This window comes from Leptinotarsa decemlineata, unplaced genomic scaffold, assembly GCF_025532065.1.
Source record: "Leptinotarsa decemlineata unplaced genomic scaffold, Ldec_3_MD MMD2_P_RNA_scaffold_5, whole genome shotgun sequence".
NCBI lineage: Eukaryota > Metazoa > Arthropoda > Insecta > Coleoptera > Chrysomelidae > Leptinotarsa > Leptinotarsa decemlineata.
In genome coordinates, this window is record NW_027412532.1 from 10870550 (window position 1) to 10987856 (window position 117307).

At 35.7% G+C, this 117307-nt stretch overlaps 1 protein-coding gene and 1 non-coding gene across 2 annotated transcripts; one reads left to right on the plus strand and one right to left on the minus strand.

Moving 5' to 3' along the window:
- The first annotated feature begins 19100 nt into the window (after positions 1-19100).
- On the plus strand, positions 19101-109991 carry Wnt10 (Wnt oncogene analog 10). Its single transcript, XM_074169526.1, has 5 exons — positions 19101-19442; positions 38824-39098; positions 98143-98438; positions 104774-104961; positions 109107-109991. Exons 1-5 carry the CDS (start codon positions 19381-19383, stop codon positions 109444-109446), a joined length of 1161 nt encoding a protein of 386 aa, XP_074025627.1. The 5' UTR covers positions 19101-19380; the 3' UTR covers positions 109447-109991.
- Positions 36588-36699, minus strand: LOC111514169 (U6 spliceosomal RNA). Its single transcript, XR_002723324.2, has one exon. It is a non-coding gene; the product is annotated as a U6 spliceosomal RNA (small nuclear RNA).
- Positions 109992-117307: the final 7316 nt, after the last annotated feature.

Consider the following 117307-nt stretch of genomic DNA (forward strand, 5'->3'; position numbering starts at 1 on the left):
AGGGTGCGACAGCTGGTTAACGGAAAAAACATATTGCAAACATATATTCAAATAAACACCGTTCTATTTTCATTTGGTGGTGTTGCATAAATACAAAATTGGAATAAGTTATACTCAGATAGTTGTTGTTAGTCATGAATTGTTGAATACAAACATTTCAAATTGATTTATAACATTATGTTTTATGTTTCTACTACTAATTTTTTGAATTTCTGTTCGTTCGATCTAATGATGAGCTTCTTTGATTTGGCGTTCCATTGTAGTACTTTATTGGGGTACTCTAAAAGATTTTCATTTTGAATTTTTTATACTATTGAGGTTTCATCACCGTATGTTGACCAAATGAAAGGCTTTTTGTGGCAGTTTTTTTTCTACCTGGGAGCCGTTTGACAATTACTATCTTATCTTCGAAAAACACTGCTTTAAGAGCTTATTGTCGTCGCCAACAATTTCATTTTCATTAACTACTAGTACTATGTTGCTGTATCGCTGCTGTTCCAATGTTTTGACAGAATCAGAATCAACGAACTTAGGCGTGCGCAGCGTTATAGAACAGTGCTTTCAAAAAATTGTTCTACAGCGCCATCTATTGGCGAGTTACACAAAAATTGATAGCCTAAAAACCTTCTCTATGAAAAATCACTTATACATGTAAAGTTTCATCACGATCGGTTGTGCGATGTAGAATTTTATAACTTACCAACCAGCCAACCAACAAACATCCATTTTAATATAGTAGATTTTCTACAGTGATCACGATATGATTTTTGTCATATTTTTCTGGACATATTTCGGATTGTCCATGAATAGCTTGATTCCTGTGGTCTAGGGTCTCAAATCCGCCAAAAACATGACGAACTGTGTCGATACCTTCTTCATTTGGCGGGGTGGCTGTTCTTGTTCATCTTTCACTGCCTGAACCACTGTGCATGCTGTTTCTGGCGAGTACCTACATTGGTTTGGGATGTGGGGGTTGAACAAACCGGCCATCGGATGTCTGCTTCCCTGAATACGGGAATGACAGAATCACTTGTGGTTCTGTTATTCCCTAACTGAATGACATTTCAACAATGGCTCAATCCTAAGGTGTGTGTATCCGTGACGAGAGGATGAATGACACTGAGCCTATCAGCTGTCTCTACGGAACCTTCGAGATACCAGGCGCCCTCTTGTCGTATCATTGCCTTGTCACATTAATGCAGACCTCTGCCGTGATTGACCTTCTTTCCCTTGCTACTCGTGGGACTTTTATGGACAGAGAAAACTTGAAAAATCTTTCTGACGCTGAGTCTACAGAGGAGATGGATGTCGAGCTTACAACTCCAACTGATCTCCCTGTAAATTTGGATCAGGAGCGAGAGCTTCTCAACTCTCCAACTCCTGATCCAATAACTGAACCTTAAAAAAAAGTTTGGTGGTGCAGCCAGGAAACGACTGAGTCATCTCCTCAAGAGCAGGTTACCTTATGAAACCGTCTTGCACCAAATTATTGAGTTGCGTACGCAGAATCTGTTTGAGGTGGAGGAAAAAAACCCCCAAGAGCAGGTTAGCAAACGTTTGCGCTCAAATGATGATTCACCAAAACCAGAGGCGAAAAAGCCCTGTACGGTTGAATCTAAGGCATCGTCAGGTGTAGTTGACGTGCAAAAACCTTCATATGGGAAGGTTGTCGCGGGTATCAAGGTGAGAATCTTGCACCTTCACTATCCGACTACCTAACCTGATTGGGTCCCCGCTGGGGACCCAATCAGGTTTTTAGAGTTCAGCAGAGCCGTACTCTCACCATCTGACCGGAAAGACCACCCACTTTGCAAACTAATCGGCTTCGTTAAGAAGCTGGTTTCATTTGGTCGAGTGTGAATAGGTGTGAGCCACAATAAACCCTTACGGGTTGCGGTGGAGGGTCGAATAAACCCACTCACTTTGGACCTAACTAAGCTAACCTAATCTTCTTGATTCACTTGGGTTGAGATGTCCATTATTGTGTCTTCCAGATGGACAATGTCCAGTAAGTGGCCCTGAAGTACTTTTCAGCACATCCCTGCTATATTGAAGCAGGTTTTCAGTTGTTTTTTCAGCAGGTCTCTTCATAAAGATTTACTCGTGTGTATTTTCCAAGTAGTTTATGTTTATTGTCGACCCAGTTCCTGATCTGGCGTCATACCATAGATTTTGGGACCTCCACAGCTAGTTCGAAGCGAATATAGGAATATAGGATGATGGTAACCCATGTTCAGTAGATACGTGTGTGGGAGTATGATGGCATTATGTTTTTTGAGATTACACAACAACGAAATATTTTCAGTATCTCAGGTAGAGGTTACCTTCGACATTGAACATTACATTAAGGCTATGATTAAAAATGGCAACAGAAATCAGCGGATATTCTTCAAACCTATATAGTGTGATTCTTTACTATGGTATGGATCTTCAGAGGGTGATTTGTTTGGTCTTTTTGAGGAAACTTTGGAGACTAGCTGACAGTGATGCAACTATCACTATCTCCAAAGGAGGTATGTGGGTACTTGATAGGACTCCGCCCTAATTGGTTGTGAAAAGTAGATGGTTATTTGTATTTCAATTGTAAGCATATAGTCTAGTGAAAATCTCACAATAAAGTATTTTTTGAATACGATAGTTGTACCGTCATATTGGTGAAATTCAGAGTCAGTCATCAACTGCCAGTGATCTTATCATGGATAATTTTACTAACAGGACATATATCATTATAAGGTAATTACATGTGCTAGACCATCTAGAATGCTACATGAAAATTATGTGAAGCTGGAACGGATGCTGTAAAATTTCGTGTAGAACATTGGGGGAGGTAGCAAACTTTTTCGTCAAGTATTGACATTATGTATATCAGAACGAAATGTTATCTTATTGTACAAATCTTGTAATACAAATAGGAGGGGTTATTGGTATTTCAAAACTTTGTAGAAAAAACAGGCAGAATGAAGGAACCTTCGATCACTCATATCAAGCCATTTGCTTGTTTTCAATGTGAATGAAATCCTATCGTATTTTTTGATACCATGATACCATACGGTCAAGCAACTATTTTAGAGCTTTTGAATCAATTTGATATCAAAGTAGTTTATACAAGGAGCGTAAAGAACATGGCAGTAATTCAACCTGGATAACACTAAAGAGTCACATATTACACTTTTGATTTTTTTAACAAATATTAGTATGTTTTGATAGATCAGATAAAGATTTCAGTATGTTTCTTATAGACTTCGATTGAATTCTGCCAATTATGTACTTTGAAACTAATATCAACTTCATCAAGAATGAAACATGTTTCAGGTTGTAATCCTGATATTCAAAGGAATATATTTTTTTCTACTTCTCTCCCGAACTATTATAGTATTTGCTTGTAGGTATTAATTTAATCCAGGAGAAAATGCCGTTTTTTTGAATAATTTGCTAGTTTGATTTGTTTGTCTTCAAAACAATAAATCAATCTCACAGCAAGTTTTCTCGAACGATTTTGGGAAAACGATTCTGAACAAATGAGGCAAACAAATGATTAACGAGAACAACCGTCTTGTTAGTGATTTTTATGTTGTTCCCGTCATGCACAATAGAACAGTCAAGATGATGATTATACCAAAAGTTGAATGAGAATACCTCCATGTAAGTCCACAATAGTAACAAAAGGTGCTATAAAAAGGTAGGAGAAAGAGATTTTTAGGATATTTGTGAGTTATAAACCATGAATATTGGGTTTAATACGGTTGAATTAGATATGGTTGTGAAATATATTTGAATATTGTCAGGATCGGCTTCAGGAGAAATTAGACTCCAAATAAGTATTCAGTGGTTTTTTTTTCGTGACTCTCATTTGTTCATTATTATTTACTATGTTTTTCCTTTGGGTAGGCAAAATCAACAAACTCTCACATTGAACATACATTACAAAGTATGCAAATTAATGAACTCGGAATAAAGATATTCTGCTGTGACGCTTCGAAGTGACTTACTGATATTCAGTACCTCTTTTGCTATGTTAGATGCAGAATAATTCAGAAAACCCACAGTCACTACCCATCGTGTATGATTTGCAGTGAACATCAGGACAGGCATCAATTCAACTCATAGAGACACATTTGCATAGACCAGTTCCTTCAAATCATGAGTCAGAAAAAGAACTCTTGAAAATGAAAAGAACAATATGAACTTTTGGTGTACAATGAATTAAACAGAAGCCATCCACCATGCGCGTTTCAACAATGTAGGCGTCATCAGGACATAATCTCCTCCTGTAGTTATATATTCCTACCTTAGAATTATCTGTAATGTTTCTGTCCCTTTCTGTGTTAATTTAAAGAAAAATATAAATAAACATTTCGGAAACTCAAGCAACTAGGCAGTTATGTACATTTGTGTCATTATTCATCAATACCTTGAGTCCAATCAATTCGTAATGAAGAGGGAAAGATAAATTACTCAGAAACGATACGCTTCAAACTTCGAATTGATAACGTGAATTGGATTTCTGAAGCGTCAACAGTTGTCTCTTCAAAACCAGAAATAAAAAAACAAAATTTGAAAGTTCAAGCTCTTGAGAACATGTTCAATATAGGATTATTATCCTTGCTATTCGATTGACCATAATATTTTGAGAGGTATATTATTTATTGGGAAAGAAATGGCCTTCACCCGATTATTCTTGGTATGCTCTTAATAAAGGTGCGCTAAGGTGGTTTCCTAAGTCATTTTGGTTTTCCTTGGCAAGAGCATCTCCTAAAGTGTGAGAATTCTGAAAAAAGTATCTCGAAATCGAACACGCGGCTACAGTTCATTCCATAAATAACAGATTGAGTTCATATCGGAGCATTTGACAGATAACTCCTGATATTTATATTGATGTTAGTTCAAACCATAGTCTACAGGGTTTAACTGAATAAGTGTAAAACATTTAAGAAGGTGATTCCTCATCGAAAAAAAGATATAAAGAAACTTCATTGGAGCATCCCTTGTTAAGATACAGCCCCTTGAAGGGGGTACATAAAATTTGTATAACACTTTTTTTCACAAGCACTAAAAAAGTTACAATATTGAAATTAACCTGACGTTTTGTACTACCAAAAAGACACTTAGCTAGTCATTTATTTGGTTCACCCCATAGTTGTAAGGGGTGGAAAACGCAACCCCTAAAATTAATTTCCAATGTAACTTTCTGTCTTATTATTTGTTTATCATTTTAAAATTTATTTCCGATAGCCTGTTTCATTCTAAACAAAAAATGTCTCTAGGGTTTTTTTGCCCAAAATGAACCAGTTCGCAGCAAAAAATTATTTTACGAACAACTACAGAGATACATCGTCATAAATGGAAACTGGATTTATTGTTATTTTGTAGTTAGTACCTGCATTAAACGATTAAAGGGTAATGAACAAAACTAATTTATTAATAACAAAACACACAACATGTAGAAATCATAGTAAATGTTCAATATGTCTACCTTCATACATTACGCATGCGTCTAGAGGTCGACGTATCGAGCCACGTATTCGCTCACATATTCCTGGAGTCTCTGATTACCCTGCACGCATCGATGATGCGGTTCCTAAAGTCCTCTACATCGCGAACAGGAGTACGATAAACCAAATGCTGAGAATGGCCCCAAATAGAGAAATAGAGAGGATTGAGATCCGGGAATCGAGCGAGCCACCTCTGTGGGCGGGAGCCCCATCATGCATAAAAAACATATCCCTTCTGACGCCCGAAGGAACTTCCACCAGCAGTACTGGATGCACTTCTTTTGAAAATTGAACGTATGCCTCACCATTTAATCGAGGAGGTAGAAAATGAGGCCCAATTGAATCATCCAAAATAACTCCGAGCCACACGTTAAGAGAAAACTGTTCTTGATGATTAGTTTCGACAATAGCGTGAGGGTTTTCATCAGCCCATATGTGGTAATTATAAAATTAATAATCTTGTCCCGAGAAAAACTACATTCGTCTGTGAATTCTATCGTCTTCAGAAAGTCACAATTTCTTCTAATCATTTCCAGCATCCAATTGCAAAATTCACCACGGTTCGGAAAGTCTCGCGGTAACAGTGCCTGTACTCGTTGCAGATGGTAAGGGTATAAGAGTTGTTCCTTCAAAATTCGAAATACTTTCATATGATCAACATTTAGCTGGAAAGCAATCTTTCTAGTACTGGTAGTAGGTTGTTCTTCAATCAAATTAAGTACTGCTTCCTCAATCTGTGGTGTTCGTACTTCTCGATGGCGACCACAATCCTGCGTTCTTTTGTCGAATGAACCATATTCTCGTAATCGTTGATGAAGTCAAGCAAATAATCTATGTGAAGGATGCTGCCGTTGAGGATACATTTCAGCATATCTTCTAGAAGCTTCTAACCCATTCCCCTGCGACAGACCGTAAACGTAATGCATATCAGCCAACAAGTGAATTATTAAAGTAACAAATTAAGAACAGAACAACAATACACAATTAGTATTAATTCAATTTCTAATATTCACACACTGACAGCGTCATACCAATTCAATTGTCATAATCGCTATTAGTGTAATAAATTAAAATAGATCCTATTTGTATGTGTGTGCCACCATGAATATTCACATTGTACCTACCACTTTTTATATATATGTTTTTGATGAATGGTATGTTTACTTCCTCAAAATAAAGAGTGGTTAAAATGGAATCGTAGAATCATTACATGGCGCTGCGATCAGGATAAAAATTTTAATTAAGTAAGGGAAATGTAATAAATTAAAATAGATCCTATTTGTATGTGTGTGCAACCATGTATATTCCCATTGTACCTACCACTTTTTATATATATGTTTTTGATGAATGGTATGTTTACTTCCTCAAAATAAAGAGTGGTTAAAATGGAATCGTAGAATAATTACAATTAGCGACCTAGTAGATAGATTAGTTTCGTATTTTTGCATTTATGACGATGTATCTCTGTAGTTGTTCGTAAAATAATTTTTTGCTGCGAACTGGTTTATTTTGGGCAAAAAACTCTAGAGACATTTTTTGTTCAGAATGAAACAGGCTATGGGAAATAAATTTTCAAATGGTAAACAGGGGTTGTGTTTTCCACCCCTTACAACCATGGGGTAAACCAAAACGTCAGGTTAGGTTAGGTTAGGTTAATTTCAATATCGTAACTTTTTTAGTGGTTGTGAAAAAAATTGTTGTACAAATTTTATGTACTCCCTATAAGGGGCTGTATCTTAACAAGGAATGCTCCAATGAAATTTCTTTATATGAAAGATCCTATCTTTTTTTCGATGAGGTATCACCTCGTTAAATGCTTTACACTTATTCAGTTACACCCTGTATATTGAACTAACTTAGGTAACATTCCTTCCCGTTTGATGGTGAAATCACAAAATAATACTTATTATATATGAATTAAAAAACTATACCATTTTAGACACTTCGAATCATATGTCATATTGCCAACGAATCATTATATAAAATGAAAAAATCAAAGCAATCGAATTCCCGAGCTAAATGTTATTTAAAAATATCAGAGTTTTGATATCATTTTCAACCCTATATATTTATATATATTTGGATTTTACACCTTCATGAACACGTTTCTGTGAAGATATTCATCCGGAACAAAGAGGACGTCCCTGGGCATCTCCTTCACAGTAATTAGCCGAGTCTAGTAAATCTTAAAGACCTCACACAATACTTTTCATTAAGGTTATACTGTGAAATTTTGCAACGCTCCACCAAATCTAATGCCCATTCAGGTGTATACACGCTCTTCAACATAATTTCACTAATTCTTCTCCAGAGACGTCTTCATTTCTCTACCTGCTGACGACTTTCAATCCATTCATGCTTCGTACAATAGGATGATTCCTCATTGGAGGTCTGTAGCTGAGATGCATTTGTGAAAAATACACAAAAACATGTTATTTTATTCTTGTCTGGTTTTGATACCACAGAATTTCTCTTATATGGATATGAAAGTTTCAGCAGTGAAAATTGTGCATGAAAAATCACTTCGTTCATATTGCGAAAAGTAAATACACTGTCTCAAAATTCTGTTCGGTGAAAGTTTTCGTCAAATTTATTGGTATATGGCATTGTCATTCACTTAATTTGTAAGTTATTGGTAATGTATTGCTTAATTTTATGACGTATCCAAAATTGTCACAAAAGTTTTATTTGAAAGTAAAAAACCGGAGTACCAACCGATTGAGCTTGATTCCAGATCGCCCTGTGTGATATAATAATAATAATAATGAGTTTATTTACCATTATGATCACAACAAAAATTTTATAAAATAGCAGCGTAAACAAACAAAGGCATCACAAAAGAAACATTTTCGAAAAAATGTTTTTTGTGCGTGATATCGCCTAGTACAAAGTAATAACATGAATAAATACACAATACATAAATAAATCCACAATATATAGATAAATAAACGAATACATATACACATATATACACACACACATATGACAATGAACAATATAATATAATCTATAATTAACCGGGAGTTGATTATCATGATTTTGATACAAAAAGTAGGAGGAGATAAATGAATAATATTTTGAAAATCAATCAGCCTTATTGATAGCTTCATTTATCAGCAATACATTCTCGAAAACAGTGATACTCCAATAATATTTTTATTAAATAAAGAATATGCAGCGCAGACACAAAGTTATCGGGTATCTCTTCAATATTGCCCACAATTTGTTTTGATATTCCTTCAGTAGGATCATCAATTGTTTTCTGAATGAATATTTTTTATTTTTGTAATGTTTAACTCAATTAATATGGAAAATCTTACGACTGGTTCCATTCATAATTGGAAAACAGAAAACGAATAGTAAAACTCAATCAAAAAGAAGAAACGGTAAGATCGGATGCTTTGGATGTGTCTATGGGTGTCCCACAGGGTAGCATTCTCAGTCAAATATTATTTTTCATATTTATTAACGATATTGATGAGGTTATAGCAGACATAAACACTACTCTCATAATCAATTATGCTGATGTATCAACAGGCGCGAACTTACCTGAAATTATAAAAAAGGGTAGCAAAATAACAGAACAATTCAAAGATCATTTTTTAGAGAATAAATTAGTTCTGATCGATGGAAAAACAAATTGTATCATGTTCAAAATCAATAATAGTATAGAAACACTATAAAACACAATTATGTCGCTTCGACTTGGACTAGTCAGATAGACAACCTTTGTCAAAAACTAACCTCGGTAACATACGGCATGAGAGTTCTGAAAAAAATGTTGATCTTGAAGCGCTAGTTACAGTATATTATGCGAATTTTTACCCGCTATAAGACAAGGGATAATCATCTGGGGCTCATGTCATAGGTTTACTAGAGTTTTTCTATGTAAAAAAAGTTATCAGAATAATCTTCAATATGAATACAAGAGCTTCCTGCAGAGGAGCTTTTAGGATCAACAAACTACTTACTGTGTCAGCAAGCTATATCTATGAACAATAAAATTTGTCATCAATCATCCAGGCCATTTTGATATACATCGCAAAACGCATATTTATGAGACAAGACGAAAAAAAAACTTTCTTCTCATATCCCATCCATGCAAAATCCCTATATGATCGTAGCACTATCTATACTATGATGAAATTTTATAATAATCTTCCGAAAAACATAAAAGATATTGTCGTTGCTAACAGATTTCTGAAATCTATAAGAAAATTTTTATATAATCTAGAGCCCTACAATACTGATGAATATTTTCTGGCTTGTAGAAATTTAGGAACCAAATTTTATTCAAAATTGCGCTATGCATTTATAGAATTTTTCTGTACTTTCACATGCGCAATATGACGCGCATTTTAAAATGTTTGTCATCGTGTTTGAAACTTGAAGCTATTCATTTTGAATGTTTCATTTTTAAATTTATATGTACACATATTTGATATTTTCCTTCTAACGTATTTCTCAGACAAAAATATTTCTGCCAATCCTGCGAATTATTTTAAAATACTCTGTTGAAATGAATGTATCTATCTATCTATCCATCTATCTATCTTTTCTGCTGGAGAAATGCACACATACTCTCAGTCTTCGTGTATGTTCGATAAGAATGAAATCTGGACTCCTTTGTGGACAAATCGTTATCGATATTCTCACTTGTGTTAGTAAGAATGAGAATTATCATGTATGAGCATAAATTTCTCTTCTGTTGAAGACGTGGAAGAAATAATGGCCATCGGGGAAATGTCCCAGTTGCTTCTACTGATTCAATTTCTGTTTCCATGCTTGCTAGTTTCCTAATCATCACAAAACCCATCACTATAGCTCGGTCTTTCTGCAAAATTACCGCGATTGTAGCATCCACCTCTTGGGCTGCATCACCTGTAGAAAAAATACATCATCAACAACTGATTACTGAATTAGTTCCACCTAAGTATGTCTTCAGATGATCCTAATTTTCAGACTAGCAAAATTTGGTTCACTGTTGTGAATCATTATGATTCAACAATATCTAATTTTTCCAGGATTCAAATATACAGGGTAGTGGAACAAAAATAAACAGAGACTCCATCAGCACAAAATGCGTAACAATCCATAGTTTCAAGTGTACCTCCTGTAATCTGTGAGAATCACTCCACAATATTTGATGGCTTTTGACTTGCAATGCCTACAGAAATCCACCCGAAAGTTTGGTGGAAAATAAAATTGAATTTGAAAACCTAAATTCATAAATTCATACCACTACTTACTAATTTGATGTCTACTTAATCAAATGTACGAACCATTGATTGCCCTGGTCCATTATAACACAAGAAGTGATATGATCGTAATAGCCGTTAGATGATTCCTCTTCCTCCCACATCTATTATTCCAAAAATACAGTCCACTTTATCAATTCACGTTTCAGGTATGCACATTCAGATGCTCTTTTCAAGGATTACATGGTAGTATCTCTGAACTCAGCTAATGATTGGTGCGGAAGGACTATCAACGTAACCTGCATTTAATAGTGTAAACATATCGGAAAACTGAAAACCAGCACATTTTCAACCCTCTCATATGAAACAAGTTGTTCCCATGTATATACGTAGTTTAGTAAAGGTTCTAAGTATTTCATTACCAAAAATATAGGTCAGTTGAATATTCCTCAGCAGGGAAAAAAAAGCTAGTGTTGAAAAAGGAAAATGAAAGAGCTTTGTTTTACTTGAATTCAAGTAGGTAAGTAGGAAGTAAGTGAATTCAAGTAGGACAGCAAGGATTCTTGTGGCATCACAGAAGCTAAATAATCCTGAGAAAGGGAAAAAAAGGAAGGCAAATCCTGAAAAATGGAAAATAATCGTAGCCAAACGTTTAAGAAATTCGGAATAAGCCTATCATTATCAAAAAGTAAGAAACAATCTCTGAAAGAAAACTTCGGCCCCCTAGTGGAGAGAAATGTAGAGTAAGATGCAGTAAAAAGATAAGTGAACCTATGAGAATGAAAATTTCTGAAAAATACTGGCAATTGGGCAATATAGAAAAGCAACGAGAATTTATAATTGCGCACATCGAATATATCAAACCTAAATACCGCTATTCTTGTACGAATAATCATAGAAACATGAATACGGCTTTTTATTTTAGAGAAAACGATAATCGAATAAGAGTTTGCAAGGCGTTTTTGAAGTCAACCATCGATATAAATGGCAGGCCGATTAGGACAACTTTTTCAAAAAGAATGGATACTGGTTTCCGTATGGGAGATAACAGAGAGAAACATGGAAAGCAGCCAACTGTTCCACTAGAAATTAAAGAAAGTGTCAGAATATTTATTAATGGGATACCGCGAATAGAGTCATACTATTTGAGGGCGCAGACAAGTCGTGAGTATATCGATGAAAGTAAATGCTTGGCTGATTTACATCGCGACTATAAAGAAGAGCGTGAAAGACAAGAATTACCGTTTGCGCACTCAATAATGTTCAATAATATTCAATGAAGAATTTAATATTTCGTTTTTTTGCCAAAAAAAGATCTATGTGACCTTTGTGAGTCCTATAAAAATTCCAGTGCAGCTGAAAAACAGAAGATTGAAGATGAGTAGAAACGAAAAGGAAAAAGACAAAAAAGCTCACAATGAAAATGTTAACCTAAATATCGCTATATATGACCTACAGGCGATGTTACCCGTGCCAAAAGGACAGGCTTTCTCATTTTATTATAAGTCAAAACTCAACGGCTATAATTTTACCATAAGTGACTTACATGCGAAACACGTGGAATGTTATTTCTGGACTGAAATGGATGGAAACCGAGGAGCAAGTAAAAAAGGTAGTTGTGTGTTACATGGTCTCAGAGCCTCGGAGGAAAACAGAGACCAATAAGATATACATGCTGTGTTCCACTCGGACAATTGCTCTGGTCAACAAAAGAATAAGTATCTGCCTACATTATACTCGTATGCAGTGAATACACTAAAAATCAAAAGTATCACACATAAATTTATGATTCATGGACATACTCAAAACGAAAGTGATAATGCCCATAGCGTCATTGAAAAACAGATGAGAAGACATATGAAATTTGGTTCAATTTATGTTCCAAAGCAATACGTTCCTTAGAAACGATGTGCCAAATAAATGGTCCTCGTTATTCGGTTTATGAATTCACTCATGAAAACTTCTACGATCTGAAGTATCTTCAAGAGCAATGGGGAACTAACTGGAATGAAATTGAAATTCTAAAAGTTGATAAGGATTCTCCTCAGATATTTTTTTATAAAACATCTTTTGAAGATGATGAGTTTAAATCAGTGGTCATGGTCAATAGAAGGAAATCGAAAGGAATTAACTTTCAATCGATCAATTCAACACAAACTCATGCAAACAACTTGCCGTTGAGGGAAGAAAGATCTGCAAGAACTGATCGACAAAAATATCATACTTAAATATTATTACAACTCCTTTAATAAACATTCTTGGTTAATCTTAAAATCCTTCATTATCTTTACCTCTATTTGTCATTGAATTCATTTATTTAGTTTGTTTTTCCTGAACCAAAGTTTTGCAATATTGTTTCAATGATCTCAATATGTAGTAAGTAGAGACTTCTGAGAATACAAATACTACTATCGGTTTGATGTTCCTTATTTCTTATGAATAAATATTTTATAAAAAAGTATGTGGTGCATTTTTTGTAAAAAGTGTTATTCCAGCAGGTATTTGAATGGTGATGCAATTCTGTAGTTTGCAAATTCATTGGGAGAATGATTGTTCCAAAGTGACACTTTCAGATGAACTTCCTTGAAAAATTACATAACTCAAAATATTTCTATTCCAAATACACTTGTTAGACATAAAAAGTGACTCAACTCAAAAAATACGATTTTCAACTGATTTCACACCAACTTATTGAAACAGTAGCAATAATTCATTACTATATCAATTATTATCTTCGACTGCCGAAAAAATTGTTATGAATTTGTTTCAGTTAAGTCAATACAGGTTTTTCGTGTTTCCTGAAAAACTAATGATTTTGACATGTGACACTTTCGTTGCAAGGTGCACCCTTGTCTTTTCGAATCCGAATACAAAAATTTCCAGTCCTTCCTTATATTTCTTCAGTTGAGGTGGAGATTTTACAGCTTTTATAGAAAATCTAATCGGAAAAATTTTCTGTTCTGAATATTTTCATTTCTGTAACTATTATACATCAGTACATTCATTTTTTCTTCGTTTTCAACATCTGATCATTATTCAATCATTACTTTCTATAACATCGTTTTCTCTCCTTCTCGTATGATTTAGAATGAAAGCATCATTGGAAATCCTCCAATTTCTACTCACATTACCTATGCTGGAAAAAATTATAACAGAACAAATGAATCGTATTCATCATCACGTGTCGCGGTGCTCTCAGCAGAGGCGTGAAATGTTAGCTTCAAAGGCGAAATAGAGGAACTGCTCGATGAAGATGAGATAAGTAGCTCTGGTAGCATCAGATGATGACACTCGCTCTCTGACCGAGAGTGAATCCTGCAAAAGTTTTAATCAATGGAGTTGGAGTTGGCATTGAGACTATTTCCACTCGCTTTGTCGGTGTTTTGTTTTCCTTCCCTCGTTCAGTGAAGTTCTTATAGAGGAAACAGTGTCACCGACTGATTCAGACAAAGAGAAATGGGGCAGTATTCAAACCGTAGCTTCATTCATCGATTGAAAAAAATGAATTACAATGAGTTTGTGTTTGGTATATACAGGTTAACATGGTTAAAATGGTTAAAATAATATAATCTCCGAAAAAAAAAGATGTTATTCATTCATTGGGACTAACGTATTCTATAAACCTTTAATGTGTGATTTTCACTAGACAGTTTTACAAAAATGCAACACGTGTTTCACCATTCAATGGCTTCCTCTGACGTGTCTTAATAGCGTTATTAAGAAAATGCTTTGTCCTATAATGTTAGTTACTGATGACGTTATAAGACAGGTGTCTTATTCCAAAAATTTGATAACGCCATTGAGAAAGACAGTGTTCCATTCATATTAAAACTAATTCAGCTAATTCACTTCGTTGAGTGACGACTTGTTTATTTTGTGGAAATAAATTCATGTTCACCGAGGATACCCTACAAAAAGACACTTTTGTTTATTTTCCACGATATTTCTTTATTGTTGACTAGTTTCGGCTATTACACCATTTTCAAAACTAACCAATTACATTTGAATCTGAGTAATTTATACCTAAGTTGCCTATCCTAGCATAAATAATTTGGTACCTACATTTTGTATACTTGTAACATCCATGAACATAACAAAACAAAGCTTTTGATATGATGTAGGTTTTGGGAACTGGATTATAAGTTCAGGAGAGGACTATTATTTAGATCAAGTTGTTCGTTGGGGACAATATAATTGGGATTGTTTTTATTTCCATAGATTTCAACATATTCACCATTTTTCCTTTTTCGCATGTGTGAAGGATCTTCAAATTATCTTTATCTATTTTATGTTTCGAATTTTGAAGATGTTCGTACATTGATGATTTTTTATCCGAAATGACATGTTCGTGGTACCTTGTATCAACATTCCTACTAGTTTGGTCTGTATATATGGCAGGGCATTCACCACATTCTAGTCGATATATACCAGACCTCATCCCTTTGTCTAATATAGGTTTGGCATTAAATAATCTGAATATATTGTGTATTGATACGCAGCGCTTTCACAATACCCCTTTCTGATCAAAATTTCCGAAGTGAAATCGCAATCATCAAACAAATAGCAGTTAATAACAAAATATAATGAAATATCAACAAAAATCAATAATGAAAGAACTTCATTCAATTTCTATAAGACCAGAACATAAATAAGTTAGTATCAATTATGCAGGTAGAATCTCCGAGAATATTAAAAATTTTATCTCCCAAAATTCAATCTACAAACATCCTACACATCCAACGGAAATTTAGGAAACAGATTATTTAATGCCAAACCTAAATTATACAAAGGTAAGAGATCTGGTATATATCGACTAGAATGTCGTGAATGCCCCACCATATATACAGGCCAAACTGGTAGGAATTTTGATACAAGTACCATGAACATGTCATTTCGGATAAAAAATCATTAATGTACGAATATCTTCAAAATGCGAAACATAAAATAGATAAAGATAATTTAAAAATCCTTGACACATGCTAAAAATGGAAAATGATGAATCTGTTGGAATCTATGAAAAGAAACAGGTCAAAGAAAAATCCCAATTCTATTGTCTTCAACGAACAACTTGATCTAAATAATAGTCCTCTCCTGAACCCATAATCCAGTTCCCAAAACCTACATTATATCAAAAGCTTTGTTTTGTTATGTTCATGGATATTACAGGTATACAAAATATGGGTACCAAATTTTTTATGATAGGATAGGCAACTTAGGTATAAATTACTCAGATTTAAATGTAATCAGTTAGTTTTGAAAATGGTGTAATAGCCGAAATTGTACTGTATCCTCAGCTAATTCACTCCTGTCCACATACATTCTATGATTTTTTCAATTTCTCAATTCAGAAAATGTCATTTCTGGAATGTACACTTAGCCACTGACAAAGTTGAACTGAATTATAACCTATGAAAATGTTCGGGTAAAATTTTTCATTACACTCTAGCTCAATATCAAAACTGAGAACCCGTTCTTTTCATTGAAATAACGAAATATCCTTTGGTGTGATTCCACCACATATGGATATTCATTTTCAACTACAAGTTCTTTCGTATATTCCTATGAAAGCTTTTTGTTCAGAGAGATTTTGTAGAAATTTCCGATCCCAACCTTTTTTTATCCTTCACAACAAAAGTGGGTGGATATTCATCAAGTACACAATAAAATGCTTTTTTCTCTCATCTCTTTCTGTCGAATGAATCAATGCATTTCCAGACATCCATGTAGGGCTGTCTGTCTTCTGTCTTCTTCAAGTCTGACTGTCTTCTTCAAGTCATTTGCCCATAACAACCGTGTATTAATGATAACATTTTTATCGAGCAATATGAGGTCCTCCCACTTTTGATTTCCGTTGCAGATTCTAACATACACTTAATACAGTACTAACCAAGGGCTTAGTACAAACAATGAAATTTATTAAATTGCATTATATTCGTTTAAATTGTTTAAATTCTTATACGTCATTGGATTTTTGTAAATTCATTGATCACTCCATTCATTCAAGCACACCGACGATGTTGAATTTAGTATTAAAGATAACTCGAATCACGCATTCAAATAAAAAGTTGTCAAACCGGTTCCTTCGCCAATTATAAAACATATATTACACCAACTATTCTATGGGTTATATATTTTTTTCTTTCTCATTACTTAATTACAATATTTATATGAGCTGCAGCTACAGAGTGTTGACTATTACACTTCATACTATTATACTGTTCATACTAATATTACTTTCGTTTATTTGTTATTGAAACAATCAACGATTTTTGTTCATATTCGAAAAATATTTTATTAGGATACCAGTTAAACATGAAATAAATAATGTACTATTCCTTTCCACTAAAAACGAGGTTTAATTTTTTTTATGAAGATTCAAGATAAATATTGATTTAAAAATTAGAAGAACAAAATAATTTATTGATGTGTCGATGATTTTCAAATCCTTCAGAAGTATCATATCAAATGTATATTATCCAGATTTCCCGACACGATACTCAAGTCGGGTAGCATTACGTTTATTAGATACCATCACCTGTAATTGAAATATTTTCATAATTATGAGTGAGCGATCTTCTATAATTCTTCTAAATATTTCATACCGGTTTACAAATAAATTGAGGAAAAATAATATCCTTTGATTTAAGGCAAGAAATCAATAGAATCCATTGCATTTTCGAAGGGATGGAGATTAACATAATTCAGGTTCATATGCATTTGCAAAGAACATTTGATTATCCAAGTTTTTTGGAACCCCTCTGAATTTTTTTCTCATGGAGTGGAAAAGCTGTTACATTTGTCAACGTTATCACAATATATTGCATGATTCATGTTTCATTAGCAAAATAATTAGGGTGTTTTTCAATTTCTACCTGGTTTAGAATAGAAACTATTGCACAAATCCAGAATTTTTATTTGTAATTTTTTTGGAGTGGACGTGATAATCTCATTAACGTGTTATTTTCCACTAGATTTATCAATTGTACTCTCAAGTCCGTTCCAACAGATAAGCAATATCAAATCCTAGACATTTTCGAATGTTGTAACCATAACCTATAACGATATAAGTAGAAAAAAAAAATGTTTATCGGCGTTTCTTGACAAGAAAATAATGGACCAGATGAAACTTCACGCCTGATGAAGTAAATTCAAGGGAAGACATCGATAGCCTTAGATCGTCGTATTATTATTAATTCAAAAGAGAACCATTGGGACCCTCTCAGAATTGAATACAGAGAAAAAACGAATGATATATGTGAAGGTAATACGTTTTTGATGAGTTTTTTTTGAGAAATTATACCTTATGAATGCTGTTTTCACAACAAAATTATACTCTGTGAAATTTTGGTGATATAATTTATATATTTCAAAACGTTGACAGAAAATGTATAGTTTTTCTATTAAAAAATAAAATTTTACTACCAATCTTTCTATAAATATCCACATTGTCATGATTCGTAACCTCATAGAACCACTTAAGAAACCGTGTAAGGTAACCTGACCTAACCTAACCTAACCCAACCTAACTATAGTGCTTTGTTCGTTCAAAAAATGTATGAAACCATGGGAAACCGAAAAGACACTGTGAAGTTTTGAAATTGAATTAGAGGCATGAATGAAACTAACGAATTATTTGAGTAGCATTTCTTCGTATAAATTGTTCATTCATCAAAGACTTCGATCTAATAGAAGAAAAGTTTTAGCTTCTGCATTAATATGAATGATAGATATGTGGTATGCAGGCAAATGAAAACAAAACCGAACTGGGAAAAGTTTTTGAAACCTGGCCGAGTCACCTTTTCCGAATTCAGTTTTTCTTTCATACGTCTGCATAGAGCAAATGTAATCTTTCGTATTTGAACTAATCGGTTCACAGTAGAAAATGATTGAATCGAAAACATTTCAACGAGAAAGAGGAGTCAATGTATATTCTGAGAAAAATACTGGAATTGAAATCCAGTAACAAAAAGCCTATTTGGTTGGATGTAACAAAAATTATCAATAGTTCGAATACAGATATAATAGTTAGAATACAGATTCGATATGATTATGAACTTTATAAAAAATTGTGAAATGTTGTTGAATAATCAAAAAATTAATTATCTGAATTACTGATTTGAAAACCTAAAATTATTTTACTTCAGTTCAAATATTATTACTTCCTCCTCGACAATGTTATTCTTCATTACTTGTCTTTTTTGTTCAATACTAACACCTGGATTTCAAAGTCCTGCTAGTCATTGCGACATTTTGGTGATCTACCGGTCTGAGCTCAGCCTCTTCCCACGCCACTGGCAGGTACCACTGGCGTCCAACCCCTCTCTCCTTCTCTCTCGCTCTCTCCGCGACACCCCACGTTGTGCGCGCGACCGCCCCATCTAGTCATCTCTTCTGTATTCTGACACTACTGATTATTCTTCAAAGCTCTTTGCCGACTTACCGGTCTTGTTTGTTATGTTGATGTCGAGAGGACTCCGGCAACTTCCGGGTCTAGCCAATACTCCGGGCACGCGATTTTCTGTGTCGGTCTCCCGAGGAGAGCGCGCGAGCTGCGAATTCTTTTTGGGTTCCTTTTGTCGGGAATTTTTCTTGTCAGGACTTGTAGCTTTTGGGTCGTTCGAAATAGTTTGTTTTATCCTTGTGTGTTTTTTCTCTGGTGAAAAAATGTAACTGTCTGTGATGCTCGAAGGATGGTGGTTTATTTCTCACCACTAGTGCTGTTCGCCATCTCTCTCGTTATCCTTGAAACTTGGTGAGTTTTCCATTAAGTTTAGGTTTTGGTTCACAAGTGACTTTTTTCATTCAAATTATCAAAAAATTTTAAAAAAATATTTAAAAATTTGGAGCAATTTCGAAATGAAAAATTGTGACGTTCTCCCAGTGTTCGTATATGCTGGAGTAGTTGTTTCAGATGAGCTTTTTCATATTTGTGCGTGTCCAACAATTCATATGAAAACTTTTCGTTACTATTTTCAGGTTTTTCTTCTTTTCTTGACAATGTAAATTATTTAAAAATGCTTTCCACAATTCATATAATTGTATGTACTTGAAAACTTTTTCATCATTTCAAAAAATTATATAAAAAATCACTGATATTCTGCATGCTTGACATCTACTTACTCATTATTTTATAAACGTAATGGAATACAATTCCAATAGATTACAAAACATATCTTAAATCAATGAAATCGCCCTGTAGCGCGATTTTTATTTTGGAAGTGTTGTAGTCAGATATGTTTTGTAATCTATTGGAATTGTATTCAATTACGTTTATAAGATAATGAGTAAGTAGATGTCAGTCACGCAGAGTATCAGTGATTTTTTATATCTTTATTTGTATATATTTGAATGAATTTTATTCTGTAAATATCAGATTTCTTGTATCTTCATATGTTGTATTCTCATACAATTCGCTATCATCAAATATTGGAAAAATATACAAGAATTCAAGAAACACGGCATTTAAATTGTCCAAACAATTCTGAGTATTTTCGTCTGAAACCCTGAGATGCAGGTTGAAGTTGGAAAAGTTTCTATCAAATAAAATTTCATGTCAGTGCTCTTCTATTTGTTATGTTTTGTAGCATTTTTTCAAAACAGATATTTGATGTTTTGGGCTCAATCTAAGAACAAGAAACTGATTTACGTTTCACTCAAATTTTTAAGGGAAACTAGTTGTTCCAGAGTGACTTTTTTCCTGATTGGGAGAATAAACCTTCATCAAAATAAACTTTAATTCATTTCGAATTCTGATTTTTTTTTTCAATTTCAACAACCGAACAATTGATCGACTACAATATCTATTTATTCATTCATCTTCAAGTAAAGAAAAAAAAAGTCTTTTCACCATGGAGTTTTGTAACAGTTAATTAAATGTCACATAAGCGTAAACTTCATAAATCAGTAATGACGTAATGAAAAATTTTTTTTTAATGAAGTTAAAAATAAAATCAATGCGACCCTTATTGTGAAGATAAAATGATACTTAAAATATTAATTGTTTTGTATTGCATGAATCACCATAATATTTCCAAGATATCGTGATTTCAATTGATTTCTTAATTTGTTGTTGAAATGTATTCAGTGTTAGGTGTATTCAATTGAATATTTTTTCCAAATATAGTCAGAAGTATTCAGATACAGTTCCGATTTTGATGACTTTTTTCGAATTTTTGTTTTCTTATGTCATCAGAAACCTTTTAAAGAGGATAAAACATTAAGATTGAGACATTTGTTATTTGCTTAGCAAAATTTCGAACATTATGAATGTGGTCAAAATATTAAACTTGGTGCACTCGTAATATAATCTTCGATGATATTATTATCAATTTCCAGTATTTTCAGTTATTTACTATTACCTGTTTCTTTTCTTAAGTAATTCTACATTATGATAAAGAAATCTAGTGCAATCGATATTTATTGACTACACCACTCATCTAGTACTTACTTGTAACAGAAAAAAATCCACTAAAATATCCATATAATTGAATTCATATTAAATTGAAAGTAACATATAATACACATGTACATAGTGTCTGAATTGAAGAATGAATTAGAATGAATGAAATAACAATAAAAACTGATTGATAGTTATTGGCTGAATATATGAATAATTCATAATTATTAAAAATAAGTTTACAATATTTTTTTGATCGTAAGCAACGATGTATTGAAAATATTGATGTATTTTTATTATATCGTTACTTACGACCTAAAAAACTACTAACTCACCTAATTGTGTGCAAGATCCCTTTGTCAATAATTGAATAAATGTTGAGTGAATTTTTACGAAACTGATTTGAAATAAATTTATGAAAAACACCCAAGACTCTAAGTTTCTCTTCACCTTTTAGTAGGTATTATTTGAAATACTTTTTCACAATCAGATCGAAAATTGGAAACTATTGAAGAAAGGTGAAAAGGAAAATATCTTTCATAGTGTTTTTGGGGTATATAAGCTTTCACAGTCTGAAAAATGAAGAAAGCTAAATCAATAGAGAATCTGCAGAAGTGTTATAAAGGGCAAACTGAAAACTTCACCCCTATAAACCTTCGAAAACTCCAATTTTTTTTATATTCATTTTTTTTCCAAACAGTTCACATTAAAAAAATATAAAATATTGTCTTCTATTACTATAACACATATTAGAAAAAATAAGCAAGTTATGCATATTTAAAGGGAAAAAATTACAGAATATTGATTTTGAAAATACAATACAAGATATAATAATACAATAATTGTACTAGTTCACAAGTAAACAAATAATTGGAACGACAGAATGCATTTTAAGCATAAATATGAATATTTTATATGTAAAATTAGGTAAATTAAATGTTGAATGAAAGTGAATTAATTAAATAAATGAATAACTATAGGCTCTATAGGGAGGCGGGTGACCTAGGCCGGTGCCTATTTTGCCGACCATTTTCTTCTGATGAAGCCAAAAATGCTTTGATACGTAGAAAAATATATAAAAAAGAATAAAGGTGAAGTGAAGAAGATGAATTTAAATAATACTATAGCAATTTGAACAATTACAATGGTAAAAAAAGAGAGAAAAAATAAAAGAAGGTTAATACAGAAATAATAAAAAATAATAACAAAAAAAAATTATAATGATATCTATAATTAAAGTAATTTCTATCAATTGGATGTAAAGCCTTGAAGATTGAAAATTTTGTGAAGTTTTCTAGAACCATTTTTTTAATTTCTATATTGAATGTACAAGTTATTTTAATTTGTTTTATGTTTAATGGCAATATGTCATATAGTTGTGGCCCATAGTAGTAATTTTTTGCCTTCAAATTTTTGCCTATAAATTGGAAAAATTAATTGAAAAAAAGTAGATATTTGTACTTTGCTTTCTTCACTGGTTGACGTTCCAGAAAAGTTTTTTTTTGTTTTGAAAACCTGAAATTCACTTCCGCCTCAAGTTGTGAATGTCTGCAGTTCTTTTTATGTATGTAAAAAAATTGAAGCTATTCACAATTTGAGTCCAACGTTTCGAAGTGAATTTCAGGTTTTGAAACTGGACATGTCGACTATTAAAGAATGCTGAGTTTAAATATTCAATTTTTTCCAAATGGTTTTTTCAAGTTTTAGGCAAAATCAATAAATAGAGAAAGTTACTGACCGATTGGACCCTTTAGTGATTTATTTTACGCAGTAACTCCTTATTTCAATTCAGTAGATTCTCTATTGCTTTAGATTTGTTCATTTTTCAGATTGTGGAAGAAGTAATGAGTTGTCCACAGAAAAATGTCTTTCAATGAATATCGAAAATATCGTACATCCATATAGATTCTAGCTGAAACTAGGTACTGTATTGAGTTTTTCCTAAAAAAAAACAGCCAAGTCTTCACGTCGTGCTTGGAATCACTGATAATTATTTAATTAGTGGTCGTGATTTCGTTTCATAATCCATCCGTTTTGTTTGTATTTGTGATTTTCTAAAGGATACTAAAATTATTTACCGACTATATCATAGGAACAAACAGATATAAATATACAATTATAACAAACAAAAAACGAATTTTATCTACCTCAAAAAATGTCAGGTATTCTCATTTGTTTGCGCTTCCAATCATCTGGGTGGAGATGGTCTTGAAGGGGTCAATAAAAATTAGTGGAAGAGACGAATTCATGAAGAGTTACGTCACAAAGAATTTAAGCTTTTTGAGATAATAAATTGATGGATGTAGCCGTTACTACGTGGTAGAAAATCATAATGAAGAAAAGAGAATTGAAACTTTCTATGTTTTTACCACTAATTTGTAACTAACGTTACTGCAGTTTCGTCCTATAAGGACATTTTCAAACTTATACTTCAAACCATAAGTTTAAAATGATACAATAAACTGTATTGATTAGTTTTTTAGTTTATTTTTCGGCAGCGCACTAGTTTTCATAATGAGTCGCATACTTTTTTGACAAAAACAGTTGACGTACCAAAATATACTTCATAATACACAGGTGATAGATTTTTTCATCGTTGAGTTCAATAATAATTAATGATCTATAAAAATCCATGAAGTTGTTGAAACAGTTGAAACGTTTGAAAAATCATGATGTCCAGTTCGCAACTTATCAAGCATAAGCAACGATTGGCAACAAAAAAAATTCTCACGTGAAAATCAATCATCCATGGAAATTTATTCAAGAAAAATCATTCAACAATTCTGTTCATCATTAAAATAAATACTGATATCCCAATTAATATGACGTTCCAAATTTAACGCGAATATTAAATATTGTTTTCATTTATGACATTCATGAAGATTTGCGAAAAATGTCATGATCCAAAGTATTCAAGTAGCACTAGATTGTGAAATTTTCACAGCTCACAAAACCGCCATACATGTTTCGAAATTCAACCTGATTAATGCTTTATGTGAACCAACAATTTGAAATAAATGATTCTCTGCCTACTGAATAACTGATCATTTCACCCAAGTTAAGGTATTAACTGATTTGTAAAAGAAATTTCACAAACACATTTAAATGAACATGTGATAAAAGAAAAGTATCTGAGTTTACATATCAACCAATACCCAATTCCGACATCAGAAAACATATTCGATAGAGGGGAATCATACATTTCCATTTGGTCATGCACTGAATAATCCGAATTCTAGAATTTATTAATTTCCAAACTTTTCAAAAGATTGAATTTCAATTTTTCTTCTTTCAAATGTTACACGTCATAGTCATAATTGAAGTCTTGCTCCTCTACCAGAAGAGCGTTTGCAAGTGTTGAATTCACATTCATGAAACTACTCCTATTCTCTTTTACTCTTTAGGGAAATGAAAGAATGAATATTCTTTTATTTCTTTTCATATTCCTAAAAGCGATATTAATGGTGGGTTCAGCAGAGTAAGCATGTCAATGTCACATAATGCTTACAATCGTTTGTTGAAGTTGGATTGACCTTTTCCATGGCTTGTTTTCGCAGTTTTTTGGGAAGCAGAATTTCTCTCAGACCCTACCATAACCCTCGGATAGCAGGTTTTTTCACAACCCACAACAACTCAATTACCAATTCAATAAAAGAATACACAGCACCCAACTCCTACAAAACTACTCTGAGCCTCATTCAGAAGAGAAACTCCAAACAGATCGTAATAAAATACCCACAACGATACTTGAACAATATAAGAATCCAACAGAAACTACAAGTAAACACAGCTGAACAAGTGATCAGAGAATGAAAAAGAAAATGCCACTATTTTTCAAACATTTGAAGATTATGACATTACAAAAGTTTTACAAAACAAAATTCATTGTGTTGCTTATACAATATCCAATACGATCTGAGTGATTTACCGAAACATATTTGGAATCCTACTAAACTGAGTCGTAATTTTACAGTCATCAGTGAATACCCTAAACGTAATTAAACCAAATCAAAAAAAAAACAACAGTAATTTTCTAAAATAAAGTTGGATTGATTCGGGTAGTAAATTCACTATACAGCACCTCGAAATTGAGAATCATTTTCTACTAGATGAATGAAGAAATGGAAAAATCGACAAGTCTTCAAATAATAAATTCATCAAGAAAAATGTTAATTTCAATTTTGAAATATCTATCTGAAGACAACTCAAAACAGAAACGCAACCTCAACCTTCAAAATGGTGAACTACGTGAAACAAAGCCAACGCAATTGCAACATCTCTCCATCACTCATGTCCATCGATGTGTGAGGCCGGTCAGACTAATTTTGTCGCGTGATACTTTCAGCTTTGCATTAACTCGTGAGATAATAATTTGAATTGTATGTGCATAATTATTTGATGAGGATTGATACAAAATTGCATGTGAGCATCATTTTAAACACTGAAAAAAATATTTTCCTTTCATAACAACAAATTTCAAAATGAAGAGTATATTTTTCGTTTTATTTGATATACAGTGCATTTCTTCAATGTCCCCCCCCTTTTATTTTTTGAACGAGTGATAAACGAGTGATGAAATGTGGATAATGAAATTGATGCATGAATTATTCATTTTGAAGTAAAATTGACAGATGAAAAAAATTAAATAAAAAGGGGGGGTTTGTGATTTATTATTCTCTACCATATATCTAATATTGAAGCAGGTTCAGTTCCGTACATCTTTTGCTTCAAAAAGCTCCATAAAAAAGTCTAAAGGTGTCAAATCTGGAAAGCGGGCTGGCCATTCTGTAGGACCTCGACGGCCAATAGTTTCTTACTTGTTTAGAGTAATGTGGTGGTGCTCCATCTTGTTGGAATACAATATTCATATCGAATTCATTAGGATTCACTTCGACGATTTCAGTGTTGAGAGGGTCAACATTAGTTTGCAACATATTCAAATACAGTTCCCTTGTTGAATTTTGATCAATAAATAGAGTTCCTATAATATGGTTCCCCAATATTCCTGCCCAAACGTTAATTTTTTCTGGATATTGGATATGTGTTTCCAGGAAAAAGTGATGGTTGGTGTCATTCCAATAACGGACATTTTGTCTGTGAACATGACCGTTTAAAAAAATGTACATTCGTCACTAAAAAAAATATTGTGGAGATAGGTTGGATGCCTTGCAATGGTTTTCGACATGATTTCGCAGAATTCTGTTCTTTGATCAGGGTCATCTTCAGTTAATTGGTGTACCATGTACCACAGTAGAAGAAGATACCTCACAAACATTCGCGACGGAATAAGTAGAATGTTCAGGATTTTCTACCATCTCACCAATTATTTGCAGTTGCTTCTTTCGGAATGAACGGATGACCTGGGGCTTTTTGTAATGTACACTGACCATTTTAGAAATTGTTGACGTGGTACCTTTCTGCTAGTAAAACCGAAAACTGAATGAGAATAATCTAACTGAACAATGATGTTGATTGTCGTACTGACATTTTTTGTGGTTTTTATAAACAAAAAATAACTTATCAAACCTTATCGGGTTGTTGGAATTGCCATATGGTAGATAAAAAGGAATATTTCTGGAAATGTCGATATTAATGTGTTTGTCTTCAGGAAATTATTAAATATTCCTCCAGGTGAAGATATTGACTTCATATTTTAGGGTTGTGAAGTATTCGTCAGGAACTTCAAAATGATGTATCACAAGTCCCTCATCTCCATTTAATTTTTTTGCAAGATGGCGTCCAGTTGCCATCTTGAAATTTCGCTTCAAAACAAAGTATTTATGCATCAGTTTCATTATCATAAATTTCAATTTTTTGAGTTGACTCGTTCAAAAAATAACAGGAGGAGGACGTTAAATAAATGCACTGTATTTTTCAACAACGGAATGAGAATAGAACTGAATTCATTGGTGGTCAAACCATGCAAAAGTAACGTAATCAACATTTCATCAAAAAAATGTCTCTCATCATCATTCTCTCGTTGGAGAATGACTCTCGAATTTCAATCCTCAATCCATTACGACTCTATCCGAACCGAAGTTTGACAAGCGATCTAATACAAAATAAAACGGCACCGATGAAATTAATCCTGAGTCATCTCATATTTCAACTGTCTAATGAAGACCACAACATGGCTATCGACAGTCACTTACAACTTGTCAGAACCCACTTCAATTTTTCAACTGATTAGAATTCATCCGGGATTCAATTGCGTCAAGCGCAATCAATCCCACCGTCTCTTTATCTCGAATGCTGATCAATCTTTTGCGAGGCTGTCCAATAAAATTTAACCCTTTGGCTTTATTTAGTGACGGTCGAAGATCTATTGAGACAAAGTCACTTTCCATCTGGTGTTGAGTTTCTTCATGTTGAAGACGCGCGAATCATTAACAACGAACCATTGAATGAATTATGTTTTTTGAAAGATGACGCCGGTTTGAAACATTCACGAATGGAATTCAATCTGGGGTTATCAACTTTATGAAGGTTTTAGAAACGATACAATTTCCCATGGAAATTGGTGTGAAATTTCAATAACTGCTCAATTATTTTATTTTTGTCTCTTGCCAGTTAGTGAGTAATAAATGTATCAATAAATTAATGGATGCAGCCGAATACGTCGTAGAGAAGTTTGAATAAAAAAAAGTGATAAAAAAACATAGAAAGTTTCAATTGCCTTTTCTTCACATGATGTATCCTCAAATAATCGTATATACTCTCCCACAGCATTGAAAATATCCAGTATTCAACCATTCATTCATTCAATATATTTGAAACGGATATGACACGGAGATTTTGTAATACAGCAATTACTCATGACGTTATGTATTGGTGAAGGTATTTAAACAAAACTTTAATATGAAAATTTCACTGAACAGTGTACAAAATCGTAACAACTGTTCCACTATACATTAGCTTCTTCATACAGGGTTATTCAACTAATTTTATGTTGACTACAGTTATGTTGACTACATAGTCTTCGTTAATCTGGCAACATTGGATTTCTCCTATGTGATTATATTGTTGAAGCCTACTACTGTTGAAACACAACAAAAATTATCTTTTTTGATCGGATCACAACGTGTGATGGAAATTAGATCATCTACAACAACAGAAGACGTTCAGGACAGTGGTTGGACACTGATTATTAACCCAGGCACTTCTTAGAAGCGAAAACCCATAACGAAGACCATGGTTACTTTAATGGTAGTCAGCGGCTGCTGTGCTTCACTATAACTTTCTGCAATCAAGCCAAAACAGTGTTTGGACACTGATTAGTCACCCAGGCACTTCTCAGAAGCGAAAACCCATAACAAAGACCATTGTACTTCAATGGTGGAGAGCGGCTGGTGTGCTTCACTATAACTTCCTGCAATCGAGCCAAAACAGTGGTTGGACACTGATTAGTCACCCAGGCACTTCTCAGAAGTGAAAACCCATAACAAAAACCATGAAAACTTTAATGGTGGTCAGCGGCTGGTGTGCTCTATTACAACTTTCTGCAACCGAGCCAAACCATCACAGCTGTGCTATTGTGAAAAAATCGACGAAATGTACCGAAAATTGCATCAGCAGCGGGCATTGGTCAACAGATAAGGTCCTATCGTGCTCCACAACAATGCTCGTCCGGACGTTTCACAAATCACCGTCGAATTAAGCGTATAAGTTCTGCCTCACCCACCATACTTCCCAGACCTCTCGCCAACTGACTTTTCAAGCACTTTGATAACTTTCCAACCGGTAGAATCGTCTCCAGTCACGACTAGGCAAGATCGACCTGCGTCGAGTTCGTAGAATCGTGAGCACCCAATTTGTAAACTGACGTAATGAGTCGACTTGTGTCATATTGCACTGATCCAAATGACGCTTATTTCGATTGAATTGAACAAGTATTCAATGAGATATTGAAGTAGACTCATAAAAACGGACAAAAAATTTTCAAAACGACCTTATGTCTCGAATATTTTGAATATTTCAAAAATATGGATTGTAGTAAATTTCATTTATGACGTAATTCAAACAATTCCCAGAACGGACCCATTGAAAATGATGATGTGATCGTATTGATCGATATTAATCAAAATATTTCAAGTGATTCAAAAAATATTCAGATATAAAATAGATTGCAACAAAATAAACCCAGCATGAAATCAGTTAACTTTAAACTGAAAAATATAACTTTCAACTTCAGGAAAAGTTTGTAGTAATCCTACAGCACCATCGTAACTTGTAAGTATTTACTGTCCAAATTTTTCTGTATATCAAAGCTCTTTTCACCAAGGCATCAATCAGTCCGAACCAGTCAAAATAGTAAAGTTCAATAATGACAGAAGACAAGTTTGAGCTTGAACTATTGTAAAACATAAATCAATGTGATGAGAATTTGAGATAATAATTTGGTGAATGTCAAAACGAGAAAATAATACCGAAGGCAGAGAGGAGAGTTTCAACTTCAGAATAGAAATACCTATTTATTATCAAGACGAAACTTGGTTCAACGAAGTATACACTGGCAAAACAATACAAGTTCACATCAAGAATTTTCAGCTCAATATCAACAAGACGTCTGGCCCTAATGGAGTGCCTGTCATCGAACTTAAAAAGTGCGCAAATGAACTCGCATCAGTATTTTGCAGACTTTTCAACTTGTCTTACAAGAAAGGGTCTTTTCTTTCTTGTTGGAAGACTGCACGCGTTCAGCCTATTCCCATAAAGGGCAAGAAAACTCTTGCGAATAACTATAGACCAGTGGCTTTGCTATCAGTGATATCAAAAATCATGGAGAAAGTCGTAAACCACCATATCCTCAAATATTTGGAAGGTTTCAACATCTTTAGCGATGATCAATATGGCATTCGGAAACAAAGATCAACAGGCGACCTTCTATCGTACGTCACCCATATTTTGAATAACGCAATCGAGAAACATTGAGAATCAAGAGCTGTTGCGCTTGATATTTCTTAGGCTTTTAATCGTGTGTTGCATGAGAGTTTGCTGGCCAAATTTTTATGATATGGCTTGACGGATCATTTCTGTGTATGTCTCTTCAGCTTCCTGAAAAAACGTTCCCTGCAACTGGCTGTCGATGGATATCTCTCAAATACTTTCAACATCAACGGTGGTGTTCTCCAGGGATCCATATTGTCTCCAACCCTCTTTTTATTGTATATCAACGACTTATTGGAAAAAAACAAAATCTAATAAATTACTTTACTGACGACAACACACTTATCTCTTCATCACATATGGATTCCAGGATATCAGCTACGGAGGCACATCTTCACCGGCAACAGGAGGTTGCATATCTTAATGAGGATCTAGAAGTGATTTCGGATTGGGGTGAAAGTAACCATGTTCAATTCAATGCCACAAAAACCCAAGCATCGGTTTTCTACAAGAAGATAAATGTCTCCCAACCGGATATAATAATGACAGGCAAGACAATTCCGCTTTCTGCTTCGATATGTTTGTTGGAGGTTGAAATGAACACCAATATGTCTTGGCACAATCATGTCGCTGGAATTGCAAAGGCTGCTTCTCAAAAGCTTGGAACACTGTTCTGAACCAGCTCAGATCAGACCCTCTTTGGAGTATTGTTCTCATGTATGGAGGTCTACTCCCAAACATACCCTGAAGTTCCGTTTCCTGGATTCCGTCCAGAAAAGAGCCATCCGCCTGATTGAAAACGCGAACATCATGTGCAAACTTGATAGCCTGAAACATCGAAGAAAGGTTGGAGATTTCTCTCTCTACTATAGATACTTTCACGACTGCTGATGATTACCCGCATTAAAAGTGTTGATGTTTTGTTGTTAGTGGTTTGTTGATGTTCGATTCCAAGCATTCTGACGATTACGTAGACCTAAACAGCGATGTGTTTGAAGATTATTTTAAGGGAATGCCAGACTTTATTTAGCCTAACTCTGTGGTTATGGTGAAAAATAGAAGGTACCATTTCAGAAAAGTTGAAAAAAATTTGGGACTTCACTTGCGTTGTCACGGTCGCGGCTTCCCATCTAGCCGAAAGTTCCAAGTCTGCTGGAACTGCAGCATTGTCTGGCGAGAAATTGAAAAGAAAAAAATACCAAAATCTTGAAAACAACTATATGTTTCATCCAGTAGCGGTTGAAACTTTTGGTGTTTATGGCCCGGAGTCTCTGTTATTCGTTCATGAACTCGGAAGGAGAATAGGCCAAGCAACGAAAGATCACCGTTCTACCTCTTTTTTGATAGAAATAATTAGTATTGCTATTCAACGTGGCAATGCTGCTTCAGTACTTGGAACTATTCCTCCTTTACATAATTTTGATGAGATCTTGCATTGCCCTAATTTCAGTACGGAACTGAAACCCCTTCGAAACAAGCCAAGATATGTGGATATTCATCAGTCTCCTATCAAGGTTGATTCACAAGTGATTGATCCACCTTCTTCTTTTTCAGTGAGGTCAGTGGACTCAGGTCATTCTTGCCCCCAAAAAATGAGTTGCAGTTCTCGTAGAACTGGCTCCCTTTCAGTGGAAGAGCTTCATGAAGCAAGAGCCGAATCGACCCCTCTACGAAACCCTTCTTCACTTAGAAGGATCGATCGCAGCTTGAGAAATGGTTTTTATTGAGATTCTGTGAAACATGTTCTTCCTTACGAATCAGTAGATAGTTGTCCTGAAAATCTAGAGAAGAAAATTGGATTGGATGATTTAGAAAACACTTGCTACATGAATAGCATTTTACAAGTGTTGTTCATGACAAAGAATTTCAAGAACGAAGTTTTAATGATGAACGAGAACGGGAATGTTTCCTACTTATTCATCAAACTCAAACACCTCTTCATGCAGCTGCAGTTTCGTAAGAAGGTATCATCTTTCCCTCCAACCGATTTCCTGGAGTCTTTGAAGTCCACTAGATACTCGTTAGGACAACAAGGTTAGGTTAGGTTCCGAATACTTGGGGTTCTTGTTGAATACTCTTCGTGAGCAAAACAATAGCAAAATCAATACTCCTGACCGCTCTGGACTGAACGATTCCGTACAGCCCATCTCGTCTTGTGTTTGTAAATCTTTTGCTAAAAAAATCCTCACTCGTTTACTTTGTGGTAAATGTTCAAGAAGTACCGAAAACTTATGTGAATTTCTGGAACTTCATCTAGCTTTTCCTAATATGACTAATAACCAGTCCGTGCAAAGCTTATTGTTAAATCATCTGAAAATGGAATTTTTAACAGGTGATGATCGACTGTATTGTCAAACATGCGCCAAACTAACTGACTGTTATAAGGAAACAAGTATAGCTGAGGCACCAGTCAATCTAATAATAACACTGATGATTTTCAAACTCTTTGGAAGGTTCGAAATAGATGAACGTTTCAACCTAGCAGACCACTATTATAATATTCATGCAGTCATTGTTCACTGTGGTTCTGGCGTTAAATTTGGTCATTATTACGCCTTGGTCAAAGAAGAAACGGACTGGTTTAAGTTTGACGATAGTCGGGGCACGAAGTGTTCTGGCGATGCATTGAATTTATTGGAGCCTCTGGAGACACCCTACATTTTGTTTTATAAAAGAGAGGACATTGTTAGATCAAGATCTTCAGATGATGTTGTGCTGCAGGTTTTTCCGGGTTTTCCTGCAGCTGAAAAAGCAAATGCGCCACTGGAATCACTGAAGTCGCCCCGGAGCGCCAACTAATTTTCATTGTTGTTTTTATTTTATCAACTAATGCATGGAGAAAAGTGGATATCATTGAGTGATTTCAACGAAAAAACATACAATTTGACAAAAGTATGATTGAAAAAGAACTATTGTCCATAGTATGTTCAAATAAACCACTTTTCACAGAATTTCTAGTCGACAAGTTGGCACAGAAATGGAATTTTATTATTCCGGGTCTGCCACCTCATCATAACAAACTTATTTCCATTGAATTAATCTGGACTCAAGTAAATGGCTTCGTTGCGATAACCAATACACATCAAATGTGATAATTCTCTTCAAGTAGTCCTTACAAAATATCGATTTAAAAAAAATATAAAACATTAAAGAGGACAACATGTGGAAATTGGACGATATAGTCGGAAAGATTGTAGATTCATCGGATTTATCTGATAATAACACACCATAATTTTTGCTTGTAGCTAATATCTTCCCAAATGGAAATGCCTACTCAATATAATGTATATGTTTCAAATTGAAATTCAATAGCAATATCAACTGTAAAAAAAGAAAACATACTTATTAGTTTCACCAAGTGATTTTGGTTAAATACCCGACTCTGCCAGCACAAAACTACCCGAACGCTCATAAAATCTTTTGCTTGCGACGAGTTTGTCATGAAAAAAGCGGGAGGACCCGGTAAAGTATTCTGAACCCGCCTATCCAGTTGTGACAAATCATAAGAAAATCACAAAATTTCGTTAGGGCACTTTGTTAGCATTTTTTTTTTATTTATAAAGAGCATTTAATACTTTCTACTCTCAGGAAACAGAGTAAGAGCAATCACACGCTTTTCAAATGAACACAGACTCTTCTATAAGAAAGCCGACAGTAATTTTACCCCTCTCCTATACTCTTGTTTATGTCTTCGCTCTGAGAAATCAAAAAAATACATTTACAAAAGTAAGTCTCGGCTAACATTTTTCATAATACAATTATGAACATACTACATGAGCTGAAAACTCTAGGGCCCAACACCTAGATGGCGTTAGTCTTATTGCATTCACCACTTTTAACATTATTACAAACCTTCAAAAGAAAGCTGTTGAAATTTCATGATATTCTACTCACAAGTTTGTGAGTTATTGTTCTAAGTGTGACTCTATTTCCGTTATTTTCAAAACAAGGGATCAAAAACGAATTCTTGTTTTGATTTTACACTGCCGCTTGATGGAAAAAAATACCGTTCAAGCGAAGCAATGTCTTGAAAAAAAAGTGTTATAAGGACTCCGCTACATCAGAAACAACAATAAAACGTTGGTTTGCTGACTTCAAACATGGTCGAAGAGACACCGATAATGCAGAACACAGTTGACGTCCAAATGATGCAGTAACACCAGAAAACATTGAAAAATCCACAAAATCGTTTTGAATGATCGAAAAGAGAAGTTGCGTGAGATAGCTGACATTGTAAAGTTATCAAAAGAACGTATTGACTTTATATTGCATAAGCATTTGACTGGTGAACCTCGTCCGAAGCGTTCAAAAGCACCAAAGTTAGCTGGAAAAAATATGGCCTCGATATTTAGGATGTGTGTGTGATGTTTTATTTATCTGCTATCTTGTAAGAGAAATACCATCAACAGTGAAAATTGTATAGCGTTCCCAGAGCGTTTGAAGGCCGAAATTGCAAAGAAACGACCGCATATGGAAAAAAAAATTGTTTCATCAATCAAAACAATGTCAAAACTACATGAGTTGAACTTCGAATTGCTATCACATCCAGCGTATTCGCCAGATTTGGCTTCCAGCGAGAAAATGCTCACCGGTAAGAAATTTCGATCGAATGAGAAGTTATTGCTGAAATTGAGGCCTATTTTGAGGCAACAGATGAATTGTTCTACAAAAGTGGTACTGAAATGTTGCTGAAATAATTGTGTGGCTCTTGACGGAAATCACGTTGATATATAAAGCCAATTTTAAACGAAAAAACGTGTTTTTTCTTTTAGACCCGGGATTTTTCATCGCATGTGTTTATTGCAAGTGGAAAGAGAACCGTTTTTTTGTGTTTTTTGGGACCTTTTTCAACACATTTTTTGAATTATTCACTGAATTCCTCATTCTATCAAACTTCGTCGTCGAGCATTTGGAATTCCTGTTTCTTTCACAACTCCGCACCCCATCTCGAACTCCAAACTTCTCCCCAAAGCATTCCTTCACTCCAGCCTCATCCTTTCTGATTCCAATTAGTGAAACGATAAAACAAGATATTCAAATAAATCTCGAGCATGATATGAATTTCGTTCGGCTCGGGTATTTTCCCACGTGCGTCCGCACGGTTTACTTGCTGGCATTCTTCTGTCTGGAATGCCATCGAAGGTAGAGCTCTAGATAGCACTGATATGCCCGTTGCCCGCCAAGGATGTTGTTATTTGGTACCCTTCGAAAGAAGAAGACAGCACAATAAAACTGTTCTCGAACTGATTCGTGAGTTTCAACCAGGCTTGCTTTTTGATGGGAGTTTTCTTTTCAATTGATATACGGGGTGGTTCTTAATGATAGATGTGAGGAAGATAAACACAAAAGAAAAAATAATTTTTTTTGTATACATCATTGTTCACAGCACTGTGACACAGAGCTCAAAAACGAAGTATTAGTGACTAAACACTAGACAAAATTATTTCCTCCGGCCATCCATGAGAAATATGAATTGATGTCCGAATCTCGATATGTTTTCAGGGAGAAAATCTACACAAGATCCATTTAGGATTCTGACTCAAAACATGTACGAGTTCATGGATAAATCCAAACCATCAATTGAAATTTTCTTAGACCTCACGAAAGCATTCGACACACATATTGGTGAAATCATTTGATTTTTATTTGATTTGTACTTTTATATTTTATACTCATACGAGTATAAATTGTTCTTGAAACAAGTATTTTTGATTTTATATACGCTAATGCTCAAATTTTACTTTTATATTTTTCTATGATTCACTTATATTTTCATAGTCTTCTATGATTCACCTATTTTTTTTTCTTGTCTTTTTTTTCGCTAGGTTAAGTTAGGCTGATACTTCACCTTTTCATTGACCCTTAATTATTGTTCTAAATTTTTGTATTTCATTTTTTTTTATATTATGTCGATGAATAAAGACGATTATTATTATTATTATTATTAAGATATGTGAATGAGAAGCACATCACATGAGCTGTTGGGAAGTTATCTTTCTGAAAGAATACAACAAATGAAAATATCAAATGAAATAAGTGGCGAAAAACTGATAACTTGTAGTGTGACCCATGGAACAGTGTTGAGACGTACACTTTTTAATAATTATCTGAATAATCTCTTCTTGATGAGAACCCATTCAACAATTATCAGTTTGACATCTGATGACATCACTGTAATGTCCTATGGTGGCAATAACAGGTTTGATTTGAAAATGAAACTCGAACAAGCCCTCTACGAAATCGAAACATGGTCTAAGTATAGGCTTCTATCGATCAATTGTAAAACGGTTTCTACTCACCAGTCAGTATCTACGATGTATGCCTAGCAAAATTTGAACTTGCAGTTTTCAAGGAAGCTGTAAAAACCTGAAAAAAATAATGAAATATCTAAACCTAATAATTAACTCCAATCTCAAATTGAACCACCACACTGAGTACATAAAAGTACTGAGTACTTTGTTTGTTTTCTATATGAATTCAAAAAAGTTACCAACATTTTCAACACAAAGCAAAGAATAACAGTCTATAAGAGTTTGGTGGAATCCCATATGAATCATGAAATAATTGGTTGGGGTGGAGTTTCCAAAACTCACCTCAATGCTCCTGAAGTAATTCAGAAATGGATCTTTAGATCTGTCCTGACTACCCTAGTGATCCTTGCGCAGGGGCCATGCTAATCTTCTCTGTATCGTTCCAATTTTAGTATATGTACCGCTGAAGCAAGTACAATGTCAACCAACAGACTGTTGGTTGACATTGTACTTGTTGACAAGTACTATTCCCGAGTAGAGGGGACTGGATTCTCCAGGAGAAGAAAATTTTAAGAGCAGATAGTTGTTGGTTCGCAGATGGATCAAACCTTACGGTTCTAGTGCAGGTGTTTTTAGTTACAGACCCAACACAGAGTTATCTACTTGCCTAGGAACTCATGCGACTGTATTTCAAGCGGAAATTCACGCTGTTGAATTGTGTGCGGAGAGATTAAATAGATCCAACCTTACTCACAAGTCACGGACAGTCAAGCGGCAAAAACGACTCTCCTTGATAGGAAGACTTAACAGATTATCTCTGGTCTGAATTCCTGGCCATACTGGCCTAGAAGGCAATGAAGCTGCTAACTCTCTTGCAAAGGAGGGTGCTGCAAACGGTTTCATCGGACCAGAACCTGTCATTGGCATCGCTTTGGGCTTTGCCAAACAAACACTGAACACCTGGATGGCAAGAAGATTTATGGACTTCTGGCAGAATCTTCCAGGATTGGCTCACTCCAAGGCGTTCATTCACCCTTCGAAGCTTGTTACCAAACAGTTGTTGTACTACAGTAGGGATGAACTACGATATCTAACAGGCCTTCTTACAGGTCACTGTCATTTAAATCATCATATGCAGAGAATTGGACTGTCGAACGATAGTGTGTGTCGCCTCTATCTGGAAAATGATGAAACAGCAGAGCATATACTTTGTGCCTGCCCCGCTGGGGACCGAATCAGGTTCTCAGAGTTCGGCAGATCCGTACTCTCACCATCTGACCTGAAAGTCCACTCACCATACAAACTAATCGGCTTCGTTAAGAAGCTGGGTTTATTTGGCCGAGTGTGAATAGGTGTGAGCCACAATAAACCCTTGTGGGTTGTGGTGGAGGGGCGAATAGACCCACTCACTCCTGAATCCTGTCACATACGAAAGTTTCACACGAAACAAACAAGCAATCTTCTTACCTAGTGTGAAAAAGTCAATAGGACGGAGGTCTTGTTATTTACGGCCAAAATATCTGTCACAAGGCATGCAAAGTGGATCAAATTTTCATTATTTCAGAAGAACACTGAAAAAACCTCGTTGGAAAATACGCCTAAAAAAATTAGAAATATAATTGAAAACATCTAAGTCATAAATGCTCATAATCTTAATTTTCAACTGTTGAAACTTACAAATTTCTGGACCATTTTCTGTAATTTTTATAAATTATCTTAGCTATTTTATTCTATAATTTTATCCTATTATTGTATTTTTTGCTGCATATATGAGTGTGAAAAGTATGTTTACATATTCTGTTTGTCTGTTTTGACAGTTGTTCTACCGTCAACCAGCTGTCTATTCAATATATTCTTTTTATTACTTCATGTGTCATTTCTCATATTAACACACACTGTACACCTTATATTATTTATAGTTATACTATCCCATAGATATTTTATATCGTTAATATGTATACTTATATCTGTATTGTTAATTGTATTTTACTGTTATTTGTATTTTTGTATTATTTCTCTAACTCAAAAACAAGTGGAATCCTCCACTTCGTGGGTCTAACAGTTCATTAACTTCATTCGTGGCACACTAAGAGTATATAAATTTAAAATTCACCCGAAATTTTTCATATTGTCTACGTAATCAAACTTACTACAATACACCAAAGATGTGATCATCAACGAAAATTGTAGAAAACGGAGTTCCTAAATAAAACCCCCGAGGAACTCTAGACGAAGGAGCATAACACACACGTGTGGTGGTTTTGTGCACTGTTCAGTGAAATTCCTTCAATCGGACGTAACAATCGACAATCAAACAATAGGGAACTCAAACAACTAAATTTGACAAGTTCGACTCAATCCTTGGACTACCATGCTACATTCTAATACTCCATTGATCCACGTTGGCATATTGGAGATTAGATTTTTGATAACATATATTTTCTCATTCTACTATTACTGCATCCATCAGGAGTTCCATATAGCTTGAATGGAGTACCATTATTGTTTTTCATGTTCATTGCCCATTTATGCAACATCATTACATCCTATGAAATGGACTTCGAAAAATATACTCAAATTGTTAACGTTTTCATTTTCAGTAAATTAGAGGCCAAAACTTCCAAGTTCAATCGTCAACAACTGCATCCCTACTACACACCCTATATAGACACGACCGTTTGCAGAACCATGCCTGGCCTTACAAGAGCCCAAATAAACCTATGTTACCGCCAACCCAATGCCACTCTAGTCGCACTTCAAGGATTGAACGAAGCCGTCAATGAGTGCCAATATCAGTTTCAAGGACATCGCTGGAACTGTTCCTCCCTCAAAACGAGAGGACAGAATCCGTATATTAGCTCGATTTTACAAAGAGGTAAGTGTGTGTGCAATCTGATCAAAGGTAGAAGTTGAACTGTTCGTTAGTCATCAACGATATGTTGGAAAAGATTTTCAATGGATACAAAACATTACGGAAGATTTTTCGGAAAGTAGCAGTGATCTATTCAACACTCACTTGTATTTTATCCCAATTTGGTTTCTTGGCGAAATTGAGATCTTAAAACTGAGTTTTGAAGTGAGAATCCATTTCTGTCAAACGTATCCATATTTTTATTTCAAATAGTGATAGTCATATTATTTATTCAACTCTGAGACTATATTGAGCAGTGCCTTCTCAATTGTGTATATCTCAGTCGCATATGTTCTGGATTCCGTACATTGAAAGGATAATCTCTTAGGATCAGGAAAACTGACTTCACTATGTTACGTACAATTATGTAAATAACTGTGTATAAAGTCATTTTTGTAGGTAAGTTTAAGTAAATTTCTGATGAAAAACTTTTCATATATTGACAAAAAATCATTTCAGAAGACATTTATGCAATGTCAAAAAGTGTTGGAAATCGAGAATGTTTTCACTTGGACCAGTTCACTCCTATTTTTTGTATTCGTACAAAATTCAGACAGTTTTCTGAAAAGTACGACTGAGAATTCATGAAATAACTAATTGGAAAATGGTCTGTAGAGACAAATCGATGGAACAATCAAATGATAGTGCAAAAAGCCCAAAGCTTAGGCGGCCCAGCTTTGTTGCTCTCATAAACAGTATAGTAGCCAAATAAAATATGGAGTGTCCACAGATTAACAGTCCGGCAATCAAATAAACGAACTCAACATTATCTAATCCAGATAACAAATACGGATGATCTAACAGTGTAAACTAAAAAGCCAAAAAACACTGTGTCCCTTTTTCTTTCAGGTGGAATTGCTTCTATTTCTGAATTCCTATCGCCTCTCTATATAGTCCTGGAAAGTAAGTTGTATCTCGAAAACTTGGGTCAAGGCTGAAGGCCCTCTGGAGTCCTTAGTAGACCTTAGACTCAGTCTGATGGTTCTCGTTGGCAGTTTCTTGGCTTTCTCTTCTCTGGGTCTTATTACTCTCTCAAAATCGTCGATATATCCATTTCCATTTTTCAGATGATCATGTATCTTGGACAGGCTCTCAAGTTCACAAATGCGTCAGACCTATTTTGATCACCCACTTTTTTATCGTGAGTAGTAATTAGATTTTCTCAAATACCTCACTGAGTGAGTAGATTTTCTGTAAATCTCTCTCTTAAACTCCAGACTCTAAAATCCATGTCTCATCTTCATCTATAGTGTTCGGCCAGATCATAAGTTGGTGAACCTATCGTATTCACGATAGGTTTCAGTGGCAGCTAACGTCGTCCCTACGGCAGCCACTTACAAAAAATAAAGTTTAATTCATTGAAGACTCGAATCACCAACATGATTTAGGACAAGAGAAATGCAGTTAGGTTCAGTAGACTTTCTAGCGAGCTCCGACTTGGTTATCTTGTATACAATGGTGTCGGTCGAAAATAATAATCAGCGAAGTATTCTGTGTAGATATATTCGCTCTGTTTGCTCAGTGTTTATAATAGATGTATTTCCAGTGTGACAGTATTTTCTATGTACAAACGAAGGGCACCGCAATGATAGCATGTTGATTAGTGTGGTGGCAACCCTTTTTGATGAAGAAACTAGGATAAGGTGCCCAAGAGCGAGCTGCTGTGGAACCAATACCACGTTTATGTATGGCAGCAGAATAAAAAGTATTTCAAAGAATTTCTTCCTTGTCTCTCAACTCAAAACTCAAATTGACAATGAAAAAGAAAATCTGAGATGTACTAGTACATACGTACAACATATGTATGAATGGAACGTTGAGTCACAGGAAACTTATGCACGAAGACAGGTATCTAAATAACAACTCCAACCTCCAGCCAAGGCAAGAAAAGTGAGATAGGTTAGGTTAGGTCAAAAGTAGGTAAATGAACGCCATGAAGTGAGGTAATCCTGAAAGATTTCGTCAGAAGTATTCGAATCTTCTTGCCCTCGGGGTGTTCAGTGTTTGTTTGGCAAAACGTACAGTGATGCCAATGATAAGTTCTGATCCGATGAAGCCGCTTGCAGCTTCCCTCATTTGCAAGGGAGTCAGCACCCTTATTGCTTTCCAGGTCAGTATCACCAGGAATCCAGACCAGAGACAATTTAATGAGTGTTCCTATTGAGTTTTTGCCAATTTGCTACCAATTTAGGCGTTGCTCAGTAGGAGCCAAAAGCTTTCATCGCCGTTTGATCGAGAATATGTTCATTGACTTGTGTATGATGTTGGATTCTACCAATCTTCCCGCACACAATTCATTCGCATAGATTTCCATTTGAAATGCAACTGAAAACACCTGCACTAGAGCCTGAAGGTATTTCTGATCCATCCGTGAACCAACACCTATCTACTCTTAATATTTCATTCTCCCGGAGAATCCGGTACTGTCTACTCGAGAAAAGTACTGTATAAGGCAGTTCGTAGTTGACAGTTGGAGGAATAATGTCAGAGTATAAGGCTATTATTATTGCCTTAAGGGTTTCGTGGGTAAAACAGTAGGTAACCGAAAATACACAATTTATTGAATCAAAGTTAGTATATAACAAGACTCGCTATCCTCTACACTAGTTATGGGGTTACTGTCTACTAATAAGGGCGGCACTCGCCAGAACAGAGACAGCAATCATACTCGCTGTCAAAAATACTTGTTCCAAGCTTCCTGTTGGCAACCAGGGAGAGTCATAGGCGTCTCGTAGAATAGGGCAAACGGTGTCATGCTACAAGAGGTCATTTCCAGAATGCTGTGACTTCCAGTGTTAACCAGCAGTCTATTGTACTCTGCATCAGATTGTTTTGTGCAATTGGCAATGTACACAAGTCTATATTCAGTGCATCTAGCTGTTATTTTTCTATTCTACCTATGTTTAGATTGACCAATTTGAACGAACAGGGTGTACTTTATGATATTTTTCAGTTTATGGGAACAAATATTCATGAAAAGGTCGAAGTTGAATTAGAAATCCATCATCAATTGTTAGGAATCACAAGTTAAAAGATAAGACCTCGTTAATCCTTACCTCGCACAAGTTTCGACTTCTGAGGGTTGTCGTTCGTAGGGGTGTGACAGCTGGTTAACGAAAAAATAGATTTTTAAAGAGATATATGGTTCCCAGAAAAACTATTGAAAATTAATATTTGCAAAATAGCAGATATTTTTTATTATGTAACATATATTTCAGCAATCAAAATTGAAAATAATGCTGACTCTCACTTTAATTTTCTTTATATACCTGCAGTAGACGATTTTCGTTTAAGGTAATTCCATCATATCTGAACGGTTCTATAAATGTAATATTCTATATAAAAAATAGTGACATTTTAGAAACCCTATGAACTGGATACATTTTTCCAACCTGCAACAATTCAAAATATCCAGAAAAAACAATAAATTGATATTGAACTCATTCGATTTCAGCTAAAAGCGAATTCATGCGTTACTTCAAGGGCCGTACTGCAAATTAAATACAAAGCAATAATTTTTCACTTGAGATTATATTATTGTCTCACCATTTCTCGATATGAAAAATCTTACATGCACTTATGAGGTGCAAGCAAGTCGAATAATATGTATGAGATGCTTTTAACACTGAATAATTTCACATCTTTGACGCTTCCGTTGCAGAGAAATCTTTATAGCTTTCAAGCAATTACACCTCGAAAAAATTAGTGAGTCCATTCACTATGAGGCTAATACTCGAAGATTGTTCACCTATGAAACTATCCTTCAATTAGTTACGTCGTAATAAAACTAATCAAATAATGCCATTTTCTCTGGATTAAATTTTTATGTAATAGCTTTCATTTTCTTTAATATATAAGATTAGTCTATAATAGTGGACCACACAAAATATCAATCAAATTTTACTACCTATGGTCACACCTGCTTATAAAAGGTTTCATTTCAATGGAAGTAGGTATTCATTTGAAAACTGAATAGTTGAAGTCTCATCTTCGTCATATTTCAATTCTTTAAATAGTGAAAAAGTTTTCGCAGTTGAGAAACAGGTCTTTTGTAAAAATTTGCTACGGAACCCTTTTTTCGTTCGTAGAAAACTGATCATCACCTTCTTATTGAAGTGGTCACGAGGCATCGTTAGCCAGTACATGATATTAGAAAATAGATATTTCGAAATTTTCATCTATCCCATCTACCTACACCGTAGGTGTCAGATCTAGCTAGGCTAGATGGACTGCATATAGACTTATGCACATTGCTAATTGCACAAATCAATTTATTGCAGAGTGCAACAGAAATGACCTCTGACTTTATGCCTCCAACTGTCAACTACAAACTGCCTTATAAAGTACTGTTCCCGAGTAGAGCGGACTGGATTCTCCGGGATAGAAAAATATTAAGAGCAGATGGTAGTTGGTTCACAGATGGATCAAAAACACCTTCCGGTTCTGTTGCAGATGTTTTTAGTCGCAGACCCAGGACAGAGGTATCTACCTGCCTAGGAACCTATGCGACTGCATTTCAAGCGAAAATTCACGTTATTGAATTGTGTGCAGAGAGATTGGAAGAATCCAACCTCATACACAAGTCAATAAAAATATTATCAAACAGTCAAGCGGCGTTGGAAGCTTTTGGTTCCTACCGAGCGAAGTTTAAATAAGTAGCAAATTGCCAAAAACGACTCTCCTCGATAAGAAGACGTAACAGATTGTCTCTGATCTGAATTCCTGGCCATACTGGCCTAGAAGGCAATGAGATTGTTGACTCCCTTATCAAGGAGGGTGATGCAAGCAGCTCCATCGGACCACAACATGTCATTGGCATCGCTTCAGGAGATGTATGGTAAAAAGATTCAAAGACTTCTGGCAAGCCTCCCAGGATTGGCTCACTTCAAGCCGTTCATTCATTCTTCGAAGCTTGATACCAAACAGTTGTTGGGCTACACTAGCGATGAACCACGATGTCTAACAGGCCTTATTACAGATCACTGTCGTCTGAATCATCACATGCAGAGACTCGGACTATCGGAAGTCAGTGTATCGCTTCTGTTCGAAAAATGATGGAACAGCAGAGCATATACTTTGTGTTTGCCCCGCTACGTACCAGATCAGGTTTTCAGAGTTTGGTATAACCACACTTCTTTCATCTGACCTAAAAGATCACTCACCATACAGGGTGCAACTAAATAAGTGTAAAACATTCAAGAAGGTAATTCCTCATCGAAAAAAAGATAGGATCTTTCGTATCAAGAAATTCCATTGGAGGATTCCTTGTTAAGATACAGCTCCATAAAGGGGGTACATGAAATTTGTATAACAATTTTTTTCACAAGCACTAGAAAAATTACAATATTGAAAGCAACCTAACGTTTTGTACGACCAAAAAGACACTTAGCCAGATATTTATTTGGTTCACCCCATGGTTGTCAGGGGTGGAAAACGCAACCCCTAAAAATTATTTCCAATGTAACTTTTTGTCTTATTATTTGTTTACCATTTAAGAATTCATTTCCGATAGCCTGTTTCATTCTAAACAAAAAATGTCTCTTGGGTTTTTTGCCCAAAATGAACCAGTTCGCAGCAAAAAATTATTTTACGAACAACTACAGAGATACATCGTCATTAATGCGAAAATACGAAACTAATCTAGGTCGCTAGGTCGCTATTAGCGATAGTGACAGTTGAATTGGTATGACACTGTCAGTTTGTGAATTTTCGAAATTGAATTAATACTAATTGTGTGTTGTTGTTTTGTTCTTGATTTGTTACTTTATTAATTCACTTGTTATTAAAATGGCATACACAAATGAGGAAATGGCTGATATGCATTACGTTTAAGGTCTATCGCAGGAGAATGGGTTAAAAGCTTCTAGAAGATATGCTGAAATGTATCCTCAACGGCAGCATCCTTCACATAGAATATTTTCTCGACGATTACGAGAATATGGTTCATTCGACAAAATAACGCAGGATTGTGGACGCCATCGAGAAGTACGAACACCACAGCTTGAGGAAGTAGTACTTAATTTGATTGAAGAACAACCTACTACCAGTACTAGAGAGATTGCTTTTTAGCTAAATGTTGATCATATGACGGTATTTCGAATTTTGAAGGAACAACTCTTATACCCTTACGATCTGCAACTAGTTCAGGCACTGTTACCGTGAGACTTTCCGAGCCGTCTTGAACTTTACAATTGGATGCTGGAAATGATTAGAAGAAATTGTGACTTTCTGAAGACGATAGAATTCACAGACGAATGTACTTTTTCTCGGGACAAGATTATTAATTTTCATAATTACCACATATGGGCTGATGAAAACCCTCACGCTATTGTCGAAACTGACCATCAAGAACAGTTTTCCCTTAACGAGTGGCTCGGAGTTATTGTGGATGATTTAAGTGAGCCTCATTTTCTACCTCCTCGATTAAATGGTGAGGCATACGTTCAATTTTTAAGAGAAGTGCATCCAGTACTGCTGGAGGAAGTTCCTTTGGGCGTCAGAAGGGATATGTTTTTTTATGCATGATGGGGCTCCCGCCCATTTTAGTCAGCATTCAATTGAAATATATGCAAATCAGTGGATAGGTCGAGGAGGACCACAGAACTGGCCGGCTCGATCCCCGGATCTCAATCCTCTCGATTTCTCTATTTGGGTCCATTTACAGTATTTGATTAATCGTACTCCTGTTCGCGATGTAGTGGACTTGAGAAAACGCATCATCGATGCGTGCAGGGTAATCAGAGAGACTCTAGGAAAATTTGAAGGAATACGTGGCTCAATGCGCCGACGCCTAGATGCATGCGTAATGTCTGAAGGTAGACATATCGAACATTTAAATTACTGGCTAAGTGTCTTTTTTGTAGTTGAAAACGTCAGGTTGATTTCAATATTGTAACTTTTTCTGTGCTTGTGAAAAAAATTGTTTTATAAATTTTATGTACCCCCTTTAGGGGGCTGTATATTAACAAGGGATGCTCCTATGAAGTTTCTTTATATGAAAGATCCTATATTTTTTTTGATGAGGAATCACCTCCTTGAATGTTCCACACTTATTCAGTTACACCCTGTATAAACTAATCGGATTCGTCAAGAAGCTGAGTTTATTTGGTTGAGTTTGAATAGGTGTGAGCCACAATAAACCCTTGTGTGTTACGGTGGAAATCAAAGTGACTCCTTCAATTTATGTATTTGAAATACCCAAACCGTGGAAGTGTTACTTGCAATACCATGAGCATCACATCAAGTTATGGTTTTTTTAACGCGCTTGGGCAGATGCAGAACTGCATATCACATGAATAAAATTGCGTAAATGTAAAGAGGCCTTAATGTATTGCTTACATTTATGTCGACCTGCCATTTCCCGTCTTTCAAAAAAAAAGTTATATCACTGCCCGATCCGGAATGTCAACTTTTTTGAACCCTTCGAAATCTGCCACAAGGTTTAAGAGTTCGACATTTTCGTGTGTACTCGATATTGAAATGTTAATTTGAATGACTGCGCGTTATCCGATCGTGTTACAAATATTCAATGAAAAACTTTCAGTTTCATTGTATTTCTTAGAAACATCTACACGTGACGATCATTTTTATGGCCAAGTATTTTGATTGGTGTACATTTTCAAACTGATTGTATCCATTTTCGCGAATCAATTAATTAAAAGAGACTGCATTGACTTACACTGGTTTTGGTATATACGGCATTTCTACAATTATATGCTTCGACAATCCGAGCTTTTTATGCTACTCGTTACGAAAAAGATACTTCTTTATTAGGATTCATGCTTGTACGGGGACCAGTTACTATTTAGAGTCCCAAAGTGCAAGTGCGACCTCATTTATCTGGTTTTTACTGATCTATGATTGTTTACCGCAAGGTGAAGATGCGTTATACCTTTTTGAATAATGTTTTCTTCGAAATGTCATGTGAAGAGGTTTCAACTCAGAATTGAAATATCACTAACTGGGGAACCTGCATACAAAATTTTATTTTATTCGATAAGTCTATCAAAGAAGGCTCTTTCCCAAAAATATGGAAAACTGCACTTGTAGTTCCCATCTTCAAAAGTGGTAATAAGTTATTGTATGAATACTATCGTCCTATATCGAAACTCTGCTTAATTTTCAATCTTTTTGAATCAATAATTTGTGACTGTAATATATAAATCACGAACGAAATTCTGCTAGTAACTCAAATGTCACCCCAAATAGTATCAGCCCTGATTATATATATATATATATATATATATATATATATATATATATATATATATATATATATATATATAATATTCTTCTTCAATATAGTCGAGGATATAATCAGATCCTTGCCATTCTGTAAAATCAATATGACAGATTGCTACTCTAACCTCCCTACACCTCGATAATATTTTTTATGTTACCTCATCAAAGAAACTCTTAATTATCTTATCGAACCGTTAACCATTCTTATAAATGGGTGTTTTCTTGAGGGTTTTTGTCCAGATGTATTGAAATTTAGCAAAGTTATACCTATTTGCAAAAAAGGAGATCCTTCATCACCTGACAATTACAGACCTATATCTATTGTACCCATCTTGGGAAAAATAATAGAGATCACAGTTGAAGAACGACTGATGAGCTTTATGAATAAATATAGTATTCTCCACAAACATCAATATGGCTTCATGGAAAACAGATCCACAACTGATGTAGTTGTGTAAATAATACAAAATGCAATAAACAATGTGGAACGTGACGAACACACCCCTTCAACGTTGTGGGATCTGAGCAAAACATTTGATTGCGTTAATCACAATCTCCTTATCAAAAAACTTGAGTATTATGGAATCCAAAGAACATCTTTGAATTTCTTTATATCATATCTCTCTCCAAGGAAACAAGCAGTTTATTTGGATGGTACTCTGTCAGATACAAAAATTATATCTCATGGCATCCCTCAGGGGTCTGTTCTGGGACCTACATTATTTGTTATCTACCTAAATGACATTTTCGACTATATGCTTTCCAAAACAATAATTTGCTTTGCAGACGATACGACAATGCTAAATGAAAGTTCCGATATTGACGTTATATTAAAAGTAAACCAAGAACTAGAAGAAAGGGTGGAAAAATGGTTCTCACAAAACAAGTTGAAGCTGAATAGGGATAAAACCCAAAATATTATTATATCATCAATAAAAACTATACAGCGAACTTTATGTACTTCGTAGGCTGAGGAACGTTCTGAGCACCCAAACGCTAATAACCTCCTGTCATTCACTATTTCAGACTCACCTAACATATGGTGTACTTCTATGGGGGAGGTCTTCCTGTGCTCTCAGAACAGGTGTCCCACTTAATGAACATTGCCAACCACTTTTTGTAAAATTCAAAATCATGCCATTGCCTTGTATTTTCATCTACCATACACTGCTTCAGATTCACAAGAATAAAAATAAATATTTTTCCCATTCAGACTACCACAATTACATTACAAGAAATGCACAAAAACTGATGCAACCCCGGTCAAGCTAGAAATGTCAGTGCGTAATTCGCTGAATATCAAACTCCACAATGTTTTGCCTTCTGATCTAGTATTGTTGTGCATGAATGTATTCAAGAGGAGGGTGAAAAAATATAAAAAAAACTGTTTTTATAATTTGAAAGATTATATGAACTGTACATATACTGAATGATTTTAATATTTTCATGTTTTGGATGTTGTGCTGAAACATCACAAATTTCACTGTCTTTTTTATTTATACACAACTTTGTACATTGTTTCCTGACTTGTCATAAATGTAATTTACATATAACATGATCAAATAAATCTATCTATCTATCTATACTTCAATGTTGGATCCTCAATCATTAATGAACAGCATGGATTTGTAAAACATCGCTCGATTGAAACCAATTTATTTATTTATACTGAATATCTCTAGAAGAGCATGGATAAAGGCTGCCAGGTTGATGCAGCAAGGAATTCGACAAGGTAGATCATGCAACTTTACTCGACAAACTGGCGGAAATCGGTATACACGGTGATCTTTGGCGGATAAACGACAAATAGCTGGTATTCAGTTCCTATATAAAATAATAAATAATTGTTTGAACAGCAGTTCTATATTGAACCAACTTTTAACAAATGTATCTCTGTATAATACCAGAGGATTATATTCATTCCAAACAAATCTAAGTAAAACTAATCACTATTTGAATTCTCCCCTAAATAGGTATTGTAAATCCTACAACTCTATATCCAAATCACTAGAAACATCTTTTCTAATTCCCTCATAACCATCACCACGTCTGTCAAATGTTCATACAATCACCATTTTCATATCTTACTATTGTAATTTGCACTGCACTGCACTGTACATAACAAGATATTGCATCTTATTTATAACAATCAAATAATTTTTCGTTATATTCACCTCATCATTTGTGAATATTCTTTTTGGGTTTGTCCCGTTTTGTATTCCGCCGAAAGTGAATAAATAAATAAATAACACTACTTCTTCCATTAGAACTATTTGAAATTCCATACCACAACTTTCTGCAACAATAGTGTAGTGAATTCATTCAATAAAAGGTGGATATCTGAATTTATAGGCAAGATTTTTTTTGACGAATCCTCGTATATAGTTTCTAGTTGGTTAAACGCGTCTCATCTGAGGCGAAAAGACCATTGGATTCTTTATTAGGATTCGAGTACAGATGCATAGAAACAAGCAGAACTAATCATGCAAAAAATAGGAAAAGCTATCATTGTCTCCGTGGCATCCAGCTACAGTCCAAGATACTGATTGTTGAAGTTTTTAGGAGATGGTGATTGGAATTCTCTCATTTCTGGTTTGGCATAAACAATGTATGTTGAGTTAGAAGTGATAGATTGCTTGGGTCTGAGACAGAGTTGATCCCAGTTATCTTTCTCGAAATTTCAATATGAAATACAAGGTGTAGATTTTAAAAGTAACAATCCTTGAAAGAATGTTGGCTCGATCAAGTCTTGATATCAATATCATTGTACCACACACATTTACTAATGAGAACTCACTCATAGACATAATTTGTGTGACATCGGATAGGATTACCTCATCCAAAACTTTTTTTGGATCAATTATTTTATCTCAAAAACGTAACCAGCTTCAATTCTAGCAACATTTGCTGCCATTTTCTTGAGCATTTTCCATGAATTAGAATAATATCAGTTATTTGTTCTAGTTAGCTCACTACTTCTTAAAAAAACAACCAAAAATAGTATTTGAGATGAAATAAATTTTGTAGAAATTGAGTCTAAAGGCAGATTGAAAAATAGAAAAAGCAAAAAGTTTTCAATACTCTCAAAGCAGGCTTCAAATTATTTACAGTCGAATAAAAATTGTTTAAGGAATACTTCATTGCATAGTTCAGAATAATTCAATTATAAAATTGAAAACATATATCATTTATACGTTCCCCTGATTACGGATCAGGTTTTTATAATTTGCAAACCTTCATCTCTGTTTATGCGTACTGGTGAGTCCTAGGAAGCGAAAATTCAGTATATGCGCGCTTCTCAGATGCGCACTAAGAAAGGATTTCCAAATATTCCTACTGGGAAGCCCCCGTGGGGGTAAAAGGAGCGCGTTTACATAAGAAAATTACTTCTTCATCACTGTACCGCTATATTTTCGAAGGCTGGAATTTTGTATACAGGTGCATTTTATATTGTAGATGTGCGATTAGAAAAGATTTCTTGGTAATTCCAACTGTAATAATGTTTTATTCGTACTTCTACCAATCAGAAAATGAATAAAACAGATAAAACCACAAGGAAATGGATTCGCGCGTGGAATTAAATTTTTGTCCAAACATTGAACCCGAACAATCATCTAAAATACAAATATTCTCCATATTTGTTTGAATATAAAAGAATGTAAATCCAAACGATTGAACAACAAACCAAATGAATCTTTGTTTAAACATCTAACATTTAAATACAAATATTCTCTAATTTTGTTTAAATATAAAAATATATAAATCTAAAAATTATCAATACTAGAAGATTGAAATTCAAACCGAAGACTAAACATTTTCTGATTGTTCCAGCCGTTACTTGATGAAGATCCATTGTAATATTTCAAATGAAGTTTGTGGAGATCAAATCCTGAGGTGTAGTTTATGAAAAGGTTAAACGATTTAGAGTGAAATAAGATTGTAGAAGCTTTAATCAACTCACATTTCTGAAATATTAAATTTCATATCAGATAAAGGAAAAATTTTGGCACTAAAATCACATTAGAATAATTACATCTGCAGATTATACAGAGTTTAACTAAATAAGCGTGAAACATTCAAGGAGATGATTCCTCATCGAAAAAAAGATAAAATCTTTCATATAAAGAAACTTCATTGGAGCATTCCTTGTTAAGATACAGTCCCTTAAAGGGGGTACATAAAATTTGTATAACAATTTTTATCACAAGCACTAAAAAAGTTACAATGTTGAAATTAACCTGACGTTTTGTACTACCAAAAAGACACTTAGCCAGTAATTTATTTGGTTCACCCCATGGTTGTAAGGGGTGGAAAACGCTACCCCTAAAATTTATTTCCAATGTAACTTTTTGATTTATTATTTGTTTACCATTTAAAAATTTATTTTCGATAGCCTGTTTCATTCTAAACAAAAAATGTCTCTTGGGTTTTTCGCCCATAATAAACCAGTTCGCAGGAAAAATTATTTCACGAACAATTACAGAGATACATCGTCATAGATGAGAAAATTCGAAACTAATCTATCTAGTAGGTCGCTATTAGCGATAGTGGCAATTAAATTGGTATGACACTGTCAGTTTGTGAATTTTCGAAATTGAATTAATACTAATTGTGTGTTGCTGTTCTGTTCTTAATTTGTTACTTTAATAATTCACTTGTTATTAAATTGGCATACACAAATGAGGAAATGGCTGATATGCATTACGTTTGCGGTCTGTCGCAGACCGGGAATGGGTTAGAAGCTTCTGGAAGATATGCTAAAATGTATCCTTAACGGCAGCATCCTTCATATAGAATATTTGCTCGACTTCATCAACGAATACGAGAATATGGTCGCCATCGAGAAGTACGAACACCACAGCTTGAGGAAGCAGCACTTAATTTGATCAGTACCAGTATCAGAAAGATTGTTTTCCAGAAAATGTTGATCAAATGACGGTATTTCGAATTTTAAAGGAACAACTCTCATACCCTTATCATCTGCAATGAGTACAGGCACAGTTACCGAAGACTTTCCGAACCGTCTTGAATTGGATGCTGGAAATGATTAGAAGAAATTGTGACTTTCTGAAGACGATAGAATTCACAGACGAATGTAGTTTTTCTCGGGACAAGATTATTAATTTTCATAATTACCACATATGGGCTGATGAAAACCCTCACGCTATTGTCGAAACTAACCATCAAGACCAGTTTTCTCTCAACGTGTGGCTCGGAGTTATTGGGGATGATTCAATTGGGCCTATTTTCTACCTACTCGATTAAATGGTGAGGCATACGTTCAATGTTTAGGAGAAGTGCAAGCACAGGCCATATGTCTGTCATGAGTTTTGCATTTTCACACTAAATAAACTTGACATTTTCAAAGCTAATGCATTGCAAATCGATACCCAGTTTCATCGCCACTGAATGAACACATAATTGAAAAAGCTGAGATATCACTGTCAAGTGCCATACCAAGTGTTGTACATACTTCATCTCCAGTTTGAGAATACTTGTGGAAATTACGTTTGATTTCATATTCTAATGTAAAATACGTTGAATCGAAAAATTTTTTAAGTGATCCGTTCGAAGACCAAGGCATTAATTCCAATAAATACTTCCGCTGTAGGTGACAGGAAGTGATAGGATTTTATCAAAAAGAAAGAAAGAGAGAAAGGTAAGCAATTCCTAGTTGATGATGAATATGCAATACAATTATTTGAATTAACATTCATCAGGCTATTAGTTTTCACTTCCAATAAGTTTCCGTCTGAATCTAATTATTATTTCGTGCTGATGGTTGTAATAATGAATGATGATAAGTATTGTCAATGCTTCGCTTTCAAAAGCACCACAGTAATTAATAAGAATAACAATCTTGTATATTCATTGGACTGTTCAATAGATACAATTTCTATTATGCGGTTCACAGGGCATGTTATACAGGGTGACAATTCGAAAAATTACAATGGCAATATCTGAGCAACCGAATGAAAAATAAGAAATCGCTGAAAACTTTCGCCGTAATAGGGAGGGGACAACAAAATGATGTGATAGCTAACTTGTTTTCACTTACCCCTCGCCACCCCAACTTCATTTTCTCAAATAGCAACCCCGTACGTGTGATACCTTACCGAAAAAATGTTAAGAAATGATCTTCATTGGTACCCTGCTGAGCTACATTCGATGTAGTGAATTTGAATTTTATTTTCTATTAATGATTCAAGAAATTTTTATTTCGATACGTTGTACATGAGAAACATAATTTCCATCTGCGACATAATAATAATATAATAATAATAAATGACAGCTGAAATAACATGACACAATATGGAGAAAAACAAAATACAAATTTGTCAATAGGATACAAGATTGAACAGAGTTCATTCTTTCTCTTGCACCTTACAAAAAAAAATGAAAAAGATGAAAAACAAAAAAAAATAACAAACCTAAAATAAAATTTGAATTGTGATAGCGGGTACAACATTCAATTCATGAGGCGGATATCGATACAAACATAAGGATACTACAAATATTTTAGCTATGGCCTACAAGAACCAATGTGTCATAGAATATATTCGGGTATTATTAATTTTTCAGAAGGTGTTTTTTCAGGCGGTACCTGAAACTGGAAACGATTTCGACCGAAAGGAAGGTGGTAGGTTGTTATAGAATTCAGCTATCGTATATGTAAATGGCCTTTTGAATAGTTCTATGTAGTGTCTAACAAGTTGGATCATTTTGTGCCTGATGTTCACATTATGAATATCAGTTCGATAAGTTATTTTGTTATAGAGGTAGGGAGGTATTCTATTGACAATAACTTTATGAAATAATGTCGAAGAATGAAGAGTCCGCCTATCGTACATTTTCAGCCACCTAACTTTTTTGAGTGTATGAGAAATCGGTTCTCTTTTCTTGATACCGTATGAAAACCTCAAACAAGAGTTTTGAACTCTTTGAATTCGTTGTTGCTCATTTTTATTCAGAAAATAATGATACACTACGTCACAATGATTGAAAATAGATAATATCAACGAATCACAAATGAGTAATTTGGTTTTTAGGCTCAGGACATGCCTATGAGGGTATAATACTTTCATTTTCCCAAATGCTCTTTGAATCAATGTTGAAGTATGTTTTTTGAATTTGAGTTCATCATCGATACAAACTCCTAGATTTTTAACCTGATTTACAACCGATGAAACAGTGTCATCAATTTTTATGAATACAATCATATAGCATTTGAAATTATTAACTTCCAGGGCATGTTTCTTCGATACATTAACGAATTGATTCAAATCGTCATTAATGATATTTTCGCTTTGCGCTTTGCTTTGCGCATTGGTGTACAAACCAACTGAACGTGTAGAACTGATTTTTATTTATGGCAGAGAAGATCAGTTTTTGTTAAGAACAACTAAAATATTTAACCAGAGACACTCGGAGAGAAATGTAAGTCACGTGTACATTCGGCAGCTGGTAGCAAAATTTCAAGAAACTGGTACTGTCACAAATAACAAAAAATGAAAAAAAGAGGATTGAAACTTTCTATGTTTCTTACCACTTTTATTTGTAACTAACGTTACTGCAGATTCGTCTTATAAGGACATTTTCAAACTTATACAATAAACTAACAATGGTTTATTACATTAGCCCGTATATATAGCACTCCTTCAGCTAATAATAGAGGTACTTGGCTTGATTAAGTACCTTAATTTACAATGTACAATGTGGATGTGCTAATTTGGAAAACGGTGAGTAAACTACATCGATTTGATCATTTAACAGGTTGCACCGCAATGTTTATGCTTGTGAATTTCCAAGGATTCTAAATAAATGAGTTTGTAACTCTTCCTTGCATAATGCAAAATTTCCATATCGTTTAGATTCGGAAGCTTGTGGTTGCATGCCAAGGAATGGTTCGAAAACGTCGGATCATTTTTTCCTAGTCTGAAGGACCTTTCATGTTCAGCATACCGTTTTTAGAAATTTCGACCAGATTGTCCCACATAAACACTATTACACACCGGACACTCAAGCTTATAAACTCCATTTTTCTCCAACTTGTACACCTTATCTTATGGAAAAAGAACAGAGATAACTGCGGGTTTCTTCGGAAAAAACAATGTGCATTCAGACCACATGCCACAATGTGGCAATCAGACCACATGCCAGGTTATCTGATTTCCTTTTCAATGCCTAAAATAAGGTGAACAAGTTGAAGAAATCTGGAGTGTATAAGCTCAAGTGTCCGAAATGCGATAGTTTTTATGTGGGACAATGTGATCGAAATTTCCAAAAACAGTATGATGAACATGAAAGGTCCTTCAGACTAGGAAAAAATTATTCGACATTTTCAAACCATGTCTTGGCATGCAACAACAAGTTCCCGAATCTAAACGATACGGAAATTTTATACTATGCAAGAAAGGAGGACAAACTCAATTATTTAGATTCCTTGAAAATTCGCAAGCATAAACATTGTGGGTGCAACCTGTTACATGATCAAATCGATTTAATTAACTCACCGGTTTTCAAAATAGCACATTCGAACTGTAAATTGTAAATTCAGGTACTAAACTAAGACAAGTACCTCTATTATTACCTAAAGGGGTGCTATATATGAAGGCTAATGTAATAAATCATTGTTAGTTCAATGTATGAGTTTAAAAAGGTCCTTGTAAGACGAAACTGCAGTAACGTTAGTTACAGATAAAAGTGATAAAAAACATAGATAGTTTCAATTCTCTTTCATTTATTATGATTTTCTACCACGTAGTACACCTATCAATTTAATTTTTTTTTAATCAACCAAGATTACTGGACGAACCAAAGCAAATTGTGGTACTCGAACAGTTTGCAATGAATCATAATTTATCGAAAGTACTTAAATTTCATCCATATAAAATACAAATCCTTCAAGAACTTGGTGATGATAACTCCAACAGAAGAATTGAATTTTGTGAAACTATGACAGCTCAAATTATCGTAGAACCTAGGCCCATGAGAAATATTCTTTTTAATGTTGAGTGCGCTTTTTATTCAAATGGGCACGCAAATAAATAAAACTGTTTTGACTGGTATATTGAGATATACAATTATATGTCCATTATTTGTAGAAGGAAATTTAAATTGCGAAATGAATGCTCACATGCTAGAAGGATCTATAGAACCTCGCATAGTTCATGAATTAGAGAATCAGAAAGACATACACGGCAATTTATCTTCAAAAGAAAATGTATTACATTTTCAACAGGATGGAGCACCTCCTCATTATGATGTTCCAGTTAGATAATGGTTGGATATTAGTTATGCCGATCAAACAAGTTAGCTTTCACTTCATTTTGTCTCCCCTCTCTTTTATGGAATTTATTTTTTGCGATTTCTTATATTTTATTTGGTTGCTCTCATATAGGTTACTGTATAATATCTAAGGAGTATAAATAGTCGTCAACTAGTCGTATTCAGAAATTTCGCTTGCGAATTGAATGTTCAGTGGCTCTAGTCGGTTCTCTTTAGGAAAGGGGTCACATGGTTCATGACTACCCCTCAAAATCGTTATTATTAACAAATTCACAAATTTACCAGAATTTATTGAATTATCAAATTCCTACTTGAATATCAGAAAAATGGAATCAAAAAATTTAGCAGAATCTCTAATGATTCATCTTTCAGTCAAATGAACCAAAAAATAGCAAGAAACATTGAGTCATCAACAGAAATCCATCCATAAAAAACAGTTGTGATATTTTATATTGATTACACAGGCCAACAATGAAAAAACGTTTTCACTTAAAACACCTTATTATTGTGTTTTTACAGTGCTAAATCCAAATATGACACTTATTAAGCCTTATCACCTACCATTTCTTCACATTTGCACATAAATATATTAAATTTTTTGATTCATTACAGCTTTTATCTACTACAAATAAAATTGGTAAAATAATTCGTGCTGGATGTAGCAGCACTGCTGAAACACATTTACTGTCCATAAAAAGGGGAATTATATTATGCTATCCACAGCTGATGTTTTGTTTACTGTCAACCTAACCTTACTTTCTGGTTTCCAGTACATGTGCTGATTGAAATGTCTAATCGCGGTTGTAGGAACTCTGCTGACAGTTTTTATTATATTTGAGATGATCAGGATATTTCTTGGGCCCCGCGTAGAGTATGTTATGTTTGTGTTGAAAATCTTAGAAAATGGTCAAAAATGGAGAAAAAGCCTTTAAGTATGCTACTCCTATGGTATGGAGGGAACCTAGAAACCACACTGATGATTGCTACTTTTATATTATTGATATATCTGGCTACAACTCGAAAAACATGAAGGTAATAAGCTTCCCTAACCTAATTTCCGCCATCCGACCATTAGGGCAAGATGTAGATTTGCCGATCCCAGAACCTCCAGATGATTTAAGTTTTCTTCAAACTGAAATGTTTTCTGATGTACTGTCACAGCAGTTTTCGAAACTTTTTGAACAAGAAGGTGATTTAGTGTACTGCTCAGACATTCCAGGTCTGATCAAAGAGTTTGGTGTTAAATACAAAAAATAACACTGGAGGTTGTTTATTGATTCTTCCAAAACTAGTTTAAAAGCTGTTTTATTACATAGTAACACTTATGCACCTCTACCTATTGGCCATTCTGTACATATGAAAGAGACCTATGAAAAACCTAGAAATACTGTTGAATAAAATTGGCTATTCGGCTCTAGAAATACTGTTGAATAAAATTGGCTATTCGGCTTATGGTTGCATGATATGTGGTGACTTGAAATTAACATGCATGCTTCTTGGTCAGCAAGGCGCTTTTACCAAATTTCCATGTTTTTGTGTGAATGGGACAGTAGAGCAAGGGATCAACATCTGTGCAGAAAGAACTGTCCTATGAGGGAGTCTTCAAAACCCTGCGAGAAGAACATTCTCCGCAAAAACATTGTAGATTCTAGAAACGTTCTCTTACCACCTGTACATATAAAGTTAGGCCTCATGAAACAGTTTGTAAAGGCATTGCCCAAACATGGATCTTGTTTTGAGTATCTCTGTCAGAAATTTCCAAACCTTTCAGAGGCTAAACTTAAAACTTTGTAGGACCCGACATTCGAAAAATGATGTTCGTCGTAAACTTTGAAACCACAATGACCATACATGAGAATGAAGCATGGGTGTATCATTCAAGCAAGTTGGTACAAAATTCTTAGGAAATGCAAAAGACCCAGAATATCGTACCATTGTAGCTAACATGTTAAAGAATTTTAGGAAACTAGGATGTTTGATGAGCCTGAAAGTCCATTTCTTGAACAGTCATCTTGATTACTTCCCGGAAAATTTGGGAGATGTTAGTGAGGAGCAGGTTGAGCGTTTTCACCAAGTTATTAAATTGATAGAAAATCGTTACCAGGGCCGCTGGAACATCAACATGATGGGAGAACATTGTTGGTCACTTTCACCGTGAAGCTCAACAAGCGCCTCATCGCAGGAAAAGCTACACAAGAAACTTCAAAAAAAAAGAGAAAGGGAGCATAAACCAATTCTATCTGACTAGTGAAACCTATATTACAACACTGTATCATTATTTCAAGTGACTTACTGTAAATAAAAACCATGATAGTGATTTAGCATAGTGTTTCATTAATTTTACCATATACCGTACAGATTTCAAATTATACATATAAAAGGGTCAATTTTTCAAAAACTATAGGTGATACAAAAAAACTAAGACCAGATTTGGATTCAGCACAAATAAATCTATAAAAATCAGCTATTAAAGTAAATAAAGTTTTCAAAAACATTTTTTTTGTTAGCCTGTGTTGTTTATATAAATTTTTCCAAAATAATGTCTTTCATATGACTGAATAATTTGAGGAGCAGCTGCTTTCTCTTATATCATCATTTCAAATCTCTTCCTCTGCCAATTTTAAGATCAGTTGAATGAATAACAATAATTGTGACATGTTAATGTCATAATCAAATCAGTATTCAATTGAAATTGCCATCAATACATTCGAAGACCGTTTCATTATTCTCTTATAGCCCATCCATCGGCGGTTCTCGAAAAAAGGCAATAATAATATTCATTATCGCCCGACACTTCACCGTCAAGCTCTGTAATTAAAGCACAGCTTGAGTCGTTATTCTGTCTTCATGTCCAGTGACACTTTCTTCTAAGTTGAAAGTAAGTGCCATTTTCAACGCCCCACATAACTGTTATATTTATTCTTTGAGAGTGAGTAAGTAGCAATGTATTTTGCAAACAATGGGTCAGGAAGTAGGGGTAAGAAGGGTAATGATATCTCAGTTTGAACTGGAAGCTTTTTTGAAAAATTTCAATGCATGTCACTCACTGATAATGTAAGCTTTGTACAATGTAATGATTTTTTCATCCTTGGAAGCAATTTTTCGATTTATGCATTGCAAACAAATGGACAAACATACAAAATATCAATAATTTTGATTCAGAAAACTTGTCATTGGATACTCAGAAATAAAAAACATCTCATGTCACTCGCTGACGATAAAGCTTGGTACAAGTGAAGTAATTTTTCGAAATGTGAACTAAATTTTTTGGATTTATGCATTACACACAAATGGACAAACGTAGAAAATATGTTTGATCTTCCTCTTGAAGATGATCACTCGGTAATCAAAACACCTGTCGACGTGTTAAAATAACGGTTTGGTATTTGCATAAAACTCCAGTGATATTCAACTAAAATATGATATTTCCACTATTCATTATATCAATTATGATCCAGAAAACTCTATAGTCTGTATAGAATATGATATAAAAATATAGTATTAATCTTTTGACGAAAATTGGAATGGACTAATGAAATGCACCACGAAAGATTATCAACCACCTTCAAACAAGGACATATCTGAATTAGACAAAAGTTCTAAAATCCACAACGAAAGTGAAAAATCGGAAATCGAACCATTGATTTCATCATCCATCTAATAATATATTTTACGAAAATTCCCGAAACGAAGTAGCTATGGGCAATGTAAAATTACTACATAAAATGAAATTTGAAAAAAACATTGAAAAAAATTCCGAATTACCTTTCAATGTGAAAAAGAAAACATTTTGAAACGAAAAATTTGCAAAAACAGTGTTGAACAAGAATTAATTAACTTAGCAAAGTGGAATTAAGTCCGAAGACAAAATAAAACAAACACTTTTGATAAATATACACATTTTTCTATAAATTTATAAATTATTATTCATACAATATCATTTTCCACCTTCTATGGGGGTAGATAGGTGAAATATTTACCCAATTCAATATTATTTTCGAGTGTAACGCATTCGTTTTTCAATATTTCTTCTCCAGATGCGTATAGCATAGAACAACCTAATATTTTGCAAATGAACTATAAGAATCTTCCACATTCATATGAATTTGATCTGTTGTTCACCTTAAAGAACCATTAATCAGGAAAATTAATATTTCAAATAAAAATTCCAAACAGTAATTTCTTAAAGCCGGCTTGTAAATCAAGAACTATCAAATTTCAGAAAATAACAACCATCTTAGCTTATTCTTTCACGAACATGGAACAAAATATGACATATATTTATCAATCCTTACAGATATATTTCCCGCGGATGGTTCTCATTTGTTCAACAGTAGGACCTCGATAAAATAATTCAAGTTATCACCTTCACATTCTCTCAGCAGAGAGACAGTAAAATGAACTATCAAAGGAAAATCTATTCCAAACGTTATGAAACTTGCGAAATGAATAAGTGTAAGTGGGATTTCATTTCATAATGTTAAGGGTATGGTTTCGAAAAGAAAATAAATTCATCAACTTGAACTCAAACATAATCATCTTGAATAATTGAAGGGATGCTGGATTCATTATAATTCTATATGTGGAACTGCTACTTTTAGTTAGGGTCTGAATTCTCAACACAAAAAAATTGATCACCAATAGAAATGCAACTATCATCAGTCATAATCGACTTACATGGAATAGTGGCTAGAGTAGCAATCCACAAGAAGGCTCGAGTCTGAACTTAGAAACGTAGAGTTGCCAAACTATCTTTACCCAACACCTCAACAACGTGACACCTCCAATTCAACTCACAGTGAAGAAATAATCTCCAAATCATTTGCAGTATCCAGGGGAGATTTAAAGGAAGACCCACAACAAATGGTAAATATAGATCCTTAGTATACAATCTATCCAGAGAGTTGACAGTTCAATTTATCGTGGCTTGAGTCCCTGAGATACCAAAGAAAGTCTCGACGAAAATACATACTTTCTTATTATAATAAGAAAGTTTTTCTTTCTTATTCAGAAGAATCGGGCAAATTACGGATATGCAGTTGGTTAGTACCTCGTTTACTAGATGGAGTGACATTTTGTTGTTCGCTCCAACTTAGGAAGAGGAATGGAATACTGTGAAAGAATTCCGATTTTCAATTATGGAATATCTTTGACTTTAGGTCGATGATGGCCACTATCTTGCACTGATGAGTGGCTAATGAGCCCGAAACCGGTCTGCAAGTGTGCCCGTTCCAAAATTGAAGGTCGACTCTTTCAGTTGCATTGCCAATTGCACATGCAGGAGATTTTCTGTGAATATTCCTGCACTGACGCCTGTTGGATATAATCCAACGCCCTTCGTGGTATTAGACAGGGGAGTAGTTGTTTTCTGATAGGCGTCAGTCCATTCAACCTACTGTGTAGGTATATCCGAGACCGGCTTGAACGTTTAGAGTTCATTTCTTCAGATACATACTCCCAAAAGTTAACGTAGCCAAACAACAATGAGAATCTGACCAGGCAAAAAGGGGAATCCAACATAATTCCTTTCTTGAGTCAAAGCACTGTAGAATATCTAAATTTAATCTGAATACAACATTTAAATACATTTTGGATCAGGACAAATCAGCCGAAGCAGCTTCATGAAAATCAAACCCTTCTATAAATGCTAACAACAACTGATTTCTTGCGTTGCGTCACGATGTTCGTCGAGAATTCAAGATTAGTGAGAATAAAAAGACTACCAAGTTTGGAAAAACTGGCACGTCAAAAAGAGCGGTGTATGTCTGGACTCATCAACACAATTCTCATGGAAACAGTTCCTCAATTTTGATTTTGACAATTGATGACAGTCATGTTGATGAAGGTTCAACTGTGAGATTAGTTGTCATCTGTTTGGTCTGTTCTGTCAAATTATCATGAAGGATATATCATTCAACAACAAGTACAAATAATAAAATGTAGGTTGTACGTCAATGTTTTGTAAGGTTTCCAGATTTTGCTATGGTCTTCTTTGGTTATAATCTCGATCGACCATTACGCGTACGAAGAAACGCAAGGTCTGCTGGAAACGTTACCCATATCTTTGATAGTATTCAGAACAATCCGAGGCAGTCGATTTCGCATCTCTTAAGGAAACTCGACATTTCACATACCACAACGTGGCGAATTTTGCGTCGTGACTGCACCTGTACAAAATTCAACGGATCCAGGAACTGAAAGTAAACAACTATAGACAATGACGTGTGTTCGCTGAATGAGCTCTGGAGCAGTTGGCAATATCTTCAGCGATGAGGCCCATTTCTGGAAAAACAAAATTGTCGAATTTGGGACGATATCATTCCACATGAGATCCAATAGCGTCCAATTTATCCCAAAAAAGTCACTGTTTGGTGTAAATTTTGCTCTAGGGCAATATCTACAGGCCTGAATTGGATGACCTGGACACCAACGACATGTGGTTTCAACAGGACGTCGCTGAATATCACACAGCCCATGCCATATTGGAGAATCTACACGAGTGATTTGAGGGTATGGTCATCTCAGGTGGGAGTGATGTGAAGTGGCCACCAAGAACGTTCGATTCGACCCCGTTGAACTTATTCTAGAATAGAGTTATTTATAATGAACAACAAACAGAATGGATTCCACTCACATGATGCGCAGCTTTTTTGAATTCTCTTACATATAGTATTCATTGAGTATCATTGATACAGATGAAATCGATATAAGATATAACAATATAAAACAATAAATGATAAAAGTATCGTAAAAAAATATTCAGAAACATTTGAGCATTCGAAGGAGTTGTCCCTCTGTAATGCTGAATATATCCAGTTCACCGTTCCTCACCATTTTGTTAACGGCTTCGAGACATTGTTAAAGGGCAGACAAATCGTTTGAGACGCGAAATAGATTGTCTCTCCTTTTCAGTTTTACGTCAGGTACAATAAAATCAATAGTATATAGAATTTCAGGTACTTTCAGTTTTCTTAAAGTTTGTTTAAAATCTGTTCTGTTTATGTTTAAAATATGTTTTTTCGTTAATTAGCTGTCGCCCCCATACGAACGACAACTCTCAGAAGTTGAGAAACTTGTGCGAGCTGAGGACTGACGCAGTCTTACCTTTCAACGTGTGATTCCTAACACGGGAATGTTAAAAACAAAAATCACCTCTGAGGACTCAGGGCGGTTTTTCAATGGTTGCATATTGAATTCTTTCAATTTGCTAGAATACGTGTGTGTTATGTCAAGTTGTAGGTGTATATGAATAAGTGACAAAACAGAGCGGTCCTCAAAGCCAACATAACCTATGCCATCGGTCAAATTCAGCCCGATTTTTACGCCAATCATGGAAAATTGGACGTCTGACATTTGTACAATGTTATATTCTACACCTAATGGCGTCAATAGATCTCAAATTCACAGTTCCTTTTATTTAAATTCAAAGATTTACATTAACTTGAACTCTATATTATCACATTTTTTTGCATTCCTTCTACTTCCCACTTGTCATTCTTATCATTCCTTTCCTGTTTTTGATTTTTTTTATCCATCCCATTCCTTCAACGTCTCTCGTTTGTCCAAACCTTTGCTATTCATCAAAAACCGTGTGCACCACTTTACATATATTTTCCGAATTGGTCAGTGTTTGTTTAGCATGTGATGCGTTTTTCAAATTCAAACAAAAAATCATCGGAGGCGATCTTTCTGAAATATAAATTTGTAATCCAAAAATTGAACCACATGAAAAGGAAATGCGTTTTTGAAGTACCTTCAATTCTTGAGAAGCGTTCTCAGGTGTTTTTCATTTAGGTGTAGTTAGTCAGAGAAAGGAGTCAGTTTCAAGAATAGAAGTACTTCTGCGTTTTCACGCTTGTATCATCAAAAAAAAGGAAGATATCCCTTTCCTTCCACTACCAATGAAATAGTGGAAAATTGTGGCACAATTTAGATTGAAAAAGCGAAATCTTATTGGATGTTAAAGCAGTATTGGAGTAAAAAATATGAATAACATTACCTACTTCAGTTGACTGAAGTATTTCATACACTGGAAAAATATCTAGGCTTAAAAACAGATCTGATGATAAACTGACGATCGCCGGTTTGTTCGACATGGTTATCACATATATTAAACTGCCCTCTTCTACACACGTCTTCAATAATCACAAATTAAGCTTCAATAATGCCTTCATAAACCCCAATCTCCCCTACTTTACCAGGTGTCCCTTCGTAAAGGTAATAACAACTATAACATCTTTATTCATAGCCTGCCGTGTTTTTATTCATTACCCACTGTGATCCTGTCACTAAGTAGCCATAGCAAATAGGGTCGATGTCACCCCTGGGGGAGGACAATAGACCGTTGACATTTACAGGGGTGGTATTTGTCGGGAAAAGAGCGATACGCCTGATTATCTTGTCTTCGATCTTTTGTGAGAAGAATCTCGTGAATTATTAGACTTATTATTAGCTTTTTCAGTTGATATATTGAGAGATTATGGACGTAATGGTTGTCAGTTTTGTATCTCGATGTGTATGTGAAGGTATTTGACTGCTTGTCAGCCACTGTAAAGGTGTTTCTGAGAAATTCTCAAAAATATTCGATTCATTAGGAATATGCAGTTCTGATTTTTTCAAAATTGATGTTCACCACTGTAGTATTCAGAGGACTTTAATTGGCTCGGCATACGTCGAAAAACTGAATAAAAAAGACAATAAAATAAGATTATAAATAATGGATAGCCACACTAAGACCACAGATAAATATCAGGCTCATATTTTTCAAAAGTAATTTCTTTCAGTAATCAACCATATGGATAATGAAAAATGTTATTTTCAGGAATAAAGTTTTTCGACATCTGGATCATCACACAAAATGAATATAAAACTTCTGAAAAAAATGTGAACCGTCACAAGACGCCTGGCAGATGTGAACCATCAATAATGATATTTTGTGACCCCTGTGACGATATTTTGGGCACTGAAATATCAATAAAAAATATGTCATTGAAATATACATGAACTATTTTAATGTGACTTTAATATACAATTAAACTCAAGAATCTCAACTAGTTACAGCAATACATCACTAAAAATCTTAAATTTTGAATATCAATAATGAATGTTTCAATATAATTTTCACCATCATTATAAGAATAATCAATTATTCAATTTTTTCATGCTCCTTTGAGTAATAAATAAGGAAAACATTCGTTTTCGCTATCAGCTGATTTTGAAATACAATTTCCTCAGTCTTTATGAAATTTATTCATCAAGCAAGTGTTTTAGTGCATTATTTCTCACAAGCATGAAATCAAAATTAATTATCAACTAATTTAAAAATATTATATGCTATGAAAATTGCGTAAATTTCAATTTATCATGAGAGTATATTTCACATTTACTTTCCCTTGAGACAGACCAAATATACGCGGGATCCATGCACAGATAAATACACACTTTAATAATTATAATACATTTAAATAGATTTACCTTACTAATGATTTGATAGTGTGTCGTAGTGAGTAGAAGACTGTTCACTTTAAAAAATTAATGATTTAGTAAAATACAGCTTATCTATACTGTAGTGAACACCACTGTACACACTTTAAGTATCCGAGCTCAGTGTAGCGAAACAAATAGCGTAACGCCGAACAAGTGGAAAGATAATCGCACAGTCGCTTGCCCAAGTCGACCCGTCGCCACGACATGCGTCGCCACGTCAGCAATCGGTTTTACGTGTGGCTAAAAAAATTCCAATAAAAACTCTTCACAACGTTGTGAATACAAACTGGATACAAACTGGAAGATAAAGTCCTACCGAAACAACTACTTTCAAACATGAACATTGCAATATAGGGAAATTACTTTCTTCTTATTCAGTTAGGAGTCCACACATTCGCTACACAACATTATACATGAGAAAACAATAAATTTCTGATTTACTTCGAAGTTACGGAAACAAATACTTGTCGTTTTCATTGCTTTCTTCAGAAGTTTTCCATATTTTTCGTTTGATAATGAAAAATTGGGAAATCAAAAAACTCTTTTCCCAACTCATTGTCCCTCTAACCAACATTCAAATGGTTCTTCGGAATCAGATCAAATTATGTTCTATTTTGGAATTAGTATAGGCTATTCACTTACTCAGTTTTATAGGCAAAACAATCAAAACAACAGTTTTCGGGTAGACAAGTTTCTTCGTCCTTGATTAGTCCATACAATTTTTGTTCAAGCACCTCCAGAATATCAATTATCTTTGCCAACACTTTAGAATTGGTATGGTAGCCATCTTGTTTTTCACCATTTCGATTTTTTTCCTTAACCCTTTTTATATAATATAGATATCATAGGGTGCCTGAAAAAACAAGTCCGTCATCTTGGGCGGTAGTCCATATTCAATTCAAAATGACGACATATTATTTTTCGTTCATCTGATAGCCATATCATGGGGTATATAAAAACTAGTCCACAATCTCGGAAGTACAATTTTGGAAGGGGCACACTTGTTCCAAATTTGGAGGTCAACTCTTTCAGTTGTATTGCCAATTGCACACGCAGGATATTTTCTGAGAAAATTTCTGCACTGACGCCTGTCGGGTATAATCCAACGTCGTTCGTGGTACTAGCCAGTGGAGTAGGTAGTTGTTTTCTGATACCTTCTGTGTAGGTATATCCGAAACGGGCTTGAACATTTGAAGTTAATTTCTTTAGATTTGTTTACTGCCTGTTTTCAAGCACAGCCCACTGACCAATAGGAAAATTCAATTTGTTATACGAGAACAGTGACGTATAATTTTTCTCTTCACAATATCCTGTGCAATACTCTACTGGACACCACTGGCAAGAAAAATGAGTTTTTTGTTCAGTAGAAAGCTGGTTTTTGCAGAAAAATATCTAGGGTCATACCAAAGTTATGAAAAGAGAGTTTATCTTAAAGGTTTTTGGTTCAAAATTCATCTTCAGAACATACTTTTTTTCCTCAAAATGGACCCAAAAATAATTTCTATAGATATCGGCATGTTATTAAAAAACACCATGTTTATGTACCTGATGAACTTTCTATGTGCCGAAGTAAAAGTCATTCTAGAACTTCCATTGAAAGGCAATTTATTATCTGAAGCAATTCTCTCTCATCAATCCACATCAGCGCTTTTGAATGTTTATGGCTTGATTCTTTTCGAGAAGCACCTATTTGCGCAACGGATTTTTAAACAATTACTTGGCTAACAGGTAACACTAAACCGTTTTGTCTCCTCGGGCACTGCCGAGAAATAGAGCTGAAGTCGCCCATTTTTCTCCGTTAGCTTTCATAATAGGTGGAAAACAGCCATTTAAACGTCTAATGTTAGTGGAAACCGACTCGAAAAATGCATTTCAACAAATTACCACCCCTCCTCCAACGATTACCTGAATAATAACACGTTCAGTTTCCACATGGTTGACGTAAGGCAATAAAGTTCACCTGGGGGTTTTCCTCGACGTTAAGAACCTATTATTTCGAATGTAAATCTTGTACAGAGGTATTATTGTTCAGAAGCATAGTAATCACTGTAAAAGGTTTAATTGCTGACATTGTCTCGTTAATTACTTAGAAACGGAGATGGTGCTTTAGGCAAATGTCGTATTACCATTGGCGTAACATTCACAATAGAAATGGTATAAGCATTGAAGATCTTCAATGAAAATTAGTTGAAATAGCAATGAAGCTATCGTGGATAGTTTTCAGGCCCTATCCTCGAAGCTCCTATACATTCAAGAGAAGGCGCCACGTACCTCCCCTCCCGGTCAGGTACGTGATCATTGGGTCTGAGGATCATATGCCTCAAGCAGTCGCAATGAGCCAAGAATCACAGCCGTTTCCATTTGTCCGGCCAAAGTGGTCAGTGTCAAGGCTATTAGGTCTCAGAAAGAAGATCAAGCTAGACAATGAGCTCTAGCAACCAAGGAGCATCACAATAGAGCTGAAAAGGTTGCAGTGAATCAGGATTTGGGCTAGCTCCACGATAATCTAAGATTTGAGAGTAGAGAAGGCATAATTCCACAAAACATTTCCATAAACAGAACAATAATCTCAACAGAGTGATCTGGATAGAATCTGCTGAGTTTGCCGAGAAAATCTCAGTATTTCATCCGGTGTCTCGTCAACACCGTAGGAGTGCATATGATAGGAATTTAATACTCGCAGAGTCGAGTTATGTCATTGGATATGGGCTGAAACCAAACCAAGAAAAACGGAATACAAATAACTGCTAACTTTCAGATGTTCTTCTAGGCTAGGTGAATAATTTTTGAATTTACTTGGATTTATTGTGTAACCTGATGCAGTATGTTATGAGAATACTCAAACATGGATGTTATATCCTTTTTTCACTGACTGACTAGTGAAAAACATACACATAGTTTTACTAGTGCAGAATATTCTACCGAATAGACAATGGATCATGTCTGTCCTTTGATTCTACCTGGACTAAGCAGTTTCGGGCCTAACACATAGATGACACACACATAGTCTTCTTGCATTCAGTGCTTTTTCAGTTAGTACTAACCTTCAAAGAAAAGCTTTTAAAATTTCATGATAGTCTACTCATTCTACTCATGATATTTTTATAGGACATAACGACCCGTTTTTTTTGAGGAAAGAATGCGGTAACGTAGCATACAGAACGAACATTAGTCTAAGTGAATTTATTAAAAACTATAAAGACAAAATTCCGGTTTCGGCTAGATCAGGAGTATATAAGCTGACTAGAGGCTTTTGCCCAAAATTGTATACAAACAGATACCAAACAGATAGATCATTTTCCCAAACAACTAAAGAGCATAGAAGTAGTTTTGTGAATGGAAAGACCAATTCTACATTTGCAAACCACCACCAAACTCGGGCAGTGCCCGAGGAGACAAAACCACCAACAGAAGAGCATAAGTTCCAATCATGAATACAACGTGTCACATTCAGAAGAGAAAAGTTTGAAACTCAATCTTCTAGAATGTTTAGAAATCAATAGATTTATTTAGAATTGAGACATGCCCGAAGAAGCCATTGTAAGGCGAAACGCGTGTTGCGTTTTTGTAGAACTGTTTGAAAAGACCGATGAAGAAAGTGGTAATATTGCTTGGATTCTGTACTGAAATCTGTTCTATGTGTGAAGGATAAAATTTTGAAAGGGTCTTTTCTGTGCCTGGCTTCACATAGAGAAGGCTTAGTGGAGATTTGATTTACAGTTTTGAGAATCATCCATCACAATGAATTATAACGGTAAGGATATAAAGATACCAATTTGAAAGCAGGTTATATACTCTCATATTTTAAATTCGTCGATTTCAACTGATTACTGTTTTTGTTTCGCAACAGTTTTCTTCTATTATAGTTTGCCAGGTAAAAGAACAAAATCATAGAAGATAAGAAGCAGTAAAAGAATGTAAAAGTAAACTGAATGAATGGGACACAACGAAGAGATCGTCTTTTAAATATCTGGCTGCACTGTGAAACATAGGTCTGAGGTGGCTACTGTCAGAGTTTCGGATCTTAATAATCACAGACGTCTAGTTGGAGAAGTGTAAAACAAGAATTGAGTTTGCTTGATGGTTTCTGGAAATATGATTTCGGTCAGAAGTTGTAAGATTCACTGCATTAAACTTCAGGGTAAGACTTTGTATTCCATAACTTTTCCTATTAAAGCTACTATTGGAAAGTGTAGAACATTTCAAAACTATGACACTCAGATTTCTAGATACAGTAACGATTTGAATTCAATATTAAGTAATTATACTTTCATTATTTTTTATATTTCTATATTAGGGAAACAAAGCCTATTGATACCGTCAAGCAAACTGTGTTCCTTGTTTTATTGCTATGTTTGAAGTGTCTCATATCCCGGTGTAACTAAGTTGCTCAACGAGTACAGTATTTCTGGAAACTTCTGCAGATGGCGACCAAATGAAAGTTTTTAATTTGGTAATCATTTTCAGCACTCATCTGTAACTGTAGAGTAGGGAGAGTGAGTGTAGGCCCACAGCACTTAGGCCACAAGTGACCCATTGTACATCCTCTCGAGGAGTTGTCCTCCTAGGTCATCGCCCATCCTGTCCTTTCCAGGAAGGTGGACAGGTCATTAGGAGACATCTCCATTATTTCAGCAGGTGTTGGCCAAGACTCGCCGAACAAACACTCTCCATTTAACGACAACTCCAGATACTTGCATTAGACATGTCTAACAGTTTCATCTTCCTGTTCACACATCCTGCATAGAGGTGTGTCAACTAGCCCCATAATATGGAGGTGTTTCCTTAGTTGACAGTGGCCAGTCAGGAATTCTACTATTAAGCGTAGGTTTTCCTGGTCATTGCCAGATATTTCTTCGATGCCAGCTTCCTAGAGTCGCCCAGAGTGATCCTGGCAAGACTGCAACCTTTGATTCCATCCCATCTCTTGAAGGATTGAGCATGGGTGTGACTTTTGGCAATTCTGCAATTATCGAAGTCATCAGGCCAAAGGTGTCACTGCGTCCTGAAATTCTCCGTCTAGCCACTTCCTTGGCTATAGAGTCGGCAATGCGATTACTTTTACATCTGTCGTGCCCTTCAACCCACCACAGGATAATGGTATCATCTACCGAGGTTTTAGCTAAATCTTGGTGGCACTCTAGTACTAGCCCTGAGGTAACACGTCTATTCAAGGTTGATAGGTCTTGTCTACTATCAGTGCAGAATTTTCTGTTTTTGCCAGAAATTCCTTTTCTGGTTGTTTCTTTTGTGGCGATTAAGATACCAACCAGTTCTGTTTGAACCACGCTGGTATTTTTTTCCTTTACCCACTTAGTCCTTTGACTTAGTGATCTGGAGTAAACTTCACATCCTGAGCCTTCTCTGGTTTTTAATCCATCTGTATATATGCGTATTGCATTTGTAGCATCTGACCCTGTGTTCTGTTTTATTTGTATTTTGTAGGGTTTATTAAACACAAACCTGGGTTCAAATGCATTACTGGCTACCTGCAGCAGAGGTTGCGCAGTTAGCGCTTCTCGCCATAGGCTTAGCCTCAATTGATCAATTCCTACTTCGAAGTTTACACCAGCCGTGCGCAATCGTAACATGGCCATTAACGCAAACCCCTCAACGTACAGGTCCAGAGGGATCCGACCAGTAATTAATTCCATTGCCGCGGTCGGTGTTATTCTTGTGGCTCCTATGATGTTTTAATAAGCCAATCGCTGTATTTGATATAATTTCTGGATGGACGTTGCTTGTAGAACTTTCGGTCCCCATGCAATGGCTCCGTACGTTAACATAGGCCTTATTATTGCAGTGTAGATCCAGGTGACCACACGGGGTGGAAGACCCCATGTGCAGCCCACTATCCTACGACATTGCTCATAAGCCACATAAGCTTATTTTGCTCTACTCTGTAGGTGAGAGTTTCATGCTATCTTCCAATCGAGGGTAGTACCAAGGTTTAGTTTGGTTTCGGAAATTTCGGGAGGTTTAAAGCCCGATAAACTTCTTTTTCTGGTGAAAAGGATCATCTCAGTCTTCTTGGAATTGATCAACAGGGAGTGTTCCTAACACCATGTTTGTATTAATTTGAGCCCATCCTGCGCTCTATCGCTTAGTGTGCGATTGGAAGCAACAGTGTTGAAAACAGGTACAGTATTTCTGGAAACTTCTGTAGGTAGCGCCCAAATAAAGGTTTTTAATTTGGTAATCATTTTCAGCACTCATAACTGATTTTCTATAAAAAATCATGAACTTGACCTCACCTCCGCAAATCAAAGGCTATTCATTCCAACTGTGCACAGGTAGGTACTGCTTCCTTGCTCTAAATCAGAAAACGGGTAAGGAAACTGCACAATGTCTTATGTGGGAGAACTCTTATTTCCACAGGTGACAGCTCACCTGGTAAGGATATTTCAATGCCCTCCAGTGTAGGACAGTTTTTGAATGGTTATTATCATTCCATATTTGAATGGTTTCCTCTTTTCAGTAGATATTGGCACAGCACTGCCTCGTAATGATTAATTAACCATTACACGTATGATACGCCATCGAAAATGTACGTATTTTAATGATGGAGAAAGAGAAGTTTCGCAAATGACTATATTGCATTTAATTGTTGCTAATAGTGTTAAAATTAGTTATCATTCACCGAGATACGATCAATTATGGAATCATTTGCCAATAGCGCAATTATTGTAATTGATCACTTTTACTCCCTATCTGAATTAATCGCCTTGCTTTATGGACTTCTGAAGCTATTCGATTTGCCTTATTCAATCTGAATTTTCTTGGAAATAACATTTCTCATCTACGTGACAGATCGTAGGAGAAAGAAGCTCGAATTGATTTTCCTAATTGAGATGGTGTAACAGTTGAAGAAGTCTGCTGCGATCTGGATACCTGGGATTTTTCTTCTTTCACACATTCTAGTCACGTAACTAGATCGGGAAGTAACATCTTCCTAGAAAGTTTCGCTACAGTTCCAATAAAAGCGCGCTGGCTTCATTTGTTTTTATTAGAGTCATATAAGACCTCCAACAGAAACTGCACATTTTGAATTCCTAAAAACTGCACACCTTGAATTCCTGTTGAGACAATTGCAAGCGTACACTTGAAGAATCTTAAGAGAGTATCCAAACCGTCGAAGAGATCAATTTTTATTCTTGACAGATTTTCCGTACCTACTATGGATGAACAACATCATATTACTATTGTTTATAAGAATTATGGCCAGAAAGTAAAAGAAAGTGGAGGAATGAGTAGAATTAACCAAAAATATAGTAAGGTTTTTTCGAAAAATAAAAGGAAGTTTAATTTTTCTCCAAATATATTTATTTTTCATCATTTTCAATGTTGTCTTCTCCGAAACATTTCCGTGGATATAATACACTTGTGTCAACATTTTTTCCAATCCTGGGGGATCTGGTATGTCTTTGCGTTTCGGTTTTCATCTCCTCAATCATCGCAAAACGCCGTCCTTTCATGTGTCTCAGCAAAAAGTCGAAGGACGCAAATCTGGTGAATACGGTGGCAGAAGAATGATCACGGTGTTGTTTTTGGTCAACAAATTGCGAACAAGCAATGACTAGTGAGCAGGTCAAGAAACCATGCATTGTTTGTCCACAATACTAGACATTTTCTTCGTACTGCTTCTTGCATGCGGCACATACCTTCAAGATAATACTTCTTATTGACCGTACGACTATGTGGAGAGAATTACTGATGCACTACGCGACCGTAATTGGGGAAAATAGTGAGCAAAAAACTGACCTTTCATCGATCTTGGCGTGATATTTTTGGTCTTGGCTCTCCTCGGATCTTCCATTGAGACGATAGGACATTGGTTTCGATGCCATAACCCTACACCCATAATTCATCCCCAGTTACGAACGTTTTAAGCAAATCCGGATTGCCGTTGACGCCATTCAACAATTCCTGAGCGATGCTCGTGCGACCATTTTCTGCATTTCTTTGGGTTTCAAAGAAAATTTGAGAATTTGAAATTTTCAGCATTTCGCGTACTTTTCATTTATTTTTCAAATTTCAGTTTTCACTTCATTCATCTGTAAAATCTCAATGGGGCATTATATTTTTGAAATTTTCACATTAAAATGCACCTCTTTTACTACTGGCACAGACAAATCAACTGCATGGTATCTTCGACATTTTTTATAGTACAAGATGTATACTTCAATGGTAGAGATTGAAAAATGCCAGTTTCGATTAAGATTTTTAAATAAGACAAAACAAAAAATACTGTTTCGAATGAAAAAAAGAAAAACTAGGCAAAGTTCATCTTTTGTTCCACCCTAGACCAAGTTGATTGATGAGTTTCCGTAGATATCGTGATAGTGACCACTGGTTTTATATCATTGAGGAGAAGATAACATTCCGCACTGACGATCATAATGTCAACCTTAAACATCGAGGAATATTGTCTCCACCCCCATTTAGAACTTAACTCATCAGGAGACTTTTTAGTTACCAGATTTGCAAAATATAACATTTCATTTCACCAAATTTCAAAAATACCCAAACTTTCAAAACCCACCTCAAAAAACTTGGGGCCAAGTGTTATTCTGTTCAGTTTCGACGTTGTGACCTTGTTTATCAATGTCCCGCTGGAAGATTTTTTGAGAGATATAGCCAACCTGTTTTCCAGAGATATTGTCGGACTCTTCAAGGTGTGCCTCACGGAAAGTTACTTCCAATAAAGAGGAGGTTTCTATGAGCAATCAGACGGTATAGCGATGGGAAGTCCACTCATCCCAGTGATAGCCAACTTGTTCATGGAGAAATTTGAAAGGAAGACAATCGACGATTTCGATTTTGAATCAACCATTTGGCTACGATACGTGGATGACACCTTCGTTATCTGGAGACATGGGAGGGACAGACTGAACCTATTTTTAGAACACATAAATGCTCAACACCCTAGCATCAAGTTCACCATGGAGACTTAACATGAACAACGAATAGATTTTATATATGTACTCGTCGAATGGCGTGGCACAAGACTGACACATAAAGTGTACCGAAAACCGACACATATGAACAGATATCTGCATGCACTTTCGAACTACCATCCAAATCAAAAGCAAGGAATCATCAACACCCTGACGGAACGTGCCCGTAGAATATGTGAACTGAAACACCTACAACAAGAATTGGAGCATCTTCAAGTGGCTTTGGGATCTAACCGAGATCAACAAGGCCATGAAACTGAAGACTTCTGCAAGTCAAAATAGGGAGGAAACTCAAACTGTTCCATGTCCATTTCTACCGTACATTCCTAGGGTTACAGACAGAATCGAAAAAATCTTAAGGAAGCATAACATTAAAACAGTGTTCAAGCCCACCAGGAAAATACAACAAAGCCTTAGATCTGCGAAAGACAAGAGAGATACACTATCAGCTGCGGGAGTATATCGTATACCATGCAACTGCGGAAAAGTTTATATCGGTACCACCAACAGATCCATGGGTACAAGGCTGAATGAACATCGGAGAATCTGTAGATCAGGTCGAATAGAAAAATCTGCAGCAGCAGAACACGCGTTCAGTGAAGGAGATCATACGATGCTGTTTGAAGATGTGAAACTAATTGCACCCGATCATGGATACCACAGTCGGCTGGTACGGGAAGCCAAAGAAATCCATAAATATACGGAAAACTACAATAGAAAAGAGGAGGCGATAACGCTGAACCGGATTTGGAATCCCATACTGAAAGATGCTAAGGTGACAACAGTGGAATACAATGTAACGTCACAAACAGGTAATAACTTCTTCGGCCAATAGCAACGCATCAACAAGAAAGGCGGGTGAACATAAATACAGCTTACGAACTAGAAATAACTAGTCATCGGTGAACCATCAAGATGAATAGACCTCTGAAGAAGACAGCCACTCGTGCTGGCGAAACGTTAGTATACAGTTCCATACCACGACGGCCTTCAAACTCGATTGAAAATGGCAACACTCAAAAAACTTTTGTTCAGGACTCATCATTAGGTTTTCATTCATTATTTCCACATACCAAGTTTATTGAATGAAAGTTTATTGAAAGTTTATTGACTACCTTACATTACATAATGTTTGTAGTAAGTACAAATAATATCTAAAGAGAGTACAACACATAGAGAAACAAAATAAGATAAAATAAAATTTTAAAATATAGTACACTACTACTAGCTATTGTAAAGTGTCGCAGTGGCGAGTGCATTCCATAGAAATACACTAGCGATGTCGAAAATGCTCCATGAAATCACTGACAGAATAAAAACAATTAGTTAGTAAAAATTCTTTTAAGCTCTTCTTGAATTTATTGTTTGATAGGATTTTGTATTCCTGCGGTAACAGGTTGTGAAGATTATAATTTAGAGAGTTTTTCTGTGATTTGGTTTAGCGAAAACGATCGGTACGAATATTGCCTGCAGCTCTGGTATAATGATTGTGAATATCGGATTGTTTGGGCAGACACATTCGATTTTTGTGGATCTCGAGCAGAACCGAGAAAATGAATAATGAAGGCAAAGGCAATATGCGTAATTGGGCAAAAAGGGGCTGGCAGTGATCACGAAAACTCACATTGGCAAGTATCCTGATTGCTTTTTTTTGAAGTCGGAAAATATCTACAGCACTAGAGGCGTTCCCCAGGGTACAATCCCATAAGTAATGACAGAGTGAAATAATGAAAAATATACATTTTTGAGTGTTGGAAAACTTGTAATTGGCTTCAGTTGACGAAGCAAAAAAATTGAGCTGGCCAATTTACCTCGTAGGTCATCCGTATGATTTTGCCAAGATAATTTACTATCTATGTTTATGCCTAACAATTTCAACAACTGTTTTCAACAAGGTTGAAAACAGTGGCTTTCACCAAAAACTGTATGGACATTTTTGAATACTTTTTTATACATTTTTCTTTTTTATCCTATCAATAGGTTGAGTGGAAGAATAACAGATTAGAACTCTCCGCTGCCGAGTCGAACTTTGCCCTTTATTTTTTTAAATATAGCTCAAAGGATTATTTTTATTCGAATGTACTGAAAGAGGAAATAGTAGACGTTATTATTATATTTTTTTCACCGTAGTGTGCGCTAGTCAGCGCACACTACGGTGAAGCCCCGAAGCCCCGATACATTCGGGAGGGCGCGCCAGCATTATCAATCAATGCCACTCCGTGGGATAAGTGATCATTGGGTCAGAGAATCATGTGCCCTGAGCAAGCGCAGTGAGCCAAGAATGACAGCCTTCTGCATCTGTGCTGCTAAGATTTCTGCCTTAATGCGGCAAGCCGGTATGATTTTAAGATTCGAGAGTAGAGAGGACAGCATTCCACCAAAGACTCCAATAATCAGAACAACCATCTTGACAGAGTGATCTGGATAGAGTCTGCGGAGTTCGAAGAGAAAAATCTCGATATTTAATCCGTTTTTTCTCCTCATTTCTGATGATATCCGTCTTGACAGGAGCTAAAAACTCCAAGACAAATATCGTTTTGCTTTGGTGGTCGAGGAGGACCACATCAGACCCATTAGCTCGTATAAGCCTGAGGGATGGGAACGAATAGTTCCAATGAATTTGGCACTTCTCGTTTACCACAACGGATTCAATATCCCCCAGAGCCTAGGGCAACACCGGTGTCTCGTCAATACCGTTAGAGTGCCGTAGATGGTGATATAGCACTCTTAGGGCCGCGTTATGTCGATGGATATAGGCCGAGACCGCATATGCTGTACATGCTGATAGCAAGTGCATTAGGGTCTCAGGCGCCTCGCGACAGGCCCTGCACCTTGTGTCTATACCCATCACGCGACTGCGGTAGACTAAGCGAAGGTCGGGCGCTTTGATAAGCCAAGGTCTCCAATGTTATTGAAGAAGACCCCATGCATTGGCTCATCCTTGTATTCCCGCAGAAGTAAGGTGATCTCTTCGGCTTTTATCTGAGTTGTGGTCACCTCGTTCAGTGTCGAAAACTATACCGAGTTCATCAGCTGCTCGGGCAGCTGCCCTAAAGAGAAATGTCCCAATTCCTGCTCTCTCATAATCACGAACCATGCAGAGGAGGGGATTCTAACTCTTGACGACTTTACAGGCTGTATCCAGTACCATTCGGTCATGTAGACACTGCAAACTCAAAAGTCCACGGCCTCCCTGTTGTCGGGAGAAGTACAACCGTGGAACGGACGATTTGTGATGCAAACTCCTATAGAGATGCATCATTTTTCGGGTCTTTACGTCGAGTTGATACAGCTCCCACTACTCCAAACGAGTAGAGTAAGATTGGAACGGCAAGCATATTTGTTGCAGTAACTTTGTTCTTCCCCGACAGTTCCGATGACCAGATCTGTCGAAGTGTGTGCTGATACTTGCCGCGGAGAGAGTTTTCCACTGCTGTTACCTCTTGTGAGTGGCGTTGTTCCACCCCGAGGTAAGTATACGTATCTCCGGCATCCAGATGGTGTAGGATGCTTCCATCTACGAGCTGCACATCCTCTCCGTAGTCCCCGCATCGTCCTCTTTTGAAATGGACCATTGCACATTTGTCTATCCCGAATTTCATAGCGATAGCATGCGTGTACTCTTCCTCCACCCTCAAGGACTGATGGGGATCCTTCTCTCCAGAGGCATACAGTTCAAGATCATCCATATTATTATTATAATAATTATTATAATTAATTTCATATTCTATTCATATGTCTTATGTCCTAAAATACTTATGTCTAAAAATCAATGAACAATACCCCACGAGAGGCATCGATCATAACATTTTGTTGACTCGATTTGATTTGATATCTTTGGAAAATAGGAGAGTTAGTCTTGATATGAAATTACTACATAAACTGCTTGACAACCATATTGATTGTACGGTTCTTTTACCCGAGTACTCGGTACTAACCAAGAAGTGAACGTCGGCACAATCTGAAGTTCTATTGGAAAGCATCACGCACAAATGTTATGCTACGATCACCATTAAATTTTATGCGCAGTAGCTTCAATATTCATTTCGACTCTCTGAACGCCTTGGTATCATGTATCAACTATCACTTTTGATAATATTACGAATAATATTTGTGCCAGTATTTGTAATTTTTTGTTTTATATACTCAGTTTTCCATTCCTCTTTTGAAATTCTACGTAAATGAATATTTTATATATACTCCATTTTAGCATTTATTTTTATATACTTCTATGTTTCATTATTTTTAATATTTATTTCATACATACTCTGTAATAATAACATTTATTGCAACTGGGTACTCCTATCGAAAATAAATCGCTTCAATAGTTGAAAAAAAATACAGAGTTTTATTCGACATTCTGGATCAATTTTTTGAAGTTTGAAATCAGAATGAATGTTTACCAATCACCTCTGCATGTATGAGTGAATCACATCTAGTCAGTTCCGTCACAATAGCAGGGAACCGAGCGTGTCCTCAAAAATAAAGAGTGCACGAGACTTCCCATCCTCGTTTTCGCTCATCAGCAAGCCAAAGCAATGAATTACACTTTTTCAACAATTACCCATGCCCGTAGATATCTGCAGACATACAAACTAATTAATGAAAACATACATTACGGCGGACCGATAAACAAAAAGTGGCAAAAGGCAATTATTCACGATCTCGTACACGCAGTCAGGCCATTTGACTGCGAAGATCTATACGTCTCTGCGGTGACAGCCCCGGTGTAAGAGTCGTCTGTCACGGGAAGACGGCCACAGTAACAACCGACTTGTAGTCCGTCTTGAGAGAGGCCATCAAGCAGAAGAAGAAGCTTCGAGGTACGTGCCAGACACCGTTATTCCTTTCCGATTTATATGGAAATTGAGAGGGACTATTCTATTGAAAAATTTTAACGAGGAAGTCTGTGTTCGCATCGAAAACGTTTTTGCAAAATTTCAAACTGAACACTCACAGAAAACTTTGATTGTTGAAGACACAAAAAGAGTGTGTATTTACTTATGTGCGCACGTAAGAAGTTGAACTTCGTTTTGTTTTAATTATTTCTTGCTGTAATTTTCATATATTCCAAATATTCATTAAAATGTATGGGACAATCTGACGATAAGTTTCATTATTGAAAATTCTAAGATTACTCTAAAAAAGAAACATTTAATTCAATTGAATATTTGGAATAATTAAATTTTTTCGAACTTTGATATATATTTATTATTTGTATCTATTATCAATTCTATAACTCATTTGTTCATTTATGACGTATTAAATAATATATTTCAGTTTATGATATACATAAATAATACATTCCGTCAACTAACCTCAAATTCTACAAACATACTCAAAGTAATATGTGAAAACGTCTTTTATCACTTATAATTACAGTAAATTATTTTTTAATCAATAAATTGTTAATATATACCAGGTACCACGATATATTATCTGAAAAACATATATATATATATATATATATATATATATATATATATATATATATATATATTTATATATATTTTATTCAGGCTAATACAAAACACATGTGGTAGGTTCAAAAACACTTGGATAAATATCGTGAATACAGTTCTCACGCAAACAGACGCAGATGTCTCTACTCTGCTCTGTTAGTGACTTTTTTGAAAAACTAAAATGTTGAATAGCTAACTGGAGGGCCTTCCTCTTCTATCGCTAAAGAGAACGGTTGTGCCGATAACGACCGTCCTTAAAGATGGCACGTGGATGCCGTGGTCGGAGTGAAATTCCAAAGAGCTTTTTTCAAAAAATTAAGACAAATTCAAATGAATATTGAAGTGAGAGGACTAGCGCCTCCCTAATGAAAAATTAAGTTTTTTTATAGAAGAAAACGTGAATCAGGAAACAGTGTGGCAGCCTTGCCTCAATCAAGACAGGTGCGCCACAGACGAAGCATCTGTTCGCTGTGAACGGATGGAGTCTGGCCAAATGCAGCCGCATGAGACGCAACGGCCACATAAATTGAAGAAGAAGACGAAGTAGCTAGCTTCAGGGTGTCGGTTTTTTGTGACGCGGCAAAAAAAGTATAACTTTAAAAATAACTTTCTTCAAGTCATTATGTGATGTCATCACCACTGCTGAAATTTTCGTTCAATGTATTTTGGTCAGCGATCATGAATTTCAAATGTGTAACAATTATCTAGTTTTACTTCGAAGTGAAACACTCAACAAAACAATGTGGAATGAAAAAACTAATAGAAAATAACTGGTAACAAAATAGTTCATTAATACAAGGAACAATGTTTTGTAAAATACCAGGTAGGGAGAATTTTCCATTCAACTTTAGTTACGTAGTTCTCGCAGATAGAGCAACCCGACATTTTCCGATTAAATTATCATTTATTTATCACATTCAGTGATAAGAGTTTTATTTGGTTTGAGAAGTTATTACTGTGCTGCATCTCAAATATTTCTTTAAATGATACAGTAACAGTTGAAATTCATGTTATATCGGCTTTATCCTGCTTTATTCAATTTGCTTTGCGTTCAGAATTTTGTGTGAAACAACCTTTGTTGTATATAAAACTATATGTATATCGCTATACATTTTTTTTCTGTTTCCAATTTCTGTTCATTTCAGTTAATATGGCATTCGAACTGAACAGATAAAAAGCTGATTCATCAAGTATTTGATATGGGCATTTGTTCAGAGATGCTTCCTATACATCCTCAAATATTCGAAAAAAAACCGTACTCTATTTTCTATATTCAAATCACTACTCTAAATAATTGTTCTGGATGAAGAAAATTAAATGAATCAGTTCAAGTGAACGATTTCTTTTGTAATGAATCATATTATATATTCTAGCTGAATACTGATATTTACAAATGACAATATTTTCCTTGAAAAACAACAAAATCACTGTTGATAGTATATTCATCTCATATTCAGATAATCCAGCAATGATATACACGGCAGCAAGAAGAACAATTAATATTATGTTTTATAGTCAGAAGGAGAACCTATGTTGAGCTGAAAAATTGGTAGGCTAACATAAAACAATTATAAAAATTGGTTTTGTTTATTATCTATACAGGGTGTAACATAAGTACGTTAAGATATTCAAGTGACGTATTCCTGAGACAATTTTAAGAAAAAAAGTCTTCATTTACTTGTGTCCGGAAATGCTTCGCTTAAGAGATAAAAGGTGTTTGTTCGTTTTTTAAATTACTTTTGCAAAAAATAAGTTATTTGCACGAAATTTAGTACACCGGTTTTTTTTGGGGTTCTCAGCAACTTCACTTAGCTCTCTAGGAGCTAAGTAATATGCATCGATATAGAAAATTTTAATATTTCGAAAACGATCACCTCAAGTGTTGTTGAGGATGTGCACAATTTTTACATGGAAGAAATGTGGGAATAATGGAATAATTCATGGAAAGTACCAAATGTTCACCGATATATCAGCTAGAGAGCGCACGCAGCGCCCTCTAGCTGTTATATTGCAATTAATACAACATTATGTTTTCTTTCGGCAAAAAAACCTCAGAAACTGAATTTCGTGCAGATAACTCATTTATGCAAAATTTATTTCTGAAAAACGAACAAAAAAATTCAATTCAAACACCCTGTATCTATGAAACGAAACATTTCTAGACACAAGTTTCTGAAGACTTTTTTTCTGACAATTGTCTCAGAAATACGTCACTTCAATATTTTAACGTACTTATGTTACACTCAGTGAAGGAAATGGATGAACAGTTTAACATCCATTTCACTAGAGAACCATTTTCGGTAAATCAGTGTGATCTGGATTATCTAGAGTTGAATACGCCACTGTCAAAAAAATCGTTTTTCCTTAAACCATTTACACCTGTATTTGTTAAAATATTAATTGTTTATTTGAAATCGAGGGGATTTGATGAAATATCAAATAACCTACAAAAAAATCGTATCCAGGTTTATGTGAACCATTGGCTTTTTTCATCAATCTTTGTTATTCTGAAGGGATTCTCCAAGAATGTTTGTAGTTGGCTGTGATTCTGTCATTATACAAAAAAGATTATTCTAATGACTTCTTCAATTATAAAGTCATAAAGTCATCAGTTGTTTGTCAAGTCTCTCTAAACTCCATCCATGTGGAGTCAGAGACTGTTATCCAGAAATCAACATGGATTCTGTAAAAATATGAGCACAGAATCTGCTCTGTGTGATTTTCAAAAATGTCTTGTAGACAATCTTGATAAAGGTGAATATGCTCCTTATCTTTTCATTGACACTTTTCAAGAGCTTTCGTCTTAGTCAATAAGAGGTTTTATGTAGTAAGTTATAATTGTATGGGGGTTAGGAGGTTACCGCTGAAATTATTTGAATCATATTTTAATATCAAAAGTTGTTAGACTGAAAGAAGTTCTGAGTAGTTACCGTGAAATTAATCAAGATGTACCTACCTCAAGGATTGTATTGGGACCTTTATTGTTCAATATATAATGATATAATTAGTCCAATGGAAAGAAACGATGATGTAAAAATAGGGTGTTATGCAGACGACACCAAGTTACTAATTTTACACAGAATCACAGAATGAAATCATTACTAGTTTTGGCGTTATCTGCGATGGCCACCTTTCAAACAATATCAATAGCCATCTTCTGTAAAAAATAATCAGTCTCAGATAGAATGTTGAATCCAATCTGATTTCAACAAGTTTGCCTTATATCGATCGACATTCAGGTTACAATACATCAAAAAAATCCATCATGTTGCATCATATTCTGTTTCCGAAAGCTACATGTTCAGATTCGCTTTTACATGATTGAACAAGACACCCAGAATATTCACCAAACTATCCAATAACCAAATATATCAGTATTTCCAAATTAACCAACAGAGTTTTGTTATTCGTTGTCAGAGTCACTAAACGAAGCATTATTTCGATCAAAGGTAATAGTCGCAAATAAGCTACTTCGTGTCATTATTTCTACTCCGTACGATAATGGGTAATCAGTGTCAGATGAAATGTTAGGAAGTCTCCTTCAGTTCAATATAATTTCAATTAACCCATTCAATATTAGCCAACATCCAAGTTGAAATTCAGGAATACTAATCCACTATGTTATTTCACATTATGCTTCCAAGAATCGCCAGTAAGGATCCGCTTCATAATTGAACCAGTCGCGATATTCACCAGAAGACCCAATAATAAAAAACACTGGTGTCTTCAAAATAGTCTTTATAATTGAGTTATTCAATCTCTGCGATGACCGCCTTTCAAACAATAGGCAACCTTCTGTAGAGGATAATGAGTGTCAAGTGAAATGTTGACAGAGCGTCCTACAATCCAATCTAATTTCAACAAAATTCATTCAATATTAGCCAACATTAAAGTTACAATTCACAAAGGAAAATACACCTTCACATTCTGCTTCCAAGAGTCGCCAGTTTAGATCCGCTTCATAATTGAACTAGTCTCCAACGATATTCACCAAACGAGCCAATAATAAAAAACATCAGTATCTTCAAATTAGTCAACACGGTTGAGGTATTCGTTGTCAGAATAACTTAACGAAGTCTTATTACATTTTCTTGTGTTCACTGCGGTGGCCGCCCTATAAACGAGAAAAATAGTTGCGAATAAGCAACCTCCTGTCGATATTTCCATTCCGGGAGATATTGGATAATCAGTGCCGGTGGTCAAGCAGACAGTTCTCCACATTAGACGCATTAGAGTCGTCAGTCGCCTAAGTAACCGATTCAAATGATATCGTTCGCTTTAAAAGGTACGCATATAAGGTAACAAAGTAATATTCGAAATGTAGGTTTGTAATTTAGATCCTATTTACTAACTCGTCACGAGTACAGCCGGATTGCTGCAAAAAACAGTGGCCAGAAGCACCGCGAACGGGCCTTAACTATCTGCCTACGAATTGCGAATTATCTTCAGTCGTGATTTAAGGACAATGTTCTTTTACGATGGTTATTGTTTTGTTGGCTTTTTACCTCGCTTTTTTCGTCCCTACAAGACTACCAAACGCCATTAAGGAGGTACTTTGTTTCACTTATGGTATTGGATTCGTACCAAGGGATTCGGGAGTCGTATTTGGAGTTTTAGAAGTATCGCGTTGGCTGTCGGCGTTGAAATGGAAGCGAAAAGCGAGGAGACACCTTAAGAGGAAATACGAAAGTGGTGAGAATCACCAAATTACCGGTTAAATTGGTAGAATACAGTTCAATGTTTCCCAAAAATTTGGATAATATTTATACACCTATCAATGAAAAATCTTCTCCAGCATAATGGATAAATAGAAAATGTTAAGCTCATGACGAAAATCTACTAGTTTTTTGGTTTTCATGACTATCGAATATGTCATCTAATTATCTGCTCGATTCAACATATTTTCTCATGTCTCAAAAAGAATATTTTGAAAATTTGAAATCGAACAATTTCCTCTTTGAAAAACGTTAATGCTCAGATGATATTAACTATTCATATATTTCACTCTTCAAATTCTGTATCCCCATAGAAAACATCGAACTCTCAATTAAAAACTTTGAAAAATCACTTCTACTCAGAGCTTTTCAGTTTTCAAATTTTTATCACTTTCAAATATATCACCTAGTGATTTAAGAATCCGAATCACATTTCAAACATATTGAATATTATGAAACTAGAAAACGTTCTCTTTGAACAATGTTATTGCACAAACAATATTTTTGAATTGACTCTTCTAATTCAGTTTCCTCAACAACATTGACATAATTCACATTTCAAAACTCCGTTGATATCTGTCAAAGAAGTTGAGAAACAAACAAGCAATCAGCAAAGGAATGCAAATATCTTTGAAATTTTTGTCCATTTCTGAAGACGGAGGCATATTTTGGACTCCGAAACGTTAAGATAAGTATTGTACTATTTCTTAACAATTTTTTTGATAGGCAAAATTGTTGAATACGACAAGTTACTGATGAATAGGACTTTTTTTTGAAAAATACTTTGATTTTACGCAGTAACTCATCGGGGTAAACTGGAAAGTTTGCCCTTTCTACACTTGTATAGTATAAAGTTCTCCATTGAAATTTTCATATTTTCTGATTGTGGAAAGTGAAAATACCCAAGATTTTTCATGATCAACAATCCGGAAAATAAATAAGACCATATCGATAGTGAATTTTCTGACAGTATGATGGATGGTCTGAAAAATGTCAAGCTCTCAATGAAAAACTTCCACAAATAATTTCTACTTTTTCTAGTTTTTTCAGTTTTTGTTCAAATCAAATATATCATCTAATAATATGTTAATAATAATAATCGACTTCATTCAGTATTTAATTTGACATAAGAAACGGAGTTTAGTTACAGCTACTCTTAACCCAATATGCATTATAAGAAAATAGAGTAACTGGACAAAAAAATATAGATTGTGCGACCTAACAAATTATTAAAAGTAAACAACCAGCAACATGGTTCAAAATAAAAATTTGAGTAATTATTCTGATCACATATTGAATTTTTACCGTCAATTTCTTTTAAAATGTGAATTTGAGATCTTCAATAAAATAGTGTTGTGAAAAAATACAACTAGGAAGAAAAATTATTTTCTCAACAATGCTGACGAATGATGAGGGATGTGTAGGTTTTTATTCGTTAGAGGGTTGAAATAATAGAGCTCTAACCTCTTTGTCAATTTTTCGAATAGAAAAATAGGTATTTCAGATTCCAGTACCTACTGATTTAGATTTCAGTATGCATTATTTGAATAGTTTTCTTGTCACAAAGAAAAAGTTTCAAAAATTATGAAATAAGAAATGTTCTCTTCAAAAAATTTAGATATTCAGACATGTTTTGTGTATGGCTCTTCAGCTTCCTTAAAGAACGCTCCCTGCAAGAGGCCGTCGATGGTTATCTCTCGTTGGTGTTCTCCAAGGATCTATATTGTCTCTAACCCTCCTTTCATTAACGACTTATTGGAAATAACCAAGAATCCAATATATTGTTCTGCTGACGACAGCACAATTGCTTCGTCATTCCATTTGGATTCCAGGACATCGGCTAAGGAGGCACATTTTTATCGGCAGCAGGAGGTTGCATCTCAATGATGATCTAGAAATTATTTCGAATTGGGGTGAAAGTAACCAGAAGATAAAAGTCTCCGAACCGTATATAATAATGACAGGTCAGACAATTCCGGTTTCTGCTTCGATAAGTTTGTTGAGGGTTGAAATAGACACCAATATGTCTTTGCACAATCATGTCTATGGATATGCAAAGGTTGCTTCTCAAAAGCTTGGAACACTGCAACTTTTGATGCTTAATAAAACTCAGACCAGACCTTATTTTGAGAATTGTTCTCATGTATGAAGCTCTACTCCCAAACATACCCTGAAGTTGCTGGATTCCATCCAAAAAAGAGCTATCCGCCTGATTGGAGACGTGAACATCACGTGCAACCTTAATAGCCTGGAACATCGAAGAAGGGTTCGAGATTTGTCTCTCTTCTATAGATACTTTCACGGAAAGTGTTCAAGTGACTTAGTACATTTGATTCCACCAAGAGCGGTACATGTCAGAAATACGCGACGGACTGTGGCTGCTCATTGTTTTGAGGTTCAACTCAGTACACCTCGAACTACACCGTTTAAGAACTCTTCCATTTGGAGAACGGCGTTTATGTGGAATAAACTTCCTGATAACGTTTTTCCAAATGGATTCAATCTTCAGCGATTCAAATCCAGTGTGAATCGCTACATTCGCGCAGGCACCGCTCTGAGAGTTCCTTAAGGATTTTCCCGTGGTGCTTGTGTTTTGTCCTTGAAAAAAATATTCACAATTCATATAATTCACTTGTTATATTCACTTTCCTCAATGACAGTAACAAACAATTGATTCGTTATCCTTCGATAGTTTCTGGTTCATTCCATTTCAGCAAATGATTTCAAAATTAATTCTACTGGCGCTGATTCAGGCGTTTTTCCCTTAAACAATACATAGTATATTGTATAAAGGACCTCAATAATTTATTATAACATTTTGTGAGTGAATATGACCATGCAGGCAACCATTTTCAATTAGGTTTCACATTAGGTTAGGTTACGGTAAGTAAACCGCAACCCGCAAGGATTTTTTGTGACTCACGCCTATTCACATTCGACCAAATGAAGCCAGCTTCTTAACGCAGCCGATTAATTTGTATGATGAGTGGTCCTTCAGGTCAGATGGTAAGAGTAGGTACGGCTCTGCCTGATTCGGTCCCCAGCGAGGCAGGCACAAAGTATGTGTTCTGCTGTTATAATTTTTCGAACAGAGGCGACACACACTGTCTTCTGACAGCCCAAGTCTCTGCATATGATGATTCAAATCACACTGACCTGTAAGAAGGCCTGTTACACATCGTAGTTCATCCCTACTGTAGTCAAACAACTATTTGGTATCAAGCTCCGAAGGGTGAATAAACGCCTTGGAGTGAGACAATCCTGGAAGATTCTGCCAGGAGTCCATAAATCTTCTTGCCATCCAGGTGTTCAACCTTTGTTTGGCAAAGCCTAAAGCGATGCAATTAACAGGTTTCGATCCGATGAAGCTGCTTGCAGCCTTTGGCTCCAGGCCAGTAATGGCCTAGAAGACGGGAAGAGCCGGTTTTAGCAATTTGCTACCGATTTAGACGTTGCTCGGTGCACCAAGAGTCTCTAACACCGCTTGACTGTTCAAGAATATTCCTATTGACTTGTGTATGAGGTTGAATTCTTCCAATCTCTGCGCACACAATTCAATAGCATTTCTCTCCAGAAAAATGTGGAGACGAGGTAGATCTAGAAAGATCTTCATAGCCGCTGACGGTGTGTTACTGATGGCACCACTGATGGCCAGACAAGTTTGTCTCTGTGAGCCAGAGAGCTTCGCCTGGGCCGTTTTCTGTAAAGCTTTCGGCCACCAGGAAATTGCACCATAAGTGATCATTGGTCTGACAATCATCACATAAATCCAATGGATTTTTTTGTGACCTGAACCCCAAGTTTCACCCCAAATCCTTCGACATGTCCATAGAGACAGTCTGGCTTTGTGTAAAATTTTTTCCAAGTGAGCTTTCCCGGTGAGTTTTTGTCAAGGACAATGCCAAGATAATCAACTTTCATTCCAAATGGACCCTCACATTTTCATCCATTTCAAATAACGACAACAATAACTGGGGATTCAAGAAACACATTATTATGTTATTTTCACTAAACAGTTTTACAAAAACGCAACACGTCTTTTGTTATACAATAGTTTCTTCGGGCATACGTCATTCAATAATTCCTGAGCGATGCTCATGCAACAGTTTTTTTGGTCATCATTCAGTAATTTCAAAACGAACTTTGCTTTCACACGCTTCATACCCAAAATTCTCAAAAACATCGCATGGCATGAGCCCATCGATATGCCGACATCCTCAGCAACTTCTCTAATAGTGATTAGACGATTCTCCCTAACAATTTTTTTCAGTCTCTCAACTTTTTCATCTATTTTTGATGACCTTCTGTGAAAAGCTTGTTCCGCTTGTAAAAATTTTTGAGACAAAGAGTCCAATCACCGTATGCCAGTATCAATGTTTCAAGTGTTTTTGAGCACTAATGGAAATAAGTGTTCACACACAATTTGATACAAATTTTTTCGATAGCAAAAAATTGCCAGACTCGCAGAATTCTTGTAATTTTTATGCCTCTCTCCAACAAACTGAATGCTAAGGTACTGAATGCTAAGTACCTGAAACTGTTAACATATGTTCGAGACGAGTGTACCAACATGAAAAAAATATCAAAAATTACTCTATTTTTCGAACAGTCCACTATATAGAGTCCTTAGTTATGTACTGTATGAATGATATACTCTAATGATTATCAGACCAAAATTAATTCCTTCATACATCGCTCTTAAATAAAAAGTATGCCTAAGTGTCGTGGGAGCCACCAGAACGACTTCAACTGCAGCACTTGAGGTCCTACTCGGACTTCCACCATTGCACATCTACATACAAAGAGAAGCTCAACTGGTGACACACAGGCTAATACAGGGGCAAACCCCAATCAGTCAGTCACACGGTGCAGAATACTTGAATCTGTACAATGAATTGAAGGCAGATTTAATACTAGGAATGCCCGTGTAAAACACAGTTCCGTAGTACAACTTTCAAAAAGATTTCAAAATCATCATACCAAGTAGAGAGGACTGGCAAAACGGCCCACCGGTAAAAGAAGAAGAAACTTGGTATACAGATGGCTCAAAGATCCAAGAAGAAGTGGAGGTAGATCAAAGACGAAAGTTGCACTCAGCCTCGCAATTATGTTCCAGGCAGAAGTAGCGGCCATCGAACACTGTATAGGAGAAGTAAACAGGCAGAAGGTCACATATAAAACCATTGTCATTTTCTTCGACAGCCAGGCGGCAATTAAGGCGCTCAGCTCTCTTTAAGTCTCCTCAAGACTGATGAGAAGCTGTCTGAGCGCACTCAAGGAGCTAAGTACCCAAAATAAAGTCACTCTAGCTTGGGTACCCAGACATGAGGGTCACAAGGGCAATGAGGAAGACGATGTTTCTAGTCCGTGAAGGCGCATCCAAGGCTATGATCGGCTCAGAACCCTTCTGCGGGATAGAGAAAGCATGTATAAAGACATCCATAAACTCATGGATGCAAACCGAATCGATAGATTGGTGGAATAAGCTCCCAAGAGTTAGGCAGGCGAAAGATCTCATAAAGAAACCATCGCCCAGATTCACGGAAGACTTACTAAACCACAACCATACGGTTGTAAGGATAGTGGTGGGTCTACTAATGGGGCCTAGCCGACTCAAGAAACATGAGCAACACGGGTTTGACAAAAGAAACCCAATGCAGGTTCTGTCAAGAGGAGGAAGAAACTGCAGTGCATGTGCTTTGTGAATGCGAAGCTATAGCAAGGCTGAGACACGCAAGATGTGGGGAGGAGAAACCAGAGGCTGCCAGCTATATGAAAGGGTCAGTGTCAAGGCTATGGAGTTCCATCATAGAGATCAAGCAGACAATCAAGGAGCATTACAATAGATCTGAAAAGGTCGCAGTGAATCAGGTCATGAGCCAGCTTCCCGACAATCTAATCTAATACCCAGCAAATATGTGACTTGTTCACATCAATATCCCTATAGTGATATGTATATTTGTTATCCAAATATTATTTATATTTCACAAATATTTGAGAAACTTCGAAACGAAGAGAAAATTCAGAAAATATTTCAATTACTCTTTCATCTATCACCGTGAAAGAAAAAGTATATCACCAATGGAAATACAAAATCATTCTCCTTCAAGGAATCTGCAAATCAAATATTCCTAATTTTCAATGGTTGGGAATAGTCCAAAATCAGATCCTGCTTGTTTCGGATGGGATCTCTATAAGTGTAAGTTCAGCCCCAGAAAATGACCAAATGGAAGCAAAAGTAGAAAACTGTGAACAGTTTGTTGGGGCACTCTGGCTAAACGTGAACAAGAACAGTAAATATTTTAATAGGATAGCAGGAATTTGCATGTCACATGTCACGTTTGAAATACTTATTATTACAACATTTTTTTTGTAAAAAAAGTTTTTCATGAGAAGCCTTTTCACAATCATCTGATATCGTTGATACGAAATCGGAATCCATCTTTTTTTCGAGAAGAGCAGAACAGAATGGATGACGTACCAGCATCGTTAAGTAATGACAGCTCTCCATAAAGGTGCAGTGACCGGCTATTGGGTCCCAGAATCATGTGCCCTGAGCAGACGTAGCAATGTTTATACGAAAGTAGTTGTATAATTCATTATAACAAAAAAATTAACAGTACAAAAATAACTTTCCAAAATGCTCAAAAGTGCGAACTCCTTTCTTCCTTTTCATAAAAAGGATGTATGCATCTCTACTCACAAGCGATTTTGGTAAAATTCGTGACACGTGTGATTCATTGTATTCGTGTCACGTGCCAGTATAGGGATGTCTGCAGAATACTGTATAATGTCCGCTATAGGCAGACGCACTCTGATTTTTGAGTGCATATAGATTATAACGACAAGGAGTCACATTGTCTGGATCATATCTGATCCATCGGTTTAGGTTTCTTATTGATTCTATTAACGTCATCATGTGAACCTTCTAAAAGATAACGAAGGAACTCCTGGGCGTCTTGGTGCGCATGACCCATAAATCGAGGGGCAAAACTCTGAATCTGTCTTTTTAAGAAGACTGTGTTCACTTCTGACCACAATTCCTTGATAACTTCTGCGAAAGCTTTGATCAAAGCACCCTCCATACTAGAAATATTAGTATTGATATATTTCAGGTACTCATCCTATTTCAAATACTCCAGTAACCATCTCGTATTTGATAAACATTGGATTACACTGTTTATGAAACAGGTGTTGCCAATATTTTTCAACGCATTAAGCCCAAGGGTTTTGACTGAAGTAAGTATCTCTAATCTAATTGTTTTTTAGCTGTTGATGATACGTTCGCCAGTGCTCTTTTCTTTCGAGTAATCACGACTGCATGCGATAATTCTCCCCAACAGTGAACCAACGGAATGAGGAATTTGAAGTTAAAATGCTTGAAACTGAATTAGTTAGATTTATGGTAGTTTTTTCGAATTTGTAAGAGAATGATAATTCCAGAACTTGTTTATTTTCCTCTGCATCCTCTGGAAAAATCGAGAAATGATCAATCTGCTCACTTCATTTTGCGTTGTTCATAGGAAATTTTGATTCGATTTGTGGGTTCAGGAATATTTCATCTGATTTCTGAGTAGACGGAAGAGTCCCAATATCGATGTGGCATTACCCGTTTGAATGGTGATACTGATTCTTTGAATTAAATAGGAATAAGCTCGGTTGTCATCGGTGGAATTCATCATTCTTCTACCAGTTTTTTTAACAATTCAGAAGCATGAGATCTAACAAAAACACCAGAGTTTTCAATTGCAACAGAAAAGAAACAGTAGAAACTTAGCAAAGTGAAATATTTCCGAAATTTCAATTTCGGAAGAGGTAGGGGGTGAAGCTGCAACTGTATCTACGCAGGTAAAGTCCCAAATCAGAGGTTTTCCAATTTTCCAAGGATTCAGACTCATCCCGTCTAGACGCTTTCCATCAAGGGGTTCAAGAACTGAAGGAACCTCAGCGGTGTCTAGAGCTCTTTTTATAAGTTGTTTCGAGAGGGGTTATTTTCAGTATTTGTCTCTGAAATTAACTTATATACATCATCTCCATATCTTTGTGAGAAGTTTATTTTGAAATCAGTTGCTTTTTTGTTTATCTTGAAATTTTCCCAATTTTCAATGGAGAAGTAGAAAGCCAAAACTTTCTTTTTTCAAAAACTAATCCCTCCTAAGAATGCAGCCCTCTCAACTCAGATATATGTTGATTCTTCAAGATTTCTCTTTTTATATATATATATATATATATATATATATATATATATATATATATATATATATATATATATATATATATATATATATATATATATATATATATATATATATATATTATACAGCAACTTTTCGGGGTCGACTTTTCAGCTTGCGCTGAGTCACCTTTGTTTATTTTTCAAATTATAGACAGTTGTAAACCCACAAAGAGCTTATCCTTTTTTCGATTTATTGTTCAAAAACATGCTAATCAGGAATGATTCAACTCAATCAACATCTTGAATTCGACCCGACTAATACCAAGAAGCATCTCTGGCTCCCGTCCGCAGATTTACGATCGTCAACATTTTCCAATGCTGCATTATAAGCAGTAGCCAATACCCTATATAGTACTTGTCCTCAAAATTTTTATCTCTCCTTCATACCTTGTTTGTAGCTGCCTTACGTGAGTCAGTTTAGATTTATCGGCAGTGTATGCTTAGGTTATTTGCGAGCCATCGTCTATCTGCTATGCGCTCAATTGTCAGTTTCTTTTAAATATTTTAGCATCTCCTGACTTGTTTTGTACTCGAAACGCCAGCCATTGAATTTAAAGATCTACATAACAGTGACCATTAACATACGGTGATGTTTCAGACTCTTCAATGAATACTTTACAATGAATATATTTCAAGATTTCAGGTTTACTCGAATACAGAGTGATGTAGGAATGCGGAGAGATTTCAATGGTAGGCTTTGATACGAAACTTTACATCTATTCATAGAGAGTGAAATATGTTACCCGTTCAGAATATATGGAATATTTTAAAGGAGAATATGCGGTAACTTTAACCGAAGAAAACAGTGCTTTTTTTATTCTGAATCAGGGTTCATTAAAACAGTGATGATATCCTCATTCATCTGATAACTTTTCCAACAAAATGAAAAGAAGTTATTAATTTCGTTAAGGATTTTTTTTTTGTTTTCTACTTCTCTATGTTTATACAAATATATGGTGAACTTTCGAATGAAGGAAAACATTATTTACCTTCAAAATGAACTCTTTACAAAAATCATTGAAGTTATTTAAGAGAGCAATGTCTAGTTGGAGTTGATATTTAGAACAATATGATCAGAATTGACTGGAATAGTTTGGCGAAGGAGCTTGGTTCAACTCATATTATAATATGATGAGAATTGAAATAATTTCAAAACACTAAACAACCTAAATCGTATATTCAAAGATGGCCTAGACGCTGGCGAATGCCCTTTTGGGATTTTTTGCCATCTCAGCAGGACATTTAACTGCATCAACGCTCAGGTACTCTCAAGAAAGTTACATGAGCTTGGTTCTGGGGAAATATGGAATAAGTGGATTGATTCATTTATATCTGGCAGAAGCCAATATGTAACCATCACCAATGTAATAAATGGTAACAAGAGAACAATCAATTCTCAACCGATATCTCTATCACTCGGAGTACCACAAGGATCAGTCTTGGTACCTGTACTATTTCGAGTATATATAGATGGAGTTGACGAATCTGTTACTGATGGAAAGTACATGAAATTTGCTGATGACGTTGGCATGATTATAACAGGCTCCGACCAAACGAGTATGCAACGAAAATGCGAGCAAACGATGGGATCTTTGAACTGATGGTTTTCCAGAAACTCGCTTGTTTTATATTCAAATTGAATTCTTGACCCACTATATATTGATGTGGGTGAACCACTGTGCATGCTGTTTTGGGCGAGTGCATTGGCTTGGGATGTGGGGCTTGAGCAAACGGGCCACGTAGCCCTGCTGGATACGGGAATGACATAATCACTTGTGGTTCTGTTATTCCCTAACTGAATGGAATCCCAGAGATGGCTTGATCCTAAGGTGTGTGTATTCATGCTGAGATGATGAATGACACTGAGCCTATCAGCTGTCTCTACGGAACCTTCGAGATACCAGGCGCCCTCTCGTCGTAGCATCGCCTTGTCACGGTAATGCGGCGCTCTGCCGTGATTGACCTTCTTTTCCTAGCTACTCGTGGGACTTTTATGAACAGTGTAAACTTAAAAATTCTTTCTGACGCTGAGTCTACAGAGGAGATGGATGTCGAGCTTACGACTCCTACTGACCTTCCTGTATTAGATCAGGAGCGAGAGTTTCTCAACTCCCCAACTCCTGATCCAATAATTGAACCAAAAAAAAAGTTTGGTGGTGCAGTCAGGTAACGACTGAGTCGTCTGCTCGAGAGCGGGGTACCTTATGAAACCGCCTTGCACCAAATTCTTGAGGGGAGTACGCAGAATCTGTCTCAGGTTGAGTAACAAACCCTCCATGAACAGATTAGCAAACGTTTGCGCTCAACTGATGTTTCACCAAAACCAGAGACGAAAAAGCCCTGCACGATAGAATCTAAGGCATCGTCAGGTGTAGCTGATGTGCAAAAACACTCATATGGAAAGGTTGTCGCGGGTATCAAGGTGGCAATCTTGCACCTTGTCTATCCGACTACCTCATTAACGACGAAACAGCAGAGCATATACTTTGTGCCTGCCCCGCTGTGGACCGAATCGAGTTTTTTAGAGTTCGGCAGAGCCATACTCTTACCATCTAACCTGAAAGACCACTCACCATACAAACCAATCGGCTTCGTTAAGAAGCTGGTTTTATTTGGTCTAGTGTAAATAGGTGTGAGCCACAATAAACCTTTGTGGGTTACGGTGGAGGGCCGAATAGACCCACTCACTTCAGACCTAACCTAACCTAACTTTTCCATATATTGATGTGGATAATCAGCTGCTTCCATTGTCGAAAAGTACTAAATCTTTGGGTTTTGAAATTGACAAAAACCTAAATTTTGAAGCACATTGTGATGGACTTATACCAAAATTGCATTCTTCAGCATAGAAGCTACGATCAACTAAAATATGTATACTATGCTGAAGTGGAGTTGAGGTTGCGCTATTGTGTCCGTTTCTGGGATTGGCCAACCAACGCAGGTGAAGTTTTTCGTCTCAGAAAAACATAATTAGAGATATCACTGATATAAGTTACATGGAGTCCTGCAAACCTTTTTTTCAGCCCCTAGAAATACTGACTTCAACCTGATTGTACATGGATATTTGTGTCTACGTTTTACAAAATTAGAGTCGATTACCGTCAATAGGCTCTACTCATACAATTAACACAAAAAATAGACAAAAAAATATATCCGCTAGTTCGAGAGCGGATTGCTGTCAAAGGTCCTAATGTTGCAGGTCCTCGTTTATTTAATGTTTTTCTAAGTGAAGTGAAAGAAAGCAAAACATTAGAGATGTTTGAAACAAAAATAAAACATTTTTCAGTTTTGAATGTGTATTACAGCGTTAATAATTATTTAACGTAAGTGTATGTGTGGCATGTTCATGCGTTTTCGTGTGTGCTTCTAGTTTGGGTGTAGTAGTTTGTAATTTTACTTTGTAATTTAGCTCTTTTTGACTATTCCTAATAAAATTACTTGAAAAATTGTCAAACAGAAAAATAAGAAGAATTTGATTTGATTTCATGAAAAAAGGACCATCTCTATGAGGATTCGAGTATAGAAACAGTTGGAAAGATATCTTTTGACAACAAGACATAGCTACACACCATATATACGAGTAAATACAGTTGCTTGTAGTATTTTCACACAGACCTGAAGGAGTATTAAAAAAATGACTCTGCCATTCTTACGACATCTAAGATGAGGATTCTTCGCAATTCATCCGTTAGAGAAAACACAACATGATTATTCACTTTATTAATATATCGGTGTTCCATTTCTGATGGAAACATTGGTTGATTAATGAATTTGTGTACAAATAACAATCAGAAAACGTTGGAAAATTTTTCGAACGGAGATGAATGAATCATTAACGTCATTTTATCGAAAAAAATCGCATAGTTTAAAATCAACGCAAAAGTTTTCAACCTCTCATTTTCATATATTTATATTTATTGTTTGTGAAAACAGAACAGTGTACCAAAACTGACGTCATCGTTCTGTATATCATGTATATAAAAGTATCTGTTTTTTTACCTCTTTGTTAATGATTTTGCCAATTCGTTGAAGTACTGTTTCCTACAGCTTCCTTTATTAATATCTCATATGTATTCAGTTTATATTCTGAACGATGATATACCATAAATTCCATGCCTTGAGTTTTGAACAGTCTTCAATCGAATAAAAATGAAACTACTGCTTCTGCAGATGGTTACAAGAGTACGAAAATTCATTAAATAAGAATCTTCCACATCATCACGTAAATCGTTACAAGCTTCAAAAATTCCATATTTCCATTCTGCCTTTTTTTTATAGGCTTCAATGATGTGAAATACATATATGACAGGCAGAACAAAAGCAAAGTCCTGCTATTTCCACAATTCTATATGGTATCTCCTCCTTACCGTTAGCGAAATTTATTCTATCTATTCACCAGTTTATCACGTAGGCTATAACATTATCATCAAAAATATGTCCACATTCCCACAAATCCACATTTGAACAACTTCATAAAACACAGTACACCCCAAAACAATGAACAACATAACCTATGTTTCACATTTAGTTATTCTGATCAGATGTTCATCGTTTAATGAGCGCCACTATCAAAAAAGTTTGTTTTATTGTCAAACAAATTTTGACATGCTTCCTTATTTCCAGGCTACAAAGAAACAGCATTTGCTCATGCTATAACATCTGCCGGAGTCGCTATAGCCGTAGCAAAAGGTTGTAGTTCTGGACTTTTGACAAATTGCGGCTGTGATCCCAAACCATACAAGATGAGGAAACCCAGATCCATGTCGAATGCATTGTCTGATACCAAATGGAAATGGGGAGGATGTTCCCACAATATTCACTATGGAGTGAAATTTTCGAAGCTATTTCTGGATTCCAGAGAGAAGGCTGAAGATATGCAGTCCAACGTCAATTTACACAACAACCAAGTTGGTAGAATGGTAGGTTGTAGTAGAGAGCTGTAATTTTTCTTGTGGAGAAAGTAAAATAGTTTTCGGTGTCTTCCACTGTAATATTAAGATTAAGATGGGAAAGAAAGGTTTCGGAAACTGTGATCATTTCGACAAGAAAGAACATTTTTCCAAAGATAAAACGAGATTGTGAAATGAATAAATAGCCAAACCTCGAAGTGGCAAAGTCTTTCTCTGAAGAATCATTCATTGTGTATTGATTGTTGTGTATTGTGTTTCATTGAATATTTGGATATGCGGTTGGTCAGCACCTTGTTCATGAGCAGATGAGGAGATGACAGATATGTTCCAATAATTGAAAATTGATTCCAGTACCTGTATCGCCAACAGCATAAGCAGGAAATGCTTCTGCGAAGAATCCTGCACTGACACCTATTGGATATGGTACAACGCCCTTCGTGGTATTAGCCAGGAGAGTTGTTAGTAACGAGTTGTTCTTTCAGATAATTTGATTTACGTCCAGTCTCTGAAATAGTGCAAGACAGCTCAATAAAAGGAAAGTTTTGCAATCAACTAACTTTTTTTCACAATGAACGTTGCATTTTCAATATCCTGGTGATTTTCTGTCCCCATTCCTGGAAAAACAGTTCTACTGTGAGGCTTCATGGTCAGTTTTGGTTTCTGTTTTTCATATCCTGTCGTTGTATTCTGCCACTTTTTGTTCCTTTGTTGCTCTGAAAATTGAAAAATAAATGACGTGAAAGAATTTACTGCAAATTCTGCAAACTAGTCATATTCAAAAGTGGTAGAACTGAAATCTCCAGCATGAAGTGAATCAAAAATGAGCGCTGTTCCTGAACAAAAAACTGCAACACTTACTTTGACGCCTGTTTCCCCAAAATCATAAATTGGGGTATTTAGTTATCGATGTAGACTAATTCCTAACTCTGAAACTGGTCTTTATTTATATGCAACAAAGTATACTCTAACCCTTTGACGTCAGTTGGTCCCGTCAAAGTACCACATATCTAAGAATTTTTCTTGCTTGACAAGTAAACGTTTGCAGGAACCAAAGATTTCTTGAATCTGAAATATTTCAGAGTAGCTGTAGCCGCAGGACTTGTTGGTGCTAGAACAGCCATATCTAAAACAGCCAGAAAAAGTTTGGAGGGTGTTCCAGACAACCATAAGAGTTGGATTCCACCTCAAATAAAGTATGACAATTGTGCACATATGCCATTCATGATAGGAAAGTCAGATGCGCATATTATAGTTATACTAACACTCGCATAATGATTCGATGTATCGTGTCAAGAAAGGTATAATAAATTGCCTTTGCAAAAGAGCTGAAACGATATGCAATTCTACTGAAAAGTTCAATAAAGAAATATCACTAATTAAATCTGTTTCTTGTCCAGATTCGTTCATAAATTCAACGATAAATGCAATAGAAAATAAAGAGTAAATTGAAAACCAAACGAACATACAATCACACGCCACGAACTGTGGCTGCTCATCGATTTGAGGTTCAACTCAGTGCCCCTCGAACTTCACTGCTCAAGAAATCTTCTATTTGGAGAAAAGCGTTTAGGTGGAATGAACTTCCTGAGAAAGTTTTTCCAAATGAATTCAATCTGTAGCGATTTGAATTCAATATGAATCGCTATTTCGCCAACTTTCGAATAACTGCCAATATATTAGAATTTTTTGTCCATTCCTGAAGACGGAGGCAGATTTTGGCCTCTGAAACGTTAAGATAAGCATCGTATTATTTCTTGACAATTTTTTTTGATAGGCAAAATTGTTAAATACGACAAGTTACTGATAAATAGAAGATTTTTATTTGTGAAAAATACTTTGATTGTTACGCAGTAACTTATCGGGGTAAACTAAAGAGTTTGCCCTTCTACACTTGTATACAGTTGTCCATTATAATTTTTATATTTTTCAGATTGTGGAAGGTAACAAATACCATAACAAAAAATAACAACCATAACAACAAATACCAATAACAAAAGAGAAATATAACTTCTTCATCACTTGTATTTGTAAATAACATTACTGCAGTTTGGTTCTATATGAACATTACGGACTGTCTGCTCATCATTTTGAGGTTCAACTCAGTACACCTCGAACTTCACTGTTTAAGAACTCTTTCATTTGGAGAACTGTCTTTATGTGGAATAAACTTCCTGAGAAAGTTTTTTCAAATGGATTTAATCTCCAGTGACTCAAATCCAATGTGAATCGCTACTTCCGCACAGGCACCGCTCTTAAAGCGCCTTAAGGATTTTTCTGTAGTGCTTGTCCTTGAAAAAATATGATTAATTGTATTCGTTTGTAAATGTCCGTATAGGATGAAACTGCAATAACGTTAGTTAAAAATGCAAGTGATATAAAAACATAGGAAGTTTCATTTCTCAATTTTCACCATGTAATAACGTTTTTATGGAGTCACAGAAACCAACTCAACTGAACTGAAGTTTCTAATTGAATGGTTACTTTAAATACTTCCAATAAGTATTCTTGCTGGATTCTGTTAAACTTCATTTAACACAATTTTGTATGCTAATTTCAACACATTATTCATCCTTCATTGACTGGAACAAATTATTACACGCCATTTGAATACAGAATTCGTGCTGAAGGATGCAAGTGTATGATTTTTCCAAACACAAAAACTACGCATTGGCGTAACAATGAGAATTATTAAAATAATTGTGTTTCAAAAATTCGTGACAGGGTACATGAAACCAGTAGTTTGGCAGCCATCTTGGATATTGTGTATACTTTTAATAATGTTCGGAAAAAAAGTGTATTATCTTGAAAATTTCAATGGATTGAAAAACTGAAAGGAGGAAGAAATTACAAATTGATCAGTGGAGTTTATATTTCAAAGCAGAGTTGTTTACCAATCCAATAAGTAAGCGACGTTCCATTCGTTTTCATAGTCTAATGGAAACAACTTCAGTTAGTAAGTAGTTCTGATTGAATGATTTTTATGGAAAATAAAAGGAATATATCAAATTTAAACCTCGAAATATACATCTCTCCCAACTACCAACACCGTAGGTTCTAGTAAGTGTCTGCCGGAAAATAACTACTGACCCGGCTAATACCACGCTGGATATTGAATTACATCCGACATACATTTATGCAAGATATCTCAGTCTTGCAGATGTTTCTCGTTCATCCAGCAGCAGGACCATGCTGAAATTATTCGAGTAGATCACCCACTAACCGGTTTCGATATATTGCCTTTCATCAGTGCAGGAAATATCCAACCCAAACAGCAAAGTGCCAGGGACTCGATTAACTTCAACTCGGCTTGTAGAAAAGCTGGAGTTGAAAGTTGAGCTGAAAACTTATATGAATATTTCAAAACTTTCACCAAAAATCGGTTTGATACAAAAGTCAAAGTCTTCAAGACAACATCTTTGATGTTCGATGATTAATTTCTATGTCTGTCTCATGGATGACGTCTTCGAAAGCGGAGAAATCATCCCTCTCACAAACTCTTGCTTGTCCTTTAAGGACAGTTGATTCCAGCAATGCATTTGTGGTGGCACCACTGATGAGACCTATGGCGGATCGAAACAGTGCTGTCTGATATTGAATCATGAATGCGGTGTATTTGGGTTCTGGTTTTCAATTAGTTGCCTTGCAATGAAACACAGAGGAAGAATCTCGTGGGCTGTCGATGTTGAAACTTGACTCAGCAACTGACTTCCTTGAGAAGCGTTGTTTATCTTTGAAGTTATTACGGCTTCAGAATTACTACCTCAAAAATCTGTGGAATGATTCAATTTTCAGTAAACCTCGATGAAGAAGGGTATCTGTATCTGTAGAGTAGGGAGGGTGAGTATAAGCCCACAGCACTTAGGCCACATATGACCCATTGTACATCCTCCCGAGGAGTTGTCCTCCTAGGTCATCGTCCATCCTGTCCTTTCCACGGAGGTGGACAGGTCACTGGGAGACATCTCCTTTATATCGGCAGGTGTAGGCCAAGACTCGCCGAACACACACTCTCTTATTGACGATAACTCCGGGCACTCGTACAGGACACATCCTGCATAGAGTTGTGTCCACTAGCCCCATACTATGGAGGTGTTTCCTTAGTTGACAGTGGCCAGTCAGAAATCCCACTATTAGGCGTAGATTTCAGGTGATCCTGGCAAGATTACATCCTTTGATTCCACCCTATGTCTTTAAGGATTGAGCATTTGACTAGTTCCGCAATTGTCGGAGTCATCCGTAGGTGCCACTGGGTTCTAAAATTCCTAGTCCAGCCGCTTCCTTGGCTAAAAAGTCGGCAATGCGATTACCTTTACTCCTGTCGTGGCCTTTCACCCACCTCAGGATAATGTTATTATGTACCGAGGCTTCGGCTAGATCTTGGTGACACTCTAGTACTAGCCCTGAGGTTATACGTTGTCTGTTCAAGGCTAATAGGGCTTGTCTGCTGTGCAGATTGTTATGTTTTTGCCAGAAATTCCTTTCTTGATTATTTCTTTTGTGGCGATTGAGATACCAGCCAGTTCTATTTGGACCACGCTGGTGTTTCTTCCCATTCCCCACTTAATTCTTAGGCTTAGTGATCTGGAGTACACTCCACACCCTGAGCCTTCTTTGGTTTTTGAGCTGTCTGTATAAATTCGTATTGCATTTGTATCATCTGACTCTATGTTCTGCTTAATTTGAATTTTGTAGAGTTTATTAAACACAAACCTGGGTTCAATTGCATCGCTTGTTGCCTGCAGTAGAGATGAAGAAGGGTAACGCCTATACAATTTTACATAAACTCTCCGCTTCTTGGAATACTAGATGTTAAAAGTGACATAAGAGCGTATTGTAAGCCTCATTTCTCAATCAATTTTCGTTATTTTCACTAATTCACCATATATAAATATATATATATATATATATATATATATATATATATATATATATATATATATATATATATATATATATATATATATATATATGTTAACTCGAAGATTCTCACGGATAAAGTATGATGAGCTGTTTTCTCGGGTTTCGCTCCGTGTTCTGTGTATTTTCTCCCCATAAGGATTATTTTCACACGTTATGAAAATAATCCTTATGGGGAGAAAATACACAGAACACGGAGCGAAACCCGAGAAAACAGCTCATCATATATATATATATATATATATATATATATATATATATATATATATATATATATATATATATACATATATATATATATTTAGGTGTATTCCATTTTATAATCTCCATTCGCCACCCATGAATCAGATCATAACCGCGAACAAAATCGAGGAATGTGGCCAAAGTGGCCGTATATAAAATCAAAGTCAGCCATGAGAGGAGCTGGGAGAGAACGGTTAATGAGAGAATCAGCGCGTGTGGTCCTAATAATCATAATAACACGAAGAGTGGTGCAATGGCGGTCCTTTGTCAGGTACGAGTGGAGGCGGGGCTCCTCTGCATTCGGGCCCGGACTTCACGCAGATTATTAGGGTTGCGGGCATCTCCGTGACCGCCGGTCATCCACCACCTAGCGCAGGTTACCGAGATGTCTTAATTCTTTCTCACCTCGAAACTTGGGATATACAAATTAGGCCAGTTAATCAAGTTTGGAAATTATTTATGAATACAAACTTTGAATCTGTTTTGTTTTTGAAAATTATAAACTTGATGGAAAAAACATTGTTTGAACGACCGGAAAATAACTACAACTTATAATTTAGTCTATGATCGTGTGATCGGTGTTGACAGTTGAACGGTTCACAAAACCGAAACATATGTTTCGCTATACAGTAGCTTCCTCAAGCGTGTTCATACAGTATGAGCGCTAAGTAATACTTGATTATGAGATTTTCACTGAACCGTTTACCAAACTGTAACACGTGTTTCGCTATACAATATTTTTCTTGAGCGTATTGATACAGTATGAGCACGAGGTGATACTTCGTTATGAGATTTTCACTGAACCGTTTACCAAACTGTAACACGTGTTTCGCTATACAAAATTTTATCAAGCGTGTTCATACAGTATGAGCTCGAGGTGATACTTCGTTAGGAGATTTTCACTGAAAAGTTTACCAAACTGTAACACGTGTTTCGCTATACACTAACTGCATCAGCTAATTTTAACTCAAACTGCAACAAAAAATTTTCTACTGGAACACTGCTTCTATGGTGTAAACTAGTACTTTCATTAATTTTTTTTCATTTGTTATATTTATGTGTCGACAGTAGTATATATTTATATACTTTCTGCTCGGCATACATTATATGAATAGTCACAAATATTGATTTAAGATAAAGTGGTCTCATGAAATATAACTCACAAAATCGATTTTTCTCACCAGGCGGTGTCCAACAACATGCAGATCAAATGCAAATGTCATGGAATATCTGGAAGTTGTGAACTGAAAACATGTTGGAGAGCAGTACCTGACTTTCGGGCAGTTGGGAAAGTTCTAAAAGACAAATTCAGTTCAGCCATTTTGGTGGATCAGAAAAACTTAGGAAAGAAGGCTATGAGAAAATTCAATAAGTGAGTAGGTACCGATTTGAATCATAAAAAGTTATAGTGAACTGTCTTCAGTTGATACAATTTTGTTTATCCTAAGTGTGGTGTGAAGATATATCTGTTTGTCATTTTTTGAGTGTTTTGTCAGCAACCTCGAACAAAATACTCCAAAAATGATGAACTTCGGACACGTTTTTCTGCTCCATCGTATTATCGGATGAATATTCATGAATGAAGACGCTCAATTGTTTCTGAAGAGAGAAATTCAAAAATTGAAATGAAAATAGAGTTTTTCTGAAGTTGATATCTATAATGAAAATCAATTGTAACTCTATTTCGGTTCAACAGAAAATGAGCTCAAGTGAAGAATTCCAAATAGAATCCTGTATATTTTTTTCAACTAATTGATAGGAAATAAAATTATCATTTTATCGGTATTACACAATTGACCATTTCCTTCCAGAATATTGTCAAAGAATTCAATGTAGTAAAATATAAAAAGAGGTGACTGCTCAGTTTCCAAATAGATATTTAGGAATTTACATTTTTATATCAATATATTGCGAGAGATCATTAACAAATATTACAAACAGTAAAGGTCCCAATACTGATCCCTGAGGAACTCCTAATGTTACGTCATGCTCCTTGGACACGATATTATTATATTTGACAGTCATACGACGACCACTTACACTGGATTTCAACCAAGATAATACGTTATGTAAAACCCAAGCCTAACTAACTTCATATATAGAAAATCTGGTGACACAGTGTCTTTGACAGATCCAAAAATATACTTATTACAAAATTGTTAATATCAATTTCAGAGTATATCTTATTTAGAAAGTTGTAGGTCGCTGTTTCTATAGAACGGTGTTTTCGAAATCCGTGTTGATTATTACATATCAGATTATTTGACTCTAGGTAATTCACTATTCTAGTAGCCACCACTTTTTCATACAGTTTTGAGAGTGAACAACATAAAGAAATTTGTCGATAGTTATCTATTTCATTTTCATCTCCTTTTTAAAACAGAGGAATAACTATGGCTTTCTTAAACTTTCCTGGAAAGTAACTTTGTATGAATTACTGATTCATTCAATGAGTAGAAGGAATTGCAATAAGATCAATTATTTCTTTAACAACTATTATTGACAGATCATCTGATCCACTTGAGTTTTTATTTTTCATTAAACTCAATGCAGCGTGAATTTCCTGTTCAGTAATTGGTACATTCTCCAACGGGTGTACTAAAATGATGTTTGTACTGACTGTACAAGGTAATGTTAGATTTTGACCTAAGTGACGCGAGATTGTAGTCTCAGGAGAATTTGAAATATGATGAGCAAATAGTTCAGCTGTAATAGGAGGAAAAAGTACATTTTTTATTTTCTACAATAACTACTGAAATTGAGTAGGAAGCTTTGAATCTTCTACTTTTTCACTGGCACAAAAAAATGAACTGAGTAGTATTTTTGGCATTTTCGTAGTAGAAAAGATACACTTCAATGTTGAAGGTAAAAAAATACTACTTTCAATTGAGATTTTTGATGAAAATGAAAAATAGCACTTGAAAACAGTAGTGACAAACTGGTGGAAATTCCCAATTTTTAAATTTCCATTCAAAAACTGAGCAATATCTTTTGTTTCTCACTTCATTAAATTGTTTTATAGTATTTACATAGATGACGTCACTGGTGCCGATATATTGGATTTGGATAAAATGGCTGCTACAGCGTATTCTGAAAAGAAATGGCCTCATGTAATATCGTTGAACACTTCATATTCTATGAAATGGTCTAAAAAATAAATTCCAATTTGAAATGATTGTCTTGGGTTGATTTTCGAAATGATGTGGCTTTTCAATTCTTTTTTCCTTATGAATATCTGCTCCACTGAACTATATGTTAGTTACGAATTTCAATTTTTACTATAGGAACAATTGAATGCCATTGTTTCATCAAACTTCAATTTGCATTCTGTATCTGTAAGCCCACAGCACTTAGGCCACATGTGACCCATTGTATATCCTCCAGAGGAGTTTTCCTCCTAGGTCATCGTCCATCTTGTCCTTTCCAGGAAGGTGGACAGGTCACTGGGAGACATCTCCTTTATATCGGCAGTTGTAGGCCAAGACTCGCCGAACACACACTCTCTTATTGACGATAACTTCGGGCACTCGCATAGGACATACCTGATAGTCTCATCTTCCTGTTTACACATCCTTCATAGAGGTGTGCCCATTAGCCCCATATTATGAAGGTGTTTTCTTAGTTGAAAGTGGCCAGTCAGAAATCCTACTGCAAGGCGTAGATTTTTCCTGGTTGCATCTTTTGATTCCATCCCATCTCTTTAGGAATTGGGCATGGGTGTAACATTTTGCTAGATCCGCAATTGTCGAAGTCATCAGGCCGTAGGTGCCACAGGGTCCTAAAATTCTTAGTCCAGCCGCTTTCTTGGCTATAGAGTCGGCAATGCGATTACCTTTACTCCTATCGTACCCTTTAACCTACCTCAGGATAATGTTATCATCTACCAAGGCTGTGGCTAAACCTTGGTGGCACTCTAGTACTAGCTCTGTGGTAACACGTTGTCTGTTCGAGAGTAACAGGGCTTGTCTGCTATCAGAGCAGATTGTCATGTTTTTGCCAGAAATTCCTTTCCTGGTTATTTCTTTTGTAACAATTGAGATACCAGCTAGTTCTGTTTGGACCACGCTAGTATTTTTCCCATTCCCCACTCAATTTTTAGGCTTAGTAATCTGGAGTATACTCCATATCCTGAGCCTGTGTTCTGTGTTATTTGTATTTTGTAGGGTTTCCTGGTTTCCTGGTTTCCTGCAGCTGGAGTTTCGCAGTAAGCGCTTTTCGCCATAGAGTCAGCCTCAATTGACCCATTTCTACTTCGAGATTCACACCAGCCGTGCGCAATCGTAGCATGGCCATTAACACAACCTCCTTAACATACAGGTCCAGAGGGGTCAGACCCGTAATTAATTCCATTGCCGCAGTTGGTGTTGTTCTCATGGTTCCTGTGATGTTTAAGCAAGCCAGTCGCTGTATTTATTGAATATAATTTTTTGATGGCTGTTTCTTGTAGAACTTTCAGTTTTCATGTAATGGCTACGTACGTTAACATAGGTCTTATTATTGCAGTGTAGATCCAGGTGACCACTCTGGATAAAATACCCCATGCGCCTCCCACTGTCCTTCGACATTGCTCATAAGTCACATTTGCTCTTTTTGCTCTACTCTGTAGGTGAGAATTCCATGTTAGCTTCCTGTCGAGGATAGTACCAAGGTATTTCACCTCTTTAGAGAAGTTTAATTTTTTCTTTGAAAATTTCGGGAGGTTTTGAGCCTGATAAACTTCTTTTCCTGGTGAAAAGGATCAGTCTTCTTGGGATTGATCGATAGTGAGTGTTTCTTACACCATGTTTCTATCAATTTGAGCCCATCCTGCGCTCTATCGCACAATGTGTTCACAAATTTGCCGGTCTGCCAGATAATTTTGTCATCTGACCCTTCCCTGGGGACATCCCCTCATGACCAGTCGTCTCAATGTGATGTCTTCTACATCGATACTCATTGCTCTACTAGAGAGCTTCTTAACTATCCATTCTCTTACTACCAGGGAACATTCATGGAGTGTAGTTGCTGGGTAATTGTTGAAAAGGTTGTTTTATCAAACGCTCCCTCTATATCAATGAATATACCCAGGGTGGATTCTTTGTTGTCCAATGAAACAACAACAACTTCAATTTGCATTAGTATAATAAACCTATTTGTAACTGTATTTTAATGACATCCTCAATATTTCATATATGATTTCAGATCAGATCAACATCGGAGATTATTATTGCTGAGAATTTCATAATTTATTTAGATTTTCCCTAGTTTGAAAATATAAATAAGTTTTGATATGGATTTTCATCAAGTATCGGCAGTTTCATATTTCTGAAACACTTCTATATTTTTTTTAGGATGTTTATTGGGAAAAAACATTTTAATTATATTTCTTGATTTTTTTCATCTAGATTCATACATTTTCCATATTGTAGAAAGTTACACAGAAAATCAAGAAAAATTGAGATTCTTTTCTCAATAACTTGGTAATTTCAGTCAACTCACCTCAAAAGTTTCTCATCCAGTGATATGTTTTCATTCCAGAATCAACCAAAAAAATAAGAAAGGTAAACCAAAGCACAAGCCGTGGAGCCATAGAAAAAACAAGCACAAACGGGACTTGTCCTACGATCTCCTCTACTACGAAAAATCTCCCAGTTTTTGCGAAAAAGATCAAGCACTAGACATACAGGGTACAGTCGGTAGGTTTTGTAACCGAACTACCAGTACAAGTGCTGACAGCTGCTCAAACCTCTGCTGCGGAAGGGGCTACAATCTCATCAAAAGAAGAATCGTTGAACGTTGCAAGTGCAAGTTCATCTGGTGTTGCGAAGTTAAGTGCGAAGTATGCAGTTCCGAAGAGTGGATGAGTGTTTGCAAATAAGAAGTGGGATTCCGTAAAAACTTTGACAACAAAAACATTCCAACACTATTTTGGGACGTATCGAAAAATTCAGCAATGATTTTGGATTCGTTCCAGATAACATTCATACTATATTTCGTGAAATAAAATTTGAACTGACATATTAATATTATATAATATTGGGTTCGGCCAAACCGACCATATACATATTTGTGTAAATAATTTTTCACTCATGTTTATATCAAAGAAATGGAAGTAAAAGTAATTATTCCTGGAAACCAGTTTGATGCAATCTTCCAAAATGTATACTGGCAAGAAATACACATATCACCATTTTATATGTTTGATGTTAGATTCAGTATTCAATATCAGATATTCAATTTTGAGTAAATACATGTTTCACTTTTTCAATCTCAGTTATTAATCTATCAAATATTGGTTTCCGTTTCTCAGCAACTCATTCATATGAATGAGTGCGAAAACCCAGTGATTTGTACTATATGCATATGTAATTTACCTTATCAGTGTTAGATATGTATAATATGAAATATTTATTCTTATTTATATTACAGTGTGATTGAAATAAATAAACAATTTTTATGTTACGTGTATTATTGAAAGCCTACGATGATGTTGCAGGTTTGACATTTTTATGACAATAAATTGGTCTTTTTATAACGAACAGGGATTGTCAAAAAAAACTGATTACCTCAAAAAGAGAATGGATATTTAAATTCCTCAAACCCGTTATTGATGACTCACGGAAATAATTTCTCTCATATCTGGAGCCTAAAAACGAAACAGTATCAATACAATTATTCAAGATTCATTAATTCTTGAATCAATGAATGAAACAAAATGAAACGATAATGAATTTGGTTTACTTTCCCTTTCGAAATGATTCAGTGTAAATTTGGAAACAACGCTACTGGTAAAATACTTAGTAAATGCATAGATGATGCATAGTATGTTCCAAAATGTATCTAGAGTCCTAGCAAAATTATCATGAAAAGTATGTTTTCGAACTTCAACACCATAGTTCTGACATATATCATTGGCCCAAAAACAATCTTCCCGAATATTACCATATTATCAAAAAAAAAACTTTTAAAGGAAGCTTTTTCTGACGATGCATTCATATACCTCGGTTTCGATATTATTTCTATACTGAGTATAATTTCAATCTGTAATCTATCATATTCGATTGATGACCTATTTATATTTCAGAAATTAATATTGAATATAGAATAAAGAAAATAACCTCTGTCTAATTTCTACTAGGTTTATTATTTGATACGACCGGTTTCGGTTTATTGGACCATTTTCAAGTCGTTACAAATAATAAACTCAGTATGAATTAGACAAATGTTTTTCTTTATTGTATATATAATCTGTCATCCATCTGCCAAATACTTACAAACAGATCAAAATAGCTATTTATAATGTTGAACGTTGAGCAATTTCACGAACAAAATAAAACTTACTTTCAACACAAATACCATACAAATTTTTTTGTACAACAGTCCTGTTTCTTTACTAGCTGAATCAGAAGCAAATTTAACGGATATCAAGAAGCACGGAGGATGGAAGTCTACAACAGTAGCTAAGGGTTACATCGATCAATATGTTTCTTATTGCTGAAAGAATAATCCCAACAGCTCAGCGTTACAGCATCGTCCTCTCCACTTCAAGAATTAAATATTTATGCCCATAAAATTGTCAACTCAGATAGTTAAGTATAACACAAGGCTCTTCAACATCGCAAAGTGATAATATCAGCAGTTGTTCTAATTGTACTTTCCATATTAATGCTCATAAATGATAAAAATAATGTAATTAATGTATATAATACATTTGAAACAGAATTTAATCGTATCTATAACTATTTTTCATAATAGAACTACCTTGAGAGTTGAATAATTATGTTTTATTTACTGCTACTTGGTCGAAAAAAATCGTGTTAAAATACTTTTAACACTAGTGTTGAAAATATTTTTAACACCCTACTTTGTAAACATCATCTTTCAATACTCTTGACAACCATCAAAAATCGTTCAGTGCACGGGTGCAATTTTAATACATAAAGGAACGGCTCGGGTCTTACAGACCCAGAACGAAAACTGTATATTTTTTTAATTAAAAATTTTTATTATGCATAATAACATTACACATCTAAATAAACATTTTACTACCTATTTTTGAAAAAAACCAATGTTCTAATTTTGGAAAAGAACTACAATAATAATAAATGACAAATATATGTTTTTTGGTCCTTAAATGTTAAATACCCTGTAGAAAATGAACGTTTTGAATTTCGTCAGCCCACACATGACATACATATCTGGAATGTTCTAAACCAATATATTTTTTACAAATTTTTGCATTGAAAACGCGTTTTGCGATCTTTAGAGAAGCTACAACGATCTCCTTCATTACCCTCGACAGCTACTGGTTCCGGTACCTGGACACCGCTAATTTTTGCAGCCTTGTATCTTATTTCTCTCGTCAAATGCGAAGATGTAACTCTTTCTTTCATGTGCTCCATTACCAATTGAATTCCAAGCTATTTTTGAAATATCCTTTTCTGTTTTCCTGACGGTGATAAAGGATCATTACTTCTTTTTATAATAAAAGCGTTAATCACAGACACGTTCAATAAATTATAAAAAATAACCATTGGCCATCTCTTGGTGTTTCTGGCAACACTATATTTGGCACGAAGTTGATCCACTACATCAACACCACATTTTGTCGTATTATAGAAAGTGGTCAGTCGGTAGCCAAGCGGTTCGGCGTGGGTGATTTGTTCACTCACTCGAATTGACTGCCGTGTTGGTCGGTGGTTCAAGCCCTAGTCTGAACGATCGATCTTCACTTGCTATCGTCCAACCCGTGTTAGGAATCACACGTTAAAAGGTAAGACCTCGTTAATCCTTAGCTCGCACAAGTTTCGACTTCTGAGGGTTGTCGTTCGTAGGGGTGCGACAGCTGGTTAACGGAAAAACAGATTTTAAAACAGATTTTAAAACAGATTTTTAAAACAGATAATTTCCGGTTTATTATCTTCACCAGTGCTGGCATCGATGGAGTCGTCATGGTGCATCGTAGACAGAATAATAACATGTTTGTTTTTTTTTGGTTTATAGGAAACAATGGTCATATTTTCAGTAAACCCAAACATACTTGACTTCTCTAGTCTTGCAATAGAGATGAATTATTTTGGTATTTGCCGCTTATTTTTCCGCATAGTACCAACAACCGTCAATTTATGGGTCACTAGTAAATTTTCAGCACATTCCACCGAAGTGAACCAATTGTCCATGGTAATGTTTCGGTTTGATTTCGTAATCGGTTTAACAATTCTTTCAACTACATCATAGGCTGGGTTGCTCACTCTGTACGGACCTTCTGGCTGCTTACCTGCATAAATTTCTAGGTTCAGAGTGTAAAACGTTAGAACATCGGCTAATGAAAAAACTTTCAACCCATATCGGGCAGACTTGTTGGGAATTGAATAATTCACGAAAAGAGTTCTTGATAAAATTGGTGTAAATCTTAACCCACATATACATATGAATTATCACAAACCTAACAACAACACACCCACCTGACCACGAACATCTTCCCTTTCCGGTTTGTCCGAAAAATTGTCAGACATTGATTACTGATATGATGTAAAAACAGCTTAGAACAACCAATAGTTCGAGATCTCTTCTCACACGATATTGCAGTTGAGAAATGAAAAAGTGTATTTAAATCATAAAATACTTTAGTCCTATGGAAAAAAGTTATATAGGTCAAACTTCAAGTCGCCTACATGCAGGAGAAAAGAACATGAACAGAAGACAGATAACAGATTCGGGAATGGCGTTGGAAATGGTCAAAGAACTACACGATGAAATGAGAAATCTCAAAAAATCTGCATAGAAGGTAACAAGTGTTTTTCAATCAACTCTGTGGAAATGGATCGGACGTATGAAACTAAACCAAATTTTTGGATAACATCCAGTATGGATGGATAACATCTTCATGTAAACTATCGAATATGATATTTGGGCATTTCATTTTTTCAGCATTCAGCAAAGAAAGCATACCTGGTTTCGTTTGAGGTGTTATCATCTAAAGAAATCTAGGTATATATTTTTTGTCAAGAGATTATTCGATTTCTACACTAAATTTATGATAACATTGGCTCTTCAGTGGTTTATTTTATGCAGTTAGTGATCAGGGTAATAAAGGGCATTAGTTTACCCTTTACTCATTCAGTCATTCGACGAACATTTTCTCTGAATTATCACTCCCTAGTACACAAAAATGTACAAAATGTGGACATGAACTTTTGACTGATATTTAGTATGGTTTAGTTCTGAGTGCTTTTCAAGTACATATCAAACAGAAACCGTCCGTAACACATAAAACCAATCAATTCAGGAAAAACAAATATTAACAAATCTAACATTTTCCTTCCTAGAAACGAAACCAAGAAGATTTATTAGTGATGAGCCAAGGAAAGTTGTTAGTAAACGCTCGGACGACAAATAGCAGAATTATCATCTATAAGAGCCGACAAAAGACGAGCGGTATTACAACTTTAGAGAATTTTAAAAGCTATCACATGTATAACGTCCCAGTAAACAACGAAACATGGTCAATAAAAGTATTTCTTATGTGTTGTACAAAAGTCACGTGGAGGAGATGAATCACCGCACAAAAAAGATTACTGTCTCCTGTCTCAGTTTGAGTGAGATATTTAATTTTTATGACCGTTATCGTTATGAGCGTATCACATGAATGAGAGTGATGTATATCTTTAGTAATATCCATACTTTTCTGTCATTTCCCAAGGGAATGGTAATTTTGATATACATCATGGCAATTCGCAAAAAACACAATATTTTCTAGATTTCAATTGTTTTTTACAGTAAAGTAATATTAGAAATACTCAATGGAGAATATTAGACTTGGTACTAGGCCCTGAAATTTCTATGAGTGAATGTTTAGTTGAAAGAAATTAATTGCCATTTGTGAATGAAGACGACTATCACCCTTCCTGAATATAACTATCAATATTCCAAATATGTTTTGTCGTGACTGGTGAATTATTAGTCAGACGGACACAACGTTTACAAATGACAAAATTTATTTGTCTAAAGAAATGAAATTACGTTAAAGCCAATCGCGAATATACCTACACAGTAGGTTGAATGGACTGACGCCTATCAGTGGTATTAGCCAGGGGAGTAGTTGTTTTCTGATATTCGTCAGTCCATTCAATCTACTGTGTATGTATATTCGAGACTGGCTTGAACGTTCAAAGTTCAATTCTTCAGATTTGTTTACTACCAGTCTTCAAACATAGCTCACTGACTAATAAGAAAGTTTTTCTTCCTTATTCAGAGGAATCGGACAAATTTCGGATATGCAGTTGGTTAGTATCTCATCCACTAGATGGAGTGACATTTTGTTGTTCGCTCCAACTTAGGAAGACGAATGAAATAATCTGAAAGAATTCCGATTTTCAACATGGAAAACACAACACAGATAAACAACTCAGAGGGGCAAAACACTGAAGAAGTGGCATCATCCCCAAAAGAGAAAGAAGTCGCACCAACCCATGCGACAAACCCAGAAAAAGATCCGACAAAGCCGCCACCGATAGTCGTTCACGACAGTAAAAGGTGGAACGAGATCTCTAAAGGTCTTGAAGTTAGAAAAATCGGATATAACAAAGCGAGGTTGACCAGAGATAGAATTTATATCCACGCGAACAATGGAGGAGGAGTGGTGTAAAGCCAGTCGATACATGGAAGAAAGGAAGATAGACTTCCATACATATTCCATAAAAAAAGAGATTCCGCTACACGCAGTGATTCGCGGGATCCCCGAGAACGTGGCGGCAGAGGACGTCATAAGCAACCTAACAGCACAGGGATACACTGTGCTCGAATGTTACAGGATGACATCCAGGCGCACCAGGGCGACGCTACCCCTTTTCCTGGTAAAAGTACCGAAAAGCGAAGAATGGATCTACGCACTAAGAACGTGCGTGAGGGCAGAACCCCAAAGAATAAACAGGGGGCTGATATCGCAATGTCACAAATGCCAATTATTTGGACATGCTCAGAGATGCTGCGGCAACGGTTATACACATCCCGAAGCCCAAGAAGAACCACCTGTTCACAGACAATCACAGGCCAATTAGCTTCCATAAGCAAAGTGGCGTAGCATGTTATCTTGAAGAGACTCGAAGATCTAACTAGAGAGCTAGGAATCCTCCCGGATGAACAATTCGGTTTTAGATCGGAACACTCGACAGAGCTAAAAGTCCTGAGGGTAGTAGACTTCACGACCGAGGGCTTCAACCTCGGCAGAAAAGGACACAACACCGGAGTTATCTTCTTAGACGTCTCCAAGGCGTTCGACAGAGTTTGGCATGACGGACTACTGGCCAAAATGATTTCTGATATTCAAAACCTATGGTAAGATTAATTCAGTATTTTCTAGCTGACAGGCGATGCCGTTGCAGAGTAGGAGAGGAATTATCAAAAGTTCGACTACTGTCCCGCAAGGAGCAGTCCTTTTGCCACACCTCTTCTCCGTATACACAGCGGATGTGCCCAAGCCAGAGAACAACTTTAGCAAGTTGGCACTCTGCGCGGACGACACGGCCCTGCTGGCGAGATCCACGAGCCAAGTACATGTCACAAGGTACTTGCAACAACAGGCAAACAGATTAGAGGAGTGGGCCAACCTGTGGAAGATCAGTATAAACCCTGACAAGAGTCAGGCGATACTGTTCACCCGCAGGTTTTTACAACCGGAAGGCAACGTCACTTTCAACAGACAAGAGATTCCGTGGACCAACAACAAACCTGAGAATCACCTTAGACAGGAGATTAACATTTCAGTCTCATGTACGACAAAGAATCGGAATGGCCAGACACGCCAGACAAGGACTGGCACCAATCATAGGACGGAGAAGCAATATGGGGTTGAAAGTGAAGTTGCTGATGATCCAAACCGTTCTCATGCCCATAATACTGTACGCATGCACTGCCTGGGGCCAGTGCGCACAGACATACAGGAAGAGGATACAGTCGTTCATGAACGCGATTGTAAGGGCCGCCGAGAACGCACCGTACTACATCCCCAATAGATTAATATACAGAGACTTAGACCTGGACACGCAATATGTGGACGTGTATATGAGAGAACACGCAGAAAGCGTGTTCGATAGAATCAGATCGCACAACAACCCAGCGCTACACGATCACACGATGCGTTGAACATAGATGACCCCAGGTTCCGAGAAAGGCCGACAAAACATTTTTACCGATTGCGAAAGAATAGCTCCTAAAGGCTGACTTTCGACCAAAAGAGGTAAGATGTCAATCTTGCTGAAGTGCCCATCAGTAAGTTGAGGATCGCTTGGAGAGCGAGGGTGGATGGAGTGGGGTAATAGGTTCTCCTCGCTAATTAGCTGGGGGGGGGAAAGCTTCTACTTCAGGGCACTCAATCGGGAGGGGGCATGAGGAGGGGATTTTCAATTATGGAATATCATTGACTTTAGGTCGATGATGGCCACTATCTTGCACGGATGAGTGGCTAATGAGCCCAAAACCGGTCTGCAAGTGTGTCCGTTCCAAAATTGAAGGTCGACTCTTTCAGTTGTATTGCCAATTGCATATGCATGAAATTTTCTGTGAGGATTCCTGATGCACTGACGCCTGTCGTATATAATCCAACGCCCTTCGTGATATTAGCCAGGGGAGTAGTTGTTTTCTGATAGGCGTCAGTCCATTCAACCTACTGTGTAGGTATATCCGAGACCGGCTTGAACGTTTGGAGTTCATTTCTTCAGAAATTGAACACGATTTCGTAA

Coding starts and splice junctions, on each gene's coding strand:
- Wnt10 (XM_074169526.1), top strand. CDS start 19,381: ATGGTGGTTTATTTCTCACCACTAGTGCTGTTCGCCATCTCTCTCGTT. Junction 19,443..38,823: donor CTCGTTATCCTTGAAACTTG/GTGAGTTTTCCA, acceptor TTTCATTTTCAG/TAAATTAGAGGCCAAAACTT. Junction 39,099..98,142: donor TAGCTCGATTTTACAAAGAG/GTAAGTGTGTGT, acceptor CCTTATTTCCAG/GCTACAAAGAAACAGCATTT.